The sequence below is a fragment of the Limanda limanda genome, chromosome 14 (genome assembly GCF_963576545.1).
Source record: "Limanda limanda chromosome 14, fLimLim1.1, whole genome shotgun sequence".
NCBI classification, from domain to species: Eukaryota; Metazoa; Chordata; class Actinopteri; order Pleuronectiformes; family Pleuronectidae; genus Limanda; species Limanda limanda.
In genome coordinates, this window is record NC_083649.1 from 15,156,431 (window position 1) to 15,278,326 (window position 121,896).

The 121,896-nt window shown below is 41.2% G+C and overlaps 8 protein-coding genes across 10 annotated transcripts in view; 5 read left to right on the plus strand and 3 right to left on the minus strand.

Annotated features, from left to right (window-relative positions):
• LOC133018968 (uncharacterized) overlaps positions 1-4,514 on the minus strand; it is a 7,160-nt gene extending 2,646 nt beyond the window's left edge. The window contains exons 1-10 of the mRNA XM_061085309.1: positions 4,316-4,514; positions 3,355-3,452; positions 3,104-3,238; positions 2,786-2,967; positions 2,404-2,540; positions 1,679-1,772; positions 1,139-1,468; positions 838-1,009; positions 462-601; positions 1-188 (exon numbers count right to left, since the gene is read on the minus strand). The exon at positions 1-188 is cut by the window's left edge and continues 2,646 nt beyond it. Coding sequence (XP_060941292.1) covers positions 1-188; positions 462-601; positions 838-1,009; positions 1,139-1,468; positions 1,679-1,772; positions 2,404-2,540; positions 2,786-2,967; positions 3,104-3,238; positions 3,355-3,448 — 1,472 coding nt within the window. The 5' untranslated portion in view covers positions 3,449-3,452; positions 4,316-4,514. The remainder of the gene's footprint in view (positions 189-461; positions 602-837; positions 1,010-1,138; positions 1,469-1,678; positions 1,773-2,403; positions 2,541-2,785; positions 2,968-3,103; positions 3,239-3,354; positions 3,453-4,315) is intronic.
• A 2,820-nt stretch (positions 4,515-7,334) lies between these two features.
• ppp3ca (protein phosphatase 3, catalytic subunit, alpha isozyme) lies at positions 7,335-30,915 on the plus strand. Of its 2 annotated transcripts, none has more exons than XM_061086101.1 (14): positions 7,335-7,389; positions 12,175-12,375; positions 16,183-16,307; positions 16,696-16,891; positions 17,432-17,577; positions 17,679-17,818; positions 24,887-24,964; positions 25,077-25,171; positions 26,487-26,612; positions 26,707-26,793; positions 27,405-27,489; positions 27,706-27,803; positions 29,200-29,250; positions 30,737-30,915. In XM_061086101.1, exons 1-14 carry the CDS (start codon positions 7,335-7,337, stop codon positions 30,913-30,915), a joined length of 1,662 nt encoding a protein of 553 aa, XP_060942084.1. The 2 variants fall into 2 exon arrangements, with proteins under 2 accessions (XP_060942084.1, XP_060942085.1); XM_061086102.1 differs by having other exon boundaries at positions 16,780-16,891.
• Positions 30,916-34,875: 3,960 nt separating this feature from the next.
• dnajc18 (DnaJ (Hsp40) homolog, subfamily C, member 18) lies at positions 34,876-41,856 on the plus strand. Its single transcript, XM_061085537.1, has 8 exons — positions 34,876-35,342; positions 37,163-37,322; positions 37,565-37,710; positions 38,315-38,518; positions 38,670-38,782; positions 39,123-39,232; positions 39,353-39,525; positions 40,196-41,856. The coding sequence occupies exons 1-8, from the start codon at positions 35,216-35,218 to the stop codon at positions 40,318-40,320; spliced, it is 1,158 nt and encodes a 385-aa protein (XP_060941520.1). The 5' UTR covers positions 34,876-35,215; the 3' UTR covers positions 40,321-41,856.
• Positions 41,857-45,277: 3,421 nt separating this feature from the next.
• On the minus strand, positions 45,278-54,811 carry LOC133018969 (bromodomain-containing protein 8-like). The gene is made up of 20 exons (XM_061085310.1): positions 54,782-54,811; positions 54,511-54,736; positions 54,323-54,419; positions 52,665-52,734; positions 52,500-52,549; positions 52,261-52,383; positions 52,069-52,149; positions 51,873-51,937; positions 50,970-51,106; positions 50,488-50,679; positions 49,748-49,838; positions 49,316-49,465; positions 49,002-49,108; positions 48,462-48,851; positions 47,864-48,132; positions 47,635-47,727; positions 47,462-47,530; positions 46,577-46,859; positions 45,548-45,592; positions 45,278-45,337 (listed from the first exon to the last, which is right to left on the minus strand). The coding sequence occupies exons 1-20, from the start codon at positions 54,809-54,811 to the stop codon at positions 45,278-45,280; spliced, it is 2,628 nt and encodes an 875-aa protein (XP_060941293.1).
• Positions 54,812-59,160: 4,349 nt separating this feature from the next.
• On the plus strand, positions 59,161-59,778 carry gng8 (guanine nucleotide binding protein (G protein), gamma 8). Its single transcript, XM_061086204.1, has 2 exons — positions 59,161-59,244; positions 59,650-59,778. The coding sequence occupies exons 1-2, from the start codon at positions 59,161-59,163 to the stop codon at positions 59,776-59,778; spliced, it is 213 nt and encodes a 70-aa protein (XP_060942187.1).
• Positions 59,779-60,403: 625 nt separating this feature from the next.
• tmem45b (transmembrane protein 45B) lies at positions 60,404-66,740 on the plus strand. 2 transcript variants are annotated; one of them, XM_061086468.1, is made up of 6 exons: positions 60,404-60,472; positions 62,952-63,150; positions 63,238-63,450; positions 63,553-63,737; positions 63,939-64,081; positions 65,364-66,740. In XM_061086468.1, the coding sequence occupies exons 2-6, from the start codon at positions 62,961-62,963 to the stop codon at positions 65,473-65,475; spliced, it is 843 nt and encodes a 280-aa protein (XP_060942451.1). In that variant the 5' UTR covers positions 60,404-60,472; positions 62,952-62,960; the 3' UTR covers positions 65,476-66,740. The 2 variants fall into 2 exon arrangements, with proteins under 2 accessions (XP_060942451.1, XP_060942452.1); XM_061086469.1 differs by lacking the exon at positions 60,404-60,472 and adding an exon at positions 61,552-61,615.
• On the minus strand, positions 65,617-74,361 carry nfrkb (nuclear factor related to kappaB binding protein). The gene is made up of 26 exons (XM_061086467.1): positions 74,295-74,361; positions 73,797-73,934; positions 73,499-73,700; positions 73,253-73,380; positions 73,003-73,174; positions 72,724-72,828; positions 72,563-72,636; positions 72,403-72,487; positions 72,102-72,297; positions 71,767-71,878; positions 71,550-71,676; positions 71,376-71,453; positions 71,217-71,293; positions 71,076-71,122; positions 70,843-70,903; positions 70,570-70,744; positions 70,365-70,471; positions 69,694-69,817; positions 69,437-69,516; positions 69,114-69,310; positions 68,726-68,996; positions 68,485-68,637; positions 67,662-68,366; positions 66,858-66,964; positions 66,436-66,571; positions 65,617-66,321 (listed from the first exon to the last, which is right to left on the minus strand). Exons 2-26 carry the CDS (start codon positions 73,920-73,922, stop codon positions 66,181-66,183), a joined length of 3,786 nt encoding a protein of 1,261 aa, XP_060942450.1. The 5' UTR covers positions 73,923-73,934; positions 74,295-74,361; the 3' UTR covers positions 65,617-66,180.
• Positions 74,362-76,786: 2,425 nt separating this feature from the next.
• Positions 76,787-121,554, plus strand: LOC133019076 (ryanodine receptor 1-like). Its single transcript, XM_061085433.1, has 108 exons — positions 76,787-76,834; positions 81,309-81,428; positions 81,520-81,618; positions 82,249-82,323; positions 82,456-82,534; positions 82,605-82,717; positions 82,804-82,903; positions 82,994-83,090; positions 83,491-83,565; positions 83,667-83,823; positions 83,925-84,089; positions 84,218-84,339; positions 84,430-84,616; positions 84,733-84,868; positions 84,999-85,094; positions 85,295-85,413; positions 85,521-85,654; positions 85,782-86,023; positions 86,346-86,538; positions 86,653-86,869; positions 86,939-87,043; positions 87,150-87,253; positions 87,337-87,420; positions 87,548-87,707; positions 87,839-87,986; positions 88,126-88,328; positions 88,416-88,590; positions 88,685-88,893; positions 88,995-89,347; positions 89,432-89,561; positions 89,663-89,823; positions 89,917-90,079; positions 90,167-90,253; positions 90,362-90,588; positions 90,671-91,109; positions 91,186-91,384; positions 91,493-91,611; positions 91,666-91,764; positions 91,843-92,043; positions 92,485-92,596; positions 92,709-92,852; positions 93,175-93,448; positions 93,540-93,654; positions 93,751-93,883; positions 93,974-94,068; positions 94,147-94,282; positions 94,380-94,566; positions 94,668-94,779; positions 94,896-95,016; positions 95,435-95,604; positions 95,707-95,927; positions 96,006-96,096; positions 96,199-96,339; positions 96,428-96,591; positions 96,686-96,764; positions 96,946-97,035; positions 97,128-97,268; positions 97,362-97,439; positions 97,519-97,594; positions 97,682-97,805; positions 98,243-98,358; positions 98,459-98,526; positions 98,617-98,738; positions 98,864-98,913; positions 99,109-99,169; positions 99,270-99,396; positions 99,821-99,932; positions 100,033-100,114; positions 100,195-100,325; positions 100,418-100,738; positions 100,834-101,074; positions 101,539-101,626; positions 101,716-101,808; positions 102,227-102,241; positions 104,508-104,678; positions 104,795-104,854; positions 104,966-105,100; positions 105,640-105,752; positions 105,833-105,929; positions 106,011-106,120; positions 106,202-106,253; positions 106,347-106,436; positions 109,006-109,105; positions 109,201-109,280; positions 109,451-109,527; positions 109,630-109,703; positions 110,910-110,990; positions 111,086-111,174; positions 111,626-111,754; positions 111,834-111,938; positions 116,146-116,227; positions 116,329-117,650; positions 117,725-117,765; positions 117,809-117,868; positions 117,960-118,119; positions 118,210-118,296; positions 118,400-118,672; positions 118,769-118,899; positions 119,011-119,053; positions 119,131-119,264; positions 119,368-119,428; positions 119,861-120,007; positions 120,093-120,227; positions 120,330-120,486; positions 120,951-121,015; positions 121,102-121,202; positions 121,291-121,342; positions 121,459-121,554. The coding sequence occupies exons 1-108, from the start codon at positions 76,787-76,789 to the stop codon at positions 121,552-121,554; spliced, it is 15,081 nt and encodes a 5,026-aa protein (XP_060941416.1).
• Positions 121,555-121,896: the final 342 nt, after the last annotated feature.

Consider the following 121,896-nt stretch of genomic DNA (forward strand, 5'->3'; position numbering starts at 1 on the left):
GCAAAAGCATAATGTGCCTTGAAGAGCTCATCAAAGGCAGCAACTGGAGTCTGCATCCTGCAGGGAATGGCCTTCTGGTCCAGGATGACATAAAAATCCTGGATGCTGTTGCTTCTTTCTCCGACACCGAGTAGAAAGGGTTGTTTGGGGCCAGTTTCTTTAAGGAAGGTCTCCATGCTTGACCCCACCTGAGAGAGAGAGAGAGAGAGAGAGAGAGAGAGAGAGAGAGAGAGAGAGAGAGAGAGAGAGAGAGGAGGGAGAGACTCAAGTCATTTTAATTCATGTGCGACTGAATTCAGGGATCAGGGATGGATCTATCAATGTACACAACATTCATTTATTTTTGTGTGATGAATAGATGGATGACTTTTTAAAAACAATTTAACTGCACCCCCTCAATTACCCTGCCATATTGGCTCCTGAAAACCTTGCATCAGTAATGTGCAGTCCTAAGAAAATACCTTCATGAACTTGATCAGGCGTCTAACAGCCTCCGATGCGCTCATCTTGCCGGCCTTCTTGCCTTTAACTGTTGGAGGCAAGAGGTGAAGCAGCAGAAGGATGGCAGCCATCTCAGAGTCCCACTCTTCAGAATGCCACACTGCAGAATTAGAATTGACACAATAAAATGTATTTTATTTCCTTATAAGCATTACAGCATCAGTTATAGTAAAGTTTTCTTAAATAACACCATGGATTGAATATGGTTAGCAGTAAGGTGCAGTATGTGATTTGTAGTAAAGGGGCTAAAAACATGAAAGAACACAACAATGTCCTCTTTTGTTGTGTACACTAAAGGCATGTGCAATCTGTGTCAACTATTCAATTAACACTTACCACTATCATCAGACTCCTGTTGTGCAGACAGAAGTAGCTCATCCACATGCGGACTTGTGGTTAGATTCTTGCAGCAATCTGCGATGACTCTTGGTTTGAAAAATGTTGGCCACTTGGAGAGGAATTTACCAGACACCTCCTCACCAAAGATCATTGTGAAGTCTTGGTCGATCTGAAACAGAAAACGTTTGTGTGTGTGTGAATGAGAACCCCATTGTAATGGCGCTATGGGTGTCAATTAATAAACAGTCAAGCAAAATAAGGCAATCGCAAAGTCGTCAGTAATTCATTTCATGTTTACCAAGCCAGGTGTATCCAAGAATCTGGGAAAGAGATCCAGGACAGTAGAGGCAGTATCCGGGTCTTGAACCACCTTTTGCCTGTGCTGGAATGTTGCCTTCATCTTATTTTTGACAAGGGTCGTATTGCTTGAGTGTTTCATCACCGATATGGCTTCCCTGCATTCATCACCAGTCAACTGCTTCTCATCTGAATGGATACTGCGTGGAGTCTTGGGGCCCTCTTGGAAATTGGTCCTGGATTTTTTGCTGTCTTGAGCAGAGTTCCGCTGAACAGTTTTCAGCCTCCACGCTAGGTAGCCGGAACCACTCTGGTGATCATAGAAATGTTCCTGTTGATAAAGAAAAACACATCGATTCACATCAACTGAGGAAAAACTCCAGGAAAACCATTTAACATGGAAAAATTGGAGAAACCTTAGGATGAGCAACAGAGGAGGGATCCCTCACCCAGGACGGGCAGACTTGCAATAGATGTTATATACAGACAAAAACAGTTATCAACACAGAATGTATGGGGATGCATTACTGTTTATACTCACATAGCCATTCTGGGAATCCGGGTCCTTCAATTTAGGGAACAGTGTTGTAATCCCAAGTGCATAGAGGATCCGCACATTCACCGGAGGGACCCTCCTGAAAAATTTAATTTATATGCACTTGGGTTATCATAGTTAACTAAAACTAAAACTAGCAGTGAAAAAATTATTTAGTAACCAGAACATTTAAATAAATAATATACAAAAAAAAATTCCAAAAATGAGAACTAAATAAAAACTACAATAAAACTAAAACTAAAGTGAATGTCAGATATCAGCTTAGTTGTAGTTAGAGATGCTAAAGTTGCCGGAAGAAAAGGCTTCAGCTCAATATGGTACAACTTAGAGTACGACCCACAGGTAGATAAGAGTGAATGGAAACGTGATGAGGACTGATGGGAACTTTATGGGATGCAACTAAAAGGGAAAAAGTTAATCTTCAGAGGTCTCACAGAGGCTTTCTCCTAAAACCTGAAAACTAGCCAATTCCTCAAAATAAAAACTAAACTAAACTGCTTCATCACTTGTAGAGCAAACTAAAACTGAACTGAAACAAAAAAGCAAATTGAATAGCTAAATAAAAACAACAACTTATGAAAAATGTAAAACTATATTAACCTTGATGTGCACATGGGTGTGGGTGAAGACATAATCGGCAGCGACTTTTGGAGGTAAAAAATAAACAAAAAAAACAACCACAACCTGTTATTGCAAGTGCATTCACTTACCCATGGCTCTCCACCATATCTGCCACAAGAATGTTTACCATCTTTCTTCTTGTAACATCACTGATGGTGCTTGTTTTCTCATATTCTTTGAATATTTCTTTTCCACCAGGCTTTGAATACAGAGCGACTCTAACATTCTGAAACGACAAATGCATAACATTCACACTGCAGGTACAGTAGGTATTTCAGCCTGTGCCCCGGGCTGATGTAACAGTTGGTTAGGGGGTGCATGATAAATTAATTAGCTAATATAACCGAGCTCTGGGTCTTCAGTCTGACACCTACTGAAGCTGCAGTACTAATATACTTATTGTGAAATTTGAATGTACGGTTTGATATCGGTCTAATTGACATCAGGGTCAATATCAGGTGGTTAACTTACATTTCTTGCAACGTTGCTATCCAGGGGTCCTTCAACCAGCTGTCTTTTCCGAGCTTTGGTAGATTCCAGTATCAGCGTTGAGTCAGAACCTGATGGTGATGACCCTTGGGATGCACGTGATGGTGATGGTGACCAGTCTGATAAAGATGAGCCCTCTGAGAACTCCACCTCAGCATTGCTACCTAAGAAAACACACAGCCTTGCATTATAAATGACGCAATTGACCACGAGAGGAAACAAGTTACAGCTCAATTAACCTTTTGTAGAAAACAGACTCAAATTCTTAAAAATTAAAAATATAAGCCTGCAAACCCTTACCATTACATTCTTCGGCCCTGAAAGACACCCCAGATGACTTCAAGAGTTCATCAAATATGTCCGAATCCACTTCCACGTTAGAGGAATCCTTCAGGCTCAAGGAAGTAGAACCTGGCAAATTGAATTTTGCCAGCACTAAAACATAAGATATAAGTGAGCAGGAAAGCTAATTTTCATCTGTAGTCTCTATGAAAAACATTGGAAAAGCCTAAATGCACAAATAAACATGACAGTCAAATTAGCCTACTTACCTGCTTGCAAAAACTGGGAGTAATTGTACTCGTCCTCCGCCTGTGGTACCCTGACCCATTTGCTGACTCCGTTACACTCTACAGGAACCAGCATGTTGCTTCAAAGACAAGAATGGCATAATTTATTATTATTCCTAATTTCTTACATTTACACCCAGTGTTTCCGCGCGGGGTGGGAGGTAATTTGAACACTGTACAATTACTTCTTGGTGTACCTTGCACACAGTGGCGGTGCCAGAGATTTTTTTTTCTGCATGTGCTATGGGGGTGCTCGGCATTTTACGGAGGCTGCTATGAAGTTAAGGTGATAGCATATGTGTCAGATGGTTCTCTACTACAACACTTTCCCACCATATTGTTACATCTGTTTACATTAGGGCTGCAACTAACGACTATTCTGATAGTCGATTAGTCACAGATTATTCAAACGATTAATCGACTAATCAAATTATGAATGACACAAATTCTCAATTGCTATTATTTAGCAAGCAGCTTTTAAATTTAGCTTGAGGTTGTGATGACTGAAAACGTCTTTTAATAAACTTTGCTGCATATAAGGGTACTGTTGACACAAAAACAAAGAAAAATCAAGTTTTTGTCCATTTAAAACCAAGGACAGGTAAAGTGCTAATAAAAAAAAATCAATTTAAATTTAAGTTTCCTTTTTTACTGTGAACCAAGAACAGGCCAAGTGCTGATACTAAAAATAAATTAAAAATCAAGTATCCAGTTTTCCTGTTAATAAAAAGGACAGGGAAAGTAACATCAATAAAAACGTCAACAAACGAAACTACAGTCTTCTTCTGACTAAATAATTGTGATTAAAAAAAGACGTTTGTCATGCAATAGGATAACATTTCGCTTTTAAACTCGTTAAAAAAAAGTTTAAACCATATTGTTGTAATGGATGCTAGAATCCTGCGCACAGGTATATAGCAAGCTAGCTAACAGGCTATCTTACCGAGGCGAGTCCGCATCGTCTCCGTTACGATGTCAAACGTGCCTCCTCCTCACACGCGCGTGTCCTGCTTCCATGGAGAACAGGTCCGCTGTGCAGATACTGCAGGTAGTTTTTCTCGGGCCATGTTAAGAGTGAAGATCTCCCGAACGTTTTACTTCCTGGTGAGCGAGGCTACGCGAGAGGCAGCGACGCCGCCATCGGTCCATGTTTCGTCGCTATTGCACATGCGCGACTTTCAGAGATGGGAAGGGAGCGAGATGGCTCACTCCTCAGGTACTTCCATCAGCACCTCCGCGAAACACGCGCTATGACGTCACCAACGATTCATCCACGAGTTAATTCGCCGGCGAAAATTTTTGTCATCGATTTTTGTCGACGACGTTGACTAATCGTTGCACCCCTAGTTTACATGTTTGCTCTCTGAAGCGTCTTTGTGGTCCATGAAAAGCACCATATAAATCATATAAATGGCTTAAACCCTGGTCCAGCGCAGTGTTGACCAGGGCTAGCGAGCTAAGCTAACGTTAGCTAGCTAACCAACTTCGCTAGGTAGCTAGCAGCCAAAGTCAACCACAAAAAAACCCCCGCTAATATCAATCCGAAAGAGACAATTTTAACTTTAACAATTTAAACATAACTTACCGTAGAAAGAAGAGATTTGGACGACCAGTATGACTGCAGTCTTAGTCCTGCCTGCGTGTGCCACCAGTGTGCCAGTCACTGCCAAGGGTGAGCCGAGCCATTCAAATGGTGGGTGTGGCCAATTGAACGAGCCAGAGTGTAACATCAGAGTGATTCTCAGAACGACAGATATCAACTCTTACACTATCAGCAAAGGACTCTAGGGGGAGTTAATTTTGATCAATTCTGAGTAAAATGAATAGTAACCCCTGTTGATTTACACCAACACTCAAAAAATAACACTGGCACATTTGCTGTGTAGGCTGTTGTATAATTCAATCTTAGAAGATTTGCTCAAATTAAAGTAGAGGATTTTTGCTGCATTATAAGGGCTGATTATAATTATAAGAGGGTGAGATGTATGAATCCCAAAAAATCGCATTGCACAAAATAAATAATTATATTAAATTGAGGGAGAGATGAGGCTAAATCTCTCCTGCCTCTACTGGTGGACTCCAAGAACTGCAACAGACACAACAAGGAACATCATCTCTAAACATCTGTAAATCTGTAAATATTGCTTAATTGTCGAATGAGATTTAACGAGATTAAGTCAAGGGTCATGGCTGTGGGTTCCTGAGAATGAATGTGTACATTTGGGATCATTAGGTGAGAAGAACAAGAACAAGACACAGTGAGAGATTCAAAAGATTCAAAATGAAAAAATACATCTTACATTGACTCAAATCCAGGTTGTGGTTGCAGCAGCTTGAACAAGTGAGTAAATTGATGGATTATTGGGGATTAAACTGGTGGATTAATTTATTGACCCTGTGACTTTATTTATTGACTGTGGCACAAAAGAGCAGAATTATGTCTCATCCCTGCATATCTAAAGAGCTGGAGCTTTTTAGATATGCAGAAGACCCTTGATTCAATCTCAGTCATTCTTCAATGGGATCCTTGTGTTGGAGGAGTAAGGAAAACACAAGGATGAAGAGTGAAGATGAGCTGACAGTCAGAATTCAGGGTCGAAAGTTCAAATATAAATCCCACAGTACTTGAATTTTTAGATGACTGATAAAAATATATCATCATCATCATAAATATGTTCATATTTATTAACATTGATGTGATGTCTGAACCAAATCCTAAAGATTTAACAAACAAAGGAATAAATAAATCTTACATGGGCCCAAATTCAAGTTCTGGTTGCAGCAGTTATAGTAATTCGATGGATTAGTGTGGATTAAATTGGTGGCTTAAATTATTGACCTATGTTGCAACAAAGCAGCATTATGTCGCATCACTGCATATCTAAAGTGCTGGAGCTTTCCTAATTGGGTTACAGATAAGACCATTATTTATTCCCTCAGTTATTCTCCAATGGGATCATTGATTGGGAAGAGAATATCCAGAGAGTGAAGATTAGCTGACAGTCAGAACTAAGGGAGCAACAGTCCAAATTGAAGGTTCGTCAGAATTCGAGGTTGTATATTATGAAGGATACATGATGGATACATGAATTCCTATTGACGGATGAACTGCTGAGGTTTTCTAAATTGCCCTGTGTTGGCAGATTGCAGGCGAGTGGCTCCATTTGCGCAAACTGGTGGTTTGTCGCCCCCTAGTGACAAGTCTCCGCCTCCACTGCAACAACCCGACTCCCTGGGATGTCCGCGTGCACGTGCGCCCGCGTGCACGATCAAAAACGTTTTTAATAGATGTTACGCATGTTTTTATGAGCGAGGTCCACGCACTCTCATCTCCTGTGGGCGACACAACACATTTGGAGAAAAGGTGAAAAACATGGCGCACCGTGCGTGCGAGTGGGGCAACCCCCAGCCTCAGCGTCCATCTGATGGCAGCATGAGGCAGTCCCGCGAAACATTTGCGTGGGAGTTCCCTTCACCGCCATGTCGGGATAGTGCACGTCTCTCTCTCTCTCTCTCTCTCTCTCTCTCTCTCTCTCTCTCTCTCTATCTCTCTCTCTCTCTCTCTCTCTCTCTCTCTCTCTCTCTCTCTCTCTCTCCCACGCTCTCTCTCTCTCCCTCTCCCTCTCTCTCTCCGTGCATCCTCCCCCACATCAGCAGCTTAGCCCCGCAGCAGCAGCAGCAGCCGCAGCAGCCGCAGCATCAGCAGCAGCAGCTCCTCCAGCATCCAGCATCCATCCATCCATCCCTCCCTGCCCGGGGAGCAGCAGCAGTCTTTACCCGGCGCAGCAGCAGCAGCAGCGGCGGACGCACGGAGGGGGCGCATCATCTGAGTGATGCCACAGCATCATCAGTCGCATCTCGACAACAAACACAGCAGAGAGTAAGATCCGGAGAGGAGGAGGAGGATAGAGAGAGAGAGAGGGAGAAAAACCGCTTTCAGCCTCGAAGACAGCAAACTGCCCATGAAGATGTCTAACGCTGACATCGTCTTAAACGCCACCGATCGGATGGTGAAATGTAAGTTCGCCCACATCTTCTTCCCCGGTGCTGGCTGTGCAGATATTACATAACATCTCAAGTGTTCCCTGCTCCTTGCGGTTAAGGCAGAACATGGCCTTTATTTCCATGTCGTTCATTAATGTGTGTGTGGTGGTATAGTGGGCTGCAGGAGCTTTTATGTTGATCAACAATCCGGTTCGAAGCTCAGCATCAGCACCAGGGCACCAGGAGATGTGGAATATATTCAACCGTGCTGATTGATGTTTTTCCTGTTTTAATGTTCGTGGTCACGACTCCACTGCATCTTTTGGCTTGGTTAGAGGCAGGAAAAAAAAAGAAAAAAAAAAAAAAGCAGCTGAATATATAGGAGCTGCATGAGGCAGTGATGCAGCAGGATTTCACAGGGCCAGTGGAGGAGGAGGAGGAGGAGGAAGAAGAAGAAGAAGAAGAAGAAGAAGAAGAAGAAGAAGAAGAAGAAGAAGAAGAAGAAGAAGGGCATGAAATTTATGTTAAATGGAGTTGTTTTTTTTAAAAAGACCAGATACCAGTCATGTTTTTGATTTCATTAGGAAATGTCTACAAGGAGCTGCATCCACGGATGTGGAGAAGGCTGCTCAGTCAAGAGAATTAGTGAGGATACAAGTTGGATCAATGGAGGATGATGAAGTGCTCACAGTCGTGCCATAACTCATTTAGCTCCTGCTCCTTGTGACTGAGGATCAGCTCACACACTCAGAAGTGTGCATGAATACATTCACATTCAGTGTGTGAGTGTAGTGGCCGAGCAGCTCAGTCAGCATTAATAACTTTGTCCTTTTAGGCTACACAGAGTTGTAGAAACGTCGTCATCTGCACTGTGCGATACATTCCACACACGTGACAATGACTGCAGGCATGTACTATAATGATAGAATGAGCTGTGTTTAACAATATAGATGCAGCCAGGTCTTTCATGCAGGAGCTTTAACGATGTGTTATTGTGACTCATTTGCAGGGTGAGTATCAGTGTGACATGACAGATTCAGGACATTTGAATAGTTTCCCCCAACAAACTGTTTTGGAGGGGATTCTTCATGTTATCATACTGTTGACATATTTTTTTATATTTAGATTATTTCTTTGGCAAAAGGCGATAATGACATCCAGACATTTCAAATATGTCAAACAAGAGTTTTGTATCAGCAAACACGACACAGCCAAGAATTCGGACTCTTGCTTTTGTAACATGATCACGTAACATTTTGGACTTTCATACAGGTTTATAACACTCAAAGGATTTTTTTTAACAGCTAAACCTATGAATTAAAATCCCAATTAATGGGATGAAACCTGGTGGAGGGATGTGGTATGTGGCAGAAAATAACTCATTAAAATTGTGAGGGGATCTGGATCAGGGGGCGGATCCGGCATATTTCTTCACTTTCTTATAAGCATTTTCACTGATTTCCCAGGGAGTAATTCCCAGATGTTGATGAAAGGATCAGGCATATTTAGGGAATTGATATCTATGAGTGTGTGACATCTGGTGCAGATTGATTGAATGTAAGGTGACTGTTGGGCCTTGGACTCTGCCGAGTGCCATTCCAGTTTATGATTGAAAGGATTTCTATTGCTTGAGAAACATAGAATATTAATTTTGTCACTTTTGTTCTTATTCTGCACTTTGGGAAAAAGTAGTGAAATCCATTTGGTCAAATCCCCAAAATACAAAAAAGTGATAAGCGAGAGAGACATTAGAGACTGAATCATGCATCCTTCAGGTGATCAACGTGAGCTATGAAGACACTGGTGAATCTGAATAGTTGAGACGGACGCCTCTTGCAGTTATCATGTGCAGTGCGGGCAGTAAACTACTGAGCACTGATACTACAAGCTGCTCCGAGCTATTTTTATCCCTGTGTACATGTACAAGTTTCTCTCTGCTTCTCTTTTCCCTTTACACGCTGTAACCTGACAGAACATATCTAAAGAGATAACTGCTGGTCTGTGCAGTTTGTTTTTTCCTCAGCACAGCAGCGAGAGGCAGATTCAGGTCAGTTATTTCCGGGACAAGATCCCACGTATGTACACCTGTGAAGTGTCGTACTTTCCTCAGAATATTGACTTTAAGGAAACTTGAAATCACCGTTTTCTGAAATACAGTGTGAAAAAAAAACAGTCATAAGAACAGTTTCCATTATGCAACAAAACGAAAAGCGTTGCACTGAGACACACAACATCAGCTTTAAACTCAACAGGCCGCGCGTCGGGCTAAAATATTTACTCCAGCTTTCAGGGGTAAATATGCAAATTGGAGTCAACAACACTCGGAATTAATAATTTATTAATGGTAACAATGCGGCAATTTTTTGCGTTCGGCAGAATAGATCTGCTTTAATGTGCACATTTGAAATTAGTCATGCAGCCCCTCAAGTATATATGAAGAAGATCACAGCAGGTGGAGCTGCAGAGGGTGTGGGTGAAGGAAAAGCAGCGAGATATTCATGACTCCGGGTCTGTGTAGGATTACTGGACCCTGCAGAAACGCACCCTATCTGGTCCAATCAAATTCAGTTCAAACTACACACCCCTGCAGAATGAAGTAACCGATAACACCGGGTACAGTTCAAACTTCATGCCGACACCGAGGGGTCTCAACCGAGTGTGTTTACAGTACGAGCATTTCCTACTGCATCCATCTGAGCCCCCAATGCAAATTGCAGTTTTCCGTGGCAGTACTGGCTGTACTCCAACAGTCAGCTGCTGCTGCTGTTGCCTGGCAACATACAGTATTTCATAGTTCAATTCTGCTTGGGTGCTGAGCAGAAGTCAGCTTTTCATCCCTCCACCTTACATCTATATCAGTGGGTTTGTGTATCTGCAGCTACGTATGTGCGTGTGTCTGTAAAATGTCTTGTTTAGGTTAATTTGTCAAGTAGCGAGTTTGGAAAAAAGTGTGATTTGGATTTCTGTATCATCCTTTGCTGCCATTTTAGTTAAGTGTGCAATAAATTATAGTACTGGCACCACTTTGATTTAATGTGAGTAAGTCTGAGTAGCTGCTTTCAGACATGCACTAAAACATTTTCCAGAGATTATCTGGAGGGGCTATATGTGAGAAAAAACAAATGTGCTAGTCACTTGCTCGGGAATATCTCGCCCTGGTAAAAACTGGAGAATCTCTGAGTGAGCCCATGTGAAATGACAGCAGGAAATTCTCTAGAGAAGTCAAAGCGAGCGAGTGGGCACGTTGGGGATGTTTCTAACATGCGACAGATGCTAAACCCTAAAAAATACAAATATTTCAGGATTTTGTATAAAAAGAGGTGCTGTACACGGAGAAGGCGCTGGTGAAGATGTGCAAATTCATCAGTGCACAGTGACGTTCACTGAAACGAAATTTAGGAGAACTCGAGTGGTGACTATGCTGAGCTTGTACTCGCTGGTAAAGTGTCAAAGCACAGATACACACTGCGCACTGAGAAAAATGTTAGTCCCATTAATTCCACTGGCCGGGGCTCACCTCATTAGAGCCTCAGAGCAGCGACTTTGAGATTTCAGTCGGGCATTCATTATTAAAGACCGTGTTGGTCGCGTTCAGCTAGGCCCGAGCCTTGAGACTCTTCCTTTGTCTCCACTACATCTGGATGCTGCTGCACGGCCCTGCTTGCTATCGACTGGCGAGCATGGCCATACTCCGGAATGAACCGTTGCGGCTAACAGTTTGTGTTAAGTGTATTTATGTGTGTATTTGCGTTTTGTTACTCTAATGATCTGTGCGACTGGACTTCATTTATTTGTATTTCTTCCCATGTCAATTATTTATGACTCCGACACTTAGAAAGAGTTTTTTCTGTGTTAAGCCAGATGATCTGTAGATTAATACGTGGGCCCTGAAAGCTGGTGGTCACAGCACACGCAGATCAGCGGCAGATCTAATGAATGACCCTCGAAGCCCCTGAAGTAATGATCTGAGGTTGGATTTCACAGTTTCACAGTCTGTCGGTAGGTGACTGGTGCATTTTAATGGCCACAGGCTTTAGCGGTCCAGGGAGAGTGTTGGGTGAGTTGAAAGAGCTTACATGTTTTATCCAACACTCAGAAAATACTGAACAAGTCGCTGCTCATCTGTGCTGGAATCTCTGGTCTCAAATCACATTGTTTTTGTGTGTTAATCGTTTCTACTTACCGATCTCCCCTGCTGACGTTTACATATATTTAAACTAGAGTTGGTCATATTAGCAGGGATATAAGAGGCTTTTATTTTTCCTGTATTTTGCACTGTTCAATAAATAATGCAACATTCAATGTGATTTATATGTACACTTTGTATTTTAAGTAAAGCATATGTTGTTTGGTTTACAAATAGACATTACAACGTATCCAAAACACATGCAAAATTGACTACTTTGTAAATATAAACATGTACAAATAATAACAGTGTTTGACATGTACTGTATATTTCTGAATAATTCAAGATACATTTGAGTTTGTTGTTTGATTCGAATCAGCACATACTCTGTGGTATGTAAAGCAGAGCCGTGGTTAATAAAGATGCTTTCATGCCAAAGATGTACGTAAACTGTCAACAAAGATGGGGGCGGCGGCTTCACATTGTTGCCTCCAGGGCACAACATGCATTGGTGGGTTTCTAAAATAGGATTTCTGCATCAATTCCCTGATAATAAGTTGTCTGTATTATTCACGGAATGATGTTTATGCCGTTTCTCTCTCACCACAGCGGCAGAAACAATCAAGGATTGTGTTCGTCTTGACATGAAAAGTCGCCTGACGTGCCTGTGCTCTCTCTCTCTCTCTCCTCAGCGGTCCCCTTCCCCCTGAGCCACCGCCTCACTTTGAAGGAAGTGTTTGACTCAGAAGGCAAGCCTCGGGTGGATCTCCTGAAGGCCCACCTCACCAAGGAGGGCCGAGTGGAGCAGGCTGTGGCGCTGCGCATCATCGATGAGGGGGCAGCCATCCTGCGACAAGAGAAAACCATCCTGGACATCGAGGCACCGGTTACAGGTATGAAGCCTGTTAGAGACATGGACCTGCCGCAGCTGGCGTGTTGTCAGCTGCAGTTATGCCACACGTGGAAAAACCAACGATTTAGCTTTATGGTTCTAAATATTTCACCTAATTGAGCATGAAATTGGTATAAAGTATGTATGACATGCAACAAAACTCAGGACCCTCTGCATCTAGAAGTGAACTGCAACACTGGGTTTCTTTGTCTTAACCACTCTGCAACACAATTATTGCCATGTTGGTTTAGCGTGTTAGCATGCTAATTTTAGCTAATTAGCACGAGGCGAAGTAAGTTTGACCCCGATGCCATAAGTGTTTGCATTCGGTCAGCAGCGTTTAAAGAGACTTTGAGGGCCCCGGGGCAAAAAGGGACCTGGGGAGTTGGGCCCAAACATCAAACTATTAACCCCAGGAACACATGACACCAAACCACATAATTCCATTACTAAAGGGATTCTCTTTTACAGTCAAAATTAGATACAAAGTGCATACTGTGTATTCACATAAATAACAGTTTAAGTACAAATAGTCCACAACCGTCCCGGACACATCATCAACAGCCATCGTCATACAAGACATTCAAGTCTTCAACCAAAACCTCAAACCTCTAAAATTACTTTTGGCAGAACACTAAAGAGGCCATTGTTGGGGGGTTTCCGACCTAGTTATCATTGCAGTCGCCTGTACGAAGCCAATCTTAGAATATCCAAAAATTGTTGTTGCTATGGACAAATGTAGTCAACCCCCCCCCTCTTAGCCCAGGACCTGAGGCAATTTCCTGTTTTGTCTACCCTGTTGCAAGGCCCCTGTACTTGCTCCTAAACATAGACTGTACAAACCTAAGTATTGGAAAACATATAATTATCACTTCCAGGTAGAATCATCTTTTTGTGTTTAAAATAGACAAAGCATTTTCAGAAACGCTGTATCTCTCATAACAAGTCCTCTAATCACAAACTGCAGAGTGGAAGGGTTTTAAAGACAACTGTTCATATCGCAGAAAGTAAGTAGGTAAAAAAACGATCGTGTCGCAGTTGGCGGCTAAACCCAAACCCTGTTAGCTCCAGTGTAACGTGAGACAGAAGCCATATGTAGATACAGACAGTACAAAGGATAAGAGTAATAGGATGAGAGTATAAAGTAGCAAAGCAGTAAAACTTAGTTATTTAAGTATGTGATGATATGATATGAGTAGAGAAGTAGAGATTAGGATAGATTAACTTGTGCGGTGTGAGTGTGTTCCTGTACTTATATCTTTGTGAGGACCATGTTAGGCATAGACCCTACAGAGTGAGGACATTTTGTCCGGTCCTCACTTTTTCAAAGGGCTGTTTGAGGGTTAAGACTTGGTTGTAGGGTGCGGGTTAGTATTAGGTTAGGGTTAGGTTTTAATTTGGATGGTTAATGTGAGGGTAAGGGGCTAGGGAATGTATTATGTCAATACAATTCAATTTATTGTAGAGCGCCAAATCATTATATGCATTTTCTCAAGGCCTTTTACATATAAGGTCAATGAGTGTCCTCACTAAGATTAAGGTACAGGCATGTGTTTCTGTGTGTGTGTGTGTGTGTGTGTGTGTGTGTGTGTGTGTGTGTGTACTCGGATGCTTGTGTGTGATGGAGTGATCTTGGACAGGTTGCATACGCTGGGGACAGAAAGGTTTGTATGGTGTAAGCGGTTATATAGTGGTGTTAAATATACAGCATGTTGTTTTATATGACAATAATATGACAATATAAAAATTAAAATAATATTTATATTTATGATATACAAGATAATATATAAATGATTCTGTTGAGACCTAATAGGAGACTGCAGCAATGAGGTTGGATTCAAAGTGAGACTGTATAGTCGGTTTCAGACATGACATGCAGGTAAAATCTGGATAATTGGCAACGGAGTTTACCTGCAATCTGCCTTTCCCACATCCACACCACAGCAGGGGGTTCACTGCACAAATCCTCCGCATTATTCAGGCGAGAGGTGAAGCCGCTCAAAGCAGCACAGACTCTCTTGACATCTTCTACGTGCGTGTCACCACTTTTTCACCAGGAATCCCACGGGGGATCCCCTGCTGTGTTCACACATCAGATTCTCCTGAAATTCTACCGACTTTATACTGTGAGGCCAGGAGGAGAAAGTCCGAAGAAAGGGAGGAGCGTCTCTCTTGGACATTTGCGTTCACACATGCACCTCCTCTGAAAAAATACAGAGGAACTGCGCAGATCAGTGCATGTATGAAAGCAGCTTATGATACCACACAGCCATGTGAACGATGCTGGTTCGATTCCGGGCAAAAATAATTTTGCTAAAATAATCAGATGATTCCTGGTCCTATGCTGCTAGAGCCCTTGATATCCATGCATATCAGAAGAGTAGTCTTAGCATTTTGCTCAAATCAAAGTTATCATTACAAATAAAATCTTCATACATCTCTGTGAACATGGGATGTTGGTGCATTATGAGCCCACACACACTTAGGTTCTCTTTACTTCAGCTCGTCGTTCAGCCTCACCCAAAACTGTGTGATATTAAATATACATGTAATTATGCATATAATTAGCTTTACACCGACACCAATGTCCTTCTTCAGAGAAAGTACATTGTTTATCTGAAACAAAGGTGACAAACTGATGAACGGCACGTTGACTTGAGGAGAAGTCTCGGGCTGCTCATCTCGTCTGGCGTCAGGAAAATGGAGGCTTCATGTATTAAGCATGAAATATGGATGATGAAGTGAGCGTTGTGTACGGGAGCGAGTGTGGAGGTCTGTTTTATATCTTTGTGAGCTGGAGCTGTGTTTGAATGTCTATGTATGTTTGTGTGTGTGTTGGATTCATATATTATGAGGCATTTATTCACTTGTGAATCTATCCTGGATTTGTTCTATGGGTGTCTGTGTATGTACGTGTGTGTGTGTGTGTGTGTGTGTGTGTGTGTGTGTGTGTGTGTGTGTGTGTGTGTGTGTGTGTGTGTGCGTGCGTGCGTGCATATGTATGTGTTTGATTGCTTTAGTCACACAGGCAGTCTCCCACTCACATTGCTCTAAGCTTTGAGTGGGCGAAGGCCACTGTAGAGCTGATAGAGGAGCCAGAGAAGAGAGAGGAGATGGAGGATAAGTAGGAGAGAAGGAGACAGAGAAAGATGATAATGAAAAATTGAAGGCAGCGAGGAAATGAGATGTAGGTTTGCACTCTGGAGCAATAGTGTTCACTGTGAAAAAGTATGTATCACCCCGGGGCTCGAGCTTTTTCTGACTCTTTGAGGTCTGCTGAGGGCGAAGACCTTTCAGCCAAAGAGCACAGAGAACTCTCAAGACGATGATGACCTTAGACAAATGATTTGATCATGTCCACAAATCAAAGAGCTCCAATATTTTAATATAGTCGGTAGGGGCATAATTGGAGATGAATTATACTTTATATTCTTGCTGCAGGAATATTATTTTCATAACTCATGGCCTCTTCTGTAGCGCCGCTGAGACATCTGAGAAAATCTAAAGTCCAAGCACTCACTAAGCAGTTAAGAATAAAAATGTTTTATCACAATAATATTAAAAAATATACAGAAAGGTCTGGTTTCAGGAAAACATACTTGCAACTGCACCCATTTTTTATTTAAAAGGTTTTCAGAGACTGCCCCCTGAACCTTGTCGACCTGGAGTGAGGCTACTAGTTGTTTGATGATGCCAAAATGACCAAATGATAGCACAGAGATGAATGTACAAACACACACACAGACACACAAAACACAAAGATATTGAGTGAGTTCCTCTGATTATGTAACGGTTGATTGTCTTCCAGTGTGTGGGGACATCCATGGGCAATTCTTTGATCTTATGAAGCTGTTTGAAGTGGGAGGATCACCAGCGACTACGCGCTACCTGTTCCTCGGGGACTACGTTGACCGCGGCTACTTCAGTATTGAGGTAAAAACCATCAGCATCTTTTTCAAGGACAACTGAAAGCCTATTTAATACATTTGGCATTTGATTGATTTAAGCCTCTCATACTGGTGAATTTGATTAACTTTCCATTTTAATTGTTAATTTTTATTGTACAATGCCTAGCCCTCGAACTTTTGCATCAAAAGAACTCTATAAATACAGTTTTTTTTATTATTATATTTAAGTATGACAGGAAAACAGACAACAAAGAGCTTCTTATGGTTACTATAACATGCTATACTGGTTTTTGCCATAGACTGCACATAAAGATGGACATTACATATCCCCAAAGTGAGGCTAAAGTGTCTTAATTCTTGGTAGTTTGGTGTTTGCATCCGGTAAATTTGAGTTTCATTTCTGGATGGTGGAGATGTTTCGTCCATCTTTATATACAGTCTATTCTTGGATCCTTTGCACATGTAATAACATTTTGTCTATGTGTTTGTTTCAACAGTGTGTTTTATACCTTTGGTCGCTGAAAATCCTCTATCCAAAGACTTTATTTTTACTTCGTGGAAATCATGAATGTAGACATTTGACAGAATATTTCACCTTCAAACAAGAATGTGAGTAACCCCTCAGTGTTTTTCATTCCCCTCCCTCTCTCTTTCCCTCTCTCTTTCCCTCTCTCTCTGTCTTGTAAATGTCACGCGTAGCTGGGAGCACTTTCAGTAAAAATTTCAAGTAATGCACCTGTCTGTAGGAAGTTAATTCCATCTGACAGCACAAAAAAGGGGGTTGGAATTCTAAAGGAAAGAATGTGTGAATATGTGAAACTTAAAAAAACATAGAAAGCAAAACACATACATGTCCCAATATGCATACATGCACACAAACGCACATAAGGAACACAAAAAAGGGAAACATGGAGAACATAAAAGAAAAATAAATGAACCAATTATCATTATTTTTACGGTTATACAATGGCGTTGTAAATATTACCTCACCTCTTTTTGATTAGTGCATATTTCCAAGGCCAAACTAGTGTTTGGCTTAGGTACTAGACAAATACAATTATTATTAATCCTAATAAAAAGTGTTTTATTCTTTCCATGTAGTAGTGATGTTGTGATTTTCGAAAACCTTACATTTGTGTCTCTTCTCAGGTAAAATCAAGTACTCAGAGCAGGTCTATGACTCATGTATGGATGCATTTGACTGCCTTCCCCTGGCTGCACTCATGAACCAGCAGTTTCTGTGTGTCCATGGTGGACTCTCACCTGAAATACACACCTTAGATGACATTAAAAAGGTAACGACCCAGTGCCTTGTCACTACCAGTTTCTCACTGTACAGTCCTCGTGTGTTTGTGAGTTCTTAATGACCTATACGCTCCTGTTTCTTTATGTTAAGCTGGACCGATTCAAGGAGCCACCAGCTTTCGGGCCCATGTGTGACCTGCTGTGGGCTGATCCTCTGGAAGACTTTGGCAATGAGAAAACCCAGGAATACTTCAGCCACAACACAGTGCGAGGCTGCTCTTATTTCTACAGGTGAGTTGTTTCTGCTCCTCCCCCCAGATTCGCTGCGGCCCACATTTACCAAGTGTTTTCTTCGCTGCGTCTGTTAGTTTGTCAGCAGGGTTATGCAAAATAAACTAAAACGATTTTTCTTGAAACTTGGTGGAAGGATGAGGCATGAGCCAAAGATTATTGCATTTTGGAGGAAATTATGACTACAGGGATTTTTCAACATTTTTGTGAATTAATTAAGAAATAAAAAAATCCGGCATACTAAGAGGACTGTTAAGTATGAGTGTATGAAATTTGGTGCAGTCTGATTGATTATAAGGGAACTGTTGGGCCTTGGTGGAGGTATGTGCTCTATTTAGTACCATCCTAGTTGGTTTGTGCATTGGTTGGTTTGATTTTTAATTGGATAATTCACAAACTACTACACCAATTTCCACCAAACTTGCCGGAACGATGAGGCATGGGCCTAGAAAGAGCCTGCTAAATGGTGGTGTGGATTTTTCCCTCACTTTGACTCTTTTTTAATGACAGGTTAGAATGACATTTGGTAGAATGTTATAAAAAATGAACGGGTTCCTCCCTCACACATATCACATCGTTCCTCCAGGTTTTGAGCAAATCCAGAGTTTTTGCATAATCTTGCTTACAAACAAACCAAACGGTCAGGGGTGTAAACAAAACCTCTTTGACTGAGATAATACATCATTTAGGTTATAAAACAACTTCCTTTTTTCTATAATATTTCCACTATAAGAACTAGATAATCATGTGTGCCTCATATGCGCTCTGTATTGGGCCATTGTCTTTGTAACTTGAACACTGTTGTGGTTCATACTTAGCGTATAAACCTGTTCAAATAACAGGCCCAGCTTTATAATCTAAAGTTACAAGAGGACACCGCGCAGTGTTGCTTTCACCCAAACTCATTGGTGCTGTTGAGATCTAATTTAATCTTTCAAAAGAATTGCAGGAGTACAGGGTGAAATTTGACTGTTACAGAGAAGCCTCAGAACTGATCTCTTTATATCAAAAATAGATGGTAAGATTGTAAATTATTAATAGATATCAAAGATTTATTGCTTCTTGAGCATAAAACCCCCACAAAGAACCAAACAAACAATAGATGCACACTTAACACCACATGACTGGAATTAGACGGGAAGCAGAGTGCGTTTGAACAGACTGAATGATTGAAGAAATGAGCGTACTCTTAAAACTTATGGATAACGTTTTTGTCTGTGAGTAAATAGGTCGTATTGCCTTGTGGTTAAAAATTGTTTTACTGACAAAGGATTAGCTGGGTGAACCTGATGTCAAATAAAAATAGAGGCAGAGAGAGGACAGAGCAAAATACAAGAGTTAACAGCGAGGCAAATCGGGAATGGGTCTGTTGTGCAGCTATTAAACCTCGGCGACAGAGCATGTAAAAGGAGGAGGAGTGAGCGCTGTCCTAATGTTGTTGTGAGAGGGAAGAGAGCTGTGGAAGTAGGTGGTGGTGGGGAGAAGAGATTAGGTGAGAGTTTTCTTAATGAAGGCTCAGAGCGGCACAGATTCCTGCGTGGGAGTCGCAGCTCCACTCAAATCACCAAAAAGTGAAGTCGGGAAGATTTATTCCTCCACTTGAGTGGAAATGACATCCTGGACTGTGGGTGCAGGAGAGATGCAGTTTAGATTCACATCTCATTTAAGTGTTTTTTTTTCAGAACAAGTAACGTTTGCTTCAAGTGATATCAGATAATATAATACAATTTTTGTATCACTATTTATTCCAATGCAGGCGAGATCACCTGGTGACTTTAAAATGAAACGTGAATCCATTGTGACACTTTTGTGGAGCCATGCACACTTCTCTCCATAACTGCTGGTTCCTTTCTAGTGAAAGGTATATAAGGTTATTAAATAGGTGCGGCAGGGTGGTGGACAGCACTGTCTCCTCCTGGTGCATATCCAAAGTCTCAATGAAGGATCCGTCAAATGCCAGAGAAGAACATTGGGAGCCTTCTCACAATGTCTTAACTTATATCTTAACTTTATCTATATATTTGGAATCTGCTTCGTCACCAGACATTCTGGCACACGGCCCAAAGTGCTATGATATGTACAAAGCGACAGTGGGCGTGCACAAAGTAAGCGGTGATGCAAACACATGCGCTTTTTGTGGCCCAAACCCATAGGAAGTAGTTTGTTTTTCAAAATATCCACATTAGTGCAGACAGGGTATAAATTGTGTTAATGGTTGTTGGTTGTCTCTCTTTGTTGGCCATGCAATACGTTGGTGATCTGTTCAGATTAGACCCCGCCCTTGCCCTGTTTCAGCTGGGATAACCTCTGAGATAACAAATTCATTAAATGTTCTCTGTGTTCTACTTTGTTCAAGGTATCTGAAACTTGATTTTATTATGATCCTGAGATGAACCAGTGATTTCCTGCAACATGAAAAACGAATTTTCCTTTTAGAAAATGGTCACCAATACTAAAAAAGTATAAAGTGTTAAAAAAGGTAAAATCCCAGCTGACACATGAGTGAATGGTAATCATGGTATTGTTCACAGGAACCCATGGCGATGTGCTACAGGAAAAACCCAGGTGAAGGGTGTTTAGTTCCCATTCTCACTGCTGTTAAATGGTCACGATAAGAAAACAACAGAGAGAGAGAGAGGAGCTTAGTGAGGATTATTCTGTAGATGTGTGGAGGATGCTGCTATAATAGTCATCTATCTCCCTGTGGCTTTGTTCTGCCCTCACTCTCAAACTTACCTCTCCATCATTATGTCTCATGCCAGCGATACAGTGTGTGTGCAGCAACGAGAGCCGCACTCTCCTGAGGATTTCTGGGAAATGCAAGGAAATCTCTTTCTGAAACAGAAGTAGATAAAGCAGGAATAAGAAAAAAGGGAGGGACATTCAAATTCAATCACTGATTTGAAGCTACACAATGACAATGACTGATTGTTGCAATATGTGAGCTGTTCACGCAGACACACACTGGTGCACTGGGCCGTGTTATTTTCACTCCCTAAACGTGTTCTGTAAAATCAATACCGAGCAGTTTTGCTCTGTTCCTCAGAGCTGAGGAGAATGTTTAAAATATAGATTCAACAAATTTTGCAGAAAATCTTGTGCCTCCAGAGTTCTGTACAGTAAAAGTCTGCTCGTTGCTCTTTTATGGTACAACTCTGCTTTGGTGGTAACTGTGAACAAACGGATGCATTGGGCCTTCACATCTGAATATTACATTTTCATGGCCCTGATGTGATGAAATTTATACTCATGAAAAAATCCCCCAAATTTGATACATGATAGCTTATATAATATCTATACGAAGGCACAACACAACAGCTTATTCACTGATGCATAAGAGTTTGTATACGTCTATTGTCACATAACACTGGCCACACTTCGTATTAAGTTGTGATACTTTTTGTTCTTTTTAATCACATCCGCCGTGGGGGTTTTGTTTTAATCAGTGTTTGATTGTTTATTTGTTTGTTTGTTTGTTTATTTGTGACCTGGAATACACAAAAACTACTCAACTAATTTCTATGAAACTTGGCAGAAGGATCTGGGTCAGGGCAGAACCCATTCAATTTTCATTTTGTTGCAGATCAGGATCGGGGGGGTTGGATCCAGGTTTTTTTTCACACTCTTTAACATTGTGAGAGACGGTGTTTTTATGAGGCATTTTCACAGATTTCACAGGGATGATTAATGGATCTTGATTAAAATGAATCAGGCACATGTACGGGACTGATATCTATGAATGTGGAACATTTGCTGCAGCTTGATTGAACCTTGGCGGTGGTATGAGCTCGACTGAGTTCCATTCTAGTTTTGTCTGGGTTTGTTTGTTTGTTACCAGGATTATGCAAAAAATTCAACAATCCAAACCTGATGGGAGGATGTGTTACAGGTCGGGGAAGAACTAATTAAATTTGGGTTGAGTTGTGGATCGGGGGGGTGGCTCCAGGAATTTTTTTCTCTTTTTAACATTCTCGCAATGTTTCAACATTTTCCCTGATTTCTCAGCAAAATGTTCATGGAGTTTGTTGAAAATATTGTTTTTATATACTGGGGGATATGAATGTTATGGTCATCAGCTCGACAGATGGGTTTTCTCAGGGGAAAGAAAGAAAAAAAAACCTCTCTGTGAGTTTCACACTCACAGCACAACACTTCCATCTCTCTCTCTTTCGAATTCACTCATACTCACTTGTCAAATTTTTCGCTCTCTCTTTCCTCTCTCTTTCCTCTCTCTCTCTCTCTCTCTCTCTCTCTGTCTCTCTCGCTCCCTCTCTCACAGGCTCACGACACATAATTGTGTGTTTTCACAAAGGGGGGAGAAGGAATGCGAGCCGCAGGCAAGCAGTGTCTGCACTGTGTTCCCTCGCACTAATCAATACATACCATTGGAATGGACAAAAAATAAATCAAGACATAGAGTGCATTAGGATTCTTATTTGTTCATGACAAGACTGCAAGGGAGAAGAAAATATTGCTTTGCAGCCACGATGGACATAGCGTTTAAAAGGTGCAATGTAATAATTGGCCTTATTTCTGAGTTGGAAATGAATTGCGGATGTGGTTTAATAGAGACGGTTACGTAACATTCTCGAGAGCAGCGTTTTCCTGTTATGTTCGGCTGCACTGTCAGTCATGGTGGAAAGAGTGGCAGCATATTCATGTGCAACGCAGCCACTTCTATATTGGCCACCAAGGGAATGATGTAGCCTTGTGACCTAGATACAGTATATGAGCATGGCACAGTTTCGCCAGGTGCGCGGGACACAGCAGTCTCGTTGTTTTTCTTTCTGGTACAAACCTTTTTAAATATTTTAAACACTTGTGAAGGTTTGATAGGTCCATGGACGGCAGTGACGACGAAGTGCCAGATGATAGGGTTGTTGCTGGGGAGGATATCCTATTATACTGAATGGTATTGTAGGTTAGGATAAAAACAAGACTTCTCGTGTCTTAATATTTTTATATATGCATTGATGGATGGAAGAATGGTTGAATGGATGGATGGATGGATTGATGGATGGATGTGGTGTCAGGATGAGGCGATACTGACTTACTGGCATGACTCGTTCTAGTCTAAAAAGAGCTTATCAAACTATTATCTATAGTAATTTTTATCAGGGAATCAGGGGATGAGACAGTTTCTGAATGACATAACACAACTTTCTTGCCATTGCATAACAGTTGTGGTGAGAGCAGCCTAATGATCGTCTGCGCTCACACTGCAGCTGGACGTGTCCTAATTCTCATTTCTTGTCCCTCCTGTGAGACACAGGTCTGATCTACTTCCTGGGCACTTCCCTCTCTCTTCTGGTGCTAAGTCTGCTCCATGTCTGATCCACAGCTAACACAAGTCCTTTCTGAGGTGTCACACAGGAAGTCATGTGTCATCTTCCTCTATTGAACAGCTCATTGTCCATCTGGCCAGAGAAATGTGGAGAAATAACAGAGATGATAAAAAAGATAATATCACCATTTTAAGTGGTCCATGGGAAATGATTCAGTTATTAGCAGCACTTTTATAGAACAAATAATTCAGTGTTTGAAGGTTATATTAGTGGCTTTAGTAACAGCATTTTTTTAAGATAGAAGCCTAACATGTGTTGTTATTGGTCACTTAGGGAATCAAACCAAAAATGAGCCACATCTAAACAATATTTTAGTATATTTGAATGAACTAAAAAATATTTTAATTCTCAATTATTTCTGGTACTTAACATTTCATTGCTTTTGTGTCGCTGACATACAGTGACCAACACATTCCCACCTACAGTCATTTTAGAGTCTCCAATTAACAGAACCCTATCTGTCTTTGGACTGTGAGGAAACTGGAGTACCCGGAGAAGGACATGCAAACTCAGAATTCAAGTTTGAACCAAGAACCTTCTTGTTGTTAGGCAAAGAAATTAATTCTCAAATACTAGAATAAAGACACAGTTACTGGACATATGTAATGGCTGGAGCATAAAACGAGAAATAAGCAGATGTCCTTCAGCTGAAGCAAACAAAGCTAAGTTCAATCAGGAAGACTTTCTTTCAACTATTTTGCTCTCTCAGCCTCTTCTAATGCTGACTGTTGGGCGTAGAGGGTAATCCAATCAGATTTTGATAGGATCTCAGTCGGCCAATCATGTTGTTGCTGTCAAACTTTGAATCTGCTCTCCTCTCCGTCTGCTATCATTTTAGTGATTCGCTGTGTCCACTCATGTCATCTCATTTAAATCCTCAACATTTTCTGGATCCCATCAACCACCACCAGTGTCTAGATCTGTGCCAAATAGACTAATTTATATCACATCACTTTCGGCTCTTATCATACCTCACAAAAAGTTTCAATTGAAGTATCTCCTGATCTAAAAACTTAGCTTAGGCGAATCAGTGATCGCCAGCATCTTAGCGGGGACTAAACCCTTTAATGAGACTAACTGTCAGATGCAAAGAAACTCCCCTTTTAGCTTGAGGTGCAACAAAGTGACCTGAGAGAGATGGTCAGCAGCAGTGGGAAGGGTTGGGCCAGTAAATGGGATCATGTGCTTTTTAACAGTAGCAGGTGAATTGAATGTGTGGAGCTGAGCACTTATACCTTAACTAGACCTTATGGCAAAGCTTGCATTTTATACACAATACATTCACAGCAGCAACATCATACCACTTAATTACACTTAATTGTCTGCTCACAGGCTTCACTCCCCTCCAGGCACGTTTCTTGTCAGGGCTCAGGGGCAGGAAGATGTGACTGCCTCTTCCTGGGTTAGTTTGTGTCTCACTGCAACAGGTAGCTTGTGGATTGGTTTTTCACAGCCTTGCATCATCCTCAGCGCGGCTTTCATAAATGCATTCATGAGCGCAGATCTTTGTTTTTTCATTTCTTAGTAAGTAAAACTGAATTAGGAACCTGCAGCTTAAAAGCAGTGTTGCTGTTAGATGGAATAGAAGATATATTTTAAAATTCTGTCAAGTTGTAAGAAGCTAGTTTTCTTAAATCCGTTGATTTGTAGTCTGTCATTCTCAGGTCTTTAGATGTATGTTCAGTAACGTCTCTAACACCAATGTTTTTTCTCTCTTTTCCAGTTATCCGGCCGTCTGTGAGTTCCTACAGAGCAATAACCTATTATCAATTATTCGAGCGCATGAAGCACAAGATGCAGGGTATGTTATCCCCACAACACACACACCTGTGCTAAAACGAAAATAGAAACATATCGACACGTGTGTGAATGAGCTTCTCTTCTGTCTTTCCCTCCACCCGACTGCCTTGAAGCTACCGCATGTACCGCAAAAGTCAGACGACTGGATTCCCCTCGCTCATCACCATCTTCTCAGCGCCCAACTACCTGGATGTTTACAACAACAAAGGTCGGAAAATGTCTTTGTTCGTTTTATTGCTTTTGTTTGTTCCTGGATCAGATCGTTCCCCCTCAAAGAATCACAGATAAACTAAAAGGAATTATTCCAGCTGAGAAAAAAAGAATATATATATATATATATTCTGTATACATGATATGTATGATGTCAAAGGCAATATAAAGGCAGAAGTACAGTCGGAAGTGATTCATTTAGTGAAATCGATGTTAAAGCAGGAAAAGGGAGTTGCCCCAGCTACTCCAGTACCTTTGAAACGCCTGCACTTCTTTAACTTATAACTTTCCCTTTGTACAACTTGGTGTTAAAGAAAAAGACACATCATGGGAAACAAATCTAAGAAATATCAGATGAATGGGCTCCTCTGACTTGTCCATAAAAACGCTTTTAACAGCACAAACTAAAGTGTTTGAGTTAATCTATGTGTGTTTAGCTTGTTAACGGGCATTAGAATGCACCAGGGAGCCCCCGTTCTGTTTGTGTTCTCAGACCTGTGTCTTGGTTGCCATGGGCTGTGGGAGATGGGGAGTGTGGGAGGGACTGTCTGCATCGCTGACTATCTCCATGTGGCTTTCTCCCTCTTGATGTAACAGTGTCAGCGATCCCCGGCCTCAGCTGGGCCATCTGGTGGCTGAATGTCTCATTTTCTGCTCTCGCTCTGCACATACACAAGGGGGCTGTTTGTATAAATATGAAAACACCATCAAACATAATAAACATTTGAAGCATATATGAAATATTGCTGTGCATGTGGTTATGAGAGTATGCAAGGAATAGATCGTGCACAGAGCACACTAAAAAACTGGCAGTTGCTGTAAGGGTAAGGGTTAGTTCTGTTTACCATTTAACAAAAACTAGAAACAGAACTAAAAATATGTAAAGGGGTATAGCAATGTCCCTTAACAATATTTTTATTTTGATGAACTTACTCAAAACGTCTGTCTGAGGTTTTTTTTATTCATGATTTCAGCTCTACATTTTAATTCTTTATTTTATCATTTATTTTATTGACTTATGTGTCGAAAAGAAGCTTAAAGGAGAACGTGTCTATACTGATTTATCTGTGATAAAGACACATTTTCCAATAAAATCTGCGGATCAATATCTGTGCCTCTTCATGCCAACATGCTAGTAATGAATTTATACTTTACAACCGTTTATCTCATGTTTTAATGATATTGTATAAAGGTAGCAGAGCTTATATATAGTACATCATGTAATCTTTGGTATTGTGTTTATCTTAAAGAAATCTTTGTCTTTATCTTAAATAAAAGCATTATTTAACCCTGACCATCTGCTTCGCCACCAGCTGCTGTACTGAAGTATGAAAATAACGTCATGAACATCCGACAGTTCAACTGCTCCCCCCATCCCTACTGGCTGCCCAACTTTATGGACGTGTTCACCTGGTCTCTGCCATTTGTGGGAGAGAAGGGTATGAAACCTTCTGATGTCTGTCTGGTGTTTTTAAGACAACGCCACATCTTTATCTTTTAATTCTCTGTTCTCTCTATCTCTTCCCCATGCAGTCACAGAAATGCTGGTGAATGTGCTGAGCATCTGCTCTGATGATGAACTCATGATGAATGATGAAGAAGAAGAAGAGATCTTTGATGGTGAGAAGACTTGCAATTAACGATTGCATAATTAATTATTGATTTTTATCATCAGGGCATCACGAGTTCATTTCAAACAGCACAAATTAAACAAACTCCTTAATGAGACGAGATGTGTACATTCCCACTGTTCCCGTCTGAACTCTTCACACTACGCGTCTTCCTTTATCCAATGTGCCAAGTTGGTTTGAATTTTTCACATCGCTTTCTCACCAAGAGGCAGAAAATCAGGCGTCAAAGTATTCTCTTTTCCATGTGCTTCTACAAACGTATCACATTTAAATACTGGCTCAAATTTAGTATTGTTGTAATGCATTGAATGTCCCTTTATGAAACCACATTGAAACCAATTCCCCACATCTGCATAATTTTTTTCTTCAAGTGACACAAAATCCAGATACAGGCTATGAGGAGTCATGTGGGAACAGAAATAGTGTCTGATGCGCTACAGCAGCCCAAATTATCAGTAAAATATAAAGTTATTATCCTAATTACCACGAAACACAAAATCAGGTTTTAATTATTATTATTTGTATGAATATTTCATGCATCCTAAAGCCCAACATACACAAAAGCATATAATGACAGTGTGTATAAATATTTATTTGCAGCCAATGCAGCTGCCGCACGTAAGGAGGTGATCAAGAACAAGATCCGAGCTATTGGGAAAATGGCCAAAATGTTCCAAGTTCTCAGGTAAAATTTATGTTAGTGTGCGAGACTGTTAGAATGAGTATACAGTCTGTTTTCAGATTCGGAATCTGTATTGGGTGTTTCTTGTGTGTGTACATGAACATGAATAGAGGGAGTGGATGTGTTGTCGGAGTGAAGTATGAAGGTTTTTTTCTTCTAGTTTGACCGAGGTTCATCAAAGTTTTCTGGCCTGTTTGCGTGTGTCTGTGTTTCCTGCAGAGAGGAGAGTGAAAATGTGTTGACGCTGAAGGGCCTGACGCCCACTGGCATGCTGCCGAGCGGGGTTCTCTCTGGAGGCAGACAGACACTGCAGAGCGGTGAGCTCAAGGCTCAGCATAAGCCTTTCCTCCATCATTTCCTCCATCTTTCAGTTCCCTCCTCTCTCCTTCTCTTTCTTCGCTCTGTCTTCAACGCAGAGCTGCCAGCCACCTTTGTGTTTTACCATATTTATCAATTTTCTACTCACTTTCAGGCAACTAAAAGAAGATCCGAGTCGTGCTACAGACCGAGAGTTTTTATTCTTTTGAAAACGCTGCTATGGATATGCCTGGTGTCCACACTACTCTTAGAGCTGCTTAAATGTAAAAGTTTATAAACGCTGCTGGCCCAGTTTTAGTTTGAATACTCCGGGGATGCGATTGAGTCTGTAGGGGAATGAACAGAGATGTTTGGAAACGATGACATAGACATTCACAAACTCTTGCTGACTGGGTCTTTTAGGTAATGACATAGCCTTCCCTTATTCGTCAGGCTAAAACAGTCCACCGTGCAGAAATGCAGAAGACTATACAACAATGATGCTATAAAAACCGAGAACACTTCAACAACAGCAAACCAGGGACCTTTTTGGGGGGCTTTATTTAGACCCTGGTCCCTGTGGTGGTAATAAGGCAAGAAGAATCCTGCAAAGGTTCCAAGTGTAAAAGAGTTTCCATCATAGTACCAGACAATGTGGCTAGAAATAGGTAACACAAACTCACCCTCATAACCCTTGTCTTACAGGTTATTACAGCGTGTAAAAGTGTTAACAAACAATTGTCTATTTACACAAACAGGTGACATGACAGAACATGTGAATTCACTTGGAATTCTATTTCTCACCCTCTCAAGTCTTTTATCTGCTTTTTAGTTGCACCTCGGTCGATCAACTCCGAGAAAAGTGTCAGTCTGTCTTTAGCTCTCTGGATATTCTCCAGCTCTTTACCTCAGCACTGAGCCACTTCACATGAACAACACAAGCATCCGCAAAGAGCCACGATTCTATTCAGTGTTTAAATCAACAAAGTATTTTCAAATCAAGGTTTGTGCTTGTGTGCTTGACTGTGTCACTACCGGTGTGCTGACAGCAGCGATAGCAAGAGCTTTCATTGAGATAATATTACAAAAAATTGAAAAATGATAAAAAAACCTTTTAAAATATTGAGTGCAACACCAGAAAAATGTATTCCGGTCCTCTCCTCTTTCCATTACTCTTTCCATCTCAATATCTCTGTCACTCACTCTGTTTGTTATTTTCATTTCTTTTTTGAACCCCATGTTGACATGAATTATTTTAGCATTAATGCACGCGGCTCCTCTGGGTTTGGCTGTATTGCCGGTGAACATGTGTCTCTCATCTAACCTGAAACGAGCCGCCTTCACGCCGGGGCTGCATTTTTTTCTACATTTGCATGGCTTTGTCACGAGTAACCTGCTCCCCCTCCTCCCCCTCAGCCACCATTGAAGCCATTGAAGCCATCGAGCCGCAGGATGAGGACGGAGAAGGTAAATCCGTGCTCCTCCTCCAACCCATATGAAAACACACATCTCTTGCTGCAGAGGCCACCTGCCACCAACAAGTCCATGCACTCAACAACTCACATAATAACAACTCAATCAAGCGACATGTCGTACGGACAGCACTTTACTTTGCAGTTTTCATTCAAACTGAAATTCTACTAAATGAGTGGGTTTTAAATTTTAGAGTGTGAGGATTATTTTAGAGTGGATGAAGATACTTTTTAAAATTAGAATGGTACTTAGTGAGTGCGTACTTCTGCCAGGGACCAACAGTCCACTTAAATTCCCTCAAGCTGCACCCTCATAGATATCAGTTCCCTAAAAAATGTTTTAATCAAGATTCAATATTATCATGTAGAATTATTTTCTGGGAAATTTGGGAAAATGTGAAAACAAAACAAGGCCCTGTCTCGCAGCGTTAAAGGACGTTAAAGGAAAGAAATTCCTGGATCAGCCCTAACATCATATAAACCAGCTAACAAACCATCAGAAACCTAAGTGACTAAAAATGTGAATTTAAATGAGATAAATACATATTTTTGCTTACATAGTCCACCTCATGCATAGTAATAATTATCAAAGAATGCTTCCTGGCTGGTAAAAATAACTTTGTGGACAGTATTTGCAGGATACTGGTGAGGGATCATGATCTTGTCGCTGTTTGGTCACACATGTGCTGCGAGGACAGGCAACAGAGAAAATAACATGAATTGTTGGACAATCAGTGCATTCTACCTTTCAGACTAATGAAAAGGAGTCACAAGGTTTAACCCTAACCGTAACACTAGAAAATAAATGCAAATTAAGAAAAGGGAAAAGCTTTTTAAGGTTTGAGGGAACGTTCATTATAAATTTAAACACTGCAAAGTCAAGTGCTGCTAAGAGATGCATGATTAAAATACTGCATTGTTTGGGTTTGGCTTGTAAATGGCCTCCATCTGGTTCTAAAAAGTGTTGCATGCACAAGAACAGGAAACAGACGCATCAACATGAAATATGCATCTTGAAGCCTCAGCTCCTTGTGATATGTCGAAGGGAATCATTGCTCACTAACCAAGATCGTCCATGATGAGACAGAGACCATTACCATCACAAGTACTTTTTTTTATTTAAATGCGTATTTTATTTAAAACATATAGAAGGATGGAAAACATTGACCATGGTGGTTTTTTATACATCGAGAGGTAAAGCTAATTTTCTTGCTATCATATTTGTCTGGATAACTTAGGAAATAATAGAATACAAATATTTCAAGTAACAAGTGACTACTGGATTGTGGAAACTGGTGTGGGACATGCAAGGTGAGGATATTAGTTGATGGACAGGAGGTTGTTTTAGTCATAGTTCTACATATGTCAACTTGCACCATCTACAGGAAAATAACCATTGCACTACCAGGGCATCCTGCCTTCACTCAAAATATTAGGAATATTATCAGCTTCATCCCTTTTTATGTGTCTTCTCTTTGCAGCGATCCGTGGCTTCTCCCCCCAGCACAAGATCAACAGCTTTGCAGAGGCCAAGGGCCTGGACCGCATCAACGAGCGCATGCCACCTCGCAGGGATGGGGTGAACCATGTGGGTCAATCCATGGGGAAGATGAATATGTCGGAGGCAAATGGCACGGATGACAACAGCAACATCCAGTGATGGGCTGTCTGAGCCTCAGTACTGTGCCGCTGTTGCGCTGCGCAGCAAGACATTGCCAAATCGGGAATTCAGGCCTCAGAGCATCGAAATCAAACAGGCCCAAAGACAGAACATGAAATCTGCAGCAAATCTAAAACGAGCAAAAAAGGGTCATTTTTTTCCATGACAGTGTCATTGCACGGTTGGGGGAGGGGGGAGCTGGGGTTTACGGTAGACGGCAGGGGGGTGAGTGGAGGCCAGCAGGCTGCAGCTTGTCTGGGAAAACGTGTGATTTAAAGTCGTCTCTGCCTGTTGTTCCCTTTTGTCAGTTCAATTACAGACTGAATTGTTGGGGGCCGTGTTGTTCAGAGTGCTGACAAATGTCTGCTCCGTCCTGACAGGGCCTGACAGAAGACATAACTGCAGTATCCATGCCACACACATCATCTTACTATTTTCTAAAGTGTTTATTATTATAGATCACTCACAAATTCACTTCTGAGCAACATAATCTTGTTTACCTACTTGTTTTGCTAGTATTACCAAGTCACGCCACTTTATGAGACAGAAAGCAAAAAAGAAACAAACTGTATACCTTTGAAAACTTGCAGCGCAATCTTGCCAGTGGACTTTAATTGATTGATTTACCTTGGTATAAGATGCCAACATCTTCCTAACCAGCAAATTTGCCACTGCAATTTAAGATCAATCTCCACCGTATGTCTCAGTAGACTCCTTTCCTCTCCTCCCTTATTATCAGTCATCTCCTAGCTAGAAATAACTTGGAGGGGATGAGGGAACAAAGGGAGGGGACGAAAGGAGAAGAAGTAAAATTTGAGTCTGATTCTTCCTGCAGGAGCCTCAGCAGATGAAACCCTGAGATTTAACATCTGAAAATTGCTCCAAAAGGGACCACAGCCTCCCATACCAAGACGAATCTCCATCCAAACTCAGAGGATTATTATTTCATCCAGATCATCCACAAAGTTATTTTCTTCTTCTACACTAATTATTCAAGCCTCAGAGAAGCATGGCATTTGATCGAGCTATACCTCACACATTTTGCAAATTCTCTCTCTGGAAAGTATACACTGGAGAAGGCTTTGAATCATTGTCTCTTCTGCATTGCTATGAATGGCAACAAAGTGGCATTTAACGCCTATTCTGGAACACGGGAGGGTGGGGGGGGGTATTTTGAACTCTGGGACATCCTCTGCTGTCACACACTACCTGATTATTTCTCACCTGCTTGTTGCTAAAGAGAAAGTAAAAGATTCTGTGCAGTCATCAAGTCCACATTTTTCCGCCTTTTACTATTTTGCACTTTTTGCTGTGCGACCAATTCAGTGAGATGCGATGCAGAGGATCTACACGACGTAACATAACTGAGTGAGAAGGGAATTCTACTAATTTGAAATTTAAATATGTTTTTGTTTGAAGAGAATTTAACAACTACACATTGTCTTATTTGGAATCTAACCTTAAATGTATTCAATGGATTTGAAAAATGCTTCTAGACAAAAAATTTGGTTAATGAATGTTACTTTTGAGAAAAATATTACAATACATTTTTTAGTAGTCAGAAGTCCTTCCTTCTTGAAAACTAAGCACAGTGCAGACAGGGCCATCCAATATTGCATTCAAATGTGTTAATCAGTATGATTCCTTGTTTTTCAATCAAATGTTCTAGGCTACACTAATGTTAGTAGAGAAACAGGCTGAGAAAAGCACCCACACTGTGATTCAAATATCCAAACATAAACTAACGTGTCAAAATCCTTTGATGAGAAGTCGGTTTATCAGAAAATGCCAAGTGGCACTGAAAGGGTTTCTTTTGACTGATAGAGGAAAGGAAAAGAAACGTATGAAAAACAGAAAAAATCCCATTTCTTTCAAAATACGCAGTTCGGTAAAGTTGACATACCCCAACACACACTATCACATACATTTCTAGAATTTCTTTTCATGCATCAATATTGTTTCTACCTTATTTTCCATCTTTCTATTTAAAGATGAAGGTATGACAAGAGAGGATGGACAGGCGATTTTTAACACAGCATTTATGGTACGGAACGCATCAATGCATGCAGTTAAGTTCCTAATTGTTACGTGAGATTATAATTGTGATAGTTGTGTTTCAAATAGTAAACTTGAATTCTTTTATTTTTTTGAATTATGTTTGTTGTTTGATTTGTCTTGTTTTACAGATTTTATAAATAGGCTTCCTTTGATTGTTCTGTCAATTTTTTAAATTCTGTTATTTATTACCACTGCTTTTAATTTTATATTGATTTATCGTATGAAGAGATGTGAAGCCTTGTGTTTATTTTCTTTCTGTTGTACTGATGTACAGAAAATGTTCAATAGTGTGAATGAATATAATCTCAGTGAAAAGCAACTTTCAGGCTGCCAAAGCATGATAGCATGGTTTTCAGATGTAAATGAAATGGACACAAAGAAAATCGTGTGTCGCACTAACATTTAACAGGAAACATTGTACTCTGGTTCTATTTACTGCTGATATTATTATTGTTACAATTTAGCTTATGGTTATTTTCCCTCCTCTGTTTCTGGTTCTTGTATGGTCTACATGCATATTTCAACAAACAAGTATAATGGATTTTATCTTGCAACATTTTTTATTATCTATGGAAATATGTTTTGGCATTTGACTTCCTAAACAATACACACATTGTAAGCATGCCCTATGGGACAAATCACATTTTTTTACTATTGAATAAAATATGCATGAACAAAAAATGTGTTGCACAGTTTCCTTCTCAGGGTGGAAGTATTAATGCTGATGTTAGCTTTCTGTAGTCAACCAAGAATATACTAAAGATGGACCCAAAAATGGAAGCCTCCAGTGTCTTGTTCGCCCCCTGGTGGCTGGTTAAACTATAGTTCAAAAGCCTTGCCTCCTCTTTGATAAAATATGTCATATCCAGGATACTATGGGTAGTGGCAGGGAGTAGAGAATTCCATCTTTATTTTATATACAGTCTATGCTTCAGAGCCACTGCACTTGCATACACCATGAGCAAAATAACTCAAATGCAGCAGCAGCTTTACCAGATACCTGCCTCACTTGCTAACAAACACAAATCCAGGTGAATAACAAAACAAGGTTTTCTGGAGGTTTCAGACCTCGAGAACTTAAATCAGTGTTCAAATCACTCAATTTATTAGACAACAAAAAGAGTAATGAGCCGGTGGATACTAAAAACACTTGTTAGCCTGAAACTACTAACTAAACCTTTTTTAATACACATGTGCACCCATCCTGAAGCACTGGCAGCAAATGAACGTAGCTGAAAGGCTGAGATATATGGTTAGGTATATTCCTGCTTTGCATATTTATAACAGGTCGAGGTAGATGTCCACCAACATTGAGTCTGGTTCAGCTCCAGGTTTCTTCCAGGTAATTAGAGAGTTTTTCTCTCTCCACAGTCACTAAAGTGCTGCTCATTGTGGGAGCATGAAAGAGACCCTCTGGTAACCTTCAGTTGTCATAAACTTTGTCCAGTCTGGGCTACAGTAAAACACATGGCAGCCTCCGTAGAGAGGTCCTGCTCTTGATGTAAATATAAAGCATTTAAATATAAAATATTTTAAGATAAAGTATTTAAGTATGAAGGGCCCATTCTAAGGTAAAGACAGCAACAATTCCTACAATTTAGATGAAACACACTACTTAAAAAATCACTAGGATTTGTTTATATTCAGTTTCTGCCAATATATCCCTTTCACCTACATCTTACACACCAAACCTGTAAGTTTTAAAATGTTTTATTATTAATAATAATAATACAATTGATAATAATAAAATGTATATAAAAAAACATACACATACAACCCTGTGCCTTTGATGTGATGTCAAAGTTATACATGACTTTGTTATGAATATGCTTTCAAGTAAAGAGACAGATTCCAGACCTCACTCCACAGGAAGTGACGTGTTGTCACAGCTCCAGTGGCTCGGTGTATTTCAGCTGTGGCCCTTTAAACTCAGCGGAATCTAAAAAGAACACAAATGTTCAAACCCTCCGTCCTTAGACGTCTTTTTTAAAAGCCATGTCTCAGCTGCAGGCCTGCTCTCCTCCGGACACCCCCCTCCGCCGCCTGCTCCCCGGACAGTGAGCCCCCGCAGCCCCGGACCCGGCCACCGTCACGCAGCTGTCAGTCAGCAGCAGGCTAAGCTAATCGGCTAACCCGGGGCCGCGTCAACCGTATGCCCGCACTGACGCACGTTGCACCGGGGACAGAGCTCCGCAGACAGCGACCAGCGTCGGCCCAGCAGCCCCAGTGACGAGCCGGGGACATGGACAAGGCCGAGGCGGACCGGCTGATAGAGAAGGCCAAGCTGTGTCTGCGGTCGGGCCGGAAGGACAAGGCGCTGCAGCTGCTGCACGAAGCCCAGAATATATACCCCAGCACCCGGGCCAGAGGTAACATTAGCCGCCTGCTAACGCTGCACCGCCATGTCAAGCTCACCCAGATCCAGTGACTGACTAACTCATATGTTTCCACATCTCAGGGAATCGTTATTTTCAGATTTGGTATTTGTTTAACATGAATTAAGGCAGTTTGTTCAGGATACTGCAGGGATTCATTACTGCTCCATTGCTGCAGTTCACATACTGACAGTGAGGAGGCGCTGTGTGGTAATCCCGTTGTTTCTCTCCCTGATTACTTATCAATAACTGTTATTCTCACCTGTATATTTAAAGCGATCCTGCACAGTTACACGTGTTTCTGTGCTATAAACCAAATTATACAACTTATGTGATAAAGCGAATAAATGCTGGTTTTAATATCACATTTACTAGCAAGTGTATTCAAATAAATCGACATATATGGGTGAAACATGGCTCATAGCGCCACCCAGTGTTTTAAATCATCTAGGAATTTGAAGGGCCAATGCTTATGTGGAGTCAATAAAAATGTATGTATGAATGTTTACGTGTGGGAAAATGTCAAATACTCACCACCAGTACAGCCTGTTGTGGGGATCTGAACCAAGATAACTTTGCTAGAGCTAGAGCTAGAGGAATTTGTTTTTAATTTCCAGCGAGATACAATTAAGCCTTAATCTTTAATAGATTCCTTTTGGCCCTTTGAACACAACATGCACGGGCCACTAAATGTCAGTCTCAATGTGATTGTGTAATATTGTGCAAGGGAAGACTTTTTGTTGTTGGTGTATATTGCATGGACAATATCACTCTCCTCGTACTATAAATATGGGTGTCAAGAGAAAGGATGAATAAACAAGTGGACTTCTGTTCATTCTGCATGTACTTTCATGCTGATTTCAAGGAAAGTCTTATAGAATTATAGCAGTATAGTTTTATCAATAGCCATATAACAATCCAATATATAATGATTTAATAGCTGTGAATTGTGCAAAACACAATTATATAAGGTATAACAAATAATTGATGACATAATAAAAACCAAATCCTTCATTCAGGAACAAATTCAGTCTTTAAATTTAAAATAATTAATAATGTGACATTTATAATTAGGGGTGGGAATTGGCAAAAATGTGACGATTCAATAGTATTGCGATATTTGGGCCACGATTCAATAGTGTTGCGATTCTGCGATACTGCAAGTATTGCGATTCGATTCTGCGATATATTGCGATTCATGTCCCCCATATTATTCAAAGGCATTACAAAAAATGAGGAAAATAAGACTGCTCAACTCACTTCAAATGTCACATTTAATTCTGTGAACAACATTGTCTTCTACACATTAACTGAAGTGCAAAAACTAAGAACGGGTACTGCAAAAACTTTGTCCTTGAACATTCAGGACATAGGACCTTTGTAATTGTTTTCTAAATAGGAGACCTCTCACATGAACGCTGAGCTCCCAGCACATAACTCACAATTATTTAAATACAATACAGTAACATCAAGCAGACATAATAGAGTAACATAAACCTGAGAATAATCATATAAATAAGAGTAACCTAGAACTTCAATCAAATTGAGAAAAATAAACAAATGTGTACTACTAGAGTCCAGTCCAGTTGGCTGCAAGGTCATGACCCAAAATGTTAATTCATTTGGGAATATTGGCATTTTTGCTCAGAAAAAGGAGTTGGTCAACATGCTCAGATGTTAAACTGCTCCTCTGGGCCGTTACTATATACTTACTTTTGACCGTATCGCCCAGCCTTAGAATGGAAGAAATGATTATAGTATGAAAGAACTTCAAGAATTGTCGACCGAACTCTGACACTCTTCTCTGTCTGTAGTGTTGATAGATGCCATAGTAAGGAATGGAAGCAGTGAAGCCCCCGAAACGAACCACGTGCCCCCCCCATCAGGCTGGAGAGACGAAGACATCAGAAACGGTGAAACGAGTGGTGACGAAAAGAAGACCTACACCGAGGATCAGCGGCAGGGCGTTCTCAGGTGAGCGGGGACTCTATTCTTTCACAATTGTTTTTCACACTGATGAGTCTGGTCTCTGTCATTGCTCGGCACCACATCCCAGCTGCCAACATGTGAATGGTTCAGTTTTCCAGTATCAACATCGGATCAGTGCATCCCCACTTTGCATGTAGATATAATATTGACTGTTGGATGGAGCTCCCTGTAAATGTCGATATAACTACCACGTGAAGATGTACACTAACATTACTTTCTTATTGCAGGATAAAGAATTGCAAGGATTTTTATGAAATCCTTGGTGTTACCAAAAATGCCAGCGATGAAGATTTGAAGAAGGCGTACAGGAAGTTGGCCCTCAAGTTTCACCCTGACAAGAACTTCGCCCCAGGAGCCACAGAATCTTTCAAAGGTTTTTACCAAAAACCTTATCTTTTGTGACTGTTTTCAACCATAATATTGAACATTGCTCTCATTTAATGGAAAGACTCAACTGATCCCACAATAATATCGTAGAATATATTATTTTCTCAGTTAACCACCATTCACCAAAGGCTGACCTCACAGTCAGTTCAAGAGCAGCATTCTCATGCTTGTTGTATCTTGTTGAAACCAACTTCAGCAGGCTAGAGGCTCAAAGCTTGGTCACTTTATTTTGCCAGTTTTAATCCTGTTTATGAATTCTGTGTTGAGCTTAGGTTCAAAGAGAGATATGACAGAGAGATGATGCACAAGGTGAAGGGGACAAATGCGTTCCAGTTTTCTGAAAAGAGCACCGTCAGCAGTTACAGGCAGGAGTAATGCTTGTAATACACATCAGCTAACTGGGGTCCTACTTCAAACAGCTTCTCAAACTCATAACTCAGACAACCAAATTCTGATGTCCGTTGCCAATAATATACATAAAGAAGATAAGAAATCAGAAAAAAAAATTTATAACTTCAGAACTTGCATTAGAATCATTGTATACGTGATGCATCCTTATCTAGATCTTCATCTTCTCTCTCTCCCAACAGCAATAGGAAATGCATATGCAGTACTGAGCAATCCAGAGAAGAGGCAACAGTATGATCAGTATGGAGACCAGTCTGCAGCTTCAGCGCCCCAGCCGTCCAGCCACAGTCGCCACGGACACTACCGAAGCTTCAACAGAGACTTTGAGGCCGACATCTCCCCAGAGGAGCTCTTTAACATTTTCTTTGGAGGCAGGTTTCCCACAGGTGAGTTGTGAGGGATTTTTGATTTAATATTAAAATCTCTATAATAATAAGTCTTGTTTCGGATTGTTGCTGTTAGCTACTCTCAAAACAAATTATCTGAGGTCTTGTTTAGTAGTGTAGATGTTCTATAACTGTGTGTCTCTCTCCACAGGAAACATCCACGTGTACACCAACCAGGGAGCCTCCTACTCTCAGTTCTATCAGCCTCGTCGTCGACGTGCTTATGAAAGGCGCGAGGAGGTGGTGGAAGACAACCAGAGTCAGGTCAGTGACTCACTGAACAAAAAAGATAAATCCCTTTTCCACAGCCACAGTGTTATATTGAGTGTTGTATTGTGATCCTCCTGTGGAGATCCTAATCATTAATGTGCAGTGGTGAAATGAGTTTTTGATCATGCTTTTAACATGGCTGCAGTCGATAACCCTTTATTTAGTGTCACTCATTTACTTGACTCATAACCAGAGTGCTTTTACTGCTGTGTAACCTCCCAGTTCCCTTCAAAGACACAGAAGTACCACGCTGGCATGAACACAGAGTATCAGTGCGGCCTACATAAAGTAATACATGCTTTGTAATCTGTGCTGATTTTCCCTCTTCCCACAGAACACCTTCACAGCGCTCCTGCAGCTTCTCCCCGTGCTTGTGCTAATCCTCATATCAGTGTTTACTCAGATGATGGCCAGTACCCCACCCTTCAGTCTCTTCTATAAGCCGTGAGTCTGCCGCAGCATCAGCGTTACCTTGGCGACATTTAAATAAAAACCACTTGGGTTCCACCACCATTGACGCCATTATTGCACTGAATAAATGTAAATGATGTGGTTGGGTTTCAGGGCCTTGGGGCTGGTGGTGTCCAGGGAAACTCAGCACATGGGCGTACCGTACTACGTGGATAAAAGTTTTGAGAAGGAATACCGCGGAACTGCGCTGGATGAACTCGAGCAAACAATTGAGAGTGACTATATTGAACATCTGCAGAACAGCTGCTGGAAAGAGAAACAGCAGAGTAAGTGAGCAGCTCACTGGGCCGAGACAAGGAGTCTGTTTTTAGTTACAGTGAATTCTTGATTCAAGTGAAATCTCTTTATATTGTTACCTGTGAGAGAAGCAGACACTTAATTTGTATCCGTGGATTAAACTAAGTTCAGAGGTTTAAGCAGGTGGATTTTGTAAATGTTGGTCATTTCTGCTGGTTATAACGTCGTATTCCCCGTACAGATGCAGGCGTCAGGGTCTTTCAATTTAACCCTCTGTCATCAGTTGCTTGATTCAGACCTTTGGAGTTTTCAATTCAGTCTGAACCAAAATATCAGCTGTGAAAGGTTCCTCGAATCACAGTCCGACCCAAAACGTAGTCCCACCAAAAGAACTGGTCTCAGTCCAGATAAAACTGAACTCAAGTTTGGTTCCTTAGACTTTTAGACCAATTGCAGGATGTTGAGACAGCAATAAACAAAAGAAGAAGAAGTAGCGGAAGCAGCTCACAGGATTGGATGCTGTCTTTGCGTCCGACGATCTAATGATTGTACGACGAGGATGTTCATATGAACAATCACACCGTTGTTGAGTGTTGTGCATGAAGTTGTTGATGCGATACAACAATAATATTACTGTTGCAATGAAATTAAGGGAATTCACTAGTGTGTAGAAGTCTTAAGTGTTTCTCTCCTTTTCAGAGTCCGACTTGGCAAACCTCGGACAACTCTACCGTGATGAGCGTTTGAAGCAGAAGGCCGAGTCCATGAGGCTGGACAACTGTGACAAGCTGCATCGACTGGTCGGCCGTCAGAGAGCCAAATGAGGACTGTTTCGAGAGCACAGCACGTTTCTTTACAGACTTTACAACAGTGCATATTACTGAAGTGTGTAATTTATCCAATCTGGCCACTTTGTAAAGAAATCTCCGTGGGTACAGCGCAGTCAGTGGGAGATGATGCCACTGGAAACAATGTGCCTTCTCTCCTGTTGGATGGTAGAAATGAAGAGTTGCATGTGGGCTGTCTGATGGTAGCAGCATTGCGTGCAGACTCACTGTTGCAGTGCGTATGATGTGTCGGAGCCTTTAAACTTTCTTATAGAAACGGCACGACACACGAGTCTCCCTTTGGGGTTCTGAAAGCAGTTGTATGTTCACACACACACATGTTTTATTTGTTTAGATTTAGTTGTTATTTATTGTCTTGAATGTTTTTTGTGTTCTCAATTAAATCTTAGGTATTTATTTAATAGTTAACTGAGTGAATGTTACTACTGAGCATCTTGGCTCACGTTATTTTTCAGTAGGAAGTAACTAAGAACAATAATTTAAATAAGATGATCGTCTTAAAAGAAATGGGAGAGCTTCTGTACTGTGACGTGACAGAGGAGTCAAATCAGACGGTGGTTAATCGGGCAATTTGACTTTTGGCACCATAGAAATAAAGGAGCACACAGTAGAGAAACATTTTACAAAAAGCAACCACATATTTCTGATGTATTTTGCCCAAAAAACTGAGCTTTCTTCTACAGTAGAGCTTCCTGCTCCTCGCACGACTGCTTCCATACGCGTTCGGCTGTTCAGCTTCTTCCATTGGAGAACGTTTCGTTTATAGGTTCAAGTTTGAGAAATGACTGTTGTGTGTCGTTAGAAGAGGCTGTTATGGAGACTTACTTTTGATCTGGCACAAGCAGCTTGGTTCAGCCAAAATGCCCCCCCCCCCCCAATGCAATACCTTCCTTTCAGTAACCAGTCAGAAGTTAACATAGTGCGCCAGGAGAAAAGCTTTGCATGTCAAATTTCTAAATATTTTATAAACCCTGCACCTTTTTATTTATATAATTTTTTATATAAAAAAAGAGAGACTGTGTTTTAAAATCCGAACAGTATTAACAGTCAGTCCCGCAGCTAGAACTGTGAGGTTTACTAACTTTGTGAAGCTGTTAATTCTTTAAATCAAACCCTCAACAGACATGAAGACTGGTCGCTGTGCACTACGACTGCCAAACTGCCTTAGCTGTTCTCGTATTTGTGAAAGATTCAGGTTCATCTCAAGCACTTTTACGTTCATAGTTAACCCTGTGTTCCATGTCATGACTGTTGCATGCATCCTTGTGAGAGAGTGTTATTAGTTGCATATTTATTTTATTGTTTCGGTGAACACACAGACACACACATGACTACTGACACACTAAATGTTACTAAGAGAGTATTCAGGGCCACAGTAACTCACAGACATGTCAAACTGTAACTGTGATATACACACAGACACACACACACAGATCAGGTTTTGGTATCAGTCAGTGTTGTTGTACACTTAAACCAAAAGTACCAGACAATTAAACGTGTATCCAGAATGTGCTTTGACTCGTTCATGTGTGATTCTGTGGTTGGTTTGTCTCAGTGTCTGATGTGTTTGCTCACATTATTGAGCAGGTAAATAAAACCTACAGGTCAGGGCCGGCTCTGGCAATGTTGGCACCCTAGGCGAGATTTCAAATCGGCGCCCCCCAACATACACACACAAACTGTCATGCATCCACAATAACTTTTGGACTGTATACAGATGCACACACAGGCAGACAAAATTGTAAGCTATAAAAAACAATAAATATATATAAAAAAATATAAGTCAAATCTGACCTGAGATCAGGTCATTGGCTGACTTTACGTCACCTGCTCGGCCTGAGAAGTTATAAGGCATATGTTTAAGATCGTTTACCTGCTTGAGGATGAAATACGGCTCATAAAGTTTTGATGCATTTCTTCTGAATCTGAGCAGTGAACACTCTTGTATATTTCTTCATTCATCCTGCAACATCTATCAGCAGTGAAATCCTAGTCATAATAAAACTACCACCTTGCAACAGAGATGAGTGGCATTGGGTTTCTCTACACTTTCCTCTCTCCATATAGAGAGGCATGTGTTTTATTTCATTGATTCATCCCACTGCACTTGTTTTTAGGGCCCGAGCACTGACAGGCACTGACAGACATTGAGGCCCTATTGAAATTGTAAGGATTATTATTATTATTTTTCAGGCAAATGAATTGGCTTTTTGAGGGCTTTAACATGCTCAAATTCTTACCAAAAACAAAAAAGTCTTCAATGCAATTTGAAAAACGCAACAGGAAGCGTGCTATTTTCCATTTAGTGGCCATTTTGACCATATTCCACATTTTTACTTTGATGTACTTGTACCAGGGCTTACATCAGATCAATTTCAAATCGAGATGAGTGTCATCACAATAAGATGGAGATACAAACTAACTCAAAGATAGATTTATCGTCACACGGTGTGACCCTGGTGTGGCGTCAAAGTTTGATTACACGCCCTTAAAACAGAGCCCAAGCCTGAACAGGTCAACAGTCATTATTTTATTTTTTTCTGGCAAAACGCTTGCAACACTTCAAAATGCATGTGCTCGGACCCGCCCAGTGCTGCTTTGCAGTCCTAGAAATTTTAGAAATTGGATTTTATAGTTGGTACTTTCTGGGGTTGAGCAATCCTGGTTATAACATGCTATTCCATGATCTGGTTTACGATTCTTGTTCATTTTATATTCACATGAGGTTTTTCACTGAGATAACGTTATGGTGCTGTGGAGGTGTGATTTATTATGTTGCAAGACTGAATTTGTTCAGTTTTGTTTTCGCATAAAGTTATAACAATCCATTGAAAAGATACTGGGAATCCTCATAGATCAGCAGGTGTAACAGTTCTTCATCAATCTGTTCCTGCACCCCGCACCCAGCGCTGGAGGTCAAACCCCCGGACCCAGACCTCCAGGGTGACACAGGCAAAATATACAATAAGTAAAGCCAGTAGAGATTCTAGAATCTACTGGGGCCCCCCAAAAAAAGTCCCAAGGGGGGGGGGCCCTCAAAACTGTTTATCAGCATGTTATAAATAATCTTAAAAAAGCAGAATAAAGGAGGTAAAATCATTAAAAGAGATGTTTTTAAAATGTCTTTAAGCAGCTTTATTCTAATTATAATGCGCACAAATTCCACCCTAGCTTTTAACAATACAGTGGTACACATTATGGTACATTAGTTATAAAATAAAATAAATCCTGTACAGAAGCGATCTGCGCAGGATTAATTAAATTTTTTTTCTTTTAAATATTTTTTCTGTAATCTCTATACATAGTGTAAGATATTGTGCAAATAATAGGTGGTTGAAGTCCTGCCAATTTTAGTGGTTCAGTATCATGCCAAGGACACTTTGGCGTTCAGATGGGGAAGAGTGGGGATTGAACCACCACCCTTCTTGTTGGAGAACAGCCACCCTACCCCCTAGGGCAATCCTATATTAACACTAAGGATTGGATTACCTGTTAATTTCCAAAAAAAACAAAAGTGTAACTGACCAAAAAGTCTGGACTGTAGAGGAACATTTATCATTTCACTTTGCAACAACAGTGGAGATGAAAACATGAACACAATGTATTTGACTTGACAGAAATGAGTAAGGAAAAAGTGGTAGACAACAACAACAACAACAACAACAACAACAACACCAAGGCACCATTAAGAAGCATCCAATTAATGAATTGGCTCTGATTCAATAAAATCTATGAATGGAGTTTTATTGATGAGGCCAATTTACATAACACTGAACATGATGAAACAAAACCTAACATGGAAAAAGTATTATACCAGAGTGGCAGCTTTGTGGAAGATGCTGTCTCCTCTTTGTACAACCACAGTGCTGAGTAACAACAGTTCACAAAAGAAAAGTTATAGGAAACAACAGAACTTATTTTTCTTGCAGCGCTCATGTAACTGAACAATTTTGTGCAATACAGATACAAATTCCCGAACCCGACCCAGAGGAAAATCTGCTCCCCCACAAATTAGGCAAATTAGACACACATTTTTAAAAAATAGATATAAAAACTAAGATTCCCCAAAGGAATTTTTGAACAAAAAAACATCTCTGAAACATCAACGTTAAGTTACTGAAGTGGTGTGGTTTGTTTTGAGTTGGCACTGTGGAGACATTTTGTCCCAGTCAAGCGTAAAATCGTAGATTCGGGGCACTTAATACAGCTTTTATTGTTTCAACATTTTAAAATTCACAAAACAGATTCTTAACATGACCGTTTTTTTTTTGTCTCCAAAAACACTGTAAACAACGAGATAATGCATGGAGGTACTTTCACAGGAAGTGTACCACAAATAAAATCAACTCATCACAAACATTAAGTTTGAAAAATGTAAAAATTCTAAAGGAAAAAATAGTTTGTAACAGCAATGAAAGTGTTTAAATTTGAAACCGTTCAGTTCCTGGGCTCAGACTGATCAGAAATTAGATTAATGAGAGTCTTTGGCCTCTGGCTTTACATGAGATCGAAATCAAGAACACTGATCTGGAGTTGAACCAGGCCTCCTCCTGTAGATTTATTTTCAGCCCACTTGGAGACGAGGAGGAACTTTCCTTCTTCGCTTATGTAACCTGATGAAATTCAGAGCAGGCTAAGTCTGAGTGATCTGTAGCTACGTCTACGGAGGGTTTGACCTAGTCTATCTGAACGTCCCATTGTAATCTGGGATTACACAGTATGTAATCCATGTCTGTATGGCTGTCTCATAGTAAAGGATCTTCTCCACATTTCAGTCTACCCATATAATCAAGAGTGCAAATAAAGGTAACACTGCACGTTATGCAGAGTGAGAATCTGTGCAACTGCCAAGAGGATAAAGTTCAGTCTTATCGTTTCACACCTTTCAGTACGACGCAGGGACACCGTCGTGCAAAATGTTCAAACTTTGTGTTCATTTCTTCATCTTGAGGTCAGCTTCTATGGCACACCGGCGCCCCCTGGTGCCTCCATCCTAGAAGAGAGGAAAAACATCCTGTTAAACCACATTTAGCAGTGTTCCACTTTACAGACAGAAACTGCGCAAGAGTCAGTTTAGCTCTTCACATCGACTTCAGCTCTATCAGAGTGAGATTTTATAAATTGGGGTTTTGATTCTGTTTTGTTTCAGGGAAAAAAATGAAAAGAAAGTAAAAGTTTTACAGGCTTCAGGATGAGTACTTACAAAAAGAGAAAGGAGGAAGGCAGGAGAAGACATGGAGACAGCGTCCTGCAAGAGGAAAACGATGCACATCAGAGCTGTGACTCAGTGAAAGTCTCAAGAGCAAGAAAGACAGATGGAACGCAGTAGATTCAGTGCGAGGGAAATGTTGAACTGAGCTTTAAGAGAGCTACTATTAGAACAGATGTCCTTTTCATAAACTAGCATATTACCATATGGCCATTTTAAGCATTAAAATTTTCATTCCTCACTGCACTGCAATTTGCACGATGTATCCACACATTATGTTTATCTCTAAAACACACATCAGTTCTTTTCTACTAATTTTCAAAGCATAAGCAGGAAGTTATACAATCATCTTCAACCTTTCAGCCAACTACTGGTTTTAGTTCACAGCAGTACACAATGAAAATGCATAAGGTCATATTTAATATTCAAAATATTTAGGGTGCCAGATAAGGTGTTGCTCAAACTTCAGCAGCCAGAGCAAACTGTCGAGTGCCAGTTATTTTCATACTGTTGTGAAATGAGATGAAAACAATAGTTTGCTTTGGTAAATAGTTGTCAGTAATGTTCCTTTACATTATTGCATTATTACATTAACCCTCACCATTTTCCAAAGTATAACCAATGTTTTAAAAACACATTTCTTACTTTACAGTCAACCTTTGGCTGAGACACTTAGAGATACATACTGTAGCTAATCAACTATTTTTCAGTTTCTTTGAACAGTCAAACCTTTCAAGATAAATCAACACCTGGGTCGACAGCACAGTCAACTTGCCAAAATAAGATTTGCATTGAAAACAGGTTTTCACTGTGAAAAATTATCCACCAAAGGTTTCAAATCTTTAGATGTTGACTCTTCATAGCAAAACCCATGGCTACCTGACAGGACGCCATGTCACACTTTGGAAAATGGCCAGCAGATCTAGTTATGCTTCACTTCCCTCTACCTTTATGTCAGGCTGTTGTCTCACCCTTGTCTCTTCTTCTGTACTCTCTGCTTTTGTCAAAATTCTAGTGAAGCACCTTGTCAGTCGAGTCCTGTTTGCGTGTGCTCTCACGGCCCCTCAGACTCTTGGCGCTGATGCCGGCCTCGGACGTCTCCATGATGAGCTGGGTGGCTAGGAACTGCTGAATCTGCTCCAGGACGTCACGCTGCATCTCCAGTGCCATGTGGTACACGTCGTGATCCATGCTGTTGTACATGACAGCGTTCTGAAACATCAGCATGATGTCCCTCTGGAACTCGGCGGTCGTCCGGATCAAACCATTCTCTATGTTCTTTTTGATGGTGGCCAAGTCCATGGGCCTGGAGGAGAAGAAAGAAAGAGCGGTGAAATGAGGGTTCAGTCTTGTGATGTGAGCTGCTGGGCTGGTTAATATTAATGTCAAGTTGCTTAACAAAGCAGGAAATTGTCCGGGTCAGACGTGTTTACAACAACAGGAAAATGTCAATGAAGGAGGAAGGACATGACTTATAAATTCTGCTAAGGAAATCCCTTGCTTTGGTATCTAGCACACTGACACTGGTGTCGTCCCTCATCACCAAAAGCTCTTGAATCTTATCTCTCTCCAAGTTTACATTTTCTTTTTGTGTCTTCTTCCTCTTTTTCAACCTGATAGTTGTATTCTTGTGTGTTAGAAACGTCATCATCCTGAACACACTTGGTTGTGAATTTTCCAGATATTTTCCTGCTGTATTCTCACATGACTTACTCAGACATGGGACATTTACGTTCTCACATTCATCCCCTCCAGAAAATGTGCACGTCTGAAAGCAGCTTCAATTATCTAATGTCATTCAGCAGAAAAAAAAATGTCTAAAGTGTACATATTTGTTATAAAATTCTTAATTAATGGCAAATTGACTTAAGACAAAATGTGACCACAGCTCAAATATTTCATGCTTACCTTTGCACGATACTGTGATATCCAGGTGCAATATCGTCGGTTACTGGCTGCAGGAAGACATTAGCGTACCTACAACAGGTTGACATAAATTAAATCTGTTTCAGTATTGAACTAAGAATTTAAAATGGCCGAGGATCAGTGGCTAGTGTTACTGTTACGAGTCATTTTCTGACCTGTGATTGGCTGCTGCACGCCACACCAGCATAATGGCTTTCTTCCAGATTTTGTGAGCCTGTAGAGCTTCTAAGTCCTCGCTGCACACAGAACTGCACAAAAAGGGTTTATAGGAAGGAAGGTCGTACAAACAGAAAGTATTATCAACCAGAAACCGGGTCTCAACACAAATTCACGCTACGTGTTGATAGAAATGAAAAGCATTCTCACTGAATGAGTTATACTCACAACTGCGATGAGGCCGGGCTGCTGGGGATGGAGTCTGCGGTCGTGTGGAGCTGGAGGGATGAGGACGCCGTGTGGAGGCTGTATCCGTCCTCACTCTCACTGGCCGCGGGCTCGAGATCCATGTCGCCGTCCGGCTCTGACACGAATCCCTCCACCCCGTCGCCCTCCTCCTCCTCGCCCGCTTCTGGCCCGTTGATCTCATTGTCCACTCTGGAGCTTGAGGCATTCTCTCCTCGCCCGAAACTGATTCCATTCTCTGCCTTCATCACCTGCTAAGATAGAGACAAATGCAGAGATAAATATAAACCTTAGTGTTCATGACTGCTGTAAAAGCTTCATGTTGGCTCTGTCCTCTTCCGGTGTTTTACCTTGGGATGCCTTTCTGTCTGTGGTCTATCTTCTAATACCAACTCTGCAAAGATAGTGAAGATGAATATGGATATTTTTTGCAAATTGCATGTAATGAAGCAGGAAAAACTGACATTTACGCATGACTGTGCATACCTCCATGTGCTTTATTAGGTCTTAGCGGTGTCCACTTCTCACTCTCACGTTTTATGGCAACAACCGAGGAAATTTGGCTTTTCGGGTGCATCACCTTTCCAGTTTCTCTCATGGCCTCAGGCCGTGGAGCTGCTCCGGTGGCGCAGTGCTCCAAACCTCTCGAGTTGAATGAGGACGAGCAGCTGATAGGAACCCTCCTTAATCCCATGGGGAACACTGCGAGACAGTGATTTTGACTGTGGCACAGAGAAGAGAGTGAAGCTGAGGTCTCATCTTGGACTTCTGACACGTCTGTCTTCCCCCCCAGGCTACAGAGAAGAGATGATGCCTGTGGAACCCCTGTGGGCACTATGTGGTGAGAGTCATGGGGTTGGAAAGGCCCAGCTTCCCAGGCACCAGACACCAGTGCATGGCCATTCTCCTCGCACAGGGACAGGGCAGCCTCCACTGCAGCGGCATCCAGAGCATCAGCAGCCTCATCGGCCTGTGGAAGAAGATAAACGACTTTTTTTACCATGTCCCCAGATCTCAGCAGTGATGTCAAGGAGTAAACTCCCAGGATTAGTAACTCAAATGAAAACATGCAGATTGTACAATTATTTCCGTGAATATTTAGCACTTCTTCCTTTTGCACCTTGTCTTCAATGATTGCAATAATGTCCCCCACAGTCTTGAGGTCCAGCTCATCTCCCATGTAGGAGACTGTCTCGTCTTCCTCACAGAGACCTGACACTTTATCCTCTGCAGAAACAAACAATTGCATAAGAATAACCGATCTTCTAGTTTTCAGACTAGCAACTGTAGCAGTTTGTAAAACATTTGCTAGTTTTAAAGGGAGTGACAGACAAACTGAGGGTGTGAAACGTAATCCAAGGTGATTTAAAGATGTACATCAGTTTAGGCATTTGCATTGAGAACATACTTGGACACTGATCAGTGTGGACAGACCTGTACTCGCTGAGGCAGTGGAGTCAACAGGAAGAAGAGAGGAAGCCGTGAGAGGAGTGCTGGAGACTGAGTTGGTACCGACCATGAAACTTAACGGAGCAGATAACTGCGTGGGACCCGCCTCCAAGAGACGGGACAACATGGGGGCACCTGCAGAGCAAACATCCACACACACACTCAGAAACACACATGATGCAGAGGGCGGAGGAAGCAGTGAAGGCTTTAGTTGTCTACGGATGGCATCCTGATATAGAAAGAATGCATGCATTTAGCATTCAAGTAAAATTAACAAATATAAAACCATAAAAATTGAATACTGCAATTATTTTGTGAGACAGGAAATTAACTGTTTCAATATACAGGACTCAAATGTGGTGCATGAGTCTTTATCAGTTATACTGTATGAATACAAATCAAACCCGGTGTCCGTACCTGTTGCCTGAGAGAGAGGTTGACTCGGCAGAGCCAGCTGCAAGTCATGTGCTGCGATCAGGTTACCAGAGGACAGGTCACCATCACTGATCTGTCATGTAAACACATACAAACAGCTTTTATGTTCCTGCCTGAATGCCATATCATTTCTACACTTGACTGTATTTTCTGTGTTAGTACAGTCAGCAGACCGAGTCGGACCAGAAACATTTCCACAGGAATGTAGTGAGGCAAAGATCTGGAAAAAGACATTTCACATGCGCACAACAGGTTTCATCAGAGATCCTGTTTCATCAGAGAACCTGAGAAAAGTGTTTTAAAAAATGGTATGGACGAACAAACATATTCAACAAACTACATGAGCCTGCAAGTATAGTTCCATAAACACTGTACACATATGTGCATGATGTGACTTCTGACTGTTAATGTGTGCAGATGAAAGGGAAATCCAGAAGTATGGATTTATAACATGATATATGAATATAATAATGAAAAACACAGAACTAGCCAGACAGTTGTTTCCAACATCACACTAGGATATAGGACACACTAAAGTATGAATGCTCAAAATATAGATTGGACCAAATTAAATACATTTGAAATAATGACTGAAATCTCAATACAACTGGAAAAACTAACTACATCTAACAAAACCACAAAGAAGAGCGGATGATCAATATGAGTAAATGCTTCCCAAATGCATTCTTCTTACTACAAATGATTACACACTCTCAACGTACCAGTCTGGAATTAGAGGCCAAGATGTTTCCTTTCTTCAGTAACTCTGACAAGAGTGGAGACGGTGGTGGTGTGGCCTTCTGGCACAAAAGCTTCTTTTGGGCGAGGTCGTCCAGAAGTGACGCCTGGTTGATGTCTTCAATAGCAAGTCCAGAAGACTCCGAAAATGTCATGAACCTGGACGATCCCGAAGCCTAGAAGGAGGAGAAAAAGTGAAGTCATTATTCACAGATCAATCCGAGAATGTTTTAATCCCTCAATCTGTGAGTGTCTCTAATGTGTCTCTGCCTCCCCTGAGGGAATGGTCAGGAATATTAGATCCTTTTCTGAATGATGATTAATAAAGTTATAGTCTAACGTCTTACAGCAGTGCTGCCAAGTTATAATGAGGCACAGAAATACAGATCCTAATATGAGCCAGCAGCAACTAAATCTTGCCTTTAAACATCTCAAGAGGAGGCACTGAGAAGAAACAGAGACTTACATTCTTAATAGATCCAAGATCCAGTGTCAAGCTCTCGAGGGGGGGGCCTGGTGAGAACTCCTGGCTCGGGGAGCCGCCGCCTGAGGGCGAATACACGTCGGGCACTCGCTTGGTTGTGCCCTTTGCCACCTTTCTGGCTGGAGGAGGGAAGGGCGGCGAAGAGAAGAGATTCTCATCAGTCACGTAAATTCAGTCATAAGTTTTTTTTTCTGTACAGTTCATATTATCTGCATTTTGTTACAGTTATACAGTAAAATCCTCCGCGTCTAAAATCTGTTATGCTGTTATGCTGAGGCCAAATAATATAATGCTTAAAGGTCGGGTTGGTGCGCTTTTCTTAAACACTTTGATCCTATTTGTTGAAAATCTTCTTCACGTCAATAAATAAAATAGTCTGAAAAACTAATAAAAAGCGGTTGCAAGTGTAGCCTGCTCTTCCAGGATTACGTACCCTATATTTAAAGGTTCAGGGTGTAGAATTTGGTGACATCTAGTGGTAAGGGTGCATATTGCAGCTGAATACCCTCACCACACCCTCCCCTTCCAAACATGGAAGAGAACCTGTGTAACCTTCAGTTGTCATAAAAACTCAAAAGGTGTTTAGTTTGTCCAGTTTGGACGACTGTAAAAAACATGGCGGCCTCCGTGAGAGGACCCACTCCCGATGTAGATATAAAGTATTTTAATATAAAGGGCTCCTTCTGGGGTAGAGAAAACAACAATTTGTACAAGTTAGATGAAACACACTAGTGAAAACATCACTAGGATTATTTTACATTCAATTCCTACCAATAGATCCCTTTCACCTAAATCTTACACATTGAACCTTTAAAGCAAACACTGAAGACTGAACAGCTGAAGTGAAACAAAACAACCCCCCCCCCCTCAAAGTGAAGGAGATACCCTGAAAAGCAGCATCTGTGTTTTTTCTTTTCCACTCGGCTTCTTCCTCCTCCGCTCTCTTCTTCCTGACAGACACAAAGAGGATCATTTCATTTAGCTTGTTATTGGTCGGTTTAATGTATAAGCTTGACAAATAGAATAAGAAATGAACTGTATTATTGTGTAAACTGATGAAATAGGAAGTTCTGTTTCTTACTGCCGTATTCCCTCCCATAGCTCTTCTAGTTTGGAATCTAGATGTCCTGCTTTAATCAGCTCAGCCTCTCGCTTCAGCTTCCTGTTAAAAACACCATATCAACACATCTCAGTCGTGCAGTTTATAACTCAATTACCGTGTCGTTGTTTTGACAGGGACATGTCCACGCTGTGAAAAGCTTTGCTTGCCCACCTGTGCTTGTCCTGAGTTTCTTTGATTCGCTTTTTGAGTTCATCGATCCTGTCGGTGGTCAGCCTGCGCACGATCACATCTTCCACCGTCTCCACCACTTCACCTTTCTCGCCACGCTTCCTCCTGCAGTTAACAAATTCATTATTACTGTAAAACATTGGATTCTAAACAGTATGAAGCTAATCGACTTAAGCTTGAAAGTCTACAAAAACCAGGATCGAGGTCACTGCTGTGCTCACTTTGGGGCATCTGTTGCTTCCAGGAGCTCAGAGTACTTTGAGGCGCAGTGCTGTGAGGAGAAGAGGATTAGCTTTGTGACGCGACAAAATAATACTGTGGCAAACTTCCTGCAGAGATCGTGGGTAGGGTGTTCGTGTCGTAATACGATACTGATTGTGTCGTACCTTCTGAGAGAACCAGTCAGGTGGCCGCCCAGGTTCTGCAAATGGTTTGATGGCTCGACTGACAGATACCCTGGTGAGGTGAAGAAATGTTCTAAGGTTAACTGAGATTATTTACACATTTAGTACACAACAGCCTATTATTTATTTCCTAGTGTATTACCTCTGCCAAGGCTATAAGGGAGTGGCAGAGGACTAGTGGTTAGAAAAAGGGACATCAGACTGGACGGTTGCTGGTTCAAGACCACGGACTGGCAAACAAACCCGGACCGGAGAATGGACCAGACCTGTATCTGTTCGAGTCCCAGAGGACAGATGGACTCTCCCGATTTCCCTGTCAAAGTGCCCCTAAGCAAGGCACCTTACTCCCCTAACATCTGCTCTCTGGGCGCTTTCCATAGCTGCACACTGCTATGTGTGGTCACTGTTTCTGAAGTGTTCTGTGTTCATGCGGATGGGTTAAAAGCAGAGGGTCACCTGCATGTGGTGCTTGTGTGTGCATGATGGCGGGACAATGAAGGAGTCTTAACCTCTGTAATGTTTTCACCCTTTTCCGTCTATTTGTTTGTGAGCGGGAATGTGCAAATCAACTGGACAGGTTTTGTTTTTATCACTTTCTTTATCACTTTGCTCTATATGTGTGCAATCGAGTGCAGCTTAATAAAAGGAGACTGCTGGCATTTGGCAGAGAGTACCCCTTTACTGAGTGCCACTCTAGTAACTGTCGTAAAATCATTTCTACTCTCTGTCTCAATTCCTCTTGATTCTAAATCTATTCTGTCAGGGCGGCTTTGGCTCAGGGGGTAGAGGAGGTCGTCCACAAACCAAAAGGCCGGTTCCATCCCTGGCGTCTCCACTCTGCGTGCCAGAGTGTTCTGGGGCCAGACACTGAGGACCCCTAAATTGCCTCGGATGGCTGCGCTGTCAGTGTGTGAATGTGACTTGTGGTGTAATGCACTTTGATTGGTCGATGAGACTGTACAAGCTCTATATATACACGGCCCATTTACTTTTTATTATTTTAGGGGGCATTTAACTTATTCATGCAAAAACTAAAACCTGCAGCAGGAGCGTGGCACCATTATGGATAGTATGTCCTCCCCCAAAAATATCTATCTATCTATCTATCTATCTATCTATCTATCTATCTATCTATCTATCTATCTATCTATCTATCTATCTATCTATCTATCTATCTATCTATCTATCCATCCATCTATTGATCTATGATCAGGAGCTTCTTAGTGGATTTTTTGTGTGCTTTTGATCCTGTTTTTTAACCCGGTGATTTTTATTGTTGGTCTATTATTAATTTATATGTGAGCCACTGTATTTCCCTAAGGGGGTGAATAAAGCATCTATCTATCTATTTGTCTGTCTGTCTGTTTATCTATCATAGTATATATATCATAGTCTTCTTTGTGATTTTTTGTCTGCTCTTGTTCCTGTTTTTAACCCAATGACTCTTAAGGCTCCACTATCTATCTATGTATCTCTCTCTATAGATCCATCCATCTTTCTATCTACATAACTATCTATCAACACTGCCATTCAGAATGTGACAGGTTCATACATGTTCAAAACCACCTATGACTAAATCATAGGCGTGCAAAACATGTGGATTTGCCCAAGACAAAGACCTACTGGACTGAGAACAGTACCAGTTCTGGTGTCCGCTCTTCATGACAGATGTGGCCAAACACAGCTTCTCCCTCACTGACCATGGCTCCGTGGGTCCGATGACGTGCAGCTTGTGTTCTGCAGATGTGGAGGGGGGGAAAACGGGATAAAAAAAACAAATAACACACACTTTGAATACATGTGGTTTCAACGAAGCCTTGCACATCACGCATGTTTGAAATCGCTCCGCCAGCTAATCCATCCCCAGGATTGTTAATCTCTGTGAACTCTGGCACCTCCGGCTGCCCCTCCACCATGCCGGCTATTGTCATGGGCACACTGGGAGCGTGGTGGGAGACAGTGGTTTCCAGCACCGGGGTAAACAGAGGTGTCAACTCGTCCTGACAGCCATTGATCGCCTCCCGCTGGAAGTTTAGCGGCGTGCCCGGCCGACGCTAGCGGATAGCATGCTCCCGAACCCCCGCCGCACACTCACTCACTTCCAACCCCGTTTGCCATCTCCCTGTCATCCCGACATGATGCCATTCATCTCGGTGCAGACGCAGACCCGCAGACGGCCCCACATGAAAACGTGGACATCGGTGAAAGTCACGTTGAGGGAAGCGTGGAGGCTTCTTCTCTCTCTCTCTCTCTCTCTCTCTCTGTCTCTCTGTCTCCACGCCGAACCACCGCCACAGTCCCAGTCTTTCTACGAGTCTTTGCTTACGTACTGGGAGGATGGAGCAGCTAGCTTGAATGCTACTCGGGGCTTTCTTTGTTGACAGTCGGAGGAATCTCGCGTTAACCTCGACACTCGAGAAATAACCGAGTTTAATGTGGAGCCACAGTGAAGCGATCCAGTGCTCGAACACGCCCACCTCCACAGTGAAGATGGTACAACCCGGGGGGGGCCTGGGTTATTATCCCTAACCTCGCCAACTTGGTTTGTTTTGAAGTAAATATGTTTTTTTTTTCTCTTTATGATAATAATACACGTGAAAAACATAAAAGCAACAGATCCTTTTTATTTTTTGTGTGCCATGAAGGCTCGAAAAGTATGGAGGCTACACAGTGCCACGTTTTGCCAACTGGAGAAACCTGACCACACTTATACAACTGTGGTTATAATTCATATGTTACATAATTACATCGCATGCACATAAATTATACAACAGGTATTAGAAATTTACCTCAGCCTGTATACATGTAACCTACCAGGTATGGAAGGTTTAAAATTAAAAATTAAAATGTAATCCAATACACGTCTTTAATACAATGTCATAAATAACTTACAACCCAGATGGTAAGGTGATATTGAGAATTTTTGTTCAGGTTGAATTTCTCAATGCTAAATATAACATTGATTTAACTTTGAAAATTTCATTGGAGTCATGTTTTTGGAGGTCGAATTTCCAACGCTAAGTAACATTTAGTCAATTTTTGTATTGCTTTGCTTTTTTCAAAGAAATGCCAACATTGATTTAATATAGATCTTGTTTTATCAGCTTTTTTGAGCCCTTAGAGCTCAACACGCTGCAACAAGTCACAACACAGGCAAACTCAGAAAACCTCTTCAATACGATACCGGAAATGTTTCCAGGGGACCCAAAAAAGTGATGAACCTGGCTGAAGTTCAATGCTTTGTGAAGTTATTGAAGTCTGCTATACTCGTCAGTGGTGATGGAACTTCATAAAGCATTGAACTACAGCCGGGTTCATCACTTTTTTGGTTCCCCTGGAAACAATTCCTTTTTCATGTGGTTAAAATCAACACACCCACTCACTCACTGTGAATTTTTCCACTAAATTGTCAAGCGGGCTCACTCCAGAAAATGTCAGGACAATGTCCAGACTTCAGTACGTGTCTGAAGGCAGCTGTTGTGAATTGACTTCTCCAGGTCACACACATTACAAAACAAGGTAAGCAATATTTCCAGTAAGAACGCTGCTCATGTAACACATTAAGCAGCAGGTGCTACAGACTGGAAAAACAGGTTTGAAATAGGCTCAGCACAAACAAGCAGAATATTCAGGAGAACAAGGGGCTCTGAGAGACTTGAATAGCATGGGTTAAGTTTTAAACCTATGTGGAATGCAGTGAGACTAATTGCACTGAAAAATGTCCACCGAGGACGTTGGCAGAGGTAGAGCATTAAATAGGAAAGTAAATAAAGAGACACGAGACAATAAGTATGAGGACGCAGCTCACAACATCAATCATTAAAATGTGTACTTTGATCGTTGATCTTGCAGCAGTTAAAAGTTGACTTATATAGGTTTACATAGGTTTTGTTTATAGGTTTAGAGTTATATAAAAAGTCTGGGAGATTGTGTCCGCACATTTTTTGGGAGTTTGCCTTTCACATATTCTACTCTTTTTCATCGTGAAATATTTGTACTTAGCTTTTTTAGTTAGAAACATGACCAACATGTCCACTGGGAAATAACTGACATTTTCTGGACATTTTCCTCAGGGACTGGCAGGAAAATGTCCAGAAAATGTCTGGAGCAACTGGCTCAGACATTGGTGTCTTCACATCCACCCCCTTTGAAATATTTCAGATAAGTATCCTGATTTCAGCGCATGTCTGAAAGCAGCTGAAGAAGGCCCACAGAATCTGTACATTTTAAAAGCACGCGTAGCTACTGTATTTTTGGGCCCATGGTGACAGGTTGGTTCAGTGAAGCAGCAACTGTTTATGGTACAGTTTCTTTCACAGAGAGAGACCAGTAACTACAGGGAAACAAATGTTAATGAGCCACTTGACATTTAACTCTATAGCGCTGCCACTTTGCCCCCTGCTGCTGTGTGGAATAACTGGCAGCCCTGCAGGACAGACTGGCAGCCTGAGTGTGCATGAGACAAATAATTCTGTTGTTTTACACAAAATTCCCACCTTGACAAAAGTCGCCTACCTTGCAAACTTAAGTGTTCTCGTGTATGTGTTGTAGGAAAGAGTCTTGAAGTATTTGTTGTTTGAGGTTGATAAAACTCATTGTTTATACTGCACACACCCATTCAAAAGACACTGTCATGTTACCTGTGAATTGTGGATCATTGCTTGCTAGTGTTGTGTTGTAAATCTGCACAATTATGGGCAGAATGCTCAATCTGACATTGTCGGAGAAACACCAGAAGTTTACGTTTGACCTACAGCTAAACAAAAGGAATAGAACATGATAGAAAAGGAACAATATATCCACATAATATTCTATCTTTGTATTGATGAGAGCACAGACTGAGGGTATTTCACTACCCAAAATCTGCTGTTTTTATACAAGCATGATAAACATAGTAAAAAACTGGTAATAAATACTGACTGTATATTATTTTATCCTAGTCCAACATGTTTACAATGAATTCTCTTGAGCATTTGTCAAAGGCTTGATTCCAAACAGGAAAACAACCCTCCTTATTCTCTTGAGAGCTTCTTCATAACAGTCTGGTGCCTTTTTGAGCTGTTATATTCTAAACATTTATTTTGCTCCTTTAGGAGGAATATATGTTTAACATTTATTCTTCGATCGCGAGCTCCTCTGTAATCTCAGGTAAGCGAGTGTTGGATTCTCGAGAGATGAAGGTCACACCACATGTTGCCTTTAACTGCAGCACTGAGCCCATCCTGGGGGCCGAACCACCAGCTAATTATTTGAAGGAGGGAACCTCCTGAAGCCTTTCTCCTCATCTCTGCCATTAATCTCGTCTCATCTGTTACTGTAAGTTACTGTGGAGGAGCCTATTTGTAGACGCACCGACTTTTTTTTCCACAAGCCGAAACTGTTGCCGTCCGTCTTGTGGTGAGTGATATTGTGAATTTGTATGAGTTGAGATAAATCTTGGGAAACTGTAAAAGTGAATTTCTTTGTGCAGATCCATGGAAACAGCTTAAAGCAGACAATGTACATCTGCATGTGTGATGATAGTGGAGGCATATTGCATAAGGTTAAATTCTTGTGTTTTTATTGACTGATAAATAAGGAACATCCTTGGTTGTTGACGATTGATGCTTTTCAATTATTGCTTTCTACGTGGGTCAGTGATTCCTCTCTTGCATCAGACTTCCCCAGCAACTGCAACAATATAACTGAGGGGAAATAAAGCATTAATAGCATCTCTACTTCTGCAGTTTATAACAAACATACTGTGCAAGAGCAACAAGTTATTGTGAAATGTATTTACATTCTCAGCAAGCGGATAACCCCCCATGGGGCGGGCTGCTCTGCCTATCCTCCCCTGCTGAACTCCTTTGAGACCCTCCCTGTGCCACTTGCAGCTGAGACCCAGGGAGCAGAATTAACAAGCAAATTGAAACAGACTCTATAGAATGGCACTCAGTAGAGCACATGCCTCCAGCAAGCGACAACAGTTCCCTTAAATCCGATCAACATGAACGAAATTGCATAGACTCACTGATACCAGTTCCATAAATGTGTCAGACTGTTATCCTTGAAAATCCACAAATTACTCCCTGGGGAAATTGGTGAAATTGTCAAAAAAAAAAAAGCCCTGCAAATCTTAATAATGTTAAGGAAAGTAAATGTCTAGGGAAGTCTTCGCACTTCAATTTGGCAGAACAAGTGCGTAGGAGTGACACGAGTAGATCAAAAATGGGGGGGAAAGCATGTGCAAGAGCTTTTTATCCTAAAGAAAATAAAATAAAAATACCACATCTTTCCATTTGGTTTTAGTAAAATCAGTTTGGATATCTTTTGCGTAATCCTGGTAACAAACACACACACACACCTCCATGGCAGAGATACCGTCAGTTCTTTGCCACACACTGTGTAATCTTGTTTGTATATTTAATATTTCTTATCTGATAACTTAACGTTTGACATTTTGCCGCAGGCTGGCTGACTCTCGTGGGAGGGGGGAAGGATGTCTAACAACATGGCCAAGATTGCAGATGCTCGGAAGACTGTAGAGCAGCTGAAACTGGAGGTGAACATAGAGAGGATGATGGTGAGTCCGTGAGTCACCCAAGTCCACGGCCCAAATATTATCTAAATATCTAACAGATCACTTCAGGTTGTCATGGAGTAATAAGATTCAAAATAATCTTAAAAAACTTTCACTCTCATGCATATACTTAGGCATCTATTTTAAGTATTTTTAAACTTGTACCTTCTCAAAAGCGTTACATATTTAACAGGTCACGTATGTTCCAGCAGACAAACACATTCCAAGCAATACAATCACAATTTTTGAATAAGCAGGCCGCTCTAATTAAAAATGTCTACATTCGCCCATAACAGCTATTGTGTTTCCAGAGTAAACATATCAAACTAAAGATGACAGATGTGCTTTAAGTACATTTTCTCCTCTTTGATACACCTACACATTTTAACACAAACTCTGTTTCTACAGGTATCCAAAGCAGCAGCCGATCTGATGGCCTACTGTGAAACTCATGCCAAAGAGGATCCCCTGGTGACACCAATGGCTTCCTCTGAGAACCCGTTCAGGGAGAAGAAGTTATTCTGTGTAATACTATAATCGCTCACATTCACAGGACAAAATAATGAATGTTCCTTTCGATGAATTCAGTGTCAAATTTAATGATAAAAACCAAAAGAAACCCCCTTTTTTTATTATAACATTCAGTTTTATATTTAAAGTAGCTCTTTGGTGACTGACTTCACCTGAGAGATGAGGATCAATGGAGCATGATAATGATGACAATAAAAATGGGAGCAAAGTTCTTTCACACAGGCATGTGCTGCTGCCTCTCCCTGTGCACACAGATTAGACATTAACCATTTCACCAAATAGTTTTCAAGCTTTGTAATCTAAAATTAAACATTTCACGATAATAAAATATTTGGTCCCATCTCTGTATTAATGTTTTCGATTATCTCCTTTTCCCATATCAAAATCAACAGGCACAATAAATTACAGATGTGTTGTTTACATAAGCAATAAACATATTTTCCACTTTCCACTACACTTCATGTTTTAATTTGTACCTAAATACGCAACATTGTTTTCTCTTCCTGGATGTCACAGCCATTACCAAGCAGGGACGTCCCTCGCTTTCAGAAACCAATGTAAATTATGGGTGGGGCCATGTTGTGATGTCAACACAGGTTTGAAGTGCAGGGAACAGGTGTGCACGGTTCACACAGACTCTGACAGCTGCTAACACTCACGGATTTCACCTGATCTCCAGAGCATTTGGGAGTTCGATAAGGTTTGTACATTTTTGTTAACCACATTGTAGCTGAGGGAATAAAAGGATCAGTTTCACAGGTGGTATCTGTAGAGAGGACACTGTCCAACTTGTGCTTCAGATGTGGAAATAAGATTTTGTGAAAGTTCAGTGGTTTTTACTCGAGGTATTTACTCTAAGCTCCTTTGCCGTCGTGTCTGAGAGGCAGTGTTTGATGTTAGTGTAGTGACATCAAGTCAAACAAGGGTAGTCCAGAAAAACTTGTTTGTAAGACACAACTGAAAGTCTCAGGAACTGTCATAGGAGGACGGGAGGAGGAAGTAAATCTTCCTCAAGTTGGTCAGGTTCGTAACTGAATCGGCCACAAACAGGGCAAAAAAACCTCAATTTGAAGTGACTACACTAAATCCATGTATTTAGTTTCTTGTATAAATACCTCGGTGTCAAATTGCATAACCTTCAATCACTAAAACTTAAATGACTGCAACCAGCGTTTCTACATCGGAGCCAGGACAGCATGCTTTAGTGCAGGTCTTGACACTTGCATTATTCACATAGGAGCTCATTAAAAAAGGAAGGGGTGCAATTATCAGATATTAAATATTCATGAAATACAAGAAGATAGGTACAACAACAACCAAAAATCTGAATAGAAAAGTAAGATAAGTTAATCTTGTATTTGTCCCTTGATGGTTAAAGTTGCAAAAGGTTTTGAAAATGTTCTGCTTCGAGCTGTATTTATTAGTGTGGATTCATTCATTCAAGTTCTACTGGCCTTTATGAGGCCTTTAATAATAAGCAGTATTTCCCTATATACACATGTGCAAACTTCTTCTTCGCACTAACCATAATGTTTATGAGGCTCTTTATTCAAATACTTAAAGTTAAAAAACAAGGCTAAGTGTAAACTACTGGTGTAAGATGAATGGAATTCTGTGGGCGCCCCAGGCCCTGACAGTGCACTGATAAGATCCACTAAAGAGGGTGTCTCACTTTCCTGGTTCTGTTGAAACCACTGAAGTATAACTTATCTGCGGTTGTGCAGAGTGGCACTTCCTCCTTTACCAACTATCTTTGATGTGAACGAACACATTTTTTCGCATGAAGATCCATTAATCATTTCCAGGGGAAAACGGCAAACATTCTGAAAAAAGCAACTTTAAAGTGAGTAAATATTGAGTTGGTTCTTCCATGGAAATCCATTTAGTTGTTTTTGTGTAAACTAACTTACAAACAAACATACGGACACGCAAACGATACTCCCGGGCAGAGCAGTTGATTAAGTCGTTCCTCTAAGTTGTAGAAAGTCTGCTCAGTTTGCTTAGACACAAAAGATGTGGTGCGGCACAGGCTCACTTTCAGTTTTGCAAGGCAAATGGGAAGCTATCATCTGGATTCGAGGGTTCATTTTACCTCACTTAGCCCTTCCGTTTAGAGTGGTGTTTTCATTTGGCAACATGACTATTTAAGTTGATACATTTGACAAAAGTACAGAATACTCAATAATCAACAAGTTGTGTGCATATATACAATGGCACCTGGTACAGCTGTATAACTGAATTTATCTTAATACAGGGATGGATATTAACAATAATAAACACCGACATATGTTAGGAAGTATGCAGTTCTGTGAACAGTATATTAGACCACAGTATATTAGCACAGTGTTTGTTTTTTTTGCTGGTCCAAATGTTTGTGGCTCGTCCTAGGCAGCAGGTTCTGCAAATGTCCTGCAGTGAAGGTAGCTGGGTGTTTCTGTGCTGATGGGATGACTCTCAGGAGAGCGCTCCTGTCAGCCACAGAACAGTTTAGCTCTCCTCAGTGTCTGTAGGAAGTTGAGCCACCTTTGTGCCTTCTTCATCAGAGAGGTAGTGTCATCTGTCCACATGAATTTTGACGTACAACAACACCAACGTCAGTTGAAAGTCCCCAAATAAATTTGAAATGTTTATCTTACACTTAGTATTAATACTTTAAGGTAAAAAGCACATCGAAATAAACTTGTTCGCCTCAGTTTGTTCTGTGATGCGCCGCTCTGCTCGTATTTACATTTGCACGACAGGTGGTTATTCCCGCTGCCCTCTCTCCTCTCGTCTCTTGCGAGAGCTATACAATAGTATATTTTGCTCAGTAAGTGAGCATCGGTTGCACGCTACTTTTCACAATGCTGTGGGTAACAATGAGTACACTATATAGGGTGTTTACTTAACTTCGGACAGCACTTAAAAATTGTGACCTTACTATAAGGATAAGTGAGTGTCAGAGCCATTCTATTCCCAGCTGCCATTTTTCTTCCCTTGACCTTTCCTTTAGCTGTCACCTGACTTGTAATCATTATATGGCTCTAAACACCATAAAACAATCAGCCTGCACTTTCACCTCAAAGTGGACTCGTGTCACATTCATAGGGAAAAAAAGTGTTTTGTCCACAATAAAACATTGTGATTCTCTCAAATGTACATTATTAACTGCTCTGGTGTATTTCTTGTGTCTTTTTTAGAGCTTTACGATGGCCAACTTTGGAGGACACGCCATTCCTGGTGCCTTCTTCCTGTTTTATGGCTTTTGGCTGACAGTGAAACACACTCTCCAAAAATACTGGAGGACGAGTCAGCCCAACGGAAGACAGGGCATGCCACCTTTATTTAAAAAGTTGGACTACATCGAAGGAGGATTCACAATATTTGCTTCATTTGTGGGTCAGTTTTTTTCCTCCTCAATCCGTCTGCATTCGTAAACCCTCCAAATCTGCCCTTGACTCATTTGTCTTACATTTGTCGTCGCAGGTATTATGGTGGAGCAGTTTGTGGTGGATGGGCCACACGCCCACCTGTACGACAGAGACAACAAAATGTGGGTGAAGCTGATGAACTGGCAGCACGGCACCATGTATCTGTTCTTTGGGATCTATGGGATAGCATTGGTCACCAGCACCAAATCCAAACAGGTGCCACCTGGCGTTGACCGCCTTACTCTCTCCATCGCTCTTTTTGTGGAAGGTAAGCTCTGAGTTTGAACTTTTTCCTTCAGATCACCAATGAACCTCTCAGGCCTTGTATTTGTGTTGTTTCCTGTGTTTGACTCTCCCCCCTATCTCCAAGGTTTTCTGTTCTATCACCATTTGCATAATCGCCCCCCCCTGGACGCCCACATCCACTCGCTGCTGCTCGTGGCCGTGTTTGCTGGATCAGCTAGCACCATGTTGGAGGTGTTCATGAGAGACAACTTTGTTCTGGAGATGCTCAAGGGGTGTCTGTTCATCCTGCAGGGCTCGTGGTTCTTCCAGGTGATTTACAGAAATGGAGAAATGTGTTGAATGTGACCTGTGAATGTGTCCATAAACACGGTACCATATAATACTGTACATGCAGAATATTCTTCCATTGATATGACACGTGTCACACATTCAAACACTGTTTTTTTGAACACCTATAAATGTAGCTTCCCATGCAGACGTCTCTTTTATCAACACTGTTTGTTGTTTCAGATTGGATTTGTTCTGTACCCTTTAAACGGAGAAGAGTGGGACTTGACAATGCACAACAACATCATGTTTGTCACGATGTGCTTCTGCTGGCACTTAGCTGTCGCCCTTCTTCTGGTCGCCTGCACAGTGTGTGTGGTTTCTTGGTAAGTATCCCTCAACTATAAAATATCCTCACATACCATTAGCCAAATGCTAAAAAACAGGTCAACTGGACTTGGTTGAGTTTCCTGACGGCGTTTCACCTCTCATCCAAGAGGCTTCTTCACTTCTATGTACATACTGCAAACACTACAGTCATGACTTCCATCCCAAGGGAAGTTTAACTAGCATTCACAATTTAGGACACATGACTCACATGGGGCGGGTGGGTCAACAACTTCCAACGACCTGCAGACGACTCCCAACTAAACCAACAGCAGGGTAGTTCCAGCCTCTCAGCTAACTTCAACGACCCTAAGGACCCTACCAGTTAAATAACTGGGTCTCCCACAAGTCTGTTAAAACTTAAGAATCCTCTTGGATGAGAATTGAAACATCTTCAAAAAACTCAACCAAGTTCATTTTACCTGTTTTTTTAGCACTTGGACATACCATGACCTGGATGACTGAGAATCTCCACAGACCTAATGCCTTAGCTATAGGTTTACACAGAGGGAAATTACATCAAATATATTTGGAATCAAACAAATTACGCAAACTGAAACTCTAACATGGACTGTAAAATAATTTAATATTTCAGCACAAGTAACCTGGATTTTGTGTATTTGTATCTTATGTGCAGGGGAAATGAGGGATAGTCACATATTCTGGGCAGGATTGGTTCATCTCAAAGTCACTTCACTTATCAGTGACACGATGGCTGGGACTCATTCAAAAGAGTTTTTTACTACCACTTCACCGTTTTATAGTTCTGATTGTTTTATTAAGATAAATCGATAATCTATATAGTTCCCAAAACATATGGGAACCTCCGGTTTAGGCTACAATACGATTTTCCCATTCCATTCTAGTTTAATCATTCTTTCAACATTAAAACACCAAACATTTTGAGTTTTATTCGTTGTTCTGAAACCTGCATGAGACCTTTACTTTGAAATATTGTCATTGGCTTCCTCTGTTTTACTGATGCATTACTGCCTTCTACTCTGCAGTCAAAACATACGATTATAACATGATCTTCATTCATTTATATGTTTGTGCACCTTCATGCATACACTGTTAGAACGTGATTTGCACATATTAACTGAAAACCTGCTCTGCAGCAATAGTACTGGTCTATACTGGACCTCTTACATATTTCTCTTTCTCTGCACGTTACTTTGCAGGACGACTCTTTGGAAGTTGAGTTGAGTTAGAGAGGACAGTAGCAGAAAGCCAGTTGTGAAATGTTTGTTGTTTATATGTTTTCCTCTCTTGTTCCAACAGCACAGTGAGGAGATTCTCAGGAAAGGGACAGGACATAGAAATCGGAATGAGAAACACATCCTCAAGTGCAGGTTGCCAGAAAGCTTTGCTTGAAGAGTCTGATGAAGAGTGAAGGCTGTGTTTTGGTTCTTCGGTTTTTTATTTAATTTTCTGTTTGTGGTTTGTGTGTATCTCAAGCTACTGTTTGCACAATGTCGTTTAGATTTTTCTTTGGTAAAAAAGAACAAATGAAAAAAAAAGAATCTATCTGTTATTATGTTTTATTTAACGACTGGTAAGAGACCTAATGATGTACAAACAAAAAATAAGTCAAACAAGTCAAAGTAAGTCCAACTCACTTCACACATACCAATATTGTATTCCATCACACATTTAATGAAATGACAAACACAAGATTCAAGTGACAGTCATAAAGAAATTGGAAACTTGTGCCTTTGAAGCAGATGTTGGTAAAATAACCACAGAACAGCAGTTATTTCCAAAGTTTGTCGACAATTGAAAGGAAAATGTAGAATATCGAATCTTGACTTTTTATGATTGCAATTGTAAACTGCCTGATTTAGCCTATTTATGTTTTTATTACTTTTCCGCTACAGCAAATCAAATTAAATAGACGAATAATGAAAACTTCAGTCTGAACGCAATTACAGAAAAGAAAGGTGTTTCTGGCTTTTTTTACAGATTGTCCAACATGGAAAATAAAGGCTTATGACATACTGTAACAACAATGTTATAAAGTAGAATTTTCAGTCAAATCACCAAATGCAGGCATGTTGGTAATGGAGTGGACCTATGCTTCACTGCTGAGCAGGTAGGATCACTGTTTAGGAGCCGTTGGGGGATCAGGTGCACATTTGGGTGACGGTGCCGTTGTGACCACGACCGTGGAAACTGATTTCGGAGAGCCCGTGGCCATGTGCTGCTGGAGCTGCTGAGCCTGAACCGTCTGGATGCGGACCTAGAGGAAGAAAGATAGTTCACCCCAGGTGGCTCCATGTTTGTTTGAGAAGCTATTAAGCATTTCCTTATAGGTAATAGTCATATATATATATATGACCGCATGTAATCTTACCTGTGTGGCCTGTCCTTGCTGCTGAAGCTGTTGGAACTGTTGTGCTGTGACGAAGCTGACTGGTTTGTTTCCTGCAATCAGCTTTGTGCCAGCAGGCATCGTGGTGAGGATGATGTTCCTGCCCAGACTGCTGAGGCTGCTCAGAGAAGAGAAATGAAAATAAAAGACACAAAAAAACCCAACATGTTAGTTACTTAGAAGCTGAAGAGAAATTATGTCAAAAGAAATAGTTTGTAAATGTAGCTGCCATCACCTTGACATATTGACAATCATTGCATTGAATCTCACAACAAATTTAAATAAAATACATTGGAAATCTCTCTTTACAGTAAAAATAGTATTTATTCCAAAGGAGTGTCTTTACATGTGTAATGTTCTCAATAAATCAACTAACATAAATAACAGAGGACTATGAGACTTACTTTGCACTCAGGCTTCCCTTAACCATCGGTGTGGTCACTACGCTCTTGCTCTTCAGTGGTTGGTTGAGGACAGAGATCGGCACTGTGATTCGTGTAGGTAACTTCCCCTATGGTGAAAGAAAAACATTGTTCCTGAGCCAATAGGAAATCTTTATTTCAGAGTTAATTATGCGAAAAAAGATGCTTGGGGTAAGAGATGGCGTCATCACACAGTTTGTCCAGCAGAGTGCACTCACATTGTACACTACACTCAGTCTGCACCACATGTAGTCAAGCAGTGTCTTATGTCGCTAACTAGTTTGTGGAATACTTAAGAGACTTCCTCATCATTGTATCTTTTCTAATAGTACTCCAAAATATGTGTGTGTGTGTATATAAAGAGCATCAACTGATATACAACTATCAAACCTTTAGACTGAAATCAGTATTGACAGTTGTAGAGAAATGAAACTGAGGAAGAAGCTGATATGATCCTGATCATTAAATCTATCGTCTCTCTATAGGAAAAGATTGAGTTAAATAAATAATCTATTCAGTGAGGCATTTGGGCACTCACTGCTTTGTGCATTAGTCTTATGATCTTTAAGTAAATATGTTTCATACTTTCAGCACAGATGTAGGAAGGAAAGCAACATGGAGAGTGAATGTGAAAAATTCCCAAAGGTTTTCATGTAAAAAGGAATATTTATAAGGTGTGAGTGGGAAGTGTGTGGTTCTTTTAGATGGGTTTTTGCTGTACAATAGCCATAATCATAGAGATATCTCATCTGAAAGAATATGTGAAGGAATTAATGATTCTCTTACTGTTTGTGTAGTAACCACTGTAGCAGGGACCTGCCTCACAGTGGCTGTAGCTGCTCCTAACGTCAGAGGTGAACAAGAGGATCCAGGAGCCACTGTGATCCCCTTGGCACCAGCTACAACGCTGGCAGCCATGGTCACCACATTAGCACAAGTGGACACAGTGATTGGTTTACTGCCAGAAGTGGTGGTCATTGTGATGGTCTGACCCTGTTTTTGAGGGATAACACCAAGCCCCGGCATTATCCGAATGGTGGCGCCACCCTTGTCAGGTGACGTCACGGTGGAGAAGGTCCTCGTTTTTTGGTCGGCCGTGACAGCCAGTGTCGGCATCAGACGTAGGGCTGTTTCACCTGCCGCCTTCAACAAGGTGGAGGTGATGTGGCCCGCTTTAGTGGTCTGTACTTCCCCTGCGCTGGAGGCAGAGGAAGGGCGCGGCGGCGTCATGTGCAGAGTGGCTGATATGCTCTTGCTGGTGGCGGTGCTCAGGAAGTCAGGGCTGAGTTTGACGGTTGCAACTGGAGATTTGGCGAGAGTCGCCATCATGTCTGGGGTTATCCGCAGCACCGTCTGGCCTTTAGAGTCTGTAGTGATGGAGGAGGGCGGAAGACGTAGCACATCTTTACCCTGAATGCGCAAGTTTGTAGCAGTTATTGGAATTCCTGCTCCTCCTGCTGTCTTCATTCCCAGCTGTCCTGTGATAGACACCTGGAAAGAAAAACAAGCAAAAGACCAAACTTCAGCCTTCTTGTATTTTGGGGCTGTTGAGTTGAACTGGTAGTCGACCTAACTGATCAAATATCCCTTCTAACACAAAATGCTCCACCTGTTTGATGTTGGAGCCGGCGAGCAGAGCAGGGGAACCAGCCGGTCTTCCAGGTGATCCAGTTGGAGGTTTAGCTACAGTTACAGACAGGGTGGTTGGCACCTGGACTGAACTACCCCCAGACTGCGTCCTCAGAGGCAAAGACACCACAGTCTATTGAAAAGTAAATTGGTTAGAGAGTTGTAATGTACAAACCAAACACAGATATTCATCATATGCTCAATTTAGTTATTCTGGTTACCTGTGAAATGCCCTTGGCTGACACCGACACCGGCATTCTGATCTGATGTGGGGTCTGATGGACCAGTGTGGCCTGCTGACCTCCTGCTGATGAGGTCAAACCAGCCTGAGTAGTAACTACCCGCACCTGAGGAAGGGAGCCCGCCGCCAGATGACTCACTATCCGAGCAGCGTGTTGAGACGTGACCGTGTGTGACACTGGTGGGCCAGCCTTCGTGGTGGGCAAGATGGTTCCCAGCTGAGGCAGCGAAGGAGGAGACACTAGGAGAACACTGGGAGAGAGAGGAGGAAAACAGGGAATCACAAGAGAAGATTTAGTTTCAAATAGCTTTGATGAAACATGGATGTACTTTATTTATTGTACAATATAAATAGATATTGTGTCTGACCCTGGACTGGTTTTTATTGTTTCTGGGACAACAGTTTTGGTCGGCGTGGTGACTGCGCAGGGTAAGGGCGACTTGGGGGTTCCAGGTGTGTTTGGGGTGGGTGTTGTTGGAGTTGGTGACATGGGACTGGAGCCAATATCCTGTCCCGCCTCCCAACATCCAGGGGTTTTACTGCCGCCGTCTTTACTTCCAGGCTTCTAAAACATAAATGGTCAATGAGATTCACAATCAGCAACTAAAATGTGCTTTTCTCAGACAGAATATATATGATTTCTGATCTGTGAAATGCAACTATTGTATTATGTAGAGTGCAGTGGACTCACAGGTTTGGATGCGGGTTTAGGCTTCTGCTGTAGAGCTTTTCTAGCTTTTGCAGCTGCAGCTTGAGCCTGGTGGATTCGCTCTGTGGGGAAAAAAGGAAGAAAAAAAGAATCAGCACTTTTTTTTTTTTTTTTTTATCTGGTTTGATCTTTAAGGTCAAGAAGTTATGAAATTCTAAAATGACAGAGTCTAGAGTAAGAAATAGTGTACATCTCCTCTTTAGACTTGCTTCTTCTCACAAACTACAGTTGCTGCTTACCAAACTCCTCTTGAGTGCGATGACGGTGCAGGTAAATCCACAGTTTGCGGCCAATGTCATATTTTACACAAGGATCTTTTTCATAATGAAGTCTATCCAGGGCTCCACTGACGACTGTGTTCACCTATGTCGAAAACAAAGACCATCACTCACAGGAAATTTCACTATTAGGACACAGCTTAAAGGTGACAAGAGTAAAAGAAGCTCAGCAACCAGCGATAATCCCCTTCCACGCTGAAACCTAAAACCATATATTATCACTTATACTGAGTATGTGCATACCCGTGGAAACAGGAAGCAGATTGTGTAAACTGAATTTAGTTGCTTAATACTAAAAATTAAAAACAACAATGGTAAAAAAATTAGGGGCGGGGATGTCTTTTCTTGGACCGACAATGAGGTGGAACTGTTAATGATAGAAAGTGCAAATCAGAACAAATCAGGAAGTTGATGCGGATGACTGCGGGTGTTTCCAAATGTCTCCGTTTTTGCCCCATCTACAATGCAGCCCCAGTTTTCAAAATAAAATGGGGCTAATAATGTTTCCTGTTTTTGGTGCTTAAAAACTCCTATTAGTGTGTGTAAACATAGTAGCCCTCCTATGTTTTAAAACTAAAGTGTAAATGTAGATGTAACACAGCCTGACAAAGCTGAAAGCAAATCAATCACACCTGAGCACTAGTGACATCTGGAGCAAGAAACTGAGAGTCTTTCAACAGTTCACAGATCTCTGCCCTTGTTCCTTCTCCATTGGGTAACCTGGCTGCCGCATCCCGCACTATGGAAGAAGAACAGGGGAATGAAGTCAGAAATATGTTAATGATTTCCTTTGCAAACATTGATATCCTTGAAAATGTATGAAACAGCCGGTCTAACCCAGAGAGAGAATGGTGACGTATGGCGGTCGGTCCGAGCGGAGCAGCGTGTGCTCCCTGGCTTTGTTGAGAGACATCTCTTTATCGAACACTCCTTTAACAGGCCCCACCACCGATTCAAAGCCATGCATCCTGAAGGTGAAGGCTTTGTGTGGCTGGTTGTATCGCTGCTGCTCCTAATAAACACAAAAAAAGTATGTTGTTGTAAAGAGTTCATATCCTGGTAAAAGAGGCCAAATGTTATGAAACAGTTATTCCAGAGGCAAGAACAAACCTGGACTTGAAACACTTGTCTTTCATCTCCAGTGCTGGGCCGCACCACATAATCAGTCGAACTGCTTGGTTAAAGACATGACACGGTTAACTAGCAGCATTGATATTAAAACTCAAAACACTTTATTATGTTAAAATAAAAAAATAGCATGTCATGCCAATCACAACTTTTATCTTTATATTGCACATTTACTCCTATCAACTTATCACAATTGGTAAATGATAGAATCTTACGCTCTTTGCGTGGGAGAAGTCATCTCTAACATGTCCTCACTTTCTGTCTGTGGAAAACAAAAAAGAGTTAGACATAAATACACCAACACAGTACAATTTATAAAGTGAGTGATTAGACAGTTCTTGTAATAACTGTGCTACCTTGACAACTAAATCTTTAGAGTCCATCCACAACTGGAAGAGTGCACTGAGATCCTTCTCTGTGTCATGAGCAGGGCCTGAAATACATCATGGACATTAATCTCAATCAACAGAATCATCCCCAAACAAGAAGACATCCATCAATCAGGAACTTCTTACCAATCCACCTCCACTGCTGAGATTCATCCGAAAACTCCACAAATGGAGCAAAGCCACTGGGGAGCGCGATCATGCCATCTGAAGGATTAATGTAAGAGAGTGAGTGAGTGAGTAACATGGGGTGAAAACTCGAGTCGGACTAGTTCTCTGTGAGTGACCACCACCGCTACTGACCTTTAGTCTCCCCTGCAAGAAACTGCAGAGCCTGAAGAACCAAGTCAGACCAACAGGAAGCAGATGAAAACCACACGTTGAGGGAACTGGCTGGAGAGGACTGCCACATCTGAACTTTCTCCTCCAACTGAGAATTCAAACCGTACATGTTATAATGTTATAACTGTGATCAATTAGAAATATGATAACTACGTGAGACCCTTTAATGAGTGCGTACCATTGAAGTGCTGCCAAGAGTCTCTGTCCTTAGGATGCTCTCCAACAAGCTGAAAAAGCTGACAGCTATTTCCTCAACTGCAACCGGGCTGCTCGGACACTCCTCCACAATTCTGAAATAATAACGGTTCTTTACATTAGTTATATCTAATATAGCAGGAAACTAATATACATTGCACTAACAATACTGTAAAGCTGCTTTCAGACGTGCACATAGATGAAATTATGCAGAGAACCCAAATCGCAGAGTCAGAGTTTTCCCTCAATTGTCCAGACATTTTCTGGAGTCTGAAACAGGCTTAAATGTCCTTGACAACTGTGTAGTGCAAGACTCACTCTTCCTTGATGTGTTGCAGTGGAGTAGACGGCGTGTCGGGCAGCGAGTTGATGATGTTCCCTTGTGGGGCTGACGCCGTGTCTGTAGGTGCAAGACTTTCAAAGGGATCCTCAGATTCCACTTTTATTGTCCTCATTTTCTTTTTTTTCCTTTCATCTCTCATTTTCTTCTTAGGTAGAGACAGATCGAACAGTACTGGAAGATAAGAAAGACAGAAATACATATTATAAACTGTGGGTCATGATTCATGAAGTGATACTTTGATTTAGGTTTTCTATTTTTTAATACTAATTTACTTACACATATTACTCCCCTTCCGACCAATATTTGCTCTTGAAAGTACATCTCCAAGATGGATATCAGAGGTCATCAAGTCCGGATGGTCCTGAATAAAATCGATCATTAGTGTTACATATGTACAAGTTAAGACTAAATGCTATGGATTTTTTAAAGCACTTACAGGCTGTCGCTTCCTCTTCTCTCGATGATTTTGCAGCATGACTTTCAAGTCTCGCTCACCCAGTTCTATTTTCTCTGTTTAGAAATAACATTCCTTTTTGTATCATTCATTCACACATACAGTAAAGGCAACGTCATATGGATATTGCAGATATCACTGACCAGTACTCTTCATGTCTTGGGTAGAGAGGCTGGGAAAGACTCTGAGTGAAACAGTTGGATTTGGAGAGGAAGGTGATTGTGGTGCTGCAGTCCATGACGATATGTCTACAGGCAAAAAGATAAACAAAAGACTCAATAAGATTTTTTCTTACTAATGTTTTAATGCATATTTTACTGTTGCTCGTGCTTATCACCTAAATCAACTTGTGAACTCTAATTTCAGGGAAGCGCTTTAGAAATAAAAGATATTTATGAAATATCCCATTTACAGGTACTGACCGTCATCATCCGATGAAGCATTGCTGTCTCCACACTCAGTTTTGACCTCCTTCAGTATTCGGCTCAATCTTCTTCTCACCCTTGGCTCCCGCATTTCAGCTTGACTCTTGGTCGGCAACTTTTTTTTGGGTGGAGAGTCCAAACCATTATGAACTGCAAACTCCAGCAGCTCCTACAACAAAAGGACACATTGAAGTACCTACTGCATGAGGGCATGGGCTTTGTACGTCACATTTCCGGCAAAAAATACCTTTCTGGAGACGAGGATTTGCTTCAACAGTCTGTGGTAATACTGCTGGCGGGAATACAACTGTCGCTTCTTCTGAGACTTGGCACACAACTCCCTGTACTTGACCACCTCGGGATTGAAGTAACCATCTGGGTTGAAATAGCCATGATCACAAAGTGTTTTATTAGTTGCATTTTTATTAATTCACCCAGCTTTATACACATTTTGGGGTTTTGGTGAGTGAATAAATGGGTAAATAGGACGTACCTCTGAATAGCTTTTGTGCAAGATGAAGGGGATTTCCAAAGTTTAAATCTCTGTTGTTGAACAGGTCACTGATGGTGCTGTCTTGCTCCGCGACGTTGTCGTCAGGGAACTGTGGTAAAAACTGACGAAGGTGCTGCCTCTGGGAATCTGTCAGTGCGTCAGTCCAGGTGCTTTCGCTCATCACGGAGAAGAAGATGTCCGGCTGTGGAAGAACAAATGGAAACAAGCAAATGTGAATGCAACGTATGTATGAACCTGCACAGAGCTAACAACTCTAGACAAGAGCAGACAAACTCACGTCCTCCAGCAGGTCCTCTGGAAGGTTGACCCTGCAGCTTCCCAGCATGCATTCCTCCGTGATCTGTCCATCGTTTTCTTCTTTTGGATCAATCGCGTCTGTCAGCATGTGTGTGAGGACATTCATTCTTCTTCAAGTCTGTGCACACAGAGAAACCACTGAGTCAGACACATTCTCGTTTCAAGCTGCAGGTAACTCCAGCCGATGCGATTGCCTTCCAGTCACTCAACTTGCAAACACTGTCGGGGTTACAGCTTTGAAATAGTCAGGTAGTAAAGCATCAAACCACCGATATTAGTGAGGATTCACCAATGTCAAAACATTAGCCACTTAGCGAGCTAAGCTAAGAGCGACGTCAGCAAGAGAGCCCGTTAAAGCATCTGTATTCCTCTTTGAATATTCAACACAGACAACGTAATATACAGTAAGATGTATTGGCAGGTATCGGTGTTGAGGGTGAACTGACACGGGGGGTGAAACACAGGCAGCAGCTCTTACCTGACACTGTTTTCTGTTTCGGGAAACGAAGAGGGGACTGTTTGACCGACGGACCATTTTCTTCTTCTACTACTTTGACACCGTTTCCACTCGCGCGTTCTGCTGCCCTCCACAGGAAGTCAACGAACAGGGACGGCTCCTGGTACAGGCGACATAGGCGGTTGTCTAGGGTGAAAAATGCCGACAGGGCGGCACAAGAGACTGAATTATCATGACGTGACACATGCAATGTAAAACAATATATTAACGTCACACCATCATCCTCTAACCCCGGGACGCACCGAAAAGCGGTCCGCCTCATTTCCTCGCCCATGTTCGCACCGGCAGCGTAATGCTGGAAAGAACCGGGAAGCGCCGCGGCCACACACACACACACAAGCACCAGTGGACACAGGAGCTGGGTCCGAACGGTCCGAACTCATGGTTAAGTTTGGCAGGCTGTCGTGTTGGACTTCAACCACCTAATCATTGCACAATATCTAATAATGTGTAAATTTAAAAACAAAAATGAACCATAACCATTTCAAATTAAGTATATATATATATATATATATATAAAAAAAAAAAAATTAAATTAAATAAAAAAATTAAATTAAATTTAATTTAATTTTTTTTTTTTTTTAAACTGCGCAGAAGCCCATTGCGCACATCCTGCGCTGAAGCCCATTGCGCAGGAATTGCGCGCTCAGGTTTAAAAAAAAAATTGTATTCATTTAATTTAATTTTTCTTTGTTCTTTTTTATATTTAATTAATTAAAATTTACATATTGTAATATATTCTGCGAATTAATTAATAGGTGATCGAAATCCTGCCAATTTTAAGATTTCAGTATATTGCCGGCACGAAGATAAGAAAGGCTGGGGATCGAATCCGCGTCCTTCGTGTTGAAGAACTACCACTCTACCTACTAGGCCAAACCGCCTGCTGATCCTGTGAGGAACTTAGCACCAAAAGAAGATCCTCATAACAGCATGATGCATACAAAGAGAAGTATAAAAACCTACTCATTTTGGCAGCATTGTAGGGACATTTGCTGATGTCACCATCCGTGGCTCCGTGGACAGGCAAACCAGCATCTATAACATCCTCCTGGATGGGCTCCCTGTGTGAACAGACACGCTGTGGTGACAGACTGCGGTTAGAGTCAAAGATGAATCAAAAAAAAAAAAAAATTATCAGGTGCACAATTCAGAAAGCACCGCAAAGTAGAGGAGGAGAAGAAAGAACAATATAGAGGTAAGAATCACCCCGATTGTGGACATCATTAATGTTTATTTTTGTCGACATGACATGATATCAGTAGAGCTGATTTCAGACTCTTTATATTTTTTGTTGTATATTTTTATTGTTTTTTTATGGCTTACAATTTTGTCTGCCTGTGTGTGCATCTGTATACAGTCCAAAAGTTATTGTGGATGCAAGACAGTTTGCGTGTGTATGTTGGAACGAATACATGGTAAATATATTTGTAAGAGTTTAAAGTTTTTTTACATCAATCTTCACATTTTGTCGCAGTCAGTATTTTGTACATTGGAGAAAAACCTAAACACATTCAGTCCCTAACCAATGGTTGACTGCTAGTAGCTAGCTAGCCACAGCTAATGTTGCTAGGAGGTTTAATTTAGCTTCTCTCACTGCATTTCCTCAAGTTAACATCGAGCTTGTGGGGGGGCTGCAGCCGTTTCTGTTGACCCAGAGGATGTGGAGCAGACCTGAAGCTCCATGGGCCCCTGAGGACCCGGGGCCCCCCGGCCAGTTGTCCCCTTTGCTCAGTGGGAGGTAAACGTGAAGCTATTTTCAACACATATGTTCAATGTGGTTTAGTGTTCAAGAAGTAAACTAGTTCCATTCATTTCACATTGAGAATGTTTACTTGAGTCTCATTAAAAAAACTTGTAATGATTGCAGATTTTGTATTAATAATAACACAACTTACAAACAAGACAAGGTTACTTGATCCCATCTGTGCAGCACTCAGCTGAAATAAACAATCCAAAACAATGTCTAACCAGATAGATTAGATCACAAATATATTGAATGAAAACCCAAAATTCCAAAAGCCTGCTATGCCATTAAACAGCCAGTTGAATTTTATAGTGATGTACTATTTTTATTTAAAATTGTATTTAAATTGCCATGATAATGATAATTGTCACTTTCTGAAATGTAATGTCTCACTTTTGTGAAATCATTCAAACAACACAGTGCAAGACAATAGTGTTGAGATCCTATCTATAGGGACATTTGAGCCAGTGGGTCAGCTTTGTCAGCTTGCTCCACCTCTTTATGTTGCTGTAATGAACAGGGAACAACTGTCAAACCCTCTGCCTTGTAACACAGCCTGAGAGGGGCACAGCACCAGCGCTGCCCTTCACAAACCTTCAGCAACATTGTCTTGCCTTGTGTGGAAGGCGTTCGGGGAACCAGGAGTAACAGAGCTGAAACATATCCCCCATTTCTCTCAAGATTTTGCCTTTAATGCCTCGGGAGGATGGCAGAAGGTGCAGATGGAGAGGAAGAGATTCAGTTCCTGCGTACGGTGAGTGATGCTGTGTGCCTCTTGTCGAACTGTTAGGAAACTTATTCAGTGTAATACTACAACTTTTGTGTATTAACGTGTCACTTCACAACACAGAGTGGACAAACATTTTCTGTGTTGGCTTACTTTCTTTGCCCGGAGCCCAGATTGACAAGCACAGGTGGCATTGTTATCTATTTATATCCCTTCAGTTCCTTGACATGTCACTGTTGTGTCCCAGAGAGAAAATGCTTGTGGTGCCAGGTGACACTTAACACACGTAGATAAAACAGATTACAAACCAATCAGTTATTGTGTTTATCTCAAGGACTACTCACCCATCTTAAAAAAAATACACTTGACAGGTCCCAGCTTCTAAAGATTAAAATTGTTTTATTTGTAATTTTTGTCGATACAAATCTGACATAATATGTTCATAGGAAATAAATATATTATAGGAGAGATGGAGATCAGTTTTTAGATTATTGCATATTAGTACTTGTAATCCATAACTGATCTCTTGTGTAAATCCTCAGGATAAACTGAGGTCTATACTACAGCCCCAATTTTTGCTTAAGTTAACTTTTGTTTTTAATATTAATACATTTGTTGATTAGAGAGGTTTCCATAGATTTTTTTATATGTTGGTATAATTGAACACTGAGTTCATGTTATGAAATATTAAGAGGAAATCAGTTTATTTTTGCTGCATTACTCACTGCTGAGCTATCAGATCTCCTCGTTAAACCTCTGTGCCGAAGCCAGCAGAAGGGCATTGTGGCCTTTCAAGCAGTCAGTGCAGATACTCAACTATAATAGTCGTTCCACACAATGCCACTTGAGTTTCTGTAGACCCTGGTAACTGTAGTCCCTGGTGTAAAACATGATGCAAGTATCATTTAAAGCTTAGTTCCTCACACCCACTTGAGTACAAGCTGCATATCTTGTGACTGCAGTCTGGGTTTTTGGTTAGAAGCACAAATATTTACTTTATATCTTATATCTATAATATATAAAATATTTATTATCCAAAATATTTTTTTCTTTTGCATATTTAATCCAGCAGCTACAGAAGTGTGAAAGCACGTTTTGAGATGGCATTGTCTTGCGACTTGAAACCCACACTGAATTGAAAATATGTCAACAGTGTGTCATAAATTGTCTGTCAGTCTGTCACTGTTCACCCTGAACTCCTCAGACTTCTATATTTACTGCGTGAAGATTAGCCTGTTCAAACCTTGGCCCATTTCAGCACCTGCTTACTTCAGTCCATGTTAGACCTTCACTGCTGACTTATTACTGACACTCTTTATTATTGGAGGTTGGATTCAAAGCAAGAGCCTGACCGATTTATCAGTCGGACAATTTGAGCCTTTCACACACTTATCAGTATCAGTGTTAGTGTAAACATTAACACTGAAACTGTGTTTCAGATAGGTGCTTATCTGCAACCTTTCAGATAAGCACCTATCTGAAACTTTGATTTTCAGAGTAAACAATACAGGGAATATATGCATGTGTGTTTACATTTTTGGTAAAAACATTTTTGTTTATTTTCCTAATTCAAATTCTATATATTTTGTTGTATATGTGTATCCTTTTTATTTATAGTTATTTATAATAAAAGTTATGGTTAAACTGTAAAATATAAATTCTCTATAAAGGGTTTCATATATATAAATACATATATTTGCGGATATCGTGGTCATGCTCACTTTGTCAGGTTGTTTTTGCAGTACTCTGGTGGAGTCTGATGGAATGTTGTAGTAGACATGTAGCTGCTGGCCTCATGTTATCATGATGACATCTGTATTTCAGTCAGTCTGTGTTGGAGAGAGTGACAGAAACCTAATACTCAAATCTGTCATATGCTATAGTGGGATTGTCAGTGCATCAAATTGTCTTTTATATTTGGGTGTCACCTTATCTTTAAGGTGCCAGGATTATCAGATGCTTGAGTCTGAAGTCTGACTTTTTGATTAGTTGTCTACCGTACAGGAGAAAAGTGCTATTATAATTATGACGATATATATTTATAGTCTCTTCATGACCTGATCAAGAGGGCACTGTACAAACTCCCTTTTACCACAGTGCTTCTCCCAAGCTGTTATACAGGCCTGATAGAAATTCGGTTAAACTCTGGAGGAGCAAAACACCAGGGTTATAGAAGAAGAACTGCTTTTCTGTACTGCATCCTTGCACAGTTTAACAGTTTTGTGTTAGATCTAAACTCTGGTTCTTTTGTCTGGAGTTGTTATAATTTCCTCACCTTTGCACAAGTTTGTATTCTAATCTCAATTAGAACTCAAATCTTCCCATTGATGTTAACTTGAATATGTTAACAACCTGTTATATGCTAGTGTCTCCACTTAAATGTTGTACGTGATTCAAGATTCAATACTTTATTGCTACACAACTCAGTTGTTTTGAATTTGCCTCAGTGTGCCCACGACGACACAATCAAACAAACAATCACAGCATAACACATAACAAGAAAAGAAACAAAACACATAACCCCCTCCCCACATACCTTTATAAATTAAGAGATATCACATTTACAGACTTTTTGTATTCTCATTATGTATCAAAATAGAATACATTTGATTTATTGTCAAAAGCAGCAGTCTGTTTATTATACAATCCGTTTTCAGTTGACTTCAGAGATCATAAAGCACAAACTAAAACTTATTTCAAAGTTGAACCAAGTGACAACTATATGTCCAGCGTTTTTTTTCTAAACAGACATTTGTTGCTTCGTCACATGTACCTTGATTAAAGCTGTGTCTGAACCAGAAGTATTTCCAGATGAAAACACCAACAGCTGAGCACGAAGCTTCGAGCTGCGCTGAGCCAAATTGAAATTTGGAATATTCCTCTCCCTAGTGAGCTGACTAATCGCGTTATTGAATCGGCGATGTGGGTCACTATGTTTCTTGGCCGCCAGACCCTAAATATCTGTTGCTCTCCAGAAAGGGATGTGTGAACAGCAGGTGCAGCGGCCTGAAATAGAGAGCTGCGGGGGAGTGGCCGGTGTCTGGGGGGCCACAGAGGCGGGGGGGATTAGAGCTGGATAGTGACAGGCCCAGTGAAATGCAGTTACAGAAAAAACAGTTGTGAAGGTCAGGAAAAGGTGTACAGGGTAACAGCTGTTTTTGCAAGTTATTTTGTTTATGTATTGCCCTAATTTCTTTTGATATTTATGCTGTCTGGATTTGCGGAGATGACTTTGAGCTACCAGAGTCATGGATTGTCGGTTCAAGATGCTAACCCATTAAATGTAACAGACATAATGTGATGTAAGAACTGCAGAATGCATTAAAAGGGGAGCTCAGATTGTACAGGTCGTGTAGAGTTCTACAGAACAGCACATATTAAAGGTGTCAGAATCCTTTTGCAGCTGGAGCTGAGTCAGCTAAATCAACATGTACGAAAATGACCTACTCATCATCTCTGCTTCAGGCTAACAAGTAGACATTGGCCACTGCTAGCACAATACATCCAAAGCATAGTAGTGTATATATATATATATGAACAAAGCGTCTCCACTTATTCCAGAAATTAAGCCAAAATATCACAGGTATGAAAGCTGCCATCTTGTGCCTTTGGAGCTTTAGTCTGCGCAGTAATGATCAGGGTTTGACGAATTGAGGTCCCACAATACTAAAGCTCGACCAATCACTGGTCAGTTTCAGCTCTCAATCATGTAGCCTCAGCCTGTTTTATAGCATCAAGTAATTTAAACCAAACTTACCAGAAACATGAACACTTGAACATGCATTTGTGTCATAACAACTACTGTAAATGACATACGCCATTTTTGTGAACATTTTTAGGGCCCGAGCACTGACCTGACAGGTGAGGCCCTATTGAAATTGTAAGGATTATTATTATTATTATTATTATTATTATTATTATTATTATTATTATTCAGGCAAATGAATTGGCGTTTTGAGGGCTTTAACATGCTCAAATTCTTACCAAAATTTGCAGAAAGTTAGAAAGTGGTGAAAATTTTTGTTCTGGACGAATTTTCAATGGGTGTTGCAAAATGGCTCAACGGTGCCCCTGAGACCCCCCGGAATGTGTTCACATTGACCGATCTTCACAAAAATCGCTAAACATGTACTTTGACCTTTTAATTTGGTCAATGTCCCATCCACTAACAATGAGGAGGCTGTGTTTATGATCTGAATCGCAGCCAGCCACCAGGGGGCAATCAAGACTCTTTCGCTCTCCTATGGGGGCAGCCACGTCAGTCATCTTTATTTAAACTCAACAGTCGAGCTACATCGGGCAATGTTGTCATGTGGTTTTGAAGGAAAATGCCTTGAATCAAATACAATGTCTTTATTTCTTTGAATTTTATTGAATCACATTAGAAATTGTACAGTTTAAAATATTTGTTTTGCCTGAGAGTAACAGGTAACATGGAGGTCTTGATTGTGTATCACTTCCTCTTGCAATCCTTCACTTTCCACCTGTTTTGTGTTTCTAGGACGATCAAGTGGTGCTGCAGTGCACTGCATCTATTCTTAAGGAACAGATCAAGCTGTGTCTGTCATGTGAAGGGTTCGGGAATCGTCTCTGCTTCCTTGAGACCACCTCCAACGCTCAGGTAGTGGAGGGAGACTTTTATCTCATTTATTTGAGAATGTATTTTATTAATCAGTGCTACTCACCCTTTTGCTGCTCGTGGTGCGTTTCAGAATGTCCCTCCAGACCTCGCTATCTGCTGCTTCATCTTGGAGCAGTCCCTGTCCGTGCGGGCTCTGCAGGAGATGCTGTCCAACTCTTCTGTGGATGAGGTAAAGTCCATACAGTGAAAAGAGATGTTGCCGTGTGTTGTTCATTCATCAACTGAAACTAACTTTGTTTCTTTTCTGACCTGATGTCCCATGATCCACCTCTCTCTCACCTGGCAACCACAGGCTGTCGATTTGGACAAATGGGTAGGTTTGCTCACTCGTCCTTTTCAGTGTCCCATGTTATTTTTTGTGCAGCCTGAGCGTTTTTGTCACAACTTTATTCCACTTCAGTGTTATTATAAAGCAACTTAGCTCCCAGTACCTAATAGATTTATCTCGTAGATAAGCCTAAGCTTCAACCTTTTTTGTGTTTTTGAAAATTGAATGCCTGTCATTTTAAATCGGCCTAATCTATAGTAGTTATTAGTTTGATATAACCTTTCTCCATTTATGAGACAACTTAGTGTTCTTCCTAGTTTTTACACCTCCCTTTCGGGTTCGGGTTTGTCAGATATAGCTGCAGTTTTTATCCCTCGTTTCCCTTTGCTGTCTGTAGAATGGCCCTATTGTTATTTATTTATTACCATTATGTTATCACCTTTAGGGGGTTCCAAGGGACAACTTTGAATGTGATAATCTCTTTTCATCTTTAGTTCATTTAACTGACTATGCCTCTACCTTTTCATGCAGTCATCACAAGGAGGGGGTCACAGAACTCTACTGTATGGACACGCCATCCTCCTTAAGCACACACACTCCAGCATGGTGAGCACATTTACAATCCAGCATGTGGCTTCTGCTGCTCCATTATGTCTTTTCCACTAAGCAGCAGCTCGCCTTGCAGTTGATTACTCTCTAATCTGAATGTAAGTCTGATACCAACTCTCCATCCTGCAGTACTTGAGCTGTTTGACTACTTCGCGTTCACTGACAGACAAACTGGCTTTTGATGTGGGCTTGCAGGAAGACTCCACAGGTGGCTATGAACCTTACTGGTCATTGTGTTCCACTCAAGCTCTGTATCCTAAATGTTTTCTCTTTCCCAGGGGAGGCCTGCTGGTGGACCATCCATCCAGCCTCAAAACAGAGGTCTGAAGGCGAGAAGGTCAGGGTGGGAGATGACCTCATTCTCGTCAGTGTATCTTCAGAGCGATACCTGGTAACCACAATTTTACTTACTTTCACAGTAACTGAAAATTTGTTGACTACAATTCTCAAGAGAATTACCACATGCTCTCTTTTCAGCATCTGTCCTATGCCAGTGGCGACTTGATGGTCGATGCTTCCTTCATGCAAACGCTGTGGACCATGACGCCTGTGATGTCAGGATGTGAGCTGGCTGAAGGTCAGTAATTTTGCTATTGCTAAAAAATTAAATCTCTTTTCATCATGGACCTGTCAACTCTCACTCATGGATATGACTCCCTCCCTCCAGGTTTTCTGACTGGAGGTTATGTGCTCAGGCTGTTCCATGGTCACATGGATGAGTGCTTGGCAATCCCTGGAGCTGAGCAAGGGGACGACCCGCGCAGGTGGGTTTACCTGCAGAAGATCTCAAAATATGAATTAGGTTAACGATATAAAGCTAAACGGAGTATCTTTTACCAAGCAAAGTTAATCTCTGAATATTGGAAATAAATGTTTGTTTTGAATGACCTCTCAGTCTTTTTAAATGTTCAGTTCAGCATTACTCTTGAACTTGCTGAGCCTGATTCTGATAATTTAAGATGCAACACTTTTCACTATATTACAAATTACCAAAGCTGCTAACTGAAAAATGTTCATTGTTATCTCATAGTTTATTGACACTAACTGAAACCAATGCTTTCCAAGAAGAGGGGCAATAAATCAAAAATATTTAGGAATTTGACAAAATGTAATATCCTGATGCTCATTCCACATCATTGACTGACATGGTTTTGTTTCTTTCAGAGTTGCTCATTATGAAGGAGGGGCAGTGTGCAGCCATGCCAGGTCCTTATGGAGACTGGAGCCGCTACGTATCGGGTGTGTCTTGATTCCTCTAATTTAACAGCATGTTATTTTCAATCATTCAATTTCAGGGAATTTACACCATACTGATACTCACTCATTCATTCTGTTGATAGTTGGAGCGGAGGTCACATTAAATGGGGCCAGTCTTTTCGGATCCGTCACATAACAACAGGCAGGTACCTCTGTCTGGATGAAGAGAAAGGGCTGCTGCTGGTGGACCCTGAGAAGGCCGTTTCCAAGATGTCAGCCTTCTGCTTCCGAATTTCAAAGGTCACTGTCATACAAAGCTGACTTTGCCAGATCTCTGCTAAGTGTTTGAGAATCCATTGTGCATTATAGCGATTCTTACACTTTTTTATTTCAAACTACAGGAAAAAATCGAAGTGACACAGAAGCGAGATGTGGAAGGAATGGGCATTCCTGAGATCAAGTATGGAGAGTCCATGTGCTTCGTACAGCACGTGTCAACAGGCCTCTGGCTTACATACGCTGCTGTCGATGCAAAATCGGCCCGTCTAGGTCCTTTAAAAAGAAAGGTGAGGCAACATTTTTTTCAACAAGACAGTCAGCAACATATAAACTCAACTAAACTATTATAGTCAGCATCTAGAGCATGAATGTAAACCTGGGTTTTCAGAGCACCTGCTGTATATTAAATTCTTAGGCAATACTCCATAAAGAAGGTCACATGGATGATGCGCTCACAGTGGCCAGATCTCAGACCGAAGAGTCCCAAGCAGCCCGAATGATTCACAGCACAACAGGCCTCTTCAACCAGTTCATCAAGTACTTTAGTTCTATTTTATTCAACTCAATGCTAATAGCCCTGCTTTTGTTTTTGTGTTTATTCTCATCATGTTCTTTTCATGTCCTCAGACGTCTAGATGCTCTAAGTGGGAAAAACAAATCTTCCAATCCCCCATCTCTGCCTATGGACGCTGTGGTGCTCTCCCTGCAGGACCTCATTTTCTACTTCAGACCCCCCGAGGAGGAGCTGGAGCATGAGGACAAACAGTTCAAGCTTCGCTCCCTCAAGAACAGACAGAACCTCTTCCAGGAAGAGGTCGGTCTTCACACAGAAATGTTTAACACTTGCATGTTTGGATTCCAATTTTAGTTTGGTTGATTTGTTAAGTCAATAACGTATTTGAGTTCTTCATATTTTATGGTTTTGAACAGGGGATGATTACTCATGTTCTGGACTGTGTTGATCGGCTCAATGTCTACAACACAGCAGCCCACTTCTCAGAGTATGCAGGGGAGGAAGCTGCAGAGTCCTGGAAGGAGATAGTCAATTTACTGTATGAACTGCTAGGTACAGTATATCATATCTATGCATTCACAGTGATTTTAGATTGGTCAGTTTCCCACATCCTGCTCCTTTTTGTGTTAATGAATAAATATGATGCATTTACAACTGTTTCTGCTTTTATTCTTTTATGAAGCATCTTTGATCAGAGGGAATCGTGCAAACTGTGCTTTGTTCTGTGATAACCTTGACTGGTTGGTCAGTAAACTGGATCGTTTGGAGGCGTCTTCAGGTAAACAAGTAAAACAGAAGCTCATTTAAATGTAAAATGTACGATGTAGCAACTGTTATCAAAGCTTGTGTGTTGCTCACCAATATTGTCAATAAAAAAATCTCTTCAATTAAGATAATAAACATATTAGTTTTCATGTAAAATGTGAAAGGCTCATATATTTATTGGTAAATTCTGTTACTGTCACATTTTCATGACAGGAATCCTGGAGGTGTTGTATTGTGTTCTGATTGAGAGTCCAGAGGTGTTGAACATTATCCAGGAGAATCACATCAAATCAATCATCTCTCTGCTGGATAAACATGGACGCAATCACAAGGTCAGGAATATATAACGCCCAAAGCTTTTTTGCGGTACACTTTAAAATTAATCTAATATTGAGCACAGGAACAGTGTCATGGATTTCCGTCTCCTTTGTTTCACCAGGTGTTGGATGTGCTCTGTTCTCTGTGTGTGTGTAATGGGGTGGCTGTGAGGTCAAATCAGAATCTCATCACAGAGAATCTACTTCCGGGTCGTGACCTACTACTTCAAACCAACATTATCAATTATGTAACCAGGTGGGTGAATTTTTATGTGCACGTTTAAGGACGGACTCAAAATGCTTTGTGTTCTATTGTCTGTTCTCTGTCCAGTTTTTAAAGCAGCTGCTCTGACTCATCTCTGTGTATTATAAACCTCTCTCAGCATGAGACCCAACATTTTCCTTGGAACGTGTGAAGGATCCACTCAGTATAAGAAGTGGTATTTTGAGGTGATGGTGGACCACGTGGAGCCGTTCCTCACAGCTCAGGCTTATCACCTGCGTGTGGGCTGGGCTCTGACGGAGGGCTATAGTCCTTACCCTGGTGGAGGTGAAGGCTGGGGTGCTAACGGCGTCGGAGACGACCTCTACTCCTACAGTTTTGACGGACTTAACCTTTGGTCAGGTAAAGTAATCATGTTGTAATTTAAGAGAAGACTTTGGCACAGCTCCACCCCCTGCTCAGATTCAGAAATTAAGTTGACATGTATGATGGTTACTTAAAACTCTATTCTGGTATTGTTCATGCTGGCTCTGCATCACAAGGTCACATCCTACTGGGCCAGGGTTGTTTCTACTAGAACATGTCAAACTGTCTTCTTTAAAAAAACAAAAGTGTATGTGCTTTTGCTTAATACAAAAAAACAAATCTCACATGCATAGAATAATTAGTGAAATTAGGCCGACAACACAAACATAACCTAACTTCTTCCTCAATGGGTCCATAGGACGTGTTCCACGTCACGTTGCCACACCCAATCAGCACATCCTGGCAGCAGAGGACGTCATAAGCTGCTGTTTGGATCTGAGCGTGCCGAGCATTTCCTTTCGTATCAACGGGTATCCTGTTCAAGGAATGTTTGAGAACTTCAACCTGGACGGCCTGTTTTTCCCCGCTGTCAGCTTCTCTGCAGGCGTTAAGTAGGACATTGTTAATTATGAATAAATGTATACTACAAATTGATTCCTTTGTTTCCAAAGTAAAGATGAGACATTGGACCAATGACTATTTTCTACTTTCTAACTCTAATGAAGGTTGCGATTTCTTCTCGGAGGGCGTCATGGGGATTTCAAGTTTCAACCACCCCCCGGCTACGCTCCTTGCTATGAGGCAGTGCTGCCCAGGGACCGTCTGCGGATCGAGCCCATCAAGGAGTATAAGCACGATTTCGATGGCATCCGCAACCTGCTAGGTCCAACTCAGTCCCTCTCACACACAGCTTTCACTCCTTGCCCCTTGGACACTATACAGGTGAAAACCTTATTCCATCTCCTTTTCATTTTCATCTGTTCCCCTGCACTGAATTTATTCTCCTTTCAGATTGTGTTACCTCCTCATTTGGAACGCATTCGAGAGAAGCTTGCAGAAAATAGCCACGAGTTATGGGCTGTTACTCGCATTGAACAAGGATGGACCTACGGACCAGTGAGTGTTTTCAGCATCTGGTTATTTCCATCAGCGAAAAAAATTGTGTTGTGTATACAAACAATGCTCTTTAAAAATATTCGCAATTTACTTTCTTTAAATCAAGTTTCGTGACGACAACAAGAAGCTGCATCCCTGCCTGGTGGATTTCCAGAGTCTGCCGGAACCAGAGAAGAACTACAATTTAGCCATGTCAGGAGAGACCCTGAAGTAAGTCAGTGACCTCACTTGATTAACGGCGCTGTGCTTTTGTCTGTTTGTATTTCTAATGACATTTGTGATTCAAATCAAAGGACTCTGCTGGCACTCGGCTGCCATGTAGGGATGGGTGATGAGAAAGCAGAGGAGAATCTGAAAAGGACCAAGCTCCCCAAAACGTGAGATGCAATGCATACCTTTATTTTGATATATTTTGTCACATTGGCTCTATTTCATAATTTATACTGTTGATGACTTCAGAAAAACTCTCCACAACGTTTCTGATCATAAAGCATTGTTCATCAGTTACATGCAGAGTAGTGGATATAAGCCGGCGCCTCTGGACCTCAACTACGTCAAGCTGACCCCCAATCAAAACACTCTTGTTGAGAGACTGGCAGAAAATGGACACAACGTGTGGGCAAGAGACCGAGTTCGCCAGGGCTGGACATACAGCATTGTCCAGGTACCACCCTATGATGATAACAATAGTAATAATACCAATGTGTATATGTAGATATATCTATGGATGCATGGTGAATGAAAGTTTTCCTTAATATTTTACTTCATGTCCCTCTGTGATATTTTGTTTTGCAGGATATAATGAACAAGCGCAATCCACGCTTGGTTCCTTACAACCTACTTGACGAAAAGACTAAGAAGACGAACAGAGACACAGTTTGTGCAGCTGTTCGCACTCTCATTGGATATGGTTACAATATAGAACCACCTGACCAGGAGGGCTGTACGTTTACACTGATATCTATAAACAGGATGAATATATTTTTTTATCTAGACCTAGAAGTTTCATTATTAGAAACACAAGCCTCTTGTTGAAAATAAAAGTTTTTCTTGTAAATTCTGTTTTGTTCGTACTCATGTAGGCACTGGACCAGGCAGCAACCGTGGAGATAAGATCCGAGTGTTCCGAGCAGAGAAATCTTACGCTGTCACTCAGGGGAAGTGGTACTTTGAGTTTGAGGCTGTGACAGTCGGGGAGATGAGAGTGGGCTGGGCAAGACCCAATGTTCGTGCAGACACTGAACTCGGTGCAGATGAGTTGGCATACGTCTTCAATGGTTTCAAGGTCTGAGCAAGACTAAGTTTAAATGCTTGTGAACGATGTCGAATCCTCTGTGATACTACAATCGAAAATTCTTTTTTTCCTTTTCAGGCTCAACGTTGGCATGTGGGAAATGAGTCATTTGGTCGTCAGTGGCTATCCGGCGACGTGGTGGGTTGTATGATCGACCTGACAGAGATGAACATCATGTTCACACTCAACGGGGAAATGTTGATCAGTGACTCAGGCTCAGAGATGGCCTTTAAGGATATTGAGATTGGCGAAGGTAAGTCGAGTGAGAGATGACAGCAAATGTTCTCAGACATTATATGTGGGTCTGTGTTTTTGATGAATGTCACGTACGTTTTAAACATCCCCAGGATTTATACCCGTGTGCAGTCTGGGCCTCTCTCAGGTCGGAAGGATCAACTTGGGTCAGAACGTCAGCAGTCTTCGTTACTTTACCATCTGTGGCCTGCAGGAGGGATTTGAACCCTTTGCCATCAACATGAAGAGAGACATCACCATGTGGTTCAGCAAGAGCCTTCCCCAGTTTAATATTGTGCCTACTGATCATCCTCACATTGAGGTATCGTGCATCAGTTGTCAGTGTTTGATGAAATATAAAAAGACATTATTTTCTTAAGATTTTCTCGATCACCACCTGCCCTCTTTTTATTTATGCCTTAGGTGTCCCGTGTTGATGGGACAGTGGAATCAGCCCCTTGCCTCAAAGCGACCCACAAGACATTCGGTTCTCAGAACGCCAACACAGATCTGCTGTTCTTCAGGCTCAGTATGCCAGTTGAGTTTCACGAGACCTTCAAAGTCACAGCAGGCACCACCCTCCTTACCCGTACACTGACCAACCCTGAGGATGAGGTGATCGAGGTGGACCCGGACTCTGATTTTGAAATACTCAAGAAGTCTGCCACTCGCAATGAGCTGGAGGAGGAGAAGAAAGAACCCTCTGTGCCCAAAGAGATCCCCAAGAATGGAGAGAATGAGAAGGATGCCTCAACTGAGAAAAGCAAGAAGAAAGGGTACCGAATCATACAGCTCGATTTGCTACAGGTTTGATACTATTTACTTTTTAATTTATTGTGACCAACTGCTGCCGATTGCAGATTCCTCTTCAAGGCTAAGAAGGCTGCGCTTATGTCATCACCACCTATTGTTCCCGCCATGCCCCGCTTAATGGAGGATGTGGTGCCAGACGACAGGGACGATGTTGACATTATCCTCAACACTACGACAGTATGGCTATAACATATAAATATGTTATTTTTCACATTGAACTTGTCTGTCAGCAATTGTTCCTAATGTTTATATCCAACCACCTCCTTTTCTTCCACTAGTATTACTACTCTGTGCGAGTGTTTGCGGGACAGGAGCCTAGTGGCGTGTGGGTGGGCTGGATCACACCTGACTATCACCAGTACGACCCTCATTTTGACATCAGCAAAGTGAGAAATGTAACAGTCACTGTAGGTGATGATAAAGGCAACATTCACGGCAGGTACGTTCCTTTTGTTGACAGATAAACAAAAAAATTGCATGTTTTAATTGAAATATTTGCATCTAATGATATATTTTTGTTTGTTTTCGCCAGTATAAAACGCAGTAACTGCTACATGGTTTGTGGAGGGGAGTTCAGCAGCTCCCAGCAGACCAGAGTCAGTCAGGAGGATTTTGTGATTGGCTGTCTTATTGATCTGGACACAGGACTCATGACTTTCACTGCTAATGGAAAAGAGATAAACACATTTTACCAGGTCAGAAAAGCCTCAATCTCATATTCATACTGTTCCTTTTAAAGGCTCCGTCGTTTAATGCAAACATGCCATGATCACCCACTGCAGGTGGAGCCCAACACAAAGCTGTTCCCAGCTGTCTTCGTGCTTCCTTCCAGTCAGAATATGATTCAGTTTGAACTGGGCAAGCTGAAGGTTGGTCTACTGGGATCTTCACAATCAAGACTATAATTGTATTTTTTCATTTGCTCTGAAACCGTCTTCTTTAATACATCATGTGTGTTGCTTTACCCGTATTGCTAGAACATTATGCCAATCTCTGCCGCCATGTTCCGGAGTGAGCGCAAGAATGCCGTCCCCCAGTGCCCTCCTAGACTGGACGTCCAAATGTTAACCCCGGTCATCTGGAGCCGCATGCCCAACCACTTCCTGGCTCCGGAGACAGGCCGTATTAATGAGAGACTGGGCTGGGTGGTGCAGTGTAAGGAGCCGCTTACCATGATGGCCCTCCACATTCCAGAGGAGAACAGGTTAGAGCTAATAAACATTGCCAGGACTGACAGAGGTTATTTTGTATTTTTTCAGCAAAAATAACCTGTGAACATTTCCCAGGTGTATAGACATCCTGGAGCTGTCTGAACGAATGGACCTGCTGAAGTTCCACTATCATACCCTGAAGCTGTACGGCTCAGTGTGCGCTCTGGGAAACAATCGTGTGGCTCACGCTCTGTGCAGCCACGTGGATGAATCCCAGCTCTTCTACTCCATCGAGAACACCTACCTACCGGGACCAATGAGGAGTGGCTTCTACGACCTACTCATCAGCATGCACCTGGAGTCTGCCAAGAGGAACCGACTGGGAACCAACAAGGAATTCATAGTTCCAATGACGGATGAAACACGCAGTATTACTCTGTACTCAGACAAATCTCACGCTTTACCTGGGGTCGGCCTCACAACATGTCTACGTCCCAAACTCCATTTCTCGTCTATTGGCTTTGTGGGAACAGATCAAGACATCTACACACTGAGTCCAGTCATCCCCTTACAGGTGAGCTGGTACAGGTATTACACGTATTTAAGGTGCTCCAGAGACACTAATAATTTGAAGTTGCTTGTATTTCCAGGTTTTAAAGACCAAGGCCCTAAACATGCTGACTGAGGCTGTGCAAGACGGTGGTCAAGCCATGAGGGATCCTGTGGGAGGTAGTGTCGAGTTTCACTTTGTTCCAATCCTGAAGCTCATCAGTACTCTCCTCATCATGGGTGTGTTCGATGATGAAGACGTCACACACATTCTGAAGATGATTGAGCCGACGGTCTTCAGTAGCAAGAAAGAAGAGGAGCCTGTTGATGAGAGCGCCAAGTCGAAAGAGGAGAAGGATCAAATAGCTCCTCCAAAACCCGGAGCGGGGAAGGAAGGACAGCAGGAAGCTGCGGAGGAAGAAGAAGAGGAGTATGAGGATGACGGCTTGGGTGAGGATGAGGAGGAGGAAGAGTTCGAAGAAGAGGAAGAATTAGAGGAGGAAGAGTCGATCATGCCACGCAATGACGTGGTGAACAAGATCGAGCAAACAAATGGTGAAAAAGGTGCAGAGGAAACGGAGAAAGAGATGAAACCTGCAGAGGCTAAAGAAGGGGAAGCTAAAGAACATCTGGAGCAAGGACTTTTCCAGATGAAGCTTCCAGAGTCTGTAAAATTACAGGTATGTATTTTCTATTTTAGAATAATTATTAGTATCTACTTCACAGTATTAATGTTTCACGTTGCTTTTGTCCTTCAGATGTGCACTCTACTGCAGTATTTCTGTGACTGTGAGCTACGCCACAGAGTGGAGGCCATCACTGCCTTTTCTGACCAGTTCGTCAGCCAGATCCAGTCCAACCAGCGGCATCGCTACAACGAACTGATGCTGGCCTTCACCATGAGTGCGGCCGAGACCGCCCGCAAGACCCGAGAATTTCGGTCCCCACCACAGGAGCAGGTACACTTAAAAAAAAAAAGTAGTGCATTTGATGATTGATAAATTGTGTTGAACAGTGTTAGGTTAAAGAAAATCTTAATTCTTAAAACTCTCAAACACTGTTGGAAAAGGAATCTAGCCTGTATTTCCGGTAACTTCTGCAATCTTGTGTATTTTAAATTGGTCCGGTACAAAACTACTCAAAGGTAGGTTATGTGACATATTACCACATTTTAAATTTCTTAGTGCAGCTGGTTTAAAATGTACTAACGATCTATCCGATACCCTTGGAAATTTTATTTTGGAGGATAAATGTCCACTATATCCTGTCATATAAACCCAGAACAGTCAGTGCTTTCATTCAATAACTTGAGTTTGAAATTGTTTTCATGGTTAATTTTAGCCATTTTATGGTAATTAAATGAGCACATTTGCTTATACTTTTTTGTCCTATTTGCAAAGGTCAACATGCTCATGAATTTCAAGAACTGCGCTGAAGATGAAGAGTGCCCCATTCCTGATGAGGTCCGAGAATCCCTGCTGGTTTTTCACAATGTTCTGCTCGTCCACTGTGGTCAGTTTCCATCTATAGATTCAAGTCTACGTACATCACAATTTAAAGTTAACACTGCACATGGCAGGTTTAGACATAAGTTACAATATGTGCTTCAAAACTTCACTCTCAGGTGTTCATATTGAAGAAGAAGGGCAAGAGGAGGAAGTGGATTATTCTCTCCGCGGACGACTGTTACGTTTGTTGGTTAAGGTGAAGAAGTTCCACGAGAAGAAGGTGGTGCTGGAGCCGGAGCCACAGGAAGACAAAAAACCAAGTGAGTCTCAACATCTAAAAATGCAGCTGTTGTAGACCAATATTTGACTTGAAAAAAATCAGAATTTTACTTTGCTTTTCGAAGTGACACGCATTTAAATCCATAATTACAAAAACAGTTGTCATATTGGTAATTATTGGTCATATTGCAACAGCTTTGTTTGCCCCTTGTTGAGTCAAAAAATTGCTATGTTAACTTGTATAGTTTTAAATAGAGGATATGATGAACCTTTATATTTCAGAAACGTCCTTGACACTCACAATAACTACAGCAAGAGGTTTCTTTGGCAATACTGCTTAACCCTTTGTTATGTGTTTATCAGGCACACTGCAGGAGCTGATTTCCCATACTATGATCCACTGGGCCCAGGAATCATTCATCCAGAACCCTGAGCTTGTGCGCATGATGTTCAGCCTCCTTCACAGGCAGTACGACGGGCTGGGCGAGCTCATGCGGGCCCTCCCCAAGGCCTACACCATCAATGCGGTATCAATTCGGGACACTATGGACCTGCTGGAGTGCCTGGGACAGATCCGCTCACTGCTTATTGTCCAGATGGGTCCAGAGGAAGAGAGGCTTATGATTCAAAGCATAGGGTGGATATACGATTCATTAATCTTGAAATCTTCCTATTGAAGTGAATCCTGTGTCCGGGCTGTAGAGTAACTTCTTTTTTCTTTCCCTCAGGAACATCATGAGTAACAAAGTTTTCTATCAGCACCCCAACTTGATGCGAGCGCTGGGCATGCATGAAACTGTAATGGAGGTCATGGTTAATGTACTGGGTGGTGGGGATTCAAAGGTATGCTTTTAACTCACCAGTCCTCGCTTCTTATCCCCATCAGGGAATAGAGTGAAGAAGGTGATAAGACCATGGCTTTTTCTTGTCTTTCAACAGGAGATCAGATTCCCTCGAGTGGTGACAAACTGTTGCCGTTTCCTTTGCTATTTCTGTCGCATCAGTCGCCAAAATCAGCGCTCTATGTTTGACCACCTCAACTACCTTCTGCAGAACAGTGGCATCGGACTTGGTGATTGTTTTTGTTGAGTTCCAGCATTATTCTTGCTCATATTTTATCCTTGATTTGTGACGAAGCTCATCAACATGTGCTGATTTTTAGGAATGCGGGGCTCCACCCCCTTGGACGTGGCCGCGGCGTCTTGTATCGACAACAATGAGCTTGCATTGGCTCTCCAGGAGCAGGACCTGGAAATGGTAACAATGGAATCAATGTGTATTAAACAAGCATTGTGCAAAATTCTTCAACACTTGACTAAACTGATTTATTTCCAGGTGGTCAAGTATTTAGCTGGATGTGGACTGCAGAGCTGCCCGATGCTGCTGTCTAAAGGCTACCCTGACATTGGTTGGAATCCATGTGGTGGAGAGAAATACTTGGACTTTCTTCGTTTTGCTGTATTTGTCAACGGTATGTAATTCTAACGCCTAAATTGTTTCTGTTACGCCTCTCTTGTTTCTGTTGTTCATCCTCGCTAATATCAGTTTTTTTTCTTTTCCTCCTGTAGGAGAGAGCGTAGAGGAGAATGCCAACGTGGTGGTACGTCTCCTCATCCGCAGACCTGAGTGCTTTGGTCCGGCCCTGAGAGGGGAAGGAGGCAACGGTCTTCTGGCTGCAATAGAGGAGGCCATCAAGATATCAGAGGACCCTGCAAGAGATGGACCTAGTGTAAAGAAAGACAGACGCTTTCCAATGTAAGAGCTCTTAGCTGTTTATAAGGAGGCATCAGTGGGTTTATTGTCTTCTCCAGTGTTGCTGAGCAGAAAAATAAGAGACCCAATTTCTTTTCATGTAGGTTTGGGGGAGAGGAGCAGCATGAGGAGAACAAGGTGCACCTGGGAAATGCCATCATGTCGTTCTACTCCGCTCTGATCGACTTGCTGGGACGCTGCGCTCCAGAGATGCATGTAAGCTATTTAGTAGCCACTGTGGCTTCCTTGACTTAGAGAGAAAGAACAAATATAAGAATTGGAAATCTTATTGAAAATGTCTTTATTGAAAAGCTGATCTTTTGTCTCTCCAGTTGATTCAGGCTGGTAAGGGTGAGGCTCTCAGGATCAGGGCCATTCTGAGGTCTCTTGTCCCTCTTGAGGATCTGGTGGGAGTCATCAGCCTTTCTCTTCAGATTCCTGCTTTAGGAAAAGGTATACATTTGGGAGACTTTATATTTTTGTGTGACATTAACCCTAGGGTTGGTAATCCAGGAAAATTAGCAAGAGCCGGCTACATTTTGAAAATATGCAAATGATAAATCCTACCCCCTGCTTTCAGCTCTCGTGTCAAAGCTACGCAAAAAACACACCAATGCAAACAGACAACTGCTAGAAGATTTTGAAGATAAAAAGTGTTTCAGGAACAAATCACCAACCCTACATGCAAATTAGTGTTGATTTATTGAATGAATGAACAAAATGTGATCCTTATATCCTCACTATATGTTCAAGGTTTAACTTCCATATAAGATTGCCATACATATTTTACAGCCAAATGCTGAAAGGTTGTTGTAGCATCAGATCACTTAAACCTAATTTAACATGTTTTCTTTTTTTATTTCGCACTCAGACAACAGCATCATAGAGCCAAAGATGTCTGCTAGTTTTGTGCCGGATCACAAGGCTCCCATGGTGCTGTTCCTGGACAGAGTGTATGGTATTGACAACCAGGATTTCTTGCTCCACGTGCTGGAGGTGGGATTTCTGCCTGACATGAGGGCTGCTGCCTCTCTGGACACGGTGAGCCTCAAACTATTTACACACATGTAGTCGTACCGTATATGATCCCAGAGGAGAAGTGCGGAGCCGGATTATGAACGTGCTGTTGGGCTTAATTCGCAGGTTGCTTTCAGCACCACAGAGATGGCCCTCGCTTTGAACCGCTACCTGTGTGGTGCTGTGTTGCCGCTCATCACCAAGTGCGCCCCACTCTTTGCTGGCAGCGACCACCGCGCCATAATGATCGACTCCATGTTGCACACAATCTACCGGCTGTCTCGTGGACGAGCCTTTACAAAGGCCCAAAGAGACATCATTGAAGAGTGCCTCATGGCCTTGTGCAAGTGAGTTGAGCTCATGGAAAACTTTACATCTGATTCAACATCACCAGCTCAATTTTACTTTGTTTATCTTACTTTCAGACATCTACGTCCCTCCATGCTTCAGCACCTGCTCAGACGGCTGGTGTTTGATGTGCCCATTCTGAATGAGTATGCCAAAATGCCACTGAAGGTATGAGGACCTTAAAACTATTTCAACTTATTTTCCCTTTGAGCTTAGATGTTATTCTGGTTTTAATTCCTACATTCACCGTTATACTTTTGCGTTCTGCAGCTTCTAACCAATCACTATGAGCGTTGCTGGAAATATTATTGCCTGCCTAATGGTTGGGCCAACTTTGGGCTGGCGTCAGAGGAGGAGCTGCATCTGACCCGAAAACTGTTTTGGGGAATCTTTGAATCTTTGGCACACAAGGTGGAGCTCCTGCAGTATTTTGTTCTTGTTCCATACAACTGATGGTGTACGCATACATGTTTTGTAATCCCTCTTTATGCGATTCCAGAAATTTGATGCAGAGATTTTCAAAATATCAATGCCATGCATCTGCGCCATCGCTGGAGCCATTCCTCCCGACTATGTAGATGCCACTTACTCCTCCAAAACAGAGAAAAAGGCGTCAGTAGATGCAGAGGGAAACTTTGATCCGAAACCAGTGGAGACGACAAAGTAAGAGGATTTTTGTCACTGTGCCATTCATAAAGACATAAAGTATCTCTTTAAAATAATTACAAATGGTCTCTGATCTTTCCTCCAACCACAGTACCATCATCCCTGAGAGACTGGATCCCTTCATCAACAAATATGCAGAATATACCCATGATAGATGGGCCTTTGAAAAGGTAAACCTTTTTAACATTTACTGAACTCACTCACTAGTTCCAATACTTATCCAGGAGCAACTTGTTTGGTTAATTTGATCAGAACAGCTTTGCTGGAAAACAAGTAGACTCAGACTTACTGTGAAATATGTAACCATAAATACCCGTTATAATGCATATTGTATTTGCATGTATGTTTCAGATCCAGAATAACTGGTCCTATGGTGAAGTGTTGGATGAAAATGCAAAAACTCATCCGATGCTGAGGCCGTACAAAACCTTCTCAGAGAAAGTAGGTTTCCAGTCACACTCTACATTTAATTTTTCTGAACTTTTACTTCATCTGTTCTCTACTTCTAATCACTCTGGTTTCTCTCCTGATAGGACAAAGAGATCTACCGTTGGCCGATCAAAGAGTCAGTCAAAGCCATGGTGGCGTGGGAGTGGACCATAGATAAAGCGAGAGAGGACGAGGAGTCGGACAAGAAGAAAGCATCCTCACGTAAAATCTCACAGACCGCTCAGGTAAAGAGCAACTGGATGTTTGTTTATATACTAATGTCTTCACAGTCGTGGTATTTATTTTACACTTCATAACAATACCTCACTCTGTTCTAGGCAACCTATGACCCAAGCCATGGCTACAGTCCACAGCCCATTGACATCACACATATGTCTCTTTCAAGGGATCTGCAGGTATGGAAGGAAGTGTTTGAACCGTATGTGTTCTAATCTTTCTATCTGGTCAGTATTCACAGTTCACATCTGTTCACAGTCTATGGCAGAGCAACTGGCAGAAAATTACCATAACACCTGGGGACGAAAGAAAAAGTTAGAGATGCAGTCCAAGGGTAAGATCTTTTACAAGAGAGAAGTTACATGTGTGGAAAATTAGACTTTCTTGCTTATCAGTTTTGATTGTGTGTCTGTTTGTGAAGGAGGTGGAACACATCCTCTACTGGTGCCATACGATACTCTGACGGCCAAAGAAAAGGCACGAGACAGAGAGAAGGCTCATGAACTGCTCAAGTTCCTGCAGCTTAATGGATATGCTGTTACAAGGTAACAAGGCAACAGAACACTTTCTGAATTGGCAATGGTATTTAATATCAAAGTTTATTTTCAGTTAATTGTGTGGCCCGGTCAGATAGTAACCTCACAAAGAAACAAAAACAGACCTGAACAGATCCTGAACACGTCAAGTTAAGACTAAGAACAAGAGTCCATAAGAAAAACCCAAAGAGTCTTTCAAGAAAACTTAAAAGTCCTAAACCCATTACAAATTTTCCACAAAGGAAAAACAACCTGACTTTATTAAAAGTTATTTATGTCAAAGATTAAATACATTTTCCTAGAGGCAGACTAGTGACAATAGCAGTTGTTGAACGTTAGATAGTTTCTTACTATCATTTATGATGCGCCACAGATACTCAATCGGGAAATTTATTTGATCAAATTGAAGCACAAATGATTAAGCGTTAACCTCTGTTTCACTTCAGGGGCCTGAAAGACATGGAGGGTGACATCTCATCCATCGAGAAGAGATTTGCTTATGGTTTCCTGCAGAAGCTGTTGAAATGGATGGAAATTGCCCAGGAGTTCATTGCTCATCTTGGTACTATGGGGCAAAGATGATGAACAGATACTGTAATGCTACTTCATAGTGTTGACTGTGTTATTGCAATAAAATCATATTTGGCTATGTGTTTTTGCAGAGGCTGTGGTGAGCAGTGGACGAGTGGAGAAGTCTCCTCACGAGCAGGAAATCAAATTCTTCGCCAAGGTGAAACCATTGTTTTGAGCCAGTGCCCCGCTGAAACTTGAACTCTTTGTTATAGAAAAGCTCATTGTCTCTATATAATCTCTCCTTCAGATCTTGATGCCTCTAATCAACCAGTATTTCAAAAACCACTGCCTCTACTTCTTGTCAACACCTGCGAAAGTCCTGGGCAGCGGTGGCCATTCCTCCAATAAGGAGAAGGAGATGATTGCAAGGTGATCTATCTCATTCCAAAGTAAAACACAAAAATGTTGTTATATTTTCTTTTCACTTTTTCGCTTTACATTTTCTTTTTTCCTGCATTGCCTTTCCTTTCTTTCTACTTTCCTTCTTTTCATAGCATCTTCTGTAAAATGTCCGCTCTGGTGAGACACAGAGTTTCTCTCTTTGGTAAGATGTCAGTCTCTCAATGTCAATCCTTCTGAATCTTTATGCTCTTTTTGTGCTTCTCAAATGTGGCTGTATAGTGTATTAATGTATTTTTTGTCTTCTAGGCTAGAGCCTGATATAGTTCCTCTTATTTTATGTGGTGTTCTGGATTTTATAAAAGTAGTCATATCATCCAAACTGTATGTGTTCTTTCAGGAACCGATGCTTCAGCAATCGTTAACTGTCTTCACATTCTGGCACGGTCACTGGACGCAAGGTTTGGTATTTTGAATTCTCTCACAGCACACATTACCCCATGAGGAGGAATTTGTTTTTGTTTTGTTTTTCATGCTTATTTCTATTTTCTACCTAATCAGGACAGTAATGAAGTCAGGGCCGGAGATTGTGAAAGCGGGGCTGCGGTCGTTCTTTGAGAGCGCTGCTGATGATATAGAGAAGATGGTGGAGAATCTCAAACTGGGCAAAGTTTCCAAAGGGAATCAGGTAAGAGAGGAACACAATAAACACAACAGTAGTGCGCATACAACCGCCAGGGCCTAACAGCCCCTTTAAATTCAATCAGGCTGCACCAAATTCCACATTAACATAGATATAATTTCCCTAAATGTACCAGATTTTTTTTTTATTTTAAAAAGATCCATTAATTATTCCCTTATTATTTCCCTGGATCTGCCTTTTTGCACGAATCTGCAACCCCTGTCCTATCTTCCCAACAAATCTGTTCCGTGGTTATTACGTAATACTGCTGACAAACGATAAAGCCAACAAATGGACAGGAGCGAAAACATAACTTTCTTGACTGAGTTGATGAATATATTGCTCTCCCTGACTGTTGCAAATGATTTGATAAATATTAAACCTTAAATATCCAGAGTCCATGATACTGTGTTGCCTCTCTCCCTCAAAGCAAGTCAAAGGCGTGTCTCAGAACATCAACTACACCACCATCGCCCTGCTGCCAGTGCTCACCTCCCTGTTCGACCACATCGCACAGCACCAGTTTGGAGATGATGTCATGTGTATGTGATTTCACACCTGCCCTATATACAATTTCACATTGTGCTCATTTTATACATTCACCTTGACAATGCTGTACCTGTCTCTGTTGCTTGCACACAGTGGATGATCTACAGATGTCGTGCTATCGCATCATGTGTAGCATCTACTCCTTAGGGACTGTCAAGAATCCACATGTTGAGAGGTGACTCCATATCTGCATTCATTAGGATGTATTATGTAAATGGAGAGCTGTTTTTCTTTACTTGTTTCTTGCATTTACAGGCAGAGGCCAGCTCTTGGAGAATGTTTGGCTCACCTTGCAGCAGCCATGCCAGTCGCCTACGTAGAACCCCATCTGAATGAATACAATGCTTTCTCTGTCTACACCACAAAGACGCCGAGGGAGAGAGCCAGTGAGTCCGATGCCGTCTCCTCAGATTTTTTTTGTTGTCAAATAAAGTCTCTGAATTTTCTTTCTTTCACTGTTCTCTCGTGAATGTCAAAGTCTTGGGCCTTCCCAGTGAGGTCCAGGAACTCTGTCCAGACATTCCCGAGCTGGATTCTCTGTTGAAGGAGATTGGAGACTTGGCCGAGTCGGGGGCTCGTTACACTGAGATGCCTCACGTGATTGAAATTACTTTGCCCATGCTGTGTAACTACCTGCCTCGCTGGTGGGAGAGAGGGTTCGAAAACTTCCCTGAATTGGAGGGCCAGCTCTGCACCGAGGTCACGTCAGAACACCTCAATCAGCTGCTGGGTAGCATCATGAAAATTGTAGTCAACAACTTGGGTATCGATGAGGCCTCTTGGATGAAGAGGTTGGCTGGTGAGCTCTGATTTAAACTCTACCAATCTGTTCCTGCAAAATCCTGGGGGAGTTTTTGTACAAATGCAAAGACGCCATTTTGTTTTCTCTTCTAGTGTTTTCGCAGCCCATTGTCAGCAGGGCCAAGCCAGAGATGCTCAAGTCCCACTTCATCCCAACAATGGAGAAGCTGAAGAAACGCACATCGAAGGTGGTGGCTGAAGAGGATCATCTGAGGATGGAGGGCAAATCCGAGGGAGATGAAGAAGATGGAACGATACGGGATGAGTTTGCTGTCCTCTGCAGGGACTTGTATGCACTCTACCCTCTACTGATTCGCTATGTGGACAACAACAGGTACAATTAACTTACAAACACCAATATATCGAAACTTTTCAGGTACTGTCAAAACTTCAACATGGACACTGTTCAGACCTGATATTAACATCTGTCTCGATTGATCGGATCACAAGTGGCTAGTGCGAATTTCTATGCATTTGAACGTATTCAAATGCATCACAGGCCCCTTATGATGGACCCACTACTCAACTGAGACCCGCTACCATTTAAACGTATTGTTACTTTTGTCAGTGTCCCTTTGTTTGTCAACTGTCACAATATCAACATACATACACCGAAACAAAAACATTGTCATCAGGCACATTAACTCATCTGGGCAAAACCTACATAATTTGGTCTTCACTAAACACAAATGACAGTTATAATGATTTGCATATAGAGCAGGGAAATAGAGCACTTAGATTAAAATGTATTGTTTGTATTGACTTTGAAGAGCCTTAACACGATATGCTCCACTACAGGGCAAGATGGCTGACGTGCCCTGACCCCGATGCAGAAGAGCTCTTCCGAATGGTTGGAGAAGTCTTTATTTTTTGGTCCAAATCTCACGTGAGTATGTTCATTTGGTCTCTGAGCACAGCCGCTTGTAGCAGCTCACATCGTTTTCTAGATGTTTCGCATTTCTCTTTCCACTGTAGAACTTCAAGAGAGAAGAACAGAACTTTGTGGTGATGAATGAGATCAATAACATGTCATTCCTCACTGCTGACAGCAAGAGCAAAATGACCAAGGTAAGTTCCTGAAAGACAGATCCAGTGCTGCAGGGTGACAGCTGATGATAAACTTTAGGATTGTATTGCAGGTTTATTGTAAAACATCTGTTTGTGTTTCTTTCCTTGTGCCTTCATATTTGTATCCTGATTTTACCATTTTACTCCATGGCTGATTATGAAATATTATTCTCAGAATAGCTGTAGAATATTCTAAATGTTGTATCACTGATTTATTCTCCAACAAATCATTCTGAGACAGAACTTTACACCATCTATAACAGGTACAGGTATTTGTTCTGTTTTTTGTGATATATTTGTTCACTGGTACATAGCAACATTGGAGGTTTCATTTTGAGACGGACAGCAGCTGTGTTAACTCCATTCTCTCTTTGGTTGTCCCTTGTCCTCTTCTTTTGGGTTGCGGCGGGGTTTCCAGGGCGGGGACTCAGAGGTTAGACTTTGTTCCTGCACGACCGCTGTGCTGACCGCATGGCACCTCACTTTGGGGGAGCTTTTCATCAACCTCTCCAGCACACTGGCACATCTGATCTATACACCCACACAGTATACTTAAACACTCGATCACAGACACACACACATACATTCATGCACATTCCGACATAGAAACAAGACCCAGGATCACTAAATCAGTGCCAGTGACCAATGCTTTTTCTGTACATGCAGCTGTGCCTGCTTGGTCATGAATACTTCGCATTCTGTTACGAGGGGGAAAAACCTCAGAATTTGTCATTGCTATAAATACACAGATATTTATATAAATAGACAATGAAAATCCGAGCCACAGATGTCTTCAAAGGACTGACACATGGAGTTTGGATCCAGTTTCACAGTCACTAATGGAAGCTGTACTTCAACACATTCGCCTCTGTGCTTGCACAGTGGCACAGTCTTGAATGGAAAACATGCTTCATACAAGGCTATTGATTTATCTCCACATATTTTGCTCACTGTAATGAACATATATGCACTATGACAGACACACTATTCTCATAAAGGATCACCGGACTAAAGGGCAGCCCCCATCAGTGGGCCAAGCCCAGTCCTGCCAGTGTGTGACGGGGGGAGTCTGGAGGCGCTTGATGAAAGTACTCAGCTGTAGAGTTGGGCTCATGGCACTGGGCTTTACACCGAGCCCGAGGTGGCAGTGAGAGCACAGTGCCATCATCCTGTCACTGAGTTTGCTCTTTTTTTCTGATGATAGTTGAGTTGGACTCTTCTCGTATGTCTTTTGTCTCTTTCCGTTGAAGGATGGTTGACCTGTAGCTTTTGTAATGCAGCTTTTTTGCCACTAGGGGATGATGTTAGTCTTCTCTGTGCTCTTTCTTCTCTCCTCCCTGGAAATGCCATGGCACCTCATGGTTTAGTTTCCTTTTCACTCCACACTAACACGTGACTTAATGTTTAACGTCACTGAGGCAGATTCCTGAAGCATTTTGCCGGGTTCCCACTTTAGAACGGGCTCAAAAGTTACCATGAACTTAACCATTGCATTAATTCACACTTACGATCGTAAATAATTCCCCCCGCAATGCTTTGCACCCCGTTTCCTCTTCCATAACCCACTTGCATCTAGCGCTAAACTGAAGCAGAAGCAGTGGCTGATGTATTGCGTTACTACATCTGGCAATGAAGATGATTATTTAACTTGAGCGATCTTTAACCAATACATACAAAACAAAAATATCTGATTCTGGACTTTGTAAACGTCAGTGGGCCATAGAACATGCTTCTAGCAACGATATGAGGTATCAAACATTATCATTATCAATCATGAATACAATCTCAAAGTCCCCAATTTAGATTTAGTTTTCACTTTCTCAATATGTCCAGTATCTTTCCACAGTCGACTTTTCTGCAGCTGTTATTGTGTTATTCCGTTATCTGCACTATGGCTCTTATCGAGCATACACCACAGAACAGAGCAGGAGTTCAGGAGGCGAGCACAGGGATGTGTCCCATAGAGAGTTTGTTTTAACAGCCTGCTACTAATAAGTCTAACTTTAACTTCATGAGTTTTTTTCTTTGTAACCTCTTAATATTTTAATGTTTCAAAAGGGGCTGCTACTGTTACAAAAAAGTGTTGTAGCCACTTGTCCTATCCGTGGAATGCTGAATGGGTTGTCACTTGAAGAAATTCGTTTCTCTTTTGCATGGTTTTGTGAATTCAATTTCAATGATTTACTTTCCTATAAGACCCACTCCTCTCAGCTTTCCTTTCCCCAAAGCCAGCTACGTCCCCACTTTGCCCCCACATTTTCACGTTACCCTCTACTTACCAGTCTGAGCTCAGAGAAACAATCAGGTTTATATCAGGAGCATTGATGGACATTCAAATACTAGCAGTTAAAAAATAATGGTGTAAGTTAGAGGCCAAGAGAAGATTACCTAATGAATGTAGATGGGTAATTCAACATGAAGAGAGAGTTTGCAGTAGTGTTAACAAACTTATTTATATTTACTTGGTATGATGTACAATAGCACACACACACATATATATGTGTGAAGAATCAGTTTATTTTCAGAATTATAGGGGGAAAAAACTTAATAAATGAAGTGGGCTTATATCCATGAAATTGATATGAATTGCCTGGTGTTGAATCTGAGCTGTGATGTATTGGATACAAAGCAGTGTGCTACACTCCTGACATTTTTTGAGATACTGTGAATTCTTTTTGGTGTAATGTCCCTTTTCTTAGGGAGGAGGCTCCGACACCGAACGCACCAAGAAGAAGAAACGGGGAGATCGCTACTCTGTGCAGACGTCACTTATTGTGGCTGCTTTGAAAAAGATGCTCCCCATAGGCCTCAACATGTGCTCCCCCGCCGATCAGGAACTTATCAACTTGGCCAAGATCCGATACTCTTTGGTAGTTTTTATTATGAATTTGAATGAGGTTCATGTACAATACTGTAAACATGACGGTTTTACCTCCCGGACCATTTGTGCCTTAGGAAAACAATGATAAACCTTTTTATTTGACAGAGAGACACTGATGAAGAAGTGAGAGAGTTCCTGCAGAACAATCTTCATCTTCAAGGGAAGGTAAAATCCCTGGACTAGTCCAACTTTGTTTTCTTCACTTCCAAGGCCACATATTTGAAATAATAAAGATGATCGATTTCTGAAATGTCTGTATCTCTGTGCTGGGGCAAGGTGGACAACCCATCCATGCGCTGGCAGATGGCTCTGTACAAGGAGATGGCGGGGAAGGCCGAAGATGCTGATGCTCCGATGAAAGTAGTGAAGAGAGTTCAGGAGGTTTCTGCTGTCCTCTACCACCTGGAAGTGGTGAGTGGATACTGTCAGCTACACTAACTGTAGCAAACTCAATCCATGTTACTTGAATTAGAATATTCTACTGTTGCAAGTATTTTAAAAAAGCGAAACCCTATTTTTTAGATTGTTAGAAGGAGAATGTGTCTTGAGGGACATTAGCTTAACAATAGTCTCAAGGATAAACTGATATACATCAGTCATATCCATAGGGAATTCCATTTCAACATGTGGTCGCGTTAAAACTTTTCAAATTTGGCTCAAATGGCCATGTGGCCTTAAAGATTAATTGATTAGATTTGTGTGGTCCAGGTCAAGGTCACGGTGGCCTCACAAAACCTGTAGGAATTTCCTCCGATTTTGATTGTCATTTGGATTAGGATTCAAAGATAAACTGATAAGATTTCAGTGGTCAAATATCAGGGTGACCTCATATGAGTCTGGAAAAAAGGATTTATGATAATCTTTCTATTGATCCATTTCTTGTTGTTTGACTGTATTAAATATGTTGTGGAACATGTTAACATTTGCCCTGTCTATCTCCACTGGTATAGACGGAGCACCCGTTTAAATCCAAGAAGATGGTGTGGCACAAACTGTTGTCCAAGCAGAGACGCAGGGCTGTGGTCGCTTGCTTCAGAATGACACCACTTTACAACATCCCCAGGTATCAGTATTGACATGTAACACAGGGATGTCCTAATAATAACTACGGCACATGTATAATTTTAATTTTTTGCATCTCAGGCACAGAGCTTCAAATATGTTCCTCGAGGGATACAAGCGCAACTGGCTTCACACTGAGGGTTACTCATTTGAAGACAGGATGATAGATGACTTGTCTGTGAGTGGCGTCTCACACTAGTTTCATCTAGAGTTTTTATATTTGTTCATCACTCACCCTTCCTCTCACTGTGCATCCCAGAAAGCAATGGAGCAAGAGGAAGGAGACGAAGAGGAGGAGAGAGAAACAAAGCCGGATCCTCTTCACCAGCTCATTCTGCATTTCAGTCGTACCGCTCTAACAGAAAAGAGGTTTGATAGAACCTTGCACATACTGTGAAATGACACTGAGATTTAAAGTGTAACAATTGTCCTGTCTTGTCCCCATTCCAGTAAACTAGATACAGATCACCTGTATATGGCTTATGCAGATATTATGGCAAAGGTGAGTCATTGAAGACAGTTTGGGCTCCAAGTGAAATTTTGATATGTGCACAATACACTTTAAAACACTTATATTTCTTTTTCTTTTTTTCAGAGTTGCCATATTGGTGAGGAAGAAGAAGGAGAGGAAATAGTGGAAAGTGCTGAAGATGAGCTGCCGTTTGAGGTGCGACAGTCAGAACTGGTAATGGGCGGCGAGGGGCAGGGGACGAGGACACAGCCGAGCGGTAGCTCTCGACGCATTGAGTGACCTCATCATCGGAACATTACTTCTCACCCACATCTCTCTCTCTCTCGTTCTTTGTTTTGTCTTGTGTCTTTTCTATCCGTGGTCTGCATCTTCTGTTTGTATGTTGTGCTTTGTTTTTTTATTTTGTAACTTAAAGATCCAATTCTGATCTGTTTTTACTTCACAGACTCTTAATATTTCAAATTCCACTACAACTTTAGACAAAAGTTTGACAAGCACTTACTTACAGTTTCAACTGGTCTTTTCAAACAGTTAATGTTGAAAAGACCAGTTGGTTGTGTTAACATGTTTTTGTGCCGTGAATCTGGATTGGGTCTTATTAGATGAAATTAAATTAATGTATAATTAATTAATAATAATAATAATAATGAATAATATTCATGACACTAATAAAATCTATTATAAACTCAGCCTGATGGACATTGCAAACCACTTTAGATCAAGTTATCAAAAGCATTTTGTAAAATACTGTTGCTCAGTGGTTTCCTATTACACCATTAAGCTCAGCACACAGTGCATTCAAGTTTTCTAGTGTCACCATGTAAAGCTCATCGATTTATAGAAGGCAACACCACCTGCCACTGTGCAGGTCTTGACACATTCCTTGTGTCTGAGACTTGACACATTCCTTGTGTCAAGTCTCAGACACTGTTCTCATTGATACCCTCGTTGCTGACTTCACAGTTTGAAGCAGCTGGAGCTGAACCACGTTTGTTGGATCACAAACAATTTTGCTTTTAATTAACTAAACTCGGGTGTTAGGCTTGCTAAACAAAAGCCTAGAGCTCATATTGGAGGTGTCATCAAAGTTTTTTGAAATGCGATCTGTATGTGATTTAACACAAACTCATCGACTGGTGATGTTGTTCCTCCCAGTTTATATGGATGTCCCATTTGTCCTTCTCTCTGTCTCTTTCACCACTCTTCCATGTAATCTCTCTCACCTTCATAACACCAGTCGTTACTAACTGAATGCTACTGATCAATGTTCCCCTCCCCCACTCACATAGCATACTTACACAGACTACAGTGAAAGCCAGTGTAGAACATGCAACATTAAAAGAAATCTATTTATTTTCATAGACATATTCTGTTCAAATGCATCATAAACAGGTAGAAAGTCAGTGATCGCAGTGTAAGTCTTGAGGTCCAACTGCACAACACATAGTGGGTAGACCACGGCCAGGCATACGAGGGTGGGTGTGGGCGGAGGGTTGGGTGTGGGTGGTGTGGGTGGAGGGTTGGGTTTGGGGTGGGACGTGGTGGGTGGGGGTGGGTTTCTTGGTTGGTCACAATGTGGGATACTACAAGTTGATTTGTGATGTGGCTGAACAGAGGAGTGTCAGTTGGTCTTCTGAATTCAGAGATATTCATTTGACAGCCAAGTTCTTTGTATAAAATATGCAACATGCATACCTCTGCCAAGGTTCTATACCGTCCCCTTGTGAAACAACAATTTAATTAACTAGTTTCAGATATCTATATAGAAATGGTCAGTTCTCCAAACATGCCTGATTATTTTCATCAAGATCCGTGAGTTATTAGAAATCAACAATAAAGGTCGAAACATGCCCTCTCTCACTTTGATAATGTAAGTGGAAAAAATAATGATCCAGATCTGCACGAAGATTGATTGGGTACTTTCCAGACCCATAAAGCATCCTTCCATAAAATGTGACGGTAATCTGTTTAAGTTTTTGAATAATCCAGCAAACCAACAGAGAAACAAACAAACATAACCTCCTTGGCAGAGGTAATAAAGTAGTGTGCATTAACACAGGGAATTAAAGGCTGTTTTTGTAATTTGGATAAATATGTCAAACCAATTAAGCAAAACAAAGGCACACTGCTATGAAATGCCACAGAAATATCTCTGATAGAGAGGGCTTTGTCCATAGTATCTTATTTGCAGGGCTACTGCGATAAAGACACTGTGGAAAGCTACATGGTTAAAGTGTTATGCCAGCCGGGCAGTTTCCTGTAGTCCAACGCTTGCTGCAGTCAGCAAACGTGAGGAAGTATAGTAGCAACTCCATGACTAATAAAGTGGGTGTTTTAATTGGACAGTAACAGCCCATAATGAAATTGCTTGTTAAAAAAAACAATATTACTGTACATAGGAAGTAGTTTCAGAATGTTTTGATATAACAACATAGGGAAAAAGCATGATGTGAGATTGATTATATTAATATGTAATTCACAGAACCAATTACCAGATATTATTTGTATCAGTATTTTACATAATGCTACTGTAATAACTCATTTTAGAATGAAATGGTAAGTTGATCAGACAGGAGATTAGAAAGATGTGAAAGGAGAGTGAATGTGAATTTAGAACATGAATGGATAGAAAGGACTCTCTGAGTAAACATCCTTCTTTTTTACAATGAAGCAGCTGATTTATAGCTTATCTTGACCAGGAGACCATTCTATCCATTTAAATTCTCTCTGTGAAATGGAGGTAAATCAAACCAAATGCTCATTAGGTATGTGTCCACCGCAGGAAAAAGAAATGGAGAAACAAAGGCTCCTGTACCAGCAGTCCAGACTTCATAATCGTGGTGCTGCAGAGATGGTTCTGCAAATGATCAGTGCCTGCAAAGGTGGTCTATCTTCTTCTCTACACCCCACACCGTTTGTCTGCAACCGTTCAGTTCACTCCCAACAAGTGTGACTTTTGATTTCTTCTGTTTCGCAGGCGAGACAGGCCCGATGGTGTCCACAACACTAAAGCTGGGTATCTCCATCCTTAACGGTGGAAACTGTGAGGTTCAACGAGTACGTGCTATGAAAACAAGCCCCTTGGATATGTGTTTATTACGGAAATTTGTACTTACAATTATCGGCTGCTGCCCCCAATATCTTTATAGGTCGCGCTCTAATAATCTAGTTTGGAGTTACCTTTAAAGGGGCACTTTATATGTGTATACCCTCTTTGTTTTTTACAGAAAATGCTGGAGTACCTGAGGGATAAGAAGGACGTGGGCTTCTTTTTGAGTGTCCAAGCTTTGATGCAGACATGCTCGTCAGTTAAAAATCAATGTGTATAATTTTCATCCGTTGAATAGTAAAGAAACATTTTAAAAGTGAAGGTTGTACTTTTAAAATGGGTTTGTGTTCTTTGCAGTGTCCTGGATCTAAATGCCTTCGAGAGGCAGAACAAGGCAGAGGGGCTGGGCATGGTTTCCGAAGAGGGCACGAGTAAGTCTCCGTACTTTTTGTTCTAAAGCATCACTGTTTCTCACCTAATAGCGCAAACACATCACAATATAGTCATGCTTAACATCATTATGTAGTAGATTATCGGCATCAGGCATCAGGTCAAATTGTGTAGCTCACCCATCTTTAATTAATTTATTAAATACAATAATGTTACCAATCGCCAGCGATGGGATACAAATGAACACAGCTCACATTGGGGCTGAAAAATAATAATACAAAAACAAATCATGGCAGCTGCTCAATATATTACATCAATTTCTAATCTACTCTGGTGACCAAAATAATTTGAACAGATGTTATGATTATATTTCATATTTCTATTTTCAACTAAACGAACAGCATTTGGTGACAACTGTGCACATCTAATAAATGTGGTTGTTTATTTGCAAGAGGCCTGAGTTTTTTCACTTTGATTTGAGCTCTGTACTGTTTATATATCACACGAATCCCATGTATGTTATTTATGTGCATTGTAGATAGAGACAATGTGTGCCAAAGAAAAGCATGAGGGGATTTCAGTTTAAAAAAAAATTTGGAATGGAAAACTTTGACCACTTTACTGAATAAAAAATCCAGATCCAGGTGATGACCGGTTACGTGATGTGTTTGCCAGTAACTGTTAATAAGGTGTTTGTCTCATCCACATTAACATGGAAAACAAATGAATCAGTCCAAATTAAACACAAATTAATATAAAGGTACATTCTGATCATCTATTCTAATTTATCCTCCTCTAAATGTTTTCCGTCCGTGACATTTACGCTACAGATTTGATTAGTTTCCTAACAAGAAATATTATTAACACTTGGATGACTGGAAAAGGATGACGTAAAGGTTTAGAAGTTTGACTTGTTGATTGGGCTTCACACACTGTTCTACCAACTGTTGTCATCTAATTCTGGAAGTTCATTCGAAGTTCTACCTGAATGAATTTGCCATGGAATGTCGTTAATCTCCCCCTCTTTGGTAAAGCCCATTCTTGAATATTGCAAAATACAAACAAAGCAGTGGTCAGTCCCAGGTGGTTATTGACAATGCTTGATACTAAAATCCATTAAGATGATGGTAAGTTGTTTAAGTACTTACCAGTAAGACTTTTGTTTTTTACCATTGTGTTAAGTCTGTTCTCAACCTGCTTTGAGCAAGTAATTTTAAACCTTTGTATATTTGATTTCTAATTTTTAGATGAGAAAGTGATGGCAGACGATGAGTTCACCTGTGACCTCTTCCGTTTCTTGCAGTTGCTTTGTGAAGGTCACAATAACGGTGAGAACTACTAATGATTCAAATGAGAGTCAGATGAAATCCATTAAAGCAACTTACACACTGTCAAACACTGCTCTTCCATATGATCTCTGCAGACTTTCAGAACTATTTGCGGACCCAGACGGGAAGCACAACGACCATCAACGTCATCATCTGCACCGTAGATTACCTCCTCCGACTTCAGGTGCTGCTTCACTGTCAAGTTGCCTTAAGAGGGAATTTAAGGGCCGTATTTCTCAATGTTATATAATCTTACTAAAAAAATCCGGTTCTTTGTTGGCCCACATCCATCCTTCCACAATTTTTCTTGGAAATCTGTTAAGTAGGGTTTGTGTAATAGTACTAAAAGGGTGAAATCATAACCTTGGAGGATGGTAAATAAAAGTTTGAGAGACCATTTTTGGGGATTATTTTGTGACAAGAAGTAGATTTTATAGTTGATTGAATGTCCACTTCCAACTTTGCTATATAACTTTGTCATGGATTTTCAGAATTTTGTTTTATTCCCAAAGGCTTTTAGCAGAAAATCTATGAAGTCATATGACTGAATATTTTGTATTAAGTTTTTCAAATTCATTAAGACACGATTTATTTATATGCAAAATAATAATTTCTTTTCTGTTTTTCCAAACCAGGAGTCTATCAGTGATTTCTACTGGTACTACTCTGGGAAGGACGTAATCGATGAACCAGGCAAAAAGAATTTCTCCAAAGCTATGATTGTGGCGAAGCAGATTTTTAACAGTCTAACTGAATATATTCAGGTAAAATATAAACGAATCAGCCATTCGCAGTAGTTTATTTTCTTTGTGTGTGTAAGTAACACACAGTTTCTCTCTTCAGGGCCCATGCACTGGCAACCAGCAGTCCCTGGCCCACAGCAGGCTGTGGGATGCTATTGTCGGGTTCCTTCATGTCTTTGCCCACATGATGATGAAGCTGGCACAGGTACGCACAACGCAATCGATTTATAACATCTTCCAAACAGAAGATAATTTGCTGCAGACGTGTCAATGAAAGGAAACACAAACTGTGGACTGAGTTCCCTGACCTCAATTCTACACTTGTATAACTAGAATGTCACTCAGTAGGGCACATACCTCCGCCATGATCCAATATTCCCCTTTGAAACCACATCTAAACTCGCTAGATCTAGATTTGGATTTGGATCTGCAACAAATTGCACTTTGTCCCCTAAGGATGCTGTTTTTTCCCCCCTCAAATTCCAGGAATAACTTCCTGGTAAATCAGTGAAGATTTCCAAAAAATCTCATAATGTGAAAGAAAGTAATGAAAAATGTCTTGATCCTCCCCCTGATCCAGATCTGCACCAATCTGTAAAGGGGTCTTCCCTGGCCCAGGCCGCCTCCTTCCTTTAGGTTTTGTGGTAATCTGTTGTGTAGTTATTGAATAATCTTGCTCACAAACAAACAAACATACCAGCAAACAAACGGACAGGGGTGCAAAAACAAAAAACAATGAGTAATGTCAGACCAAATCTGTTACACAACTTGTAATTCAGACACGATGTACTCAATATTCAGAAATTGATGGTAACTATAAATAGTGATGTTTAGAGCCTACTGCTGCTCATCCTTTGTTTCACTTTGGCTCACAGTATTTATCACGAGTAACAGGCGAGGAACAACATATTTATATTACAATATTATAGTTGAATTCTATCATTTCCTTTTGGGAATCAATATAGTTCTGTTGATCTCAGTACGTTATCTCTCCTGGGAACATGTACACATAACAGTATAAACCATACAACACGTGCATGAGTAAAAGATGTGTTATCACAATCCTAATAGTGACCATGCTTGTGGTATACACTACATATAGAACACCTGAATAACACATTGAGAGAGTAAAGTCACTTTGGATTTCTGTGAATATTTCCACCATTGGTTTGTATTGACTGTTTCAAAGCTGTTCCTCACATTCACATGAATTCTGAACAGCCGTCTCCTTCACTGAAGAAAGTCTTGACTTGTCGCAGTAGAAATTTCACCAGTGTAAAAGATCAAATCAATAATGGTCCAGTCCCATTTAGCTGCTTCAGTTTCAGGGTCCTGGTGCTGTGCATGTTGGCTCACTGTCACACCGACCACACTAACATGGAGAGCTTTATTTCAACTAGAAACTGGAAACAAGGAGTTTCTAATAGAATATTTCATTCCTATTACCGTTAATATGCTATATAGCATAGTCTGATTATGACTCATGTAAATATTATGTCTTACTGCTTGTTTACAATTGAACTCAGGGTAAATTTCATGGTAACTGCTGTAGAATTATGGGAAAACTCCAACAGGATGTCATAACACTATTAAGACCTTTAAGTCTACTCCACGTGTCTTAATTCAATTATTTCTTATTCTGCGTATAACCTTATTCATGTTAAGGGAATCAAAGCTTCTTACTCAGACTATAATCTTGTTAATATCAGAATATTAGTTTCCATGTAAACATGTAAGTGAGTCATTTGAACTGAACACAACCATTATTCATGTTATCAGTCACACCCGTGCTTTTCCTTCTGCGACAAGTCAAGACATCTGCTGCAAAAACAAGACCTTTAATGTGGCTTTATCCACTGTGATCTACACCATTCCCTTTCGCTGAATTGAAAAATATGTGATTATTATGAAAATCCAACAAACCATCCTAACTGAACATGTGGAACCACATTGCTTTCAGACACGGTGCAGCTTTAATGCTACCAATGAAAGGTCTAAATACTTTGAGAGAAATCACATGACTTTTTCGCTCTGTACAAAGCAGTCATCCCCTGTGGATGACTGAGGCTAATAGCACAACTTTATCGGTAGTAAAGTGTTTGCATGCGTAACCCTTTAATCTGATTCAAGTTAAAAGACAGAGCCATACACTCGTCTGTAAGTCCCCAGCTCCGCACACGTTAACATACGACGCACTTAACACAAAATTACTTTCCCGTGCCCCTTTTGACCTGATATTCTCAAGAAAACAGAACGTTTTACAATAATCATATTTGAATTACACCAGTGAAAATGGGATATATAAACACTGTATGTCTAAAATTTGATGTATTACTGAGAACGTTGTCTTGGGCGGTCGCAAGCCGCCCTCTGACCGTTTGGTCACTTCCTGAGCTGGAAATTATTTTTGTTAAAATAGGGGCCTCAATTTGTAAATTTATTCTAGCCAAGGTGTTATTTTAAATATTTTACTGTGAAATAAAATAATATATATATATATGTCATATTCAAAGGTTGAAAATGTAATAATGCTTTTATTGTGTAACAACTGAATCATTTATTCATTATTTAAACTGTCTTCCACATGGTCAATGCAGGGTAAAGTATGTATCCATTTTATTTATCTATTGATGTGATATTGTGTATGGACTTTATTCAGTGTGGGTTTCCCTTATCAGGTCGTTTTATATCCACCTGCTTTTAAGCATGAAATGAGAATTGACCCCATTTAAAAGCTCTTATTCACTATACATTTGAGGTTGATATGTGAAGATCTGAGAATATCTAAATTAAACAAGTCAAACTAAAAATGATAATACATAAATCATTTGGTGATGAAAAGGTGTATTTACTTTTAGTGTTGTCCAGCAGAGGGCATTACATGAAACTAAAACACATTGGGAATTAGAAACAAATCTTTACCATCAGAATTTCAAAGTGATTGAACTATTTATTTAGAGTTACCATCATTACCTCTTCATTAAGAGAGTATCAAAAGCCAGAGAAACAATCAGAGTCTGACAAGTCATAAATAAATAAATAAATAGGCTGCTGAGCTACTGGCCGCATGTGCACTGCTTGTAGGCTTCTTTTGAACTGAACTGAATGTGACAGCTCGGACTCACAATGGACTGAATGCACCAGTGAACTGAGGAGAGTCAGAGTCAGCTCACACAGTAATAAAGACTTCTCATATCTAATCAAAATCTTTTGAGACAACTCAGGCTATTCAAACCACATACATAACCTTTATAAAAACATTTTGAAATGTGTGTTTCTCCCTGATATTACTTTTGTATTATTTCAAAAATATTTATTTCTTATATAGGTCTTTCAGCCATAACTTCAAAATCATATTTTGAATTTAATTTTTGATGGCTTTTGAAGGATTATATAAGTGAAGTCAAAGCAGGTAAAGATCCACTTGTGTCGCACACGGCACAGTTCAAAAGCCAAATCAACTGGAGGAATCATCATTCACATAATTATTTACCGAATCAGAGAATTCATAATGAGAGAAGCAGGTGACTACAAAATATCCTGACAGGGGGGCTGACCTTTAACCTCCGCTTCTGGAGTATACACTTTAATATGAGATCTGTTTGTGTTGGAACATACATTTGAATGTGATTTCAACATTTAACAGGGCTCATGATTCTGTTGTCTTTGTCATTCACCAATAATTAACCTGAAAGAGTATGCTTTACACTTGTGGTGTGTTGCTTTGGTGCTTTTGTATTGCTTTGTCTATAACACTTAACTCTAAACATCATATATCTATACATATTTATATATATATATGTGTGTGTGTGTGTGTGTATATCATATACTGTAAAGCGCTTTGAGTAGTCATCAAGACTAGAAAAGCACTTTATAAATACAGACCTTTAAATATATATAAATATATATGTTATATAGGATATCTATATATATTTATATATCATAGCTATCCACATCATATTAAGGAGGAGGCTACATGTCCAAACACAAAACATAAAAAGAGAAGATGATCGCTGCACAGTGTGCAGACGTAATCTTTAATGATGGGTTGGTAAATGCTAAAATGTCCCTTCTAAAGTCTCAGCTAATATAATGTAAATTTTATTCTCAAGATTATTTGATGAATTTTGAAATCGGAATAACTGATGTGTCAAACCAGAATTTAAATTGACAAATTATCTCAGAATAAGGGTTTGGTTAATTAACTTATTGTTGCAATACCCTGTTATCATAACAAGTATTTGAGTTACGATGTGTTATAATAATTTTGTGTGATAACTTTTGAAGCTTTACATCTGTGTTTTTACTTCACCAATGACTATTGCATCTCTATAAGTCCATGTGAAATCCTAATCTTTGATTTAACCTGTTGTTATTACTGTAAGAGTTTGTGTATCTTCTCCTGTTGACAGGACTCGAGCCAGATCGGTTTGCTGAAGGAGCTTCTTGACCTGCAGAAAGACATGGTTGTTATGTTGCTCTCACTGTTGGAGGGTAAAGAGCTTTTGTTTGTGGTCTTGTGCTCAGCAGTTTTCATTTCCAGCCGTCTTGTCCTATTTCAAACCTCTGTTTGAGTTTCACTCTGTGTTATTCAGGCAACGTGGTTAATGGTACGATCGCCCGCCAGATGGTGGACATGCTGGTGGAGTCCTCCAGTAACGTTGAGATGATCCTCAAGTTCTTTGACATGTTCCTCAAACTGAAAGACATCGTGGCTTCGGACGCTTTCCGAGATTATGTCACGGACCCGCGAGGACTGATCTCCAAGAAGGACTTCCAGAAGGCCATGGACAGTCAGAAACAGTACGCCCCCTCGGAGATCCAGTTTCTTCTGTCCTGCTCGGAGGCTGATGAGAACGACATGATCAACTACGAGGAGTTTGCCAGTCGCTTTCAGGAACCCGCCAAAGATATCGGCTTCAACATCGCTGTGCTGCTCACCAACCTGTCTGAGCACGTCCCCCATGACACCAGGCTACAGAACTTCCTCGGGCAGGCAGAGAGTGTGCTGAACTACTTCCGCCCCTTCCTGGGCCGTATTGAAATAATGGGCGCCAGCAGAAAGATTGAGCGCATCTACTTTGAAATCAGTGAAGTGAACCGCAAGCAGTGGGAGATGCCCCAAGTCAGAGAGTCCAAACGACAGTTTATCTTTGATGTGGTCAATGAGGGGGGGGAATCCGAGAAAATGGAAATGTTTGTCAACTTCTGTGAGGACACCATCTTTGAGATGAATATAGCCTCTCAGATTTCAGAGCAGGAGGAAGAGGAGAAGGGAGAGGAGGATGACAAAGTAGAGGAAAGTGGAGGTGAGGCAGGACAAGGAGGGGGAGCAAACGGAGGAGGGGATGAGGACAGTAACGGGGAGGAAGGAGAGCCCGAATCGAGCTCGGCCTTTGCAGACTTTATAAACAGCATGTTGGGCTTCTTTAGCATTTTCACCTTCCGTAACCTTCGCAGACAATATCGCAGAGTGAGGAAGATGACCATCAAAGAGATCGTGGTGGCTCTGTCCACTTTCTTCTGGACCATCCTGATGAGCATACTCCACTTCATTTACAATGTGTGCAAAGGCTTCTTTATGATCATCTGGCAAACTCTGTTCGGTGGTGGCCTAGTGGAGGGGGCGAAAAATATCACGGTGACGGAGATTTTAGCCAGCATGCCGGACCCCACGCAGGACGACGTGCACGGGGACGGACCCGGGGAGCCGAGGACGGGGGAGGAACAAGAGACTGGGGGGGTGACGGACACTGGAGAGACTGGCAGTGGGGAGGAGGAAGAGGAGGACACCCAGGAAAAAGAGGGGGGGAGGATACCAGGTATGGATGCTCCAGGTGGACTCGGTGACATGGGTGTAGAGGCAGCTGTCGAACCTCCTACACCCGAAGGAACGCCCATAACAAAGAGGAAAAAGGTGAGTTTTTTGCATCTTAAATGAAACACAAAGGATCAATTAGCCAATAATTCTCATAGTAGTTATTCCTCAAGGTAAGGGAAAAGGAGACCCCTGGAATTGTGGTGGTTACTGTGTGTTTTTGTTTGGTTACAGGCTCCAGAAGAGGCTGATGTGAGCCAGAAACCCCCCGAACCTGTTCCAGTAGCAGAGCCTCCTCCAGAACCTGAAAAAGCAGAGTAAGAAACAAGTTTATTTTCCATCTACATTACTATACACTCCACGGACTAAAGAAATAATAGATAAAAAAAAACTGTATTTGATTTTCAGTGTTGAATCTGGAGAGAAAGAGGAGAAAGAATCCCAGAGCAAAGAGAAAGAGCAGCCAGAAGAACCCAGGAAATCTGCAAAGAAAAAAGAGAAGAAGCCGAAAAGGGAGGGAGGCTTTCAGATCTGGGCTGAGCTGGAAACCCAAAGAATGAAATTCATGGTGACACAGCTGCTTGTGTTTTGCTCGCATAAATTCAATGTCATCACATGTCACACTTACTAACGCAGTAACTGACTCTCTCCATTGTAGAACTACCTCTCCAGAAACTTTTACAACCTGCGTTTTTTGGCTCTGTTCCTTGCATTTGCGCTGAACTTCATTCTGCTGTTCTACAAGGTAAAGAGATCATTTTACATTTGAATGATAATGTAGTGCTACATATTTGCTATATAGACTAAGAGTGAGCTGCCTCTGGTCTACACTGTTCCCTTCTGTCCAGGTGTCTGAAGTCCCACCCGGTGGTGAGGAAATGGAAGGATCTGGAATGGGGGAGGGCAGCGGGCTGTTCGAGGGCTCTGGCTTGTTTGAAGGTTCAGGGGAAGAAGCTGAGGGATCTGGATGGGATGATGGAGAAGACGAGGATGAGGAAGACGTGCCGGTTTATTTCTATTTAGAGGAGAGCACGGGCTACATGCAGCCCACCATGGCCTTCATCGCCCTCCTGCACACAGTCATCTCGTTCATCTGCATCATCGGCTACAACTGCCTCAAGGTAGGATGAGAAAAAAACTGTCAGAAAGACAAAAAACTCCCATGAGGCAAAAGTTTCCTACTTTAGTTTAACAACATACATATTTGTCTTTGTCAGATTCCACTTGTGATCTTTAGAAGAGAGAAAGAACTCGCAAGAAAGCTTGAGTTTGATGGACTTTACATCACCGAGCAGCCTGAGGACGATGACATCAAGGGCCAGTGGGACCGTCTGGTCCTCAATACACCGTATGTGGGAGGAGGAGTCACTCCAAACAGATGCTTCTTTATAATATCAATATTGAAATTTAGGTTTTCTTCCTTAATTTAATTCATACATTGTGTCCCTTTATTCCACAGCTCCTTCCCGAACAACTATTGGGATAAATTTGTCAAACGAAAGGTGAGTTATTTTTGTTTTCAAGATGGCAGCTGTAGAGCGTGTTAACAATGTCTAATACATTTAATATCTGTGTGCAGGTTCTTGATAAGTACGGAGACATTTACGGCAGAGAAAGAATCGCCGAACTGCTCGGTGTTGATTTAGCCTCCCTGGACGTGAGTAAGGAGCACGAGAAGAAACAGGAAGAACCAGACAACTCTGTGTTTGCATGGTATGGTAAAGGAAAGATGTGCCACAGGGCACATCAGACATTGCTTTTCAAGAGTGTAATCTAATATTTAAAGTGGATACCAACCAATATTGTGTCTTTGTAGGGCGACCACCGTCGACATCAAGTACCAGATCTGGAAATTTGGTGTTGTGTTCACAGACGGTGTAAGCAAACCTATACTTGATTCTATATTACACCATACTATACACTGTTGTAAAAAAAAAAGATTAATTAAGGGTGAATGCCACAGTACGATAAATTACTTTTATAAAAGATATTTACTATAGACTTAAATAAATAATTATAGATTTATAGTTTTGGGATTACTACACTGCTTAATGGTCTGGAATGTTAAATTACATTTAATTATCTGTAAAAATACAAAAGAAATACACATCCCATAGCTGAATGTGTGAAATTGTGTCTGTAGAATAACTTTAACTTTTACTGTAATTTGACAAGAATTATTTGCTATTTTTGTACTTTAAAGGTTCCTTTTTTGTTTCTACAGTGTTCCACACCATCCTGTAGTATCCTATATGAACACCACTTTGCCTTTATGAAGTGACAGAACCCTCGTTGTTATCTCTTTGCAGACTTTCCTGTATCTCTGTTGGTACCTGATAATGTCTTTGCTTGGACATTACAACAACTTCTTCTATGCCTGTCACCTGCTGGACATCGCCATGGGTGTGAAAACTCTCCGCACGATCCTGTCCTCAGTCACACACAACGGCAAACAGGCAAGTGCAGAGGAAATTCAGCAGTATTCATTTTGTCTCTATCTAAGAGAATGTACTGACTGTGTCACCCTCTTCTTTTTGCCAGCTCATGATGACTGTGGGCTTGTTGGCCGTGGTGGTGTACCTCTACACCGTCATCGCCTTCAATTTCTTCCGCAAGTTTTACAACAAGGGCGAGGAGGAGGACGAACCAGATATGAAATGCGATGACATGATGACTGTACGTCACCTTTTATCTCTCCGATGTAAAATAAAATGTGCCTGTTGCTACATTCACGTCAGTGACGCTTCCTAAACGCTGTGTATTGGCTTTACTTTGCAGTGTTACTTGTTTCACATGTACGTGGGTGTGCGGGCTGGAGGAGGCATCGGGGATGAGATCGAGGATCCTGCTGGAGATGAATACGAGCTGTATCGAGTGGTCTTTGATATAACCTTCTTCTTCTTCGTCATTGTCATTCTGCTGGCTATTATTCAGGGTAAAGATGGGAAAACACTTTGCAAATGCCATGTCTTTGGGTACAATATGGAAGCCCTGAAATGGAAGAATGTTTATTGTTGTAATTCTCATTTTGGCCACAGGAGAACCATGTCAGATGTAAACCCAGTCTACACAGCACTAAAAGCAATCATGTTTTCTTCCAGTTCATTTTTAATTTCTCCCTGTACAGTAGAGAGCACATATCCTGTTGTGTTATGTAACTGGGTTAGCTTTACTGTCATGTATTTTAAATCTTTCAGAGATATAGGGAAACTTATAAAATGTAAATAAAGGGTTAAAAAGTTAACAAACTCTTAAGAAAAACATTATAATGATAATGCATGGATGAGGATAAAGGATAGACTTGAAACTGTTGGAGGAATGGAAATTAAAATGATCTTTGCCACTTGACAGATTTAATAAGCACCTCTAGTTATAATGTTACTGTCCAAATCCAAATAGGTCTGATCATTGATGCCTTTGGAGAACTCAGAGACCAACAAGAGCAGGTCAAGGAAGACATGGAGGTAAAAGATAAAACACTTAAAGTCAACATCTTATCCTCACATATGCACAAGATGGCAGCTTCATCTCCTATCCTTTGTATGTGCAGACAAAATGCTTCATATGTGGCATTGGGAGCGACTACTTCGACACGACGCCACATGGGTTCGAAACTCACACTTTAGATGAGCACAACCTGGCCAATTACATGTGAGTATCGTGCTCTGCGTTACACTGTGTACATGTTCAATAAGTGAGTGTGTGTGTATTTGTGAAAATGTGAACATGTCCTTTCCAGGTTCTTCTTAATGTATCTTATCAACAAAGATGATACAGAGCACACTGGACAGGTCAGTCAGCTGTTATTACGTTTTTATTGACTCTTTATTTATTTATTCATTTTATGAGCCAGTTTCCCACTGATTGTCTCCTCCATTCTATCTCGTTGTTAAATCCAATGTTTCAGGAGTCGTACGTGTGGAAGATGTACCAGGAGCGTTGCTGGGACTTCTACCCGGCTGGAGACTGTTTCAGAAAACAATACGAGGACCAGCTCTCCTAATCAACAAGTAGTCCACACACGCACAACTACTGAGCTGACGTCCTGCTTGTGTTCGTCATTCCTCACAAAACACACAACGAATGGATTGTGTCACGAAAAAACACGCGAAACAAGCAGAGCAACTGTCGGTGCAAAAATATCATCTTTAGCAGATTGATAAAAATTGCAGTGTCCATGAAGTGTTAAACTGCCAGTGGAGAAAGAAGCTTTATATGCCAGAAATCACCTTTTTTAAGTTGAATCATTTTACACTAGTTCAGGAATAAGTATTCAATCATACTTTATATCACTTTACATACAAATGCTGCCTCTTTCAGCAATTTCCATATGTTACCTTCTGTT

Excerpts from the sequence above, each read along its gene's own strand:
- ppp3ca (XM_061086101.1), top strand. The coding sequence starts at position 7,335 with ATGAAGATGTCTAACGCTGACATCGTCTTAAACGCCACCGATCGGATG. Across the intron at positions 7,390-12,174 it reads CACCGATCGGATGGTGAAAT|CGGTCCCCTTCCCCCTGAGC; the intron begins GTAAGTTCGCCC and ends CTCTCTCCTCAG. Across the intron at positions 17,819-24,886 it reads GGCTGCTCTTATTTCTACAG|TTATCCGGCCGTCTGTGAGT; the intron begins GTGAGTTGTTTC and ends TCTCTTTTCCAG.
- dnajc18 (XM_061085537.1), top strand. The coding sequence starts at position 35,216 with ATGGACAAGGCCGAGGCGGACCGGCTGATAGAGAAGGCCAAGCTGTGT. Across the intron at positions 35,343-37,162 it reads CCCCAGCACCCGGGCCAGAG|TGTTGATAGATGCCATAGTA; the intron begins GTAACATTAGCC and ends CTCTGTCTGTAG. Across the intron at positions 37,711-38,314 it reads AGCCACAGAATCTTTCAAAG|CAATAGGAAATGCATATGCA; the intron begins GTTTTTACCAAA and ends CTCTCCCAACAG.
- LOC133018969 (XM_061085310.1), bottom strand. The coding sequence starts at position 54,811 with ATGACAGGGAGATGGCAAACGGGGTTGGAA. Across the intron at positions 49,839-50,487 it reads TGGCCTCTAATTCCAGACTG|ATCAGTGATGGTGACCTGTC; the intron begins GTACGTTGAGAG and ends TTTACATGACAG. Across the intron at positions 48,133-48,461 it reads CCATGAGAGAAACTGGAAAG|GTGATGAAGGCAGAGAATGG; the intron begins GTGATGCACCCG and ends CTATCTTAGCAG.
- gng8 (XM_061086204.1), top strand. The coding sequence starts at position 59,161 with ATGTCTAACAACATGGCCAAGATTGCAGATGCTCGGAAGACTGTAGAG. Across the intron at positions 59,245-59,649 it reads TGAACATAGAGAGGATGATG|GTATCCAAAGCAGCAGCCGA; the intron begins GTGAGTCCGTGA and ends CTGTTTCTACAG.
- tmem45b (XM_061086468.1), top strand. The coding sequence starts at position 62,961 with ATGGCCAACTTTGGAGGACACGCCATTCCTGGTGCCTTCTTCCTGTTT. Across the intron at positions 63,451-63,552 it reads CATCGCTCTTTTTGTGGAAG|GTTTTCTGTTCTATCACCAT; the intron begins GTAAGCTCTGAG and ends CCTATCTCCAAG. Across the intron at positions 63,738-63,938 it reads AGGGCTCGTGGTTCTTCCAG|ATTGGATTTGTTCTGTACCC; the intron begins GTGATTTACAGA and ends TTGTTGTTTCAG.
- nfrkb (XM_061086467.1), bottom strand. The coding sequence starts at position 73,922 with ATGAATGTCCTCACACACATGCTGACAGACGCGATTGATCCAAAAGAA. Across the intron at positions 70,745-70,842 it reads GACAAGTGTTTCAAGTCCAG|GAGCAGCAGCGATACAACCA; the intron begins GTTTGTTCTTGC and ends TGTGTTTATTAG. Across the intron at positions 66,572-66,857 it reads AAGGGAAGCCTGAGTGCAAA|CCTCAGCAGTCTGGGCAGGA; the intron begins GTAAGTCTCATA and ends TTCTCTGAGCAG.
- LOC133019076 (XM_061085433.1), top strand. The coding sequence starts at position 76,787 with ATGGCAGAAGGTGCAGATGGAGAGGAAGAGATTCAGTTCCTGCGTACG. Across the intron at positions 93,449-93,539 it reads CTTATGATTCAAAGCATAGG|GAACATCATGAGTAACAAAG; the intron begins GTGGATATACGA and ends TCTTTCCCTCAG. Across the intron at positions 120,228-120,329 it reads AATGCGATGACATGATGACT|TGTTACTTGTTTCACATGTA; the intron begins GTACGTCACCTT and ends TTTACTTTGCAG.